Consider the following 113,202-nt stretch of genomic DNA (forward strand, 5'->3'; position numbering starts at 1 on the left):
TCTTGATGTTACTGATGTATGCAGCCTTAAACTCAAGGGGCAGTATCCCCTATGTTCTATAATGTTAACTATCACAATATAATTGTTGCTGTTTATAAACTATCACAATATAACGTTATTCATATATACTATGACATCAATACGATCCAACTTAATATGAGGACATAGAAGAAGTACCTAAAGTCGGCAACGTTGCAATGGTATCCTCTAGGCTAAACCATATAAAGGAAAAAAGAAGAGGGAGAAAGATGCCAAAGAGCTGGAGAGAGAACAGCACCTGGGATTGGTGATTATTTCCCCAGTCAACCACCGACTTTATAGACTCACATAAGTTAGTAGGATTAATAGGCCAGTAGTTTTCTTTTGGAATCAAACCACGACTGAAGAAGTCTTCATACTGTGGATGTATAATTAATGCCAGGGATCCACATGCTATGATGTATTTTAAGCTCACAGACCATGCAAAACCCTCAGCATAGATCTTATAACTGCAAAAAGACCAGGTGAAATAAAACAAGCAGCCAAATTCAGATGCACTTGGACTTTAAATGGATCCATCCAACAAAAACACTGCAATGGCATACCGATGATTGCACTGGCTCGAAAGGTTAGAGTTATGAAAACCAGAGGTTGATTCTTGTAGCCAGTCCTGCAATGCAACACAAAAACACACTACAATTATCAACATGTCATGTGATCAATGATGGAGAGCCCGCATTTGTATATCAACATAGAAATAATCAAGAAATATTGAGGTCCATTTTTTCATACTTGACGCATAATCTGAGCTCTCCACTTCTTAGTATCATTACAATTTAATAGTGCCATCCTTATGGGTGACTGAACATCTGGGTTTCCCTTCCAATATGCAGTTTTATCCTTCCTCTTCCAGTTGATAGCTTGAGAACCCAGCTTGATACTACTGAACTCCTCATCCCAGGGTCCAATGTGTATCTCGGGCCTGCAATAGCATTGCACATGTAGTTCTTAGCAATGTGGCATGATTTCTTTCTTTCTGGGTAATGCAATCATGAGGCAGGAAGTACCACAAAGAGACTCCTAATGTGAAGTTCTCTTCCAAGACCAATCCAATTGAAATGGCAAAAACAAAGAGTGGAAGGCATAGTACATGGATGTGGCTGTGGAAGTCCGATCACTTCCAAAGGTTATACATGGAAAGCTGAATGATCTTTAAAATTTGCTGACATCCACACAGGGAAAAAATTTGGTGACCTAATAAGACATGGTAGCAACATTTTCATTTTCTTCTATACTTTTTCATTCATACTGTAGGGAGAACTCATGCTGTCCAACCAAACCTAGGATTGCCCTTCTTAACTTGATTATACCTCCTTTTCTTGCTCACAGTCAATCAAAGAATTTAACATAATCTGTTCCCAGCTGCTGTCCAACATGGTTGCTGGTTCGCTCCCCATATTCCTTCTTGTTGTACCAATAAATCATTTATTTTTGGCTTACCACAGAGCAGAGTATCCTTTACTCTTGAACTTCTACGCCTCTAGTCAAGAGATTTCCTTTACTATATAATGTCAAACCTGAAGACTTAAAAGATACCTGGAAGAATGGAATAGTTGTCTTCTGCTAGCATCATGCTTTAATTCAAAGACAACTTATAATTTAAGTGGAGGATAAATGACCGGGAAGAATTCAAAGGTGTCTCATTGAAATTTTCAAATGTTACACCTGAATGATGTTCCCATAGATAGAACCATCCGACGAAAATAGAGCGTATATCTCATCGTGAACCACATTATACTTTTCTATAAGTGAGTCCAATGTCAAGCCAATCATGTCACTAGGGTTTCAACTGATCCACGACCAGAAATCTAGGATGGAAACTTATCCGGTGCACATGTGATCCATGAGTTCAAAGAATCTTGCTTGCTGGAATCACCAAGATTCAGCATGCATGTGGAAGTGATCATGCAGTCTACCTTACTGATAAAATTTTTGCTTGGTCTCACCACCCAATACCTTTGTGCTTACGAATTCTTACCTTGCTTCAGTGCTAATTCTTCGCTCACCAGATATCTTGCCTCAGTTTAGGCAAATATATACATCCAGTTGATGCGACATTCTTTGGTGTGGGAAAGTCCTCTAGGCTTATGCTACAATAATGGAGTTGTTAGGATGGGGAGAAGGTGTTCTTACCAGCCCCAGAAGGACCAGTCGGGGAAGGGGATGTCGAAATGATCTTTGGTGGTGCAGTAGCGGAAGAGCGGCGGAGGAGGCGTGCCATCCTGGTAGTCGGATCGGTTGATGGCCGGCCGATCCATGCAGTCGAACATTAAGTCCACATCGGGGACCTTGCCGGGGTATCTCCTCAGCAGCTGCAGCAGGCCCCAGATCGTGAACATGGCCCGGCTCTGCACGCACGCGTAGTAGAGGTCGACGTAGAGGCGGCGGCCGTCAAGAATGACCACCCGCATGGCGGCGTGCTTCCCGGCCTCCGCCACCATGGCGAGGGAGATGCCGGACCGCCGCCATGGCTCCAGGTCGCGGTGGATCCAGCTGAAGAACGCAGGGCAGGACTGCTGCTGGGAAGAATCGCCGCCATCTCCATCACCACCGAAAGAAGCGTGAGAGGGGAGGGTGATCCGGAGGGGGGAGCAGGAGAGATAGGAGCAGCGGAGGACGGTGGAGGCATCCGGGCGCTCCTTGTTGTGGGGAAACGGGTGCCAGGGGGTGGGCTCCAGGTTGTGGCCCGCGACCGTCCTCGTCCGAGCGAACACATCGTCCACCGCCTAAAAAACCAACGAGCGAGCAGATCAAATATCGCATAGAATTATCAACACGGGCGGATGGAAACGCTCATACCCTTTGGAGGAAGAAGAGGATGACGAGGACGCTGGAGACGAGGGCGAGGCAGCCGAAGATGGAGGGAAGGGCGGAGGGTGCGAGGCCGCCGCGGCGGTGGCGGCGGGGGTAGCAGAAGGAGAGGAGGGAGGGGATGGTCCGGCGATTGGCGACGGAGGCGGCGGGATCGGCGGTGGAAGGGCTCGACGGCGGGGCGGCGCCCAATCCCAAACCCATGGCGGTGTCTCGGTGGTGGCTGGAAGTGGAGTTCCGTTTCCAGACGGTAATAGGTAGCATGTGGAACGGAAGAGAGAGAGAGAGAGAGAGAGTCCGAGCGGGCTTCTCAGCTTCACCGCGAGCAGCGCGGGAGAGGAGAGACCGTTTCACCTCGAACGCCGCCGAGCGATGCGGGCCGGAGAAGGGCACTTTCTTGCCGCTTGATTAACTAATCAACAGAGAATATACTGCGCTTCATTTACCGTTTTTACCTGCCAATAATGCAAGCACCCGGATCTCGCCTATCATGGCGGGTGTTCGTGCCACTAGTGTCCCATTGGTACGATAAAGTATGAATTTTGGTTGATGGCTTTTCTAAATATTAAATTATGGGTGAATATTTTTTCAAAATTAATATTTATATGTATAACCTCATAAAATACTTATTTTGCTATTTTATTTTTTTATTTTTATTTTTACATATATACCCACGCCATCTAATGCCGTTAAAAAATTAACGGTTTCAAATTAAAATGACTAAAATATCCTTAATGGATAGATATGAAAAAAAAACAATTATAAAGTAATCGCCATAGAGACAAAAAAGTAATTTCAAAATTTTATTTTATTTTTAATAAAAATAAATATAGTTTTTTATTAACAGTGTTAATAGAACCGTTATATTAGAAGTATTTGTGCAAAAACAATATTTTATAAGAGTACAGAAATAAATATAATTTTAAGAGAATATTGATGCAAATTTGAATTTTTAGAAGGATATTCATGTAAAAAAACCCTATATATATAATGGAGTAATTAAAAAAAAAGATTTGGTATAATTAACATAATTTATTGCTAAATATATAAAGTAAGTTAGTTATGGAGTTAACAAATTAGTAATGTTGGGAGGATGAATTTTTCATATTCATATAATGGGGCTTTGATCTAATTTTCTTCCTGCTGTGCTGTTTCTGTTTAACCCCATGTTGTTTGTAAGCATTGTTATAGATTCAAGCCAACAGACTCTAAGAGTGAATTTGCTTTGGTGCTTTTTCTTTTATTTTGCCATTTGTAAAATGTTTGGAAGGCTAAGATCGAATTGACCAACTAGTTGGTATCTCATATATCTCTACTAACTAGAAAGTACTTTTTTTTTTAGCTAACCATTTCAATTTTTCTAAACTATCTATACAATTCTTGCTATATAAAAATAAAGAAACAAAATTAAAATTCTAATTTTAGATATTAAAAATTAACTTAATTAGATTAGCAATAGATAAATAAAAAGTTAAAAATATTTGCTTTTAAGAAATAAAGAAAAACTAAAGAATATCGGTTATAAAAAAAATAGATTATGATAAAATAGAGAGCGGGAAAATTGAAAATACAGAATATAAATACATTAAAAATAAAATAAAATATTTTCTCCTTTGTGAGATTACATTAAAAAATTATTTTTCTTGATATTCTCTTTATCGTATTTCATGAGAATAAAAACATAAAAATAAAATATTCAAAATGATGTTCCAAACAAATAGACAAATACCATAATCCAAAACTTACGAAAGCAACAAATTAGAAATAAAAAAATACCTATAATATATGGATAAGGAAATATTTATAAGATTTGTTAAAGCAAATAAATGTACAAAAGTATTCAAAAAATCTGTAATCATATAAAGCATGTAATTATTTTTTATAATTTATATAATTATAATATAAAATTGTATATTATTTCTTCGAACAATGCAATGCTTGTATGTGAATACTAATTTTAACTGAGATACACAGTTATAATATTTATTTTTTTCCTTGTATTTAAATCTTAGCATAATCTTTTCATTATCCCATGAATATATCATTTTACAAACAAATTATACGGTTGGCGCCCATCCGACCAGCCAATTCCTCCGTTTCATGCTCATTATATGTTTTCCCTCTCTTTCTAAAACATTTTCCTAAAACAATAAAAATGAAGAAAAAGGTCTCCACCGATATCCAAATTTTTAATACAAGAAAAATGAGTTCCCTGGTAATCCCAAGTAAATTTTTAATTAGAAGGGAGAAAGAAGCTTGGGTTGAAAAAATGGTCTCCAAGGAGATTTTCTTATAAAAAAATAGGAGGGATCATGCCCCCGATTCTAGATTGCGAGCTCAGGGTTGCGCAACTGCCGCATACTTAGAAAACTCTTTCTATAAATATGCAAGGCATCTCATTACAATATCATATATATATATACAGCAGAACAATCTTAAATGATAATATGCAGCTTTATTTATTTATTTATTTTTGCTAAGGCATATGTAGCTTTATTAGAATAACTAACTTAAAATTTAAATATCTCACAATTCTAACAATATTCTAAGGTAATGCATAAATTTAAATAAATTCTAATCTAAGATAATTTGTGTCAAAGTTTTGCTAGTCGCTTTCCCATATTGAACCACGGTCATGCTAGTTCTTCAAATTTATAAAATAGTAAGAAATTATATGTAATGTCCGGGCCCACAACCTACTAGGCCCAATAGAAAAATAGGCCCAGTTAAGGGTTGGGCCCAAATTTTACTGTAGCCAGTATAATGATTATTATAAAAAAAAAAAAATCATACTGTAGCCAGTACGAAGGGATAAGACCGACAGGGAAGGGTGACCCCCACCCCTGCTGGCAGTCGATGCCGGCGCACCGGAGACAGAGGGGGCGGCGGCCATTCCCGGAGAGGGGAGGCATGGAGCGGATGGGACCTCTCAGAGAGGGGGGTCTCATCTTCTAAACCACTATTTAAGTCCCTGCCGGCAACCCTAAGTCGGAGACCCCCAAGAACACTGAAAGAGAGAGAGCCGAAGCCCTGGAGCCTAAGGCGGAAGAGCCCTGAAGCTCCAAGAGGAAGGAGGGACTACGAGGGGGAGGAACGGCCCAACGGTAACCAGCAAAAATCCAGGTAAGTGGCCCTTAGGTTAAATAATAAAGTTTTAGGGAGTGGAGATACCCCTCTGTAGGGTATTCTCCCCTCTGTTTCACTGATGAAACAGAGGGGAGGAGACTGGCACAGAGAGAGAAGGAGACCGGCACGGGAGAGAAGAACAGGAGGAGGGCCGTGGGCCGGACCCACAGGCTGCGGGCCGGACCAACAGGCCGCGGGCCGGCCTGAGAACGGCCCAAGCCGAGCCCACGCCACCCGGGCCGAGCCCAGCCGGACTCGGCCTGCGGGTGACAGGCCCCGGCCGTGGCTGCCCTAGGGCTGAGGGGCAGCCAAGGGCCGCCGGGTCTGCCGTGCCGGCGACCAACGCGGCCTCAAGGCCGCCAGCCTCAGCCGAGCCCCACCTCTCCGCCGGCCGAGAGGTGGTGGCGAGACTCCCACAAAAAAAAAAAAAAAAAAAAAAAGAAGAAGAAAACGGAAGAGGAAGAAGAACAAAGTAAAAAAAAAAAAAAAAAAGAGAGGGGGCACTTACCGCGGACCACGGCCTTACCTCGCCGTGGTCGGAGCCGGAGAAGTTCTCCCGGAGGAGATCGGCCTCGATCCCACCTCCCGGCTCTTCTCCTCTCCTCCGGCATCACTTCGAAGGAGAGGGAAAGGGCCGGCCTCCCACCGTCGCCGCCCCGAAGGGGAAGCACCACTCCGGGCTGGTAGATCTGGCCGGGGAGGGTTCGGTGAAGGTCGGAAGGAGGAGGAGGCGGCAGATCCGGCCGGAGGAGAAGAAGAAGGCCACAGATCTGGCCGGAGGAGAAGAAGGGGAGCCGGAGAAGAGGGCCGGAAGCATGGGCTTCGGTAGAGACAAAGAAGAAAAAAGGGAAAGAGAGGGAGTGACCGAGAGGGGGAAGGCCACAGATCTGGCCGGAGGAGAAGAAGGGGAGCCGGAGGGCCGGCCGGAGGTATGGTTTCGGTGGAGACGACGGAGAGAAAAGAGAGAGAGAGAGAGAGAGAGAGAGAGAGAGAGAGAGCGGCCGGATGAGGGAGAGGGGGTCGGGAAGGTGAAGAGGCGGAAGCCTCTGGAAGGGGGGAGAAAGAACCCGATAACGGGTTCGCGGGTCGGATCCGAATCCGAACCCGCAACCCGTTAAGCCCAAAGAAAAAGAAAAAGAAAAAGAAAAAGAAAAAAAAAAGAAAAAGAAAAAAAAAAAAAGGGAAAGGGTTTAGCCAAATTTGACTAAACCCGAGCCCAATCAAATTGGGCTAAGTCTGGACAAGCCAGACTATAAATTAAACCAAAATTAAAGCCCAATTTAAGCCAATGTAATTAATTTGGGGGCCAAATTGATCCCGGATTGACCCTGACTCAGGCCCAAACGGGTCACAGTGACCCTAAACCCGAAATTAAACCCAATTAAGCTGGGAATTAAGCTTAGTGGCCAATCGGAAGGCCAATTAAGACTTATGAGCCCAGCCAAGACCCCAATACAGAGGAATTAGGCTTGGGCTAAATTTCAGATAGAAAAGGAAATAATATATTGTTATTATGACATGATTGTAGGTGACTTAGGACACGTCACCAGGACGCAGGAGACCTAGGAGAAAGGCGAATCACTGTAAGTAACCTGTTGTAATCCTATTATAGATCATGTCATGTTATTAATGTTTTCCTAAGCATTTATTTTAAGTACATATGTTTCATGCATGATATGTTACAATGCATAAGTAACTTGCATGATCCCAGAAGCTATGGCTATGTATGCAACCTGATGATATTGATATTTTAATCATGCATGTAAGTTTATAAAGTCTTAGCTAGCCCCAGAGGCACTATAATGGGCTCAAAGATGCTACTGAGAATGACTGAGCCGCCAGTGGCTGAATAGTAACTGAGCTGCCCCGCCAGTGGCTGAATAGTAACTGAGCCTGCCCCGCCAGTGGCTGAATTGGAATTGGGCCTGCCCCGCCAGTGGCTGAATAGTAACTGAGCTGCCCCGCCAGTGACTGAATAGTAACTGAGCTGGCCCCGCCAGTGGTCGAGTCTGACTTCGCAGTAGCATCCGAGAGAAAAAGGACCACGGCATGCTGGGGGCACGGTTTCATATGCATATTTTATGAAAAATTTTGTGATTTGCACTACTGCTTTGTTTAAATTGCATACTTATTATGCCAGGATGATTTTTAGATAAACATGCATGTCAGCTTCTCAAAACCCTGATTTACATGTTTAGTCTACTGGTTGATCCGGTAGGATTATGCAGGATTACTTACTGAGCCGTGTAGCTCACATCTTGTTGCCCAGTAGATACAACCCAAGAGGGGGGGGTGAATTGGGTCTTTTAAAACTTTTAAACTACTTCTAAGACTTTTTGATTAACTATGCTAAGTTATATAGATGCACAGTGGAATTTAAACTTAGCAACAGTATGATTTATTAAATGGGACTTGATTAAGTAAATTGAGTATGCTTGCAACTAAGGGATGCGTAGATACGAGTTAAGCAAGCAATATATCTAAGTAAGCAAGTTAGACAATGACAAAAAGCATCACAAACACAATAAACATATAGTGGTTCGGTGCACCCCAGCACCTACATCCACTCCCCAAGACCTCTTGGGAATTCCACTATAATCCTACAGATTACAGCCGGTTGTTTTACAAGCTCACAACCCAACTTGTTGTTTTGCGAGATAACAACGAACTCGGTCGGTTTTCCCAGGCTCACCGACTAGAACCACTCCGATTGTTTTCCCGGGCTCACAATCAAACCCTTACACGTTGGTTTTACCCTCGGCTCACCAACAAACCTAAACCCCGTTGGTTTTCCCTTTGGCTCACCAACAAACCTTACACCGTTGGTTTTCCCTTTGGCTCACCAACAAACCTTTACCCCTTGATTCAATCCCTTGATTGAATCAAGTTACAAGATATTAAAACAAAGAATAAAAACAAATCAAAGCTTCTTAAACAAGCAGATATGACAATATAAACAAATAGAGTAAAGAGAAGCCCTCAAACGAGTTTTGAAGATGGAGGAGCTCGGCTTCTTCTTTACTTGATCCTCCTCTGATTTGGCATGAAGTAGAGGATCCCCGAGGCAGCACGCGGATGGAGAGGAAGCTTTCGGATTCACTTGGATGCTCTTCTTCCCTCTATTTCACTTTGAATGGCCCTTTTGTGCTTTTGGGAGATTTCCCTTGTAATCTGTTTGGAATCTCTTCCCTAAAAGTTCTCTCCCACTTCCATGAGTTCTCCCCTAGCTCTCTTCTTGTTTTTATAGCTTTAGATGGAGTGGAAACAAGAATATAGCCGTTAGAGACAAAAATATAGCCGTTGGAACCAGTCTGCACCTCCTGACAATATTACCGTTGGGATCGGAGTCGACTCGCGCGATCAGGAGTCGACTCGGCTGTAGCGGGAGTCGACTCAAGCTTTTCCGGAGTCGACTCGGCAACTGTTCCAAATTTGAATTTTGTCCACTCGAGTCGACTCGACTATCCTGGGAGTCGACTCGAATCCCAGAGTCCGAACTCCCGATCCTCTGTCTTTTGGCTCGTCCAGTCTTGGAGTCGACTCGAACTTCCTTGGAGTCGACTCGGCTCTCAGTTTTCGAAAGTTGGTCTTCTGCCATCTTAGTGTAGTGCTGCCTTGGAGTCGACTCGAGCTGTCTGGGAGTCGACTCGAATCTCAGAGTCGGAAAACTGATCCTCTGTATTTTGGAGCCGCGCTGCCTTGGAGTCGACTCGACTTGTCTTGGAGTCGACTCGCCTCTCAGAGACGAAAATACCGTCTTCTGTCTTGGGGTTGCGCTGTCTTTGGAGTCGACTCGGACTTTGTGGGAGTCGACTCGAATCTCAGTGTCCAAAAACTGCTTCTCTGAGTTTTCCCTTGTGTACCACTGAGAGTCGACTCTCGCTTTCTTTGGAGTCGACCCGACAACCATTGGAGTCGACTCGCATTCCTCAGGAGTCGACTCGAATCTCAGGGTCGAAAATCCCTCTCTGACTTTTCTGCCTTTTACACCCTGGAGTCGACTCGTTCTACTCTCGAGTTGACTCGCCAAGCATTGGAGTCGACTCGAATTCCTCAGGAGTCGACTCGAAGACTATTCTTTTAAATTTTCCTTGAATTTGCTCCTCCAATTTGAATCTTTTGAACTTGAGACTTGGGCCAATAACTTGTAGCTTTCTTCCAACTTTTCTTGAGTGCTTTTAGAGGCCTTCTTGTGTTCTTCCAACTTGCTATGTTCCTTGCAACATAAATATCTTTCTCCTTGCAACATAAACATTAGTATCTATACTTCAAGGTTTTGTGATCATCAAAATCAATCTATGAATCAATCTTTGGGTCATCAATCTCCCCCTTTTTGATGATGACAAAACTTGGAGTATATGCAATATAAAAGATATTGTTTTCTAGAAGTAATACATAGCTAAGTTGCATGAAGTAGAAAACATATATATTTGAAACATACTTCATGATACTGCTTTAGATTCAATCAGCTTAACACAATCAATTTAAGCTGATTTGTACTCAATACAAAAAGCATTATAAGCATATACTTAAATATTTCTCCCCCTTTTTGACAACATCAAAAAAAAATAGGGAAACATTAAGCACAAATATTTCTTTTCCTTATTGTACTCTGATTTGAATGTTGAATTATTGCAAGAATATGAATCATATAACTCAAGGCAATAATATTGGAATCAGATTAGTGAGCACAGATCAGAGCCAATTAAGATAATTTCAGAGCAGAACACATTGAATGTGATTTCAAGAAGTTTTCTAATTTGATACCACAGATAGTTTTCTAATCAAGTGTGGGTGGAATCTCTCTTAGGTTAATTCAAGAAGTACCACAAATGATATTCAATGAAAAGCACGAATGGAAGTCTAACATCTTTTCAATAATAAGTATGAAAGCTTGTTCATTTAAGATCTTTTGCCCAATCTATTAAGTGTTTTATCAACAGGAGAGCAATTTAATTAATTTTCAGAGTAACAGGTCAAAACCTATATATGTAAAAGACACATCATCATGTTGGATCATTAAGTCTTAATAACTTCAAAGTTCTTTAATGATAATAAGATCATTGGGGCACAAACACCAAAATATGAAATCATGCAACATGATTTCTTTAGAGACTTTCTTTTATCTCTGTAGAAAGTAAGCACAATTTGATACATAACAATATGAATTGGCACACAATTTAAGTTCTAAAGTTCAAGTCAATTACACGTTATTCTCCCCCTTTTTCATTAAGTTAGAGGCTCTCAAGATTTGTAATTTGGTTCATGAGTGATGCATAAGATATACTAACCAAATAACACGCCTCAAGGTGTATCATAAAGATTTTCAGATTTAAATTTCAGATGATACATATTGGAGAGTATTAGGATCACTTTTCATTTAGTATTCTTTCCCTCTCCTATAGATTCATGTAATTAAGTTCCATAAGACCTCTCCTTCTGAAATTTTCTTTCTCCCCCTCAATTGATCATTCCATTTAAGAGTTTAGAATCCTAAGATAATGTTCAACAAAATTGTCAATCTCAAAAATATATTTTCTATAAGTTTCAGCTTATTTTCATAAGACTCAAGGTTTGAGATAAGACAACCTTTATAGAACTCATCTCAAGGTAATTAAAGCATGTCTTGCAATATAAGGAGGTTCATCAAAATCAATCCATAAAGTTCAAAGCATGCATCAAAATAAAGTGTCTTTGGGATAGGATACTGAATATCTAAAGCTCCCCCTCAAAAGATGCATTCTTCTTTAATCATTTTAAATTGTTGAATTTCAGATTATAGTGATAAACGTGAATAACACTGAAATTCTATGACATCGAGAATGTAGAGTAATCTAGTATTATTCAAAATTTGTAGCAATTACTCTTTCTAATCCTTTAAGAACAAGGTATGCTTCCTCTTCAACTTTGAGAAAATGTACTGAAATATTAATCAAAAATGATTCATTTGAAGCTCAGTTTCTTTCAAAACCATTTACATTTTCTTTCTTTTAGACTCATTTGAGTGAGGTGAAATATTTCTAGGCTTTAAGATCATTCACTATATTAATGGAAGTCTTTTATAATGTAGGAGGGAAAAACATATAGATGATCATTGAGGTATATATTTTATAAACTTCAATTTCTTAATCACAGTTTTTCAGCTATGTACACATGAAGCTCAATAAAATTTTAAATATTAAAATAAAGTCATATATTTAAAAATATTTGCTTGTAATCAAGATCATTGAAAGACACACCATTTAGACCAATATGAGTACACTTTGAAGATAAGAAATGATATGTTTCAGAAGTGTATCGGAGCGATCAAAATAAATTCTGTTTTTCTTACATTAACATTTTATTTAGTAATCATATGGAGTTTAAACTTTTATACAAAATCATATTCTGAATTTCATAAAGATTTTCAATAGAGGCTTTTTAAGTCATAGTTTGAGATATGTATCTTTCACAATGTGGCTCATCTTAAATTGTTACGATTGAAAAATACATATTTCAATAACATTAAAGCACTTTCAGAATCTTTGTGTTTAATTTTGAGTTTCGATACAAAATAAAGGATATTTTAACAAGTATTAGGACATTATGTATCAAAGTTAGGCAAGTAGAAAGATAGATCAATATCAATTTATTTTTCCTAAATAGAGATGTTCTTCTCTTCTCCTTTCTACAATTTTATTTAGCTTTCAGATTTTAACAATGATTGTGAATGACAAATCTGAAATTTCTTTTCAATAAAACTAAACAAAAGATGTTATGTAGCAATTCAAACATTCAATCAAATTGTCCAAGTATGAAACATTACAAAATATTGAGAATCCATAAATCAAGACATTATACCATATGCAAAATATACCATGTGTTAAGTCATGCATTAAAATACTAAGTACAAGAATGTCAAGGATCAAAATCAATTCTTTTCAAATAAACTCCCCCTATTTAAATATAATCTTGCAATGATTTCATCCTTAAAGTGTGTTTTCAAGTGATTAAAAATTTGACTTAATTCTACTTTCATTTACTTTGTTTTTCATTTATAACTTTCTTATGCTCTATACTCTATTTGCTCCCTATCCGGTGGAGTTGGGAAGGGGCACGAGGTACTACCACTAGCCTCCCTCTTGTGCCGTCCCTAATATGCCCTACACCGAATAGTTGGGTCAAATAGTGCCGGGTACTACCACTAGCCTCCCCATTGGCACCATCCCTATGATGAGCAATATAGAAAGGTTAAAATGTTTACTTCAAAACCTCCCTGTTTAAGTGTAATTAATTATGGATTTTATCCCTTCCAAAAGAATGCTCACACAAGTCTCACAAATGTGTCGAATATATTAAGTTTGTTTTGCTTTTCCTTAAGGTTGAAGTGTTTGCCTCTACTTGGATTTTACTTCTCTTGAATAATATCCATTTTCTTTTCTTTATCTCTCTCTCTTTTTGTTATTCTCAAGTAATTTTCATGAGAGAGCAGAATAGAGAATTAATCTTACGTATCATATATATGTATATCATGCAAATAATATTTTCATTATGCTCAAGGTTTCATAACTTCTCACAAGTTATTTTACATCAACATTTTAAGCATATACTTGTGTATTTCATGGTTATGACATAGGCAAAGATATATTTTAGTTTGGGCAAACCATGAAATAATTTCTAAAAGTATAAGTCAGTCAATACACATATAGACATGATATCAAAAATTAATAATTAAAGAATTTAATCATGCCATAATAGGATTTAAGTTATTGACTTTGCTCAATTAATTTGTGAGAAAGGTATCTAAAATTACCTATTCATTATATGTTCTTCAAGCCAAATTAGATTTCTTATGTGTGAACTTTTGGCTGAAGAAGATCCTCTCTCTTGTTTGCATGTGAATGTTTAGTGTATCTTACATGAAGATATCCTTCAAGTTGAAATTTCTCATTTTTCTTTCTTGAAGGAAGGTCATTAGTTTCTTTAAGATACAAAGCATTCATCCAATATATATATATTTTTTAATTAGATGACTCAATATGAGATATGACAATAGTTGCATGTTGAGTCACTTTATTCAAGAGATTGCCTAAATATAAGCAAGCACATATCACTTGAACTAAAGAGATAGATTCATTAACCAAGATAGTTCAAGGACAAGCATGTGAGGCAATAGACAGATTTATCAAGGTCAAATCAATTTAGTTTAGATTCTATTTGCTTAAGATAATTATCAATAAGATGTGTTAACTAAGTTTTAATCAACTTATCTTAAACGTTTGTTTCTATCAAAATTCAGATTATGACGTATTTGTTATCAATAAAATATGATTAATTAAAGTTAGATTGAAGTCTTGCACAAGGTCACATAATGAGCATACAATCTGGTCTACTAGCTGTATGATAAAATAATTATTCTATCATGCTTCAATACAGCTTTAAACAATAGATCTACTTTGCTCATCCTTTACAATTTCTACAAGATGGGGTCATAGATATACCTTCTTCACGCCAATCTTCTATAAGAGTTTTCTTATGGACTAACGTTGGTCAATGAAGATCCCCTTTCTTGTTTGTCTTAATTTGGAGTTTGAGAGAAGATGTTAATTCATTCATCATATTTCAAACTCACTTTGCAATATAACTCTTCATTAGTAGAACCAAAAATGATGTCATCAATGTGTGCTATGAGCAAGCAAGATATCATAGATTCTTCTTTTTGATGCATAGATTTATCACTATTACTTTCTATCAACAAGGTTACCTAAGCTTTTATATATCAAGCTTTTGATGCTTGTTTTAAATCACATATTGCTTTATCATATATGTAATGTGTAATTTTTAAATATGGTGGTTATTTAACATAGATCTACTTTTTAATGAAATAACCACATAGGAGTGAATTCTACACATTCATTTGACAGAATATAAAGCTCATGAGTCAAGCAAATGATAGTGGTGATCTTTACTTTTAATCATGCAAGAATCAAGATCTATTTCATCTTTTCTTGATTCAGTCTTTTAGTAGTTATCAATTTTTCTTCATTAAGTGCATTTCTGAAAAACTCAATTTTGTTATAATTATTAACAAGTTTTCAGATTGTTATATGTAAAAGATTAACCATATATAATTTGATCTTAGTATCTTGACAGTAAATCATTAGTCTCATAGAGAATAAGACGACTTGATATTTTTGCAACTAAAATCTTTTCATTGAATATTCTATATACATTGCTTGATGAATGATATCCAAGGATAGACATATCTCTATCAGATTTGGCATTATTTTTCATAAGAACATATCAAGCATAACATGTACGACTGAAAAATATGAAAGATATGCAATGGTTCATTTTCCATTTTTCAGAAGATCAAAAGGAGTTTTCATCAAAAATAGATCTAATAGAAATCATATGTATGACAAGCAGTGATGATAGCTTTTTAAAAATCATTTAAGTAGATGACTATCATACACAGTTGTCTTTTTCATTTCTTCAAGAATTCTATTACCCCTATTTTACTTAAGATGTCCTTGGTGCTGAAATAGTTAATTTCTGCATAAACTTTATCAGGATTTTGGTTTTCAACACTGTGCCATGATACTCTTTATCTTCACAGTTAGGAAACCTTTATCATTTGAAACACTTTTACAAGATTCAGCAAATACAGAAAATATTTTCAAGTTTATTTTCCAAGAACAAATCCAATGTAAGCTTTTGAAAACTTAGAGATGGAAACAACATCTTTAGATTTAGAAATGATTTTTGGTTGTTTCCTTAGTTAGCATGCATAGCAAAACTTTGACCTTTAAGAAGATAATTTAAGTAAGCCAATGGCAAGGTCTTTTGAGATTAAGTATATACTAGCATGAGTTGATTTTGTATGCTAAAGATGGTTTCTTTAATCTTGGTATTCATAGTGCATATATTTAAAAACATACCAAGTACACATTATCATATCTATGATCAATAAACAATAATGCCATGGATAAAAAACTCTCAATCAAGCATATAGAGAATTCATAGAATTATTCTTAATAAATTAATCATTTTGCAACTTATCCAATAGTGAGTAAAGTACACTATGAAGTGATTCGATCATATTTCCAAAAGTATTTTCTATATCACAAAATTGATCACTATTAGCAATTCATATCAAATACTAAGCAAAAATAATGATGAGATGCAAGGATTACTGATTTTTGTTAATAACTTTTCATAAGTATATTTTAAGTTTCTTTTGTTCCATGGGTATCTTGGTACACCTATGTGTACATCCTCATTTTCTCATTTTGGGTACCCAAGCTTGCTTGAGTCCTTGAGAGTTAGGACATATGGTTCCTTTTGGAACCCATATCTGTTTAATAGTAATAACTTTACCATTTGATTTAATTATACTAGAACGATAGGTAAAGTTGTTATTCCCATCCTTTTCATTTTTGAAATAACTTATCTTATTTAATGGTTTGCTTGATGAATTGATAACCTTTTTCTCTAGAGATTTATTGTTAAGTAAAGGAATCAAGCCAAGTTTTGATTTATCACAAGCAACATATTGGCTTTCAAACATCATTTTTAATCGTTCTGAACTTACGGTGAGTTTGTTAATAAAAGATTTTAATTGATTAATTTCTTTACTTAAGTTTTGATTTTCTTTAATTAAGCTATGATTTTTCTGAATCAATTCTTCTGAAAATGACCTTAAACTTTTATTTTCAGAATTTAGTTTGTCATGTATTTCAGTAATAGAATTTCTTTCTTTTGAAATTTCCAAATTTAGCTTTTTAAGATTTTTATTTTTCCTAGCTAATTTTCTACATTCACTATACAAATCATGAAAAGCATTTAAAAGTTCATCATAAGAATATTTTTCATGAAAGTCATTTGGTGTAAGATTAGATTCAGATTCTACTTTATCTTCTTGTACCATAAGACATAAGTTAGTTACCTCTTGTAGTTCATTGTTGCTCCTAACTTTCAATTCCTTGTCTGACTTTCTCTTGGTCAAGGCTTTCTTGCGCTTTACCTCTTTCTTCCTTTCTTCTTGCTTCCTCTTCTTCTTTGTCTTTAGGAAGCTGATTTGCCTCGGAGTCGACTCGGACCTTATTGGAGTCGACTCGACTAACTTGGGAGTCGACTCTGAGCTTCTTGGAGTCGACTCGACTGAGGGAGATTCATCACCCTTTTCTGCAGTCTCATTGTTAGTATATAATTGAAGCATATGAGAGCTAATCTGAGATTTATCATAAATATTTTCTAAAGTATCCCAGATCTCCTTAGCAGATAAGCATGCAGAAATTTCATTAAACTTTGTTTCTTGAATAGCACAATATAATATGTTCATAGCATTAGCATTTAATTGTGCTAAGTCCTTCTCATTAATATGAGAGAGTGTGTGAAGGTCATTTATTATGATTTTCCATAGATAATAGTTATGTGATTGAATGAAAATGCGCATGCGTATTTTCCAATGTGGGTAGTTTATACCATTAAACAGTGGAGGTGTATCAATTGATTGTCCTTCTCCTAGAAAACTATCTATTTGAGTTGTCATGATCTTTGGCTCTAGTCGGTTAAGACTACAAATAATATTTGAGCACCTGCTCTGATACCACTTGTTGCCCAGTAGATACAACCCAAGAGGGGGGGGTGAATTGGGTCTTTTAAAACTTTTAAACTACTTCTAAGACTTTTTGATTAACTATGCTAAGTTATATAGATGCACAGTGGAATTTAAACTTAGCAACAGTATGATTTATTAAATGGGACTTGATTAAGTAAATTGAGTATGCTTGCAACTAAGGGATGCGTAGATACGAGTTAAGCAAGCAATATATCTAAGTAAGCAAGTTAGACAATGACAAAAAGCATCACAAACACAATAAACATATAGTGGTTCGGTGCACCCCAGCACCTACATCCACTCCCCAAGACCTCTTGGGAATTCCACTATAATCCTACAGATTACAGCCGGTTGTTTTACAAGCTCACAACCCAACTTGTTGTTTTGCGAGATAACAACGAACTCGGTCGGTTTTCCCAGGCTCACCGACTAGAACCACTCCGATTGTTTTCCCGGGCTCACAATCAAACCCTTACACGTTGGTTTTACCCTCGGCTCACCAACAAACCTAAACCCCGTTGGTTTTCCCTTTGGCTCACCAACAAACCTTACACCGTTGGTTTTCCCTTTGGCTCACCAACAAACCTTTACCCCTTGATTCAATCCCTTGATTGAATCAAGTTACAAGATATTAAAACAAAGAATAAAAACAAATCAAAGCTTCTTAAACAAGCAGATATGACAATATAAACAAATAGAGTAAAGAGAAGCCCTCAAACGAGTTTTGAAGATGGAGGAGCTCGGCTTCTTCTTTACTTGATCCTCCTCTGATTTGGCATGAAGTAGAGGATCCCCGAGGCAGCACGCGGATGGAGAGGAAGCTTTCGGATTCACTTGGATGCTCTTCTTCCCTCTATTTCACTTTGAATGGCCCTTTTGTGCTTTTGGGAGATTTCCCTTGTAATCTGTTTGGAATCTCTTCCCTAAAAGTTCTCTCCCACTTCCATGAGTTCTCCCCTAGCTCTCTTCTTGTTTTTATAGCTTTAGATGGAGTGGAAACAAGAATATAGCCGTTAGAGACAAAAATATAGCCGTTGGAACCAGTCTGCACCTCCTGACAATATTACCGTTGGGATCGGAGTCGACTCGCGCGATCAGGAGTCGACTCGGCTGTAGCGGGAGTCGACTCAAGCTTTTCCGGAGTCGACTCGGCAACTGTTCCAAATTTGAATTTTGTCCACTCGAGTCGACTCGACTATCCTGGGAGTCGACTCGAATCCCAGAGTCCGAACTCCCGATCCTCTGTCTTTTGGCTCGTCCAGTCTTGGAGTCGACTCGAACTTCCTTGGAGTCGACTCGGCTCTCAGTTTTCGAAAGTTGGTCTTCTGCCATCTTAGTGTAGTGCTGCCTTGGAGTCGACTCGAGCTGTCTGGGAGTCGACTCGAATCTCAGAGTCGGAAAACTGATCCTCTGTATTTTGGAGCCGCGCTGCCTTGGAGTCGACTCGACTTGTCTTGGAGTCGACTCGCCTCTCAGAGACGAAAATACCGTCTTCTGTCTTGGGGTTGCGCTGTCTTTGGAGTCGACTCGGACTTTGTGGGAGTCGACTCGAATCTCAGTGTCCAAAAACTGCTTCTCTGAGTTTTCCCTTGTGTACCACTGAGAGTCGACTCTCGCTTTCTTTGGAGTCGACCCGACAACCATTGGAGTCGACTCGCATTCCTCAGGAGTCGACTCGAATCTCAGGGTCGAAAATCCCTCTCTGACTTTTCTGCCTTTTACACCCTGGAGTCGACTCGTTCTACTCTCGAGTTGACTCGCCAAGCATTGGAGTCGACTCGAATTCCTCAGGAGTCGACTCGAAGACTATTCTTTTAAATTTTCCTTGAATTTGCTCCTCCAATTTGAATCTTTTGAACTTGAGACTTGGGCCAATAACTTGTAGCTTTCTTCCAACTTTTCTTGAGTGCTTTTAGAGGCCTTCTTGTGTTCTTCCAACTTGCTATGTTCCTTGCAACATAAATATCTTTCTCCTTGCAACATAAACATTAGTATCTATACTTCAAGGTTTTGTGATCATCAAAATCAATCTATGAATCAATCTTTGGGTCATCACATCTGTTTATGTTTCGTTTTCTTTCAGATCCTCACCAGTGATCGCCATCAGACATGTTTTTATTTTGTTACAGAGCTTCGTATTTTTGGAGAAGCTTATATACTTCTGTACATATGAATAGCCTAGAAGTTCTGTATTTTTGGTTTCAAACTTGAAGGTTGTACTTCAAAACTTTTAATATATATATATATAAGTTTGAATCCTTTTGGCTACCTGTTACCCCTGTATGAGGCTGCGTGCTACTGTAGGCGATAGTCGGCAATAGCACGGCCGTGTCACGGATCCGGGTCCGGGGCGTGACATCTAGTGGTATCAGAGCATTAGGTTAAACAATAGAATAACCATAAAATGCCTAAGGAAAAGGGTAGTTAAGAATGTCACCGTTATAGAAAATGTTATAATATGCTAGTTATCATAACCTCACTTTAAAAAAATTTTGACTGCTAGGTGATCATTAGGAAGATATGGATGACGACCGGAGACCACCCTCCCCGGAGCCCAGCGAGCGGTCAGTTTCCCCGGATACTCCACGGTCTGCAGCAGGTCAGGCAGGCCTAGCCGGAGTGTATCAGCTTATGGCGCAAGTGCTGCAACAGCAGCAGATGATGCAGTTGGCCGCTATGCCATCAGCAGACTCCTGCTATGAGAGGTTCCGCCGACTGAACCCCCCGACCTTTGAGGGTGGGTCTGACCCTATGGCGGCTGAAACATGGATCCGGGAGATAGAAAAGATGTTCCGAGCCCTCCACTTTCCTGATGAGGTGACAGTCCGGCTGGCGACCTCTATGCTGACAGGAAACGCCGAATACTGGTGGACGGCCATGGAGACGGCTTATGCCGTTGACAGACTCACCTGGAGGGACTTTAAGGGGATGTTTTACAATCAATACTTTCCGGACTCAGTGCACCTGGCGAAGCAGAATGAGTTTTTGACACTAACCCAGACTGACCAGATGTCCGTTCTGGAGTACGCCAATAAATTTAACGAACTGGGACGATTTTGCCCCCAGTTCATGGAGGATGAGAGAAGTAAGGTGAACCGGTTTGAGCAGGGATTGAGGTACGGGATTCGGTCCCGAATATCCTCCCATTTATTCTCAAGCTACAAAGATGTACTGGACCGAGCCTTGAAGGTTGAGGCTGACCTGATACGGTCCGGGAGAGAGAGGGAGGACCTGAAGAGGACCCGGTCATCAGGAGCACCGAGTAGTGGGGCTGGAGGCAGCAAGGGGGCTGTGCCCAAGAAGAGACAGAGCAGAGGCTGCCCCACCTGTGGCGGAAACCACAGGGGTACCTGCATGAAGAAGACCGGAGCTTGTTATTCTTGCGGGCAGACAGGACACATCGCCCGCAACTGCCCTAGCCGAAAGAAGGACGAGCCCCGACATACTGCACCAGAGGACCAGAGATCGAGGGGTAACCCTCGGGTTTTCGCACTGACTCGACAGGATGCCAGTGCTAGCGATCAAGTGGTGACAGGTACACTTCTGGTCAACTTGATTCCTGCCCTCATTCTATTTGATTCTGGTTCTACGCATTCTTTCGTGTCGGTTAGCTTTTCCAGACAATTACATAGCACATCTGAGAAATTAGTGGAACCATGGCATGTTGCTACACCCCTTCAGAAAACCGCAATTGTTGACATTAAATATAAAGATTGCATAATTCAGATAGGGGAAAAAGAATTAGAGACAAATCTTTTACAGCTTGACATGCAAGACTTTGATATTATCTTGGGCATGGACTGGATGTCACAGTATCACGCCCACATTGATTGTTACCACAAGAGGGTGGTATTTCGGATACCTGGGGAGCAAGAATTTTTCTTTCAGGGCGATATACCCCTTCAAGATGCTCCTACACTACACTTTATTTCTGCCTTGAAAGCTGGAAAGGCTGTGAGAAAAGGGTGTATGGCCTATCTGGCCTGTGTAATGGATACCCAGAAAGAGACCAAACTGGAAGATATTCCAGTAGTCAGAAAATATCCGGATGTCTTCCCGGAGGAATTACCAGGATTACCCCCAGACCGAGAGATCGAATTCACAATCGACCTCGCACCAGGAGAGGGGCCAGTCTCCAAGGCTCCTTACCGGATGGCCCCTGCTGAGTTAAGAGAATTGAAGGTACAACTACAAGAACTCCTGGATAAAAAGTTCATCCAGCCCAGTGCGTCGCCATGGGGAGCTCCTGTCCTATTTGTGAAAAAGAAAGACGGGAGTATGCGACTATGCATCGATTACCGGGAATTGAACAAGATAACCATAAAGAACAAATATCCCCTACCACGGATCGATGACCTGTTTGATCAGCTGCAAGGCGCCCAGGTCTTCTCCAAGATAGATTTGAGGTCAGGCTACCATCAGCTGAAGATCAAATCTGAGGATGTGCCAAAAACTGCATTTCGAACCAGGTATGGGCATTATGAATTTCTGGTTATGCCTTTTGGACTGACCAATGCCCCGGCTGCATTTATGGACTTGATGAACAGAGTCTTTAAACAATATTTGGATCAGTTCGTGATAGTTTTTATCGATGACATTTTGATATACTCAAAGAGCCGGAAGGAACATGAAGACCATTTGAGGATAGTGCTACAAATCCTTCGAGAGAAGAGGCTGTACGCCAAGCTGAACAAATGTGAGTTCTGGCTGGACAGTGTGGCGTTCCTCGGCCATATAATCTCCAAGGAAGGAGTGTCAGTGGACCCCAAGAAGATAGAAGCGGTGGTGGATTGGCCTCGTCCCACCAACGCCAAGGAAATAAGAAGCTTTTTGGGATTAGCCGGGTATTACCGGCGATTTGTGGAAGGGTTCTCCAAAATAGCTACCCCCTTGACCCAGTTGACTAAGAAACGGGCCAAATTTATCTGGGACGGCAAGTGTGAGAGGAGCTTCCAGGAGCTTAAACAAAGGTTAGTTTCTGCCCCAATTTTGACATTACCGTCCTTAACTGGAGAATTTACCATCTACAGTGATGCTTCCAAGAACGGGCTAGGCTGTGTGCTGATGCAAGATGGCAAGGTGGTAGCCTATGCCTCGAGACAGCTGAAACCCTATGAACAGAATTACCCGACACACGACCTAGAGTTGGCCGCAGTAGTGTTCGCCTTGAAACTTTGGAGACATTATTTGTATGGCGAACATTGTGATGTGTACACCGACCACAAGAGCCTGAAGTATATATTCACCCAGAAGGAATTGAATATGAGGCAAAGAAGGTGGTTGGAACTCTTGAAGGATTATGACCTGAGTATTAAATACCACCCAGGAAAGGCCAACGTGGTGGCGGATGCCCTAAGCAGAAAGTCAGTTATAAGCTCCGCCGCTTTACTCACCACTCAACCACAGATTCAGAAGGATCTCGATGAAATGCAGGTTGAGGTGGTTACCCAAACTACAAAAATTTTGCTGGCCGCCTTGAGTATACAACCAACCTTGATTGATAGAATAAAGGTTGCCCAGCAGTCTGATGAGCACATTTGTCAGCTCAAGGATGAAGTGGAGAAAGGGTTGCGACCCGAACTCCAAATGCACCCAGATGGCACTCTAAGGTTTGGCCACCGACTGTGTGTACCGGCAAATGTTGACCTAAAAAGGGAAATCATGGAAGAAGCCCACCAATCCCGTTTCTCTATTCATCCAGGCAGTACTAAAATGTACCGGGACCTTCGGGAACATTATTGGTGGAAGGGGATGAAGAGAGAAATAGCTGAGTTTGTGGCCCGATGCTTGACCTGTCAGCTAGTAAAAGCAGAGCACCAGAGGCCAGCAGGGTTGCTGGAACCAATAGAAATTCCTGAATGGAAGTGGGAGCACATCACGATGGACTTTGTTACAGGACTCCCCAAAACGGTGAGAAAGAATGATGCAGTGTGGGTGATTGTTGATCGCCTTACAAAATCAGCTCATTTTCTGCCATTCAGAATTGGTACTCCTTTAGACAAGCTGGCCCAATTATACATCGATGAGATTGTACGCCTGCACGGTGTACCAGTGAGCATCATTTCTGATCGTGACCCCCGATTCGTGTCCAGATTCTGGGAAAGCTTTCAGAAGGCCATGGGTACCGGACTGAGGCTCAGTACAGCATACCACCCCCAGACTGACGGCCAGTCAGAGCGGACAATCCAAACTCTGGAAGACATGCTGAGGGCTTGCACTGTGGACCTAGGTGGAAACTGGGATAGTCACATACCACTGGTGGAATTTGCTTATAACAATAGCTACCATTCCAGTATCCAGATGGCCCCATACGAAGCTCTCTATGGGAGAAGATGCCGATCCCCCTTACACTGGGATGATGTCGGGGAGCGGAAAATGCTAGGACCTGAACTGGTCCAGCACACCAGAGACAAGGTACTACTAATTAAGCAAAGGCTTCAGGCTGCCCAGGATAGACAGAAAAGATGGGCTGACAGAGGAAGAAGGGCCTCGGAATTTTTGGAGGGGAACTTTGTCTTCCTAAAAATTTCACCATCAAAGGGTATTACCCGATTCGGAAGACACGGCAAATTAAGTCCTCGCTACATTGGCCCATTTGAGGTTCTTGCTAGAATAGGCAAAGTTGCCTACAAATTGGCCCTACCTTCAGAGCTATCAGGCGTACACAACGTCTTTCACGTCTCCTTATTACGGAGGTACGTCCCGGATCCCAGCCATGTGGTACCACATGAACCTCTGCAATTAAATAAAGATTTAACCTATGAGGAGGCTCCCCTGTGCATCATAGACAGAAAAGAGCAAATCCTCCGAAGGCGCACCATTCCCTACGTTAAAGTCCAGTGGACCAACCACACTGAAAGGGAAGCTACCTGGGAATTGGAGGAAGAGATGCAACAACGCTACCCTCAGCTCTTCGAGAACCAAGGTATGTTTAATTTCGAGGACGAAATTTATTTAAGGGGGGAAGAATGTAATGTCCGGGCCCACAACCTACTAGGCCCAATAGAAAAATAGGCCCAATTAAGGGTTGGGCCCAAATTTTACTGTAGCCAGTATAATGATTATTATAAAAAAAAAAAAATCATACTGTAGCCAGTACGAAGGGATAAGACCGACAGGGAAGGGTGACCCCCACCCCTGCTGGCAGTCGATGCCGGCGCACCGGAGACAGAGGGGGCGGCGGCCATTCCCGGAGAGGGGAGGCATGGAGCGGATGGGACCTCTCAGAGAGGGGGGTCTCATCTTCTAAACCACTATTTAAGTCCCTGCCGGCAACCCTAAGTCGGAGGCCCCCAAGAACACTGAAAGAGAGAGAGCCGAAGCCCTGGAGCCTAAGGCGGAAGAGCCCTGAAGCTCCAAGAGGAAGGAGGGACTACGAGGGGGAGGAACGGCCCAACGGTAACCAGCAAAAATCCAGGTAAGTGGCCCTTAGGTTAAATAATAAAGTTTTAGGGAGTGGAGATACCCCTCTGTAGGGTATTCTCCCCTCTGTTTCACTGATGAAACAGAGGGGAGGAGACTGGCACAGAGAGAGAGAAGGAGACCGGCACGGGAGAGAAGAACAGGAGGAGGGCCGTGGGCCGGACCCACAGGCTGCGGGCCGGACCAACAGGCCGCGGGCCGGCCTGAGAACGGCCCAAGCCGAGCCCACGCCACCCGGGCCGAGCCCAGCCGGACTCGGCCTGCGGGTGACAGGCCCCGGCCGTGGCTGCCCTAGGGCTGAGGGGCAGCCAAGGGCCGCCGGGTCTGCCGTGCCGGCGACCAACGCGGCCTCAAGGCCGCCAGCCTCAGCCGAGCCCCACCTCTCCGCCGGCCGAGAGGTGGTGGCGAGACTCCCACAAAAAAAAAAAAAAAAAAAAAAGAAGAAGAAAACGGAAGAGGAAGAAGAACAAAGTAAAAAAAAAAAAAAAAGAGAGAGGGGGCACTTACCGCGGACCACGGCCTTACCTCGCCGTGGTCGGAGCCGGAGAAGTTCTCCCGGAGGAGATCGGCCTCGATCCCACCTCCCGGCTCTTCTCCTCTCCTCCGGCATCACTTCGAAGGAGAGGGAAAGGGCCGGCCTCCCACCGTCGCCGCCCCGAAGGGGAAGCACCACTCCGGGCTGGTAGATCTGGCCGGGGAGGGTTCGGTGAAGGTCGGAAGGAGGAGGAGGCGGCAGATCCGGCCGGAGGAGAAGAAGAAGGCCACAGATCTGGCCGGAGGAGAAGAAGGGGAGCCGGAGAAGAGGGCCGGAAGCATGGGCTTCGGTAGAGACAAAGAAGAAAAAAGGGAAAGAGAGGGAGTGACCGAGAGGGGGAAGGCCACAGATCTGGCCGGAGGAGAAGAAGGGGAGCCGGAGGGCCGGCCGGAGGTATGGTTTCGGTGGAGACGACGGAGAGAAAAGAGAGAGAGAGAGAGAGAGCGGCCGGATGAGGGAGAGGGGGTCGGGAAGGTGAAGAGGCGGAAGCCTCTGGAAGGGGGGAGAAAGAACCCGATAACGGGTTCGCGGGTCGGATCCGAATCCGAACCCGCAACCCGTTAAGCCCAAAGAAAAAGAAAAAGAAAAAGAAAAAGAAAAAGAAAAAGAAAAAGAAAAAAAAAAAAAAAAGGGAAAGGGTTTAGCCAAATTTGACTAAACCCGAGCCCAATCAAATTGGGCTAAGTCTGGACAAGCCAGACTATAAATTAAACCAAAATTAAAGCCCAATTTAAGCCAATGTAATTAATTTGGGGGCCAAATTGATCCCGGATTGACCCTGACTCAGGCCCAAACGGGTCACAGTGACCCTAAACCCGAAATTAAACCCAATTAAGCTTAGTGGCCAATCGGAAGGCCAATTAAGACTTATGAGCCCAGCCAAGACCCCAATACAGAGGAATTAGGCTTGGGCTAAATTTCAGATAGAAAAGGAAATAATATATTGTTATTATGACATGATTGTAGGTGACTTAGGACACGTCACCAGGACGCAGGAGACCTAGGAGAAAGGCGAATCACTGTAAGTAACCTGTTGTAATCCTATTATAGATCATGTCATGTTATTAATGTTTTCCTAAGCATTTATTTTAAGTACATATGTTTCATGCATGATATGTTACAATGCATAAGTAACTTGCATGATCCCAGAAGCTATGGCTATGTATGCAACCTGATGATATTGATATTTTAATCATGCATGTAAGTTTATAAAGTCTTAGCTAGCCCCAGAGGCACTATAATGGGCTCAAAGATGCTACTGAGAATGACTGAGCCGCCAGTGGCTGAATAGTAACTGAGCTGCCCCGCCAGTGGCTGAATAGTAACTGAGCCTGCCCCGCCAGTGGCTGAATTGGAATTGGGCCTGCCCCGCCAGTGGCTGAATAGTAACTGAGCTGCCCCGCCAGTGGCTGAATAGTAACTGAGCTGGCCCCGCCAGTGGTCGAGTCTGACTTCGCAGTAGCATCCGAGAGAAAAAGGACCACGGCATGCTGGGGGCACGGTTTCATATGCATATTTTATGAAAAATTTTGTGATTTGCACTACTGCTTTGTTTAAATTGCATACTTATTATGCCAGGATGATTTTTAGATAAACATGCATGTCAGCTTCTCAAAACCCTGATTTACATGTTTAGTCTACTGGTTGATCCGGTAGGATTATGCAGGATTACTTACTGAGCCGTGTAGCTCACATCTGTTTATGTTTCGTTTTCTTTCAGATCCTCACCAGTGATCGCCATCAGACATGTTTTTATTTTGTTACAGAGCTTCGTATTTTTGGAGAAGCTTATATACTTCTGTACATATGAATAGCCTAGAAGTTCTGTATTTTTGGTTTCAAACTTGAAGGTTGTACTTCAAAACTTTTAATATATATATATATAAGTTTGAATCCTTTTGGCTACCTGTTACCCCTGTATGAGGCTGCGTGCTACTGTAGGCGATAGTCGGCAATAGCACGGCCGTGTCACGGATCCGGGTCCGGGGCGTGACATTATATAATAAGCCAGACAACTCAGTAAGTAACTAGATAATTCATGTAATAACATAAAATATAAATACAAATTACAATGAATTAATATAAATGCATGATTAATTCCGTTTCAAAACACAGTTCCATTAAAATCCATATCTTTTAAATATTCGTATACTAATCATAAATCTGATTCGAAATAAATTACGTTCAACTTAACAACCTTTAACTATGGTCACACTTATACCCTATGGCTAGGCCAGAAACACAACTGCACTTATACCCTACGGAATGCACCAGAATACCGCACTTCTATCCTACAGAATGGGCAAGAATACCGCATTTATACCCTATGGTGGCCAGAAGCAAAATCAATGAGCTCAATAATAGTTAGCGTACTAATGCATAATTCTTAATTAGCAGGATTTAGAACATAATCAGGATGAGAGTTCAAATTTAGTACATATCAAAGTTTTTTTTACAAAATAACATATATATCATAATCCAATCAATATAGCAATAGTTCAAAAAATATTACTTCAAATTATATATCTATTTTTCATTCGAAATACCATCTCGTAAAATTCATAAATTGCATATAAATCGATTAAGACTTTTTTGATATAAAAATAATATTATATAAATAAAAAGTCTAGAAAAGACAGATCATTACTTGTTTTGCACGAACAATGAGCAGACAATTCAATTAATTCTAAAATCTTCCTTTAGAATCTAATATCTGAAATTATATTATCATTTTATTAAAATTTAATCATGATTAATTTAAGAATAAAAATTCTAGGTTTGGATACCTTCGCAGGGTTGACTAAAGGAAAGTATCCGACTTTTTGGTCGGTCCAATCAAGAGGATTTCAATAAATCATGCTCGGACTAGAGCATAAATGGTTCAATAGAGATCAGGGATGATTAAATCTTATAATGTTTGGCAAAAATCAGGGTGGGGGTTGGCATGCTGCCCGACGACCCTAGATCAGGATCTTTCATCTACGTCGATTCAGAAATCACTAAAAGTGGTACTTACGGCGTCCAATCAACTCTAGATAGAGAAAGTCCAGATAAAGAGAGAAAGGATGGGAAAGAGAGAGAAAATAAGAGAAAAAAGAGGGATGGGCTCTCTCTCTCTCCTCCTTTTCTTCTTTTCTTCTTTCTTTCTTTCTTTCTTGGTAAATAGGGGAGGAAGGGAGTGGACGGTGACCGGCCATGGTGGTCCAGCAGGCGGTAGCCAGTAGGATGGCAGTAATGGAGAATAGTCGATGGTGGTAACCGACAACGGAAAAAGGGAAGAAATGGCTGAAAGCAGGGGTTTCAGTTATCCCCTTTTCTTTTAAGATATTCGATGGTGGGGCTCCGACGATGTCTTAAAGTGGCATAGGGGACAAATCCCCATCTTTGGTGACAAGCGGCGACAGTGAAGGAGGCCGGAAAAGGAAGAATAATAGGGATTTTCGGATCTAAGGCCCGAGGATAAATATGGCCTTTTCTTCATAAATTTTTTCAACAAAAACTCGGCCGGCAATAAGACTTATGAACGAAGAAATGGAGGAAAAGAAGATCAAGGCTCTTACCTATGATTCTAATTATGCCTAAAGAATAACGCGGCTATCGCAGTATAGATTAGGGTGTCAATTCCACAGGGAGAAGGTAGAAACACTAAAAGAAACTACAAAACTAAGGAGAAATATCAAAGCAGTAAAACATGATGTGAATGATTAAAAGTAAATTAAAAATCAGATTATAGTAGTGAAAAGATGTAACCAGAATTAACGGCAACAAAGCATCAGGAATCCTTCACTTGAATCAGGTAATTCCATTCATATTTGATCCATTAGATTACTCAATTAGAGATCATAGTACCAGATTCTCTAATCAGAAGATATAGTATTACAATCAAAATATTTGGCGATAATTCTAGAAAATCATTCTCCTCTTTTAAAACCAAAGATTATTATCCTATTAGACTCAGATTTAATGATAAAAATATACCCAATGGTAATATTTTAGCAGAGAATCACACTAACTAGATAAACAAGCAAATCTAGACATAATCAAGCACCTCAACAATTCTATAGAAAAAGACATGGCTGAATCTATGAAAGGAATCAGTTCAAGATTATCCTAACACAAGAAAAGATCTATTGATGAGAGATGATAAACAAGAATTGTATCAATATAAGAATCTATTATATAGATCAAATATAACTGAAACTACCATCATCTAAACGAGTTCATCCCTAGCTTCACCAAAGAATTAGCTCTCCATAAATTTATAGCTCCTTTTCATGATTTCTTTGCAATGACGCTTTTTTTCCCTCAAAACGGCGAGCTCCCCCAAGTATATACAGGGTTTAGGGACTTAAAACCCTAGGAAACATGGCTTAGACACGCTTGCATGCATTTTTCCGACTTTACCCTCGAACACCAATAGCATAACATTCGGAAGGCTCCCCAGATCGCATCCAATCTCCAAATTTCACGTTCTTATAATATTGGAAAGCCCTGAAAGTCTAATTTCTAACAAAATTTGAATCAGCTCAATTGGACTTCTGTAACTCCCAAAATTATCAAAATACTACATAAAGGTCCAATCTGTCATGGCCAGGCTGGCGGTTTAGGAAAATCTAATTTTGCAACCTCATAACTTTCTCTGCGGAGCTCCAATTGACCTGATTCTTAATGCATATGAAACCGCAACATGTCATCTCCACCAAGTTTCATTTCATTCGGACTGCAATGGGACATTCAATCTTCTTAACTCCATTTCTACAATAAAATCATCAAAATCAATTAAGACTTGAACTCTTTATGAAGTAAAGTTCAGATTAGAAAGATATCATAAAAATGCCCAAATTATGCTTAAGTATTAACAATTTAGCCTAAAGTGGTAGTATTAAAGGTACATTTTCATGCACTTATCAGATTCCGACGAAGGATTGGTTACGTTTTTCGGTGAGCACAAAGAGCTTAAGCCGCCAGCAATCAGGGAGGAAGAGAAAAAGAATGACGGTAGGTATGACAATCTTCTGGTGAGATCTAGGGGGGTCGATGGCTTAAATAGAAGTGGATGCTAGGTTATCCTAGCCTCTAGTAGAATCCGTGTTGGAGGAGGACTTATTCTCTTTCGCCGTGTTCAACCAGGGCTCTGTCCTATTTTTAGTTTGGACGGCCCTTCGGGCCAACAAGCTGACTTAATAAGCCTGAGCCTCACAGGAGGAGGCAAGAAACGATCCCACTTCAATGCCGGAGCTGCTGCATCTGCCTTTTGGATCTTCGGCAGCGTGATCTCATTGCCTCCGATCTGTCCATGGTTCCAATTCTCCAGCATGGACATCCACCTGAAAATTTAAATTTAACTAGGGGGTTGTTCCGGGCTGGATCCTGAGGCTACCTTGACCACGGGGGCAGGGCTCGGCGGAGAAAGAGCGAAGAGAATAGATAATTGAGATCTTTTCTTGAAAATAGCAGAACCATTGTTGTCAACAATGGCATAGGAGAGATGGATGATAAGATTATATTGGATCACTTAAGTAATTTGAAGGATCTTAGTAAAAAAAATTTGTAGTCAAGGAGATGTGTGAAACCGGAACAAAGTTGAGGGCCAAACTGACATATCCTCCAAGAGGTATCGAAGCAAATCCCTTATAAGAATCATGATGAGTCACATTACAAGGAAATTCATCCATGCACTGATCAGAAGAGATGCACCACAGGATAGGTTCAAATCAATCACCATCCATAAGAATGTTGCAGGCAAAAATGCTACTAGGCCTCTGCATATATTTTTTCTTTCATATAAATCTGTGCAAGTTGATACAGAACTCAACCATCTCAAGTTTGTGACATAAAGTGACCTTCTACTGAGTGTTGGGCTCAAAATCATCAGCGGCTACTAGTTCTATGCATCCACACATTCTAGTGTGGATTTTTCCTTCTTTACTGTCAGCTCAGAAGGGTAGGCACATTAAAAATATATATAGACGCATCAAACGTTGAAGATTTTTCTCACTTTCTTCGTCTTTCTCCTGCAAACAGGACAGGTTCCAGCCTCATCCAAAATCCTGCATGTTCAAAGTAAACTCAACATTAATGTGCCTGCTATTAGTAACCAAAAATGCTTGACTACAAAGATATTCAGGTAGAAGCATCTCTGCTTGGATAGATTTCGCAATGAGATCACCTTGTCCCACATGTAAAACATGTTGTGCAGTGTCCACAAGGAAGAAAGAAGCAATCCCTCTGAGCATCACAGCAGATTGTACAAAGGTGACGGGTGTTATTAGCTTCTCCTTCAGGCAACAATGGTGTTGTCCCAAGCCATTCTTCCAAATCTTCATCATCATGCGAAACAGAATCATAGGATGATCCCAAGCTCAAGTTGTCATCGTCTTTGTTAGGAAGCAGGGGGCTTCTCGCAGTGCTACCATCTGCATTTTGATGACTAGCACCATCTCCAGAGCTGAATTGTAAATTGGTAAATATATTGAAGGCCAATAGAATGACTGCAGTCATCACACCTACATTCAGAGAAAATTTGAAAGAAAATAGTTAAGTAGGAAATGGATAGGCTAACAGGCACAGAGACGCACACAATTACCTGATCCGACAAAATAAGTGATCCAACGTGGCCCATAAGACAACTTGACAAACCATTCATCAGTCTCCTGAGCCTGGAATAAAAAGAAAAACAAGTTACATCCATGGGTATAATTCAAAGAGAAATTTCAGATCGGTGATGCATATTTCAGGGACTAAAAGTTGTTTGCTCTTCCAATCATTTTAAAACAAGGTATGTTGATGCATTTCGATTTCTAAATTAGCAAAACTAGTATGTTATGCACTAAAAGGAATACCCTGCAATTGCACTTTTTTTTTCAAACTAGTTATTTTGATGCATTTCAATTTCTACACTAGCATGTTCAAAAGCCCCATGGAGCTGAAACATTGTCTGCGAGGAAGAGGTGATCTAATTCAGTTTCTGGATTCCAGATTGCAGCATAAAGGAATGTGTATGGCCAGAAATCACTCTTGACCAGTGAGTGTTAATCATTACGGGGTGACAAAAACTGCAATGAATATGTAACATTGTTACACATATAAAATGTGTAGCAACTGCCCTGAATGATTTTATAGCTGCATTTTGAAAAAGACTTGTTAGAAGAGAACTTTGTGTATTTCTAAATAAAAGTTAATTGGTTTACACAGATTGTGCAGCAAAGTTAATATGTGGGATCCCAAGGAAAATTAAGAATCAAAGGATAACAACTTCATGCTATGTTGCATATTTGCTATTTAATGCATAGGAACAACATAATTTAATAGTACGACCTAAATAACTCTAAAATTAGAAAGGTATAATAATCTTTCGATATGGAAAATAAACTTTTTTAGAATGCTAAATAACCTGCAATCTAGTTACTAGGCCAACATTTTTGGACTAGATTTATACATGTCCATACTTGCTAGTGCTAAGTTGAAGAAACATAAAACCAAACATTGTTCTTGTGGTACCTGAAATACAAATTTAAAGCTCTAGTAGGCATAATTATCCTTTGATCTGAATATATGAGGTAAGATTCTAGTACTGTAAAGACATTCTGAAAGTATCTTTGTACCTGGGCTATGCAACTTTGATGCCATATTTTTGCATGATTTCTGAGGCTCAATGTACATTATTCAACTTTGAATTTATTTTCCTTTCAGAAAAAATAAATTTATTTTCTTCCACAAATAATCACTGATACATGATGTTGACTGTTCTCATACAGAAACTTCTATATATGCAAGACAAGCCGAATCTAAGTCAAATAGCTGAGAGCGTCTATAGCATTCGTTCTGTTTTTCATTTTTTTCTCCAGCATTCTTTTTGTTTTTTTTTATTTAAAAAAAAATACAACATGCAAGTAAACATATCTAATATGATTGCAGTAAAAAGAAATTGATTTCATTTTTTTTTTATTTTAAGAATAGGTTCTCAAAATTCTCAGAACACTGAACTGAAATAAATGGCATAGGTTGGATGTTATCTGAAAAAAAAAAAGAAAAAAAAAACCAGTATCATTTGGAGAAGTAGAGCAGGAAGGGGAGGAGGAAGAGGTTGCAGTTGGCGGGTTTCAAGGATGTGGTAGCAGTGGTGAGCAAGCAGGGTGGCGGGAAGGGGCCTGAACAACGATGTGGTGGGATTGGACAAGGTATTACGATTGCAATAGGGGTTCAAGGTGACAAGAGATCTTGGATGCGAGGACGGAGGGCGGGGAGCCACAGGGGTAGGGATAAGCAAGGAGAGGACGAGAGAACATGATTAAGTAGGAAATGTGCCGCATAAAGGACAAGATAGTTTCTAAGTGTGTATCTGCTGGATGACTATGATCTCATGTGCACAAGAGAAGATGATTGGTTGAAAAAATTATGATTGAAGAACTATTTTATTAAAATGTATGCAGATAAATACACTCATACTCTTGCTTCTCCTGTGTTGCTCTCCCTCTAAAATGCAGCGGAGGGTGGGAGGGTGTGGAATGCCAACCCTGTAGGTTGTATTTATTAAACCAAAAGAGTATTCCAAAAGGCAATGATGGATGTGGAGTTGGGGCACAGGAGTTTGTACTATAATTCTAGAGATGGTTTTATTTGTTTTAGTTAATAATCTACAGTTTGTAAAATGTTATAACATATTATTACAATAAAGTAGTATTCTTGTGGGCTTCATAGACTTGGATCCGAACAATTCATGTTTCGGGATAGACTTGGATCTCGTTTTGGGCTAGGATCAAGTTGGGTCTGCATTCAAAGGGTTAAATCTAGAATTGAACTACTTTTTATTGGCCTCAATTGAATTGGGACCAATATTACAAAATCCATGACTAATATGGTTATAGCCTGGGTCAGAGTTTGGGACCCCTACCATCCCATCGATCTCAACTTTAGGTTAAGGTTGGGTTAGAATCATGTCATGTCTCAGTCAAATTTGATAGATTTGAACACTTGTCCATCCTCTGGCTGAATTTTTAGAATAAATTAATGGCTGTTAGAATGATAATTATTAGCCACTATTGATTTCCAAACACATTTATTTCTTATTTTTATAAATGCTAAGCAATTGCAACTATCAAACATGTTTCTTGTTTCCAATAATGTAGAGAGGTAGAAACCCAAAACAGCTATAAACAAAACTGATGGAGAAAAATAGAATACGAAGATGCAGCAAATAAAGCCTTGAGCTTTTTTACCGATTTTGGGCCAGGTGTTGTTAGGATTGCAACATTTGCCCTCAATAAGAACAGCTCCAAAACACACAGCTTGTGATTCAGTGAGCATTTGTAGTAAGCCCCAGTTGTATTGTATAAAAGAGTCCGAATTGTGAAGTTTAGCTGAACCTGCATGAAAAGACCTATATATGAGAATGGCAAAAAAACAAAAAAAAAATCCAACTGATTACATAAGCTTAAGAAAAACATGGAGACAAGAGCTAAAAAGTAACTGGTAGATGATGCATTTACTCAGTTTACCACAATGTTATCTTGGCTTTTTGCAACCATTTAAAACCTCCATATCACCCATGATACCAAATATGATTTGTTTATTAAGAAATGTCCCAATAATATATCAATCACTTCACACCTGAAAGTTTAGGAACCAAATAGCCATGCATCCATGGTCAGAGAAGGAGACAACTGACAACTCGCGAACATATTCTACGTCATTAGGTAGCATAAAGCACTCAACCACCAGTATGCAGATCAAATGCTTCAAGCAAGAAATAGTTTTTTTAAGATTTCTAAATTATCTCTACACCCTGCAAATAGTCAGTGGAAGAAATTGTTATGCCAAAATTGTTGGATCAATAGAAGAGCTGTCCTAAGCTGTAAATAGTCACCAAGTCATTAATAGGGATCACAGGGTCATGGAACAACGACAATACACCAAACAACCGTGCCCAACACCCTGACACACAAACACAAACACATACACTGAAAAGAAAAAGAAAAAGAAAAAGAAATGAAAAGAAAAGAGCAGAACAAACAACAATTATGTAAGTTTGAGCATTAGTATCTATCAAATAATTTAATTTCTCAAGCTATCATACAGCCTACAATCTAATGCAGCCCCTAAATCTCATGTTGTTTACCACTGACAATTAATCCAACAAGATGTTAATTTTTTATGAGAGATTTCCTAAGATTTTAACTGTAAACCCTTAGAACTCAATACAACTCAAATATCACTTGAAATGCCTAAAACTTACTATAAGAAATTAGCTCACCCATGTGACATGGTTATTGAATTTCATGGCCAACCAAGTAATTGACCGCACATATAAAAACTTCAAAATTTTCCTTGTACATGCACAACATTGAAATCAAACCTAGTTAAATTCAAAGTTATATCCAAGCTGTTAATGATTCCAAATGATGAGCAAGACAGAAAACCCGAAATGAATGACCTTCTGTTGAAAGTTGTGTGAAGCCAAAAAAAAATTCCACAAAAAAAAATCGTACTCATGCACTTTTTTTCTCTATTAAATAAAATCCTAAGGCAAAGCTCTTTGAAGGGTATTAGACCAACATATGTTGTATTATAATTGCTCGATCTCAGCCCTTAGACTAAGGGTAAGATTGTTGAAGCACAACATTGTACGCTATGGTGAGTTCTTATATATAAAGTCTGATGCCGACCCTAGGGTTGGGCAGTCTCATTCTCCCATATTCCCATGGTATCATAAGAGAGTCGAGATGAAGAAATCATCATTGTAGGAGGGGAATACATTGGATTGAAATGAGGACCAGATGAGAGATAACGAGTGTTAGTAAGAGGACCAAACTTGGGAATGTGGTGGAAGTGATGTAAAATGGTTGAGAAGGCATGGAAGGAATGAGATGTCGAGGAAGACAGTGGGGCGAGAAGAAGAAACAACAGAAGAAGACAATGAAAGAGGAGCAATAGAAGGAACTGTACTGGAAATTGATGAAGATGAGTGCAGTAAAACCAAAAAGGACACAGAGTACAGGCCAACAATCGATGGATCAACACCAGATGATGACAGAGATTGTGCTGCAGATGTAGAGATAACAGCACGGGAAAAGACATTGAGTTTGTAGCACTGATTGACTGGGCCGTGGTCACGGCCGTACCTGACGAAGGATTCATGGGGAAGAAGAGTCTTGTGACATGGCTAGGGTTCAGTGTGCAGCACAGACAAGAAATGATTGACAGAGAAAATCAGAATTGTCAGTGCCTAGCACCTGATACCATGAGAAAATGGGAGAACAATCTATTATCATAATTTTTAGGCGAATCTAACCAAAATAAAATTTCTTAGCTCAATCAAACCCAAAAGCTCCAAATGGAATGCAGATAACCAAGAAAAGAATCATGGAGGGTTTATGATCTGATGGATGCATTCATGCAATTTGTTTTTGATGCATCTATTCTACCATTGAAATAATATTGATCTCCATCATTCCTTGTCACACAATTGCTTAATTAAGAATGCAATATTAGCCTTCTAAAATCATTAATGCAAGTGTTTTTCTTGCCAATTGAATGACTGTGTTTATACAACCAAGGGCTGGCTGTGAATGATGCATGCCACATCCATAAATACATAATCACACAACTTCATGCTTAACATCAACCACACATAAGCACCATTGGGTAAGTGTAGCCTTCATTATTCAGTCCTCAAGTCTGCAAACTTTTATGCATCGGGACATAATTTTATCTTCAAAATGAATTCTTGTACAACTTTATATATTACACTTACAGCTGCAGTATTAACAATTTTGAAAATATACCCCCCTACCAAAAGTGGATTTGGTAAAGAAAAATATTTTCTATTCAATATTCATCTTTTTCTACATGGTCATTAAAAAGCAAGATTCATGACCATGTCCGTGCTCTAATCACACATTATTCATATTTTCCTACCATGTACCCAAACCATACACTTACCCTTAAAAAGATCAGTATAGCAAGTGTCCTCCTACGTCCTACCCCTTTCTCTTGTCTCCTCTTTACTCCAATGCCCCCTCCCCACCCCAAAACCCCAAACCTTCTAATGCCTTCTTTCTTCCGCTCTTCCACTCTTTTTCTTATCTCATTCTTTCCTCATGGTCTCTCTCATTCTCTTGTATCTCTTATTTCTACTGATATTATCTCCTTTTCGTCTCTTTTAGATCTTCACTTTTCTCAAGCTAACCTGAGATTTGCTTATGCATCATTGTAGAACCCTCTGTAGCCTTAAGAATTAGTCTCCTAACATTCTTATAAGATTTCTAAAATTAATTTACAGGTTTAAAAGGCCTTTGGGTTGTTGACACTTTGAAACACTCCCTTTCTCCCCTGTTTTCTGTGATAAGACAGCAAGACAGTAAGTTGACATATTACCAAATTTTGCTAGCTCCTCAGGTTCACATATGAATAAGCTGGCCATCACAAGTAGTGCTGCATCACTCTTCCTCTTCCAATGTGGTAGTAGTGTGAAGATGCCGAATCAGCACCCTAGTGCTCACAACCTATGACAATATCCCGACCAAACCTCATTGCTATCTGTTTCTTGTTCCCTGCAAGATGGTTTGGCACATCATGGTACTGGCAACATCACTCGCCCAGTACCTGGATTTGAAATATCTTGAGCACAACGTCGGAATACAACAATAATCTAGAGGTGAAAACTGCTTCTACAATGATAGCTTGTCAGGCTACTTCTCTTGGCCTAATCAGCCTGGGTAAACAACTATAAACTCTTTCACAATAAAGTTATGTGTATCCATCTCCGCTCAGTATCATTACTATCCTCCTCCATTAGTAGCTGCATGGCATTTCCAATACTTTCTGGAGACAAAAAATGCTATACATAAAGACATTTTCAGGTTAGGGATAAGCCGAGGGTCTAAAATTTCACAAAGCAAATGGGTGATAATAATCTGCTGTAACCCACGGAACAGGCTGAAGCAGAAATTCCAGAAATTAAATTAACGGGTTGAACAAAAATTCAAACACATTGACCTGTAAAATCTGCAACCAACAACACTATTGAGGTCCTATAGTGGATGCTACTAACATGTATTGAGTCAAAAAGAAAACACCTACAGTCAGACATGTTTCATTTGAAAATGGATGGTTTGCATTTGATAGAAGTATGAAGAAGAAAATGCTAAATGTCACAAAATTAAAGGATGGGACTAGCACTGTAATGTTACCTCTATTTCTACATGGTTTAAATTACCCACAGCAACATAGTAATCAGCAGGCTTTTCAATTATCTGCTCAATCATGCCATTTCCTGCAATTCAATAGCTTTAGCACCAAAATTACTTTGGATGAGTCCACAAAATCATTAATTTCAAGAATACTTATAGAACTTACCATGTATCAAAGTCCACGATAGGGTGGTATTAGGATATGATGGATCCTCAATCCATTGAAGAAGGTTTTCTTTGCCTAAAAAATCCAGCCTTGTTAATAATCAAAGGCACGTTGGATTCTTCACCGAAGTATTTACTTACTTCAGTCAGAAGAAGGAAAGAAAAAAGGAACTGCAACAACATATCTTTCTTCTGCAGAAATTCAAATAACAGCAAGATGCAATATATGATGCTTAATTTGGTAGCTTCTCCAATATTGCATGATAATAGTGGCTCAGATGAAACATAAGTCAATGGGATTCATGCAACACTATGCTGCCATTGAAAATTCTATTCAATTAAACTTTTATATGTCTACAGTCTAGGAGACAACAAATTTTAAATATGCAGCAAAGCTCGATGTTGTATTTAGCTAAATCTACAATAATCTGTAAATTTTAGTTAATTTCTTGATCCTTAAACTATAAAGCAAATACTTTTGGCATGATATCCCTTCAAAGGTTATAAAAGAGACTTAGTAATAGGCAGCTGTTAGTTCCTAGGAGCTTCATCACACATAAAAGCAATCAGGGTTGGCGATCTCAATACCAAATTATATACCAGTAGTTCACCGCTATGGTACCAAAATATATTTTTTATTTTTTGTTTTCAAGATTTAAGCTTTCTTTATTTAGTTTGGGTGGAACATAGGGTTTTACGAGTTCATTTTTCAGTCCAGTACAACAATCCTTGAAAGCAATATTAGCTAAACCTAAACCAAGATCATAGACAATAAGTCTAAACCTTGTGGGCAGGACCAATATATGCACTCCCTCTTCCCTTTACCCTCTCGCTGATCTTGATCATGGCTCTTCAAATGAAATTGGAATCATCATTTTTCGTGAGGCGCCAAAATGAAAAAGAATATAGATTTATGATGCCCGGTGAAACAAAGATTTTGTTTAGGGGCAATGGCGAGAGTTGAATATTTACAACAAATCATATAAAACTAAGATACAGTAAGAGGTCTGCTGTTGTTCACCTTGGGCAATGACGAGGGTTAGCGGGTAAGATCCTTCGGATTTCACGCTGTAAGAAATATCGACTTGACCTCCCTTGTTCAGATAATATATCCATTCCTGCTCATTATAGTCAATTAATCCAAAAATTGATGGTATTCCATTCATTATTTCCTTCAGCAATCAGCAAGGTAAAATAACAACAAATACTAGAACAAGCAGGCTTGGAGGGATGAAAAGAAAGTAGCCAATTCTTGCCTTGTGGAAGTTGGCGGGTACGGATACATTGTGGGTCTCTGACCATGTAGCCGAGACATCGAGAGGCGGAGGCTGACGAAACCCGTGAAGCAAGGGTCCATTCTCCGACTCTGCATCTGCTTTCACCTGTAAATAGAAGACAACAAAACCAAAGGAAATCTCTCAGCAAGCCAAGATTTATGTCCGATGGGATTTTGGTGCACGGAAGAAGTAGTGGAGAGTGGCGGCACAAGCCTTGATATCCTGCACGAAAAAGGAGTTGGCTTGAAGGAGCCGGGAGCAATTGGGGCCAAGTAGGAGGTCGACCGAACCGTAGAACCCGAGGATCAACGTCATGGACGCTGCTGGCGCAAAACATTCTCTCTGTTAAGAATCGATCAACGAAAAGAAATGGAGAGAAACAAGAGGAGCGACGAAGGGGACGGAGAGAGGGAGAGACCAAAGAACCAGAAGGTGAGGAGGATGACAACGCACGACCAGGCATCGTCTCTGGCCTCGAGAGCAGCACCACTGGCGCCGGAGCTCGGCTGCGGCCGATCCGGGGAATGAGGAGGAGGAGGAGACGAGGAGGAAGGCTGGCGGGGGAGAATTGGGGTAGTAGACGGAGTGCCGTCGCCGTTCCATGCCTCCATGCTGCCAGATAAACGAAGCTTAGACTACTCCAATGTCTGCTTTGGATGGACATGCCGGAAAGGGAAAACGGCCTGGTAATTTGTTCGTTGAGTCCTGCGCGTCCCAGCTGCCGGTCAAGTCCCAACTTCCCTTCTCCCTCCTCCGTAAGGAGAGAGAACGGTAGGTTATAAGAGAGATCTTTCGCGCGAAAGAAGATTCACCTTCCTTCGCACGAATCACCGTTAGATCCTGCAATATCCGCTTCGAGATCTATGCGTCAAGAGCCGTGCCCGAGTTTGGGAGCATTCGTGGACGTGGCATCGGACGGTTGGGACAGAAGAAAGCTCAATCACAGCGTAGCATGCAGCAAGCTAGAATCAAGAGGCTAACATAACATAATATTTATCATTCATGCCATCAATCGAGGAATGAATTCTAGCTTTCAACGGATACATGCTCGACTGCCACCTTTGAACGAGAGGTGGCTTTAACAAAGCATTTAGCTGTTCCACTTTATAGCTGCTGTTATGTCGTGATCTATGTCCTAGGGGCAAACACACACACAGGCGCGAGCGCGCGCGCAAAAAAAAAAAAAAGGCTATCAGTTACACTTGGAGAATAATATGATCCATATGCTCAAGTAGAGAGAAGTTTCTGCGAACAGGCCATGGAACCTTAGCTGAGGTTGGTATCGCTTTCCTTCCTCCCTGCAAGGATCCTGGAGATCTGCAGACCGCGACTGAACGCTTGATTGAAGAGCAACCGCGTCTGAAATTCTGAAACAAAGGGGAACCATGATAACACAACGATGGGCATGAAGAGTACGATTCCCATTGTATATTCATACGCTCTTGCCAGCTCCTGGATTGAGTCCCAGAATCCCATCCTCCTCACGAGGTTTTTGCATGCTTGCCCTATCTGATGAGCGATGTGCATAGGATCGAATTAGCAGACGGCGGTAGATTAATTTGATACAACAGGTCATAATTTTGAGGATGCAACAATGAGATGGAAGCTCTCACCAGAAGAATAGACCAGCCAGTCGGCACGAAGCCAAGAATCCCAGCAAACACGTCAGATATTGTGAGGCCACAGACCACAAATAAGACGGTCATCACAGATACAAATCCGAGGAAGAGAAGGCCTTTGAGGATTCGGAACATAAGCTGAAAATCCATACCAAATCTTTGCCTTCCCATCGAAACCATCTGAAAGAAAAAGAATATAGGTTAATGCTATTGAAATTGATGAAGGAAAAACAGATGTTCTAAATGACTAGTATGCTTCTACTAGCAAGGATAAAGAATGGCTTCCTTCATGTCGTTTGATAAATAGAATTAGCAAAGAAACTACATGAACATGTAGGTTCCTTTTTATCTGCTCTCCGAGTGATGTGGCATGTGGCATGCCAATGGTTGGAGATTGTTGCATCTGTGAGTGCTTCTAATGGAGCAGGTAGAACTGACTCCACACACTGTTAAATTACATCTATATCATGCGATGAGATAAAAGCTATCACCTAACAGCAAGCATTAATTGCATACCTTTAGAACTATAAGAACGGTCAACATAACAAGCCATGATAATGCGTATACCTAAGAGATGACAGTAGAGCATAAGATTAGATGTGCAGTTCAAAAAAACCAAAGCTTCGCATGTAATGGAAGGGGAAAAAAGAAATACCAGCACACTCCTGCTGTGATGGGCTATGTTCAGGTGGTAAACAATTCCATATTGGTATATCAAAAAGCGAAGGGCCAGGATGATTTCAAGCACTCGGCCACGGATGCTTGTGTATTTTAGGTGTTCTTGTTCACTCTGCCACCAAGATTCCCAACTCCTCTCAACTGGAATGCCAATTCCACCACGGTTTCCCATCCACCTTTTCCAGTCTGTCCAGTCGTCGACCGTCTTCTGCCACTCAAATCCTGAGGGATTGAACACAAAAGGCGCAAACAACCATGAGGCAACCAAGAACCACATGGAAACTGTGACGAACAAGTATAAAGTTGAACTTCGGTATGATCGCCCATAGACTTCATATACCACCAACAATATCATGAGCTCTAACCCCTTAACAAAATGACTGCGGGAATACATCCGATAATTATCAGCAAATTTTGCATGGAACACCACAAACCCACGGCCTGTTGGTCTATATTTAGCACCTCCATGCAGTATTGTTCTCCCATAATAGTGAGCCTTGGTTCCAAGCTGAAAGGTAAAGAAAACAGAGGCCAGTTGCAGCTGCATGATTATAAATTCACCCAGGGCTCGGCGAAATCCCTTCTCTAAGCCGATTTCCATTACCATAGGCAGAACCAGCAACAAGCCAAGTTGGAAAACAGATTGGGAAGCAAGTGCACTTTCAAGCGACTTGCTATTCTGAACACTTGGATCCTCCAGAATCGACCTTTCCAGACCGCTCATGACTAAATACAGGCGCCCATATAAGAAGACATACACAGTAAGTACTGTAACCTGACAGACAGAGATTGCTGAAGTGACCAAATTTATCCTTGAAAGGAAGATATGGAAAACAAAAGGAAAAGCTCTGGCTTTAAGCAAAAATATGCAAGCACATGCAATTCATACGTCTGTCACATTACAGTACTAATTTTTACTTTTCATTAATAGTTTATCCGCTAAGTTTCACAAGCATGGATCTGATCCTGTCAACTTAGTATAGACATGCTTCTTGCCATGCTGACAAGCTTTTGAGATTGTGTGCTCTGATGAGAAAAGTATCCTACCTAGACATATAAAAAGAAACCTGCAGTCAAATCTGAAACTCAAGCTTTGAACGGTCTAGGTAGCTGATGATACTAACAGTTACTTTGACAGACAGAGTATATCAGTAGGATGCGGCTCGAAATGTGTCAAATTTTTGGCTTTGACTGGCTTTCAAGTGATTCAAGGAGTGATAGAGGCCTCTTTCATTGCTTGACACAATGCAAATGATTCTTTGAGCAAATTCTATATTTTCTAAAGCTATCTTATCATTGTCTTAGCACAATTATGGTTTTTCAGTATGTATCATTCCCAAGCATGCATCATATTTTATTTCTAACATGTATGCTTCTTCTTGGGACCTTCCTGTACCAGTTGGCAAACTTTATGGCCATATCTTATGGCTTTAGAAAGGCATAACAAACCTAAGACTGGTATATTAGCTTGAGTTGCTTTAATCCACCAACATGCTCCCTTATCCTTGCCAAAACTAAGCGAGTTCCATGTCCACAATAATTTCAGAATTACATGAAAAGATGAACTCCAAAGGTCAGAATTCTTTTTTGATTTCTAAGAAATAGTTTACAAGATACCTAGTCAAGAGACCACATCTCGATACTACTATAAACCCTGAACCAAGGTTCACAATTTAGGTACTAGGTATTGTATCGGTACGTTACCGTTCGGTAAATACAATCAGTACAATATGGTATGTATCATGTACTGAAGTAGCTTTCTTACTATTTTTCTCAATTTTTATCTCGGTATGCCTCGATACAGGTTAGTACGCTATGGTATGGGGCGGTACAACTCGATATAAGTTTCATACCATTTCTTTTCAATACGGTATGGTACATTCCCTACCAAACAGTACAGGGCGGTACAACAACCCATGCCCTGAACTCTAAATATGATTTTTATAATGACACAATGCAATATCAATAAATGCAATTTAACTTAGAGAGGACTTGTGGTGGTAACATAGATAACACAATTCAATGTTTTAATATTCTTACCATGCTACTAAAGTAGAAGCCCACAGTGGTGAAGTAGAAAGACAACATCCTGTAGAAGTCAAATCTTCGGCCCAAACGATAAACATCACGACTCAATGTTTGTTCTCCATTTCCATTCGCCACTTTTGCCTCAAAAAGAGAAATTTGATTCATTCCCACATCACGTCCCTTACCCACTTGCATATATTCACGATGTGTAACATTTCCCCCACGTAGAGTTGAATTGAAGCCTAAGAATAGTCACATGATTAATTGTAGCAAAGTATACAATAATAAATGGACCATAAACATGCATAAGCTTACCTGCAAATATGTCCTCACTCAGATTGATGATCTTTGAAGCTTTACTTATGCCACCTCTCGTGAGGTGAAAGATTCTATCAAAAATATCAGGATGACCATAATGGAAACGAACCCTGCAAAACCATTTAATCAAAAATAGAAAGATTTGAATAATGAAAATTTTATATATGCATACATAGTACACTATACCCAGTTCCACACATAAAGATGTTATGTATGCTGTGTTATATTTGTACAGCAAAGAAGTATCATATATGAATTAAATTAATTATAATCATGAGATTAGGAATCCATACATATGGTTGGACTCTCATTAGGAAATGGATGATAAATTAATGGATATATTGAAATCTACTCTTTTTTTCCTTGCCAAGATCATAGGATAAATTCTAATTTTGATAATTATATATAACAATGCAATAACTGCGCACATCCCCAAATCAGTCATAACTACCTTGGCTACTAGGACAAAATAACATTCATTTCAAATGATGTAATTTACATAAAAAAGCAAATCCAAACTACAACCTGAAATAAGTATTAATAATCTAGACATTAATTTTTAAATTTCTTTCTTTCAAAAGATTCAAACTCCCATAATTAAAACAAGGTACGATAAACAATAAGTAGCAAACTACAAGAAAAAGAAATTTACAAAACACAATCATTTATTATCACAAGTGACCTTTACATTTCATTGCTTATACTCCCATTCTAGACTATTAGTACAAGATAAAATTGCACAAACTGATGCTCAACCCTTGTAAGGACCGGCGCTTGCAATTAGTCCATAGACAAGTTTCATTTAATATATAGTCCCCAACACACAGTTAGGCCTTGTTTTTACACGGTTATGAGTTATGACTGCAGCTATGCCAGTTTTGTTCACATTTAGATTGCCAGGGACCAAGTATAATGGCAATGTAGACCAACTACAGGATACAAAATGCCTAGTCAATAGAACCTAACTAATAAATGGCAGTCGATCCAAAGGCTGTCAGTTAGTTTTCCCATGAAATTTGCCTTATCCGATTCACCTCTAAACCTTGCTTTATATCTTAAAACAACTACAAGCTGGTCTTTGATAAGTTTGTGACCCTGATTCTTGTGTATTGTAGAGTAATTGAAATTCTTCCGTGCGCCAAGCGCACAATTCTTTGAACCAAGGGCTGAAGCCCTGTCTGAGGTCCATCTCATCCATTCTCAATCAAACTGGAGAGAGACCAGGTCCTCTCATCAGCGCGGGACACCAGGTCTCTCTCTAGATTGGCATTTCCCAATCTATACCGATGTGTCTCGACATTAGGGATATCCTAGCTTCCAAGTAATTAACTAAGACATAAATTTTTTATTTATTTTGTTTTTATTTTTGCTGTTTTATTTCTTGTTTTAAATGGTTCTTTAGAGGATTTTTTGTTGTTTTATTTAAATTCTTGATTTTTTGTTTATGGCATGATTGACAATAGTGTTTTAGTTAAATTTCTTATTGTTTTTTCAAGTTTTTAATCAACTGATGCTGGTACTATTATCAGTACCATAAACCGTACCATTGGCTTAAAAACCTAAAAATTTTGAAGACAACTCCAAAGAAACACTAAAGATTCATAAAAAGCAACAAAAGAATTAAGAAAACAAAAAAAAGGGACCAGCGTTTCATCAGGATGCCAAACCATTCAAGAGTGTCAACTGTCAAGACTCAAGACTAGACCATCCCAATGGTGTCTCAACCCAACCTTGGACCAAGATGGATCTTGAGGCTGGGAGGTTAAACCACTTGCCCTGAACTTCCAAACATCTATACAACCATTCCCTCCAAAGACCTCTGCAAATCTAGTACTGGACATAACCATCTGAAACAAAACCATTTAAATTATAACTGCTACATAGAGCTTCCTCAGTCAAGCAAAGAGCACAATAGGAAGTCACCAAAATGTAGCATAACATGGGTTAGCCACTTTCCAGAATAACTCTCCTTGGAGCCATATGATGCTTGGGTTGGCTGCTGCCAATTCAGACTTCATAAATATCTCTTCTGGAACCCTTTTTTCCAACCAAATTCCTCCATGTTGTTTTACTGGAGTATTGACTATTAGATTCAAGCTTCAATTAAAGCTTGTCTCTTGCACAAGAAATAACAGTCTGTCCTTGATAATCCTCCAAAATGCCTCCATTATGCTGTAGCTGATTGGGTTGGTTGTAGTGACTGTTAGAGATAATTCCTGTAACAACCCAAAACCTCACCCAAAATGGCTAGCCGAAAGGTATTATTTGGGTTCCTTAATTCTGTATAAGTACCCAAGATCTACCCAGCGAATAACCGATGTGGGACTAAACATGCCCGCACGGGTCCTCACATACTTCTCCCGTTTAAGCCCTGACGTCCTCGTCAGGCTAAGGGTTCAAAACTTCAAATCCATTCAAATATAATTACAAGCACCACGATCGGCTCGTAGTCAGCTCCAATAGATCCGTGCTGCAGTGTCTCCTAATCCACATAGGTTATGGGCTGGGTTCATTCTGATACCATTTGTAACAATCCAGGACCTCACCCAAAATGGCTAACCGGAAGGTATTATTTGGGTTTCTTGATCCTGTATAAGTACCTAAGATCTACCCAGCGAATAACCGATGTGGGACTAAACACATGCCCGCACGGGTCCCCACAATTCTAACCACTTTGGTGAACATCCCCTTAATTGTCATTGAATTTCATCGCCTGCAGAGCCTACACTCAGCCCAAAGTCGAGCCACTGGACCACCCATAGCACGATCCCAGAGCCATTCCTATTCTGCATGAGGTCATTATGACCGCTATGCTTCTAAGGGTGGCGATGATTTTCCCCAAATAAAATCGAGGGCTTGCTCTTGCTGTTGCTGTTAAAAATTTTTTCTCCCCTACTCTTTTGAAACATCAAAGCCTAAAAGTTCAGTCACTATCTAAAGTCCAGGTATCTCTAATATGAACAGTGAATTTTAATCTCTTTCCTATTTTTAACATCTAGCTCTGCATCTGATCTTGACTTGCAAATCAGCTTCAACTTACCAGGGCAATGTTCGTTCTACTACTATTGGTAGCCTATGGTCTGCCGTACCGGTCCGTACCGGCTGGTACGGGCCGGTCCGTACCGGCTGGTACGGGCCGGTCCGTACCGGTCCGGCCTAGAACCGGTACCAGATCAGCGTGGAATCCGGTACCGGTAGTTTATTGTTAAAGAACCGGTACGGAACCGGTTCGAACCGGACCGGACCGGTACGGACCGGTTCGAAACCGGTACGGACCGGTACGCCACCGGTACGGACCGATTCGAGACCGGTACGGACCGATTCGGGACCGGTTTCGTACCGGTCCAGGCCGCCACTGGTACGCCGACCGGTATCGGTATGGCGGACCTCGTGGTAGCCTATGAAAAACTTTCTACGCATGTAATCTCCTAGTCTTTGCACTTTAGGAATTAAAACAGACCACAATAAGTTCGCACAGAATTCAGCAATTCTTAGACAAAGCAGAGCAATTTATTGATCCTCTCCACTCTCAGTGTAACCATCTCGTGTTTGTAAAGACTTTCATGCAATAAAATCATTACCAAATAGGCTATTATCCAACCATTGATCCCTTCTGGAAACCTTATGTTTCCTCTCCTCCTAAGTTCAATTTAGCCAATTCTTTAAGGTTGCCCAAGGTTCTACTACCCCATTTCAAAGACCAACATGTAATCTATAAGTAGTTGAACTCAGGGTAGCCGTACCGGTACCGGTAGGCGTACTCGTCACCTACAGGACCATCGCCTGCCGGACCGATACGGTTCCGGTTCGGACCGATTTAAACCGCTACCGAACTGGAAGAGAGGTAAAAGCGTGCGCGCCTCCCACGTTAAATGCCACTATATGGCATTAAAAATCTTCCCGCATGGGGCAGCGCACAGGCACGGTTCCCAGCGCGGGGAACCACGCAGGCATGCAGGCGCATTGCCTTGTGCGCGAGCCGGTGCACCGGTATGCAGCCAAAACCGATCCGGTTCGCACTGGTGTGCAAGCAAAACCGCTCGGTTCCAACCTCATACGTTTTCCACAGCCAAATCGGACCGGTCCGATACGGGCTGAACCGGTCGGTATAGGTGGGTTCAGCATACCATGGTTGAACTCCACCTCTGCAATCTAAAGTCTCCAACAACAGTAGTTTGTCCATGGACCCTCCTTGGCCACGTGAAGAGGTAAATGGACATGGAATATTCATGATAAGGTCCAGGCTCAACTTGAGAGTAGAAAAGGTAGGAACACTAGTACATTCAACAAACCATCTAGTCCACCTCTCAGGAAAATCCATCATTCTCAATGTCTCCTTAATGAAAGCCCTATTTTCTCTCTTTTACACTTTTTCCATATCAACCTTCAAGCAGAACCTTCCCTTTCCTTCTTTCCCTCCATTTTCCTTGCAAACTCATGCACAAGGAGAATATCTTCCTTACCCTCTTATTTTAAATTAAAGCGACCTGGGAAGGACCAAGAAGCTAAGAAGAAATGAAGAATCTTAAGCATCCAAGCCAAAAGCTCAGAACTAGTTTTGCAAACAAAAGTGCACAGAAAGATGGTCCCATGAAATCCTCTCTGGCTTCCTCTGAAACCAAGGTAATCATGTGCTAAATAATCGTTTCAGAATTTTTTATTATTCAAAGAAAATCAATATGCCCTTCATACCATGAGTCCTGATGTGGCTGAACATGGCCTGGCATGGTACTACAGTATGATACCATGTTACACCACAACCAGAACTGTTGCAGAATGCATTACTTCGACCCTTGCTCAAAGCCTTGTCTTTTCAAAAATATAAGAATCCTTGAAATCAATAATTACCTTTGTACTTCTATTATTTACCCATGTCCTTATTTTACCATAGAATTACCTTGTATATTTAGTATTCTTGAACCAGCTCTAGCTAAAAAGCTAGAATTAAACATTAGGTCTGCCTAAGTAGGGCTTTGTCATGCTCTTCAACCTTCAAGAAATCCATATACCATCCATTGTAGAACTTGAGCAAGAATTTAACAATAGAAGAGCATTAAGGTAATGAAGAAGAGATGAATAATTGCCAAGTGGGCCATATAGCTTGAAGCAAGGTATACCATACCGGTACCGGTAGGCATACCGGTCACCTACCGGACCGGTATAGTACCGATTCCGAACCGGCCAATGGCACGCAGTGCGCGCGCGGCCACAATGCCACAACGGGCTATGGCATCCCGTTGTGGCCTTAAATGCCACGGAGTGGCATTGGCCGTGGCATTTAAATGCCACAGCCAGTGGCATTTAAATGCCAGTGCCGGTTCGCACTGGCCGAACCGAATAGAACCGGTTCCGTCCGATTCGCTCTTGTACCAGCCGATAACGGCCGATACGGGCTCCGTACCGCTCGGTGCAGAACTGCACCGGTCAAGGACCAGAACGGTACAGTACATGCTGAACCAGCCGGTTCAGCATACCTTAGCTTGAAGTTTACTGGAAATAGGAAGTCAGGTCACTACTAATTCATGAGAGCTCTTCTTTTGTTTCTTTATTCGCTAAATTGTCCACATCGAATCAATTCCCATTAATTTAGCCAAACCAATCATAACTTCAATACTAATTAATAATAATAAATTTCATTGTCTAGGACTGCAATTTAGATGTGTTGGGTCAGGTAAAGGGTAAACTGTAATCCAAACCAACCCTATTATAAAGTAAATTCAGGTTGGATCAGGTTAGTCGAATTAACTCAGGTTAGTTAGGTTGAATTGGACCATGCCATGTTAAGGGGGTCAAGTCGGGCAAAATAAAAATTTTAAGATAGGAAAAAGGTCTGGAATATTTTTATTGAATTAATATTTATTGAGTTGAGGCTTCAATAATTCATAAATTTCAATTATACACTTAAACATAATTCAATAAGATCAAGATACAGTAATATAAATAAATATCTTTTACCTCAAAAAAGATACAATTATATAAATATATAAGTAACCTATATGAAACATAAATGTGAATTATTTATTTTTTTTATATATCGGTTTGGTTCAAGGTAAGTTGGGTTAGGTCGCGCTCAGGTTGGGTTAGTGTTGGGTTCGGGTAGGATTGAAGGTCAACACCAATGCAAGCCCTACTTGTGGTCGGGTTGGGATTTTTGAGCTACGCTCAACCCAAGTTTATAAAACCTCAACCCAACACTACCCAATTAGTGGGTTGGATGGACGGGTTCATGTTGAGCCCAATCCAAGTTGCAACCCTAATTGAATCAGCCAAGATCATGCATAATTCCAACCATCAAGCACCTTATTGCTATTTAAGTGATTGCCTGTGTGCTTAAATGGCAAATTTTGACACCACTAATTAGAGCAAGAAAGAATTGAAGATTCAGACAGATAAATAGGGGAAGGTAAAGAGAGGGTCTCATGAGAAAAAGTTTAATCCAAAATCTTCTAACAAGTACTGGATCTTAGACAAGGAAGACATATCATTTAAGCGAAGCAATTATGAGAAAAATAACCAATATTGCATGCTTTAACATAAACCAATATGAAAAATTGAAAATCATAGGATATTGTGTTTCATTTCAAATATGGGGTTGTTTGTTGAGGAAAAACCAAAGTTGAGAAGGTTCCAAGGAGGGATTTGCAGGTTTTATGCAAGCTCTTAGCCTGACATCAACCCTCTAAAATTGATGGTAACTTGCTGGACAAGGCAAATTCAAGCGAAAAGGGGCATATTGTGATATGCAAGGTCCGCCGAACTAGTACCGAGACCCATGCCAGTAGGTGGACAGGTCGGTACGGTACGGCATGCCGGTTCTCGGAATCAGCCCCTTTTTTTAGAGTTTTTCAAGTTAATTTAATTGGTAATCAATCCTTTTGAACTTTTTCAATGATTTTAAGTCTAATTTGATATTTTTATGTTTTTTTATGTTTTTATCATCCCGATTTAACCTAAATGATAGATCTTATTATTTTAAAATGATTAGTGCAATGTTGCATGCTACAAGAAGCAACATAAAATATCCTCAAATCAAGTAGTAAAGTAAAAAATATGAAATAATACAATCAATTATATATTTAAAGTATGCCATATATATTGATATCTAAAATCTCGCCGAGTGGCGATTCCTCTCGTAGATATCTGAATCATCAGTATAGTCAGAAAGCATATTATCCCACCCCTCTAACCAAGCGGCGTTGTAGTCTTATATGTTCATTTCATAAAGAACGCGCTCCAAGTTATAAGCACTTTCGGTTCTCTCACTAAAGCTCTGGGCCTCTGGCTCTGAGAGATGTCCTCTAGCTGATAAACTAGTTAATAAAACAAGTGTGAAAGGGCCTGTCCGAATAAGCCGACAATAAAATCCGACCTATAAGATGCTCCAGGCTGCGTACGATAGTAGCAACCGAAAGATGCCTTAAAAACACCATATCCATATCCGTATCCGTATGGATCATAGGTTGTTTGTGGCTGCGGATAATAAGATCCAGTATACGACTCGAAACCTGATACATTTATAGATCCTACTTCACATATGAGGTCATCTGCAGCTGCATCGTATCCTACTAAATGATCTCAAGAAATCCGTCTTCTATATGCAATCAAATCCTGGTGGGCTCCACCAGATTGTACACCATGGTTCCTATTCTGTGTAGCATGCATAAACTGGGACTCACCGATAAATCGAAGACCACCTGCGGCTGTGTTTTATAAACAGTGGTCTCATGTCATCCATTTTCTAGCCAACAGATCCATGACCACTAGAACTGCTGCTCCTTGTCTCTAAATATAAGCGAACTGATTCATCCTCGACACTGCCCATTGGGACTACAAGTGCCTTTTATTTTTCTTTTTTGGTGTACTGGGCAGCTGCCTTTTTATTTTTTAATCCAAAATATATTTTTATTTTTTAAAAACTTTATATAATCCAAAAATTAAAATTTTTTATGTCATCGTGTAGATCATCCATAGATCTACAACATATAATAAAATCAAGTCCAAATTAAAAATTTCGGCACGATCCTTCCTTATTTTACAATTTTCGAGCTATTTTTTCAAGCCCCCCTAAAAAAATGAGAGAATGAGATAGGAGAAAAAAAGCATACCTTATTTAGGCTTGGATCTTCCTTCTGAAGTGTCGAATCGGTGTGATTTTTGCCGTGAGAGAAAAAAAAGGAGAAAATCTCTTCGCAACTTAGAAATAATGTTGGGAAGGCCTTCTTAAATATCATTTTATTAGCAAACAAAGAAAAGGGGAGAGGGTGCGGTTCAGAACCGGGTTGACTTGCTGCAAACTGGATGGTTTGCACTGAATTCAAACGGAACCAGCCAGTACGGTCCGGTTCGGACCTTTTTCAGCCAGTAAGGTCCAGTTCGGATGGCGAGGCAGGAGGTGTTGGAGGTGAGACACGCTGCCAGGTATATCCTGAAATCTGATAACCTGTGGAGCGCCCCATTGAGGGCCAAGTACGAAGATCACATGGCGGTGGCTGATTTTCAGGCAGGGCATCACTGCTCCATTTGGCGAAAGATCTGTTCCCATGCACCTACGGTGTTCGCTGCAATCAGATGGGCTATAAGTGATAGACGGTCTATTGATATTTTGGAGGATAGCTGGGTGTCCAAGCAACCACTCTGTCGGGTGCCGATGATAGTTGATTCGGCTAGGCTGGCAGAATGCAAAGTCAGTGATCTAATCACCCCGAGAGAGGGCAGGTGGAATGAGACGCTGATTAGGGACGCATTCGGGGTGCAGTTGGCTGAGGATCCTAGCAATTTCGTTACCTATTTGGGAGACAACGGACTAGTCTAAGCTACCATAGGGAGGGCTAAGGTACGTGCTTTAGACCTGCAGGCGGTGATGGAAGAAGAGTCCACCCAGCAGATTGACGGAGGATGGATTTGGAGGATGCGTGTCCACCTCCGAGTAGCCTTGTTCATCTGGAAGGTGGCTTGGGGCTGTCTACTAACTAGGAGTGTGTTGGCTAGGAGGGATATTAAGATTACTCCGACGTGCAAAGGTTGCCCAGACACGGAGAAGTTCATCAGCCATGCTTTTTTCGGATGCCTGCAGGCAGCTCAAATTTGGAGTGCCTCATTTCCTCTGTCGTGGTCTATCGAGTCGACAGAGGATCTGCTTTGCCATCTAAGGAAATCCATGCGGAGACCGAGCAGGCGAGCATTGCTGAGTGGGGTATGACCTGTGCTTATTTGGTCTATTACATATGGCCGGACAGAAATGTTCGAGTCTTTGAGGATAGAGGACACCCCCAAGGACTGTGGTGGATAAAGCTCTCCTTTAGGTGGTTGAGATTACCAAAGCTGCCATGACGACCTCATCTGGGATGGCTAGAGACATCTAAGAGCCCCACTCTGCTGTTACAATGCCCAGGATTGTCCTTATCTCTTAGGAGCCCCCACCTCCCGGCCATCTCAAGGTAAACTTCGATGGTAGCCTATTCGTAGATAGAGACAGAGGAGGCATAGGCTTTGTGATCAGGGATTATGACTCCAGGTTGGTTGTTGCTGGGAGGCAATGCACCATCGAGATGTCATCCTCAGGGGCGGAGCTCAGGGCAGCATGGGAGGGTATCACCTATGCGAGATGGATTTTGGGGGGTGAGAGCATCCTCTTTGAAGAGCCACGATGATCGAGTGGATACAGGATGAGGGGCGGAGGGGGGATGGACACCCACTGTTGTGCGACATTCATTGGTTGGTGAGAGAGTGCAGCACCTTTCAGGTCGTGCATATCTACCAAGAGGCGAACAAGGCCACAAACTGGATCACCTCCTTTGCCGCCCAACACTCGGAAAAGGTCCTCTGGACATGTCATATAACTGCTCCACCTCTACGCCATCTTCTCCCCTAGACTCTGTTGGCTGTACTCACGCAAGATCTATGCGAGCAGCCGTTGTACCCATTAAAACAAGGTCTGGTTCGGACCTTTTCCGGCCGGTTCTGGTCGGTTCGGAACTAGCGTCGGCCGGTTCGGGACCAGAATTGACTCCAATGGCCAAACCGACTCAGTTTCCCACCGAGCTCGGTACAGGCCGAACCGGGCGGTTCGGTCCGGTTCGGCCTTCCTTGGTGACATGTATGTTTGCGTACGCATACGTGCATATATATGTATTCACAATAGAATGCATCATACATATGTATTTTGTGCATATGAAAAATGAATGAGAGCAATATATTGTAAAGATTTAACAAGGTGTAATTATGCAAAGAAGGGTATTGTACTTGAGAGGGTTTGCCAAAATTCGTTGCCCAATTGTCACAAAACTGGTCTCTTGGTTGGACATGAACCACGCAAGAGAAGAAACACTGAAATAGAGAAAAGGAGAAAATAATTAAAAAACTAAAATATTTAATATAAATCAAGAATAATATGTGTTGTACGCAAGTAACTTAGAAAATTCTAGAAAATCCAATTCCCTAAACTATTAAGCAATTTGAAATAGAAATTCATGTTATTACCAGTAACTAACCTTCCAGTGAAAATATGCTCCCGAAGACCCAATATTGTAGGTCGACTTTTCCTAGGTCGACTTTGTCTAGGTCGAATTTGTCTAGGTTGAATTTGCCCATCTTGACTATCCAACTCCTCCAAAACATTTCTCATTTTGAAAGCTTCTTCAAGGTAATTATCCTAGAAAAACAAAAAAAAAAAAAAATAAACAATAGACATATTGTTTGTTTAACTGATGGTTAAAAACTACCTGGTTCATATCAATAGTTTGAAGTGCTTCCCCTCTGGTGAAAATTATGGCATGATTCTGATTTTCAGGTTTTCCTTCACCAATAGCCGTAGGATTTCCAGGTAGTTTGATGCGGTAAATCTCCTGATAACCAGGACAAAATCCATAAATAACACCATGGAAGAGTGGCATGTTCAAACTATTAAAAACGCTTAAACATATAGTCTTATTAAAGTGAAGCAATATATGATTTTATGGGTATGATCTAAATTCATATACATACTAAATAGTAGAAGTTATCTTTAAAATTATGATCTGTTCTTTGACAAAAGGAGGGACCAACAAAACCATTACTATATTTTGCAAAAATATAGCCAAATGAAACTTAGGAAAGAAGAAAGAAAAGTTACATAATTTCAATTTGAGAGCGAAAAGTATCAGCACACAGAATAGGATGGCATTTGCATATGACATTTGAAATATTTCATGACCTACCCCAAAAAATGTTTAACAGAAGTGCATGCAAGAAAACTGAAGTAGTTTGACAAAGTCATGATATTGTTTTCTTTCTTTTCTCTACCTGTTATCAGCTTTTTATGCCAAGACTTTTTGTACATAAAAGTAGAAAAATAACTCCATACATGAACAGAAAAATGAGAACCCCTACCAAACATTAAGAGATCAATAATTTCTTTTTGGCTACTATCGAACACCATAACCATAAATATTTGGAGTCACCTTTGTAAAATCATGAGGTTGAAAAAAATATCAAAATATAGAAGGATGGTGTTTGAAAGGGTTAAGACTTAAGAGCATATACAAGGTGTCTAACAGGTAGGCATTATTTTTATTATAGCCTGCTTATTTATTCTCTGAAAGATAATAAACTTCATTCTGTTGCATAAAGTAATTATATTAAACTGCAAAATCCTTTTCTGTCTTTTATCGTTCTTTATGTTCTCAAGTCTGAGAGAAAGTTACTTAAACATGCAAATACAATAAAGTGATCATTCTTGAGGCAGGTACAGGTAGTTTTTAACCAGAAGATCCGCAGTGTTGCCTTATTCCTCTCAAGCCAGAACAGGGCTGCTATACTCGGCTTTCCAAACCTTGAATAAAGGTGATAAGACTAGCATTACAGTAACTAACTGGAAACTAAATGGAGGTAACTTCCAAATAAACTACCTGTTCTTGTTTTTACCTAAAGATGTTTGCATGCTTTCTAACTTGCAAGTCCTTAATCTGATTGAAGAAAACTTTCACAGTCATTCGGGATTAATCATGATATAAGAAAAGATAGACCTTGATTAGAAATGTCAGGCCAATTTTATATATGCAAAAAGTAACATGATCAGAACTATCATACTCCCACGTCTGGTCAACAATTCACAAAACTACTGTGTTCTCAAAATTCACGTCCGATCAACAATTTTACACTCCGACACCCCAACTTGTACTAAATTATACTCCATGTTTAGAAATACATAAAAGGTCTTGCACACTTAAAGCGTCCGCTATAAATTAAAAACTTGCAACACTAGTGTAATAAGTGATACTGACATGGAAACATGGAAACCTGCAGAGAAGAATGTCATAACTCAAAACTACAGCATAAATCATGGCTGAGGTAAACATAAAATTTATATAGCAATGTCTTGATGCAAAATATTTCAGAAAAAAAACACACTCATACACAAACATATGTATGTATAGTTTACAACTAGCTACAACAATAAGGTATTATGTAACAATATTTCCTTTCCAAGCTCCATCCTGGATTTTGCATCTCCAGTTAAGCTATTACAAATGCAACAGGATCATCATAAATTAAACTGTTCATAAAAATTAAAAACTGTATTAAATCAAATGACTTTATATCTTAAATCATTTGCTTTCACAAGTTTGGAGATGCAATACCTCATCCAACTTATTGCCACCTTTAACAAGAACAGAATAATAGCACTTCTCTAATTTTCCATTCACTGTTTCCTCTCTCTCATCTATATATGCAACACGTAGTGATGGGTACCTGTACAGTTCAAATGGAAAGTTGAATTAATATTGTAGTTAAATCCTACACATGCAAACATTTAGTTGCTTACGTTAACATGAGGTTAAGAATGTTTTGGTAGCAACTTCTATCTCGAGCATCCGTGGACTTTTTCTGCATTCCATAGACCTGACAAGAAACAACATAAGTGAACTTTATATCCACAATAGCCTCTTGATCATGAGAGTTCTTGCGTGGTTTTTGTGGTGTAATTGTTTTGGTGCCACCCAGTATAGCTGCAGAGTAGCATTCAAAAAACTGAAATCAGTTTTCTTTAAAAATGACATCGGCAGGAAAAAAAAACACTGGAAGATTATAAAAAAAATAGAAGGCACATCAGAGAAGAGCAATATAAGTAGTAACTAACCCTCATCATCTACCATGTCTAGGAAGGACTGTAGCACAAGGGCCTTCCTATAGTACATCATCCCTCTCACTGAAAAATGCAGATGATACCAGATGTTATTCGAAAAAAAGAAGGCAGTATCTTGGGATAAGCTAGAGTTATCCAATTAATATTTTGCATACCTGTCCTGGAAAGTGTCTGGCCTCTGTATGATACCCAGTGACGAATGCCATCCATTTTTTCCTTGAGTAAATCTTCACTCATTGGAGAAGGCAAGTTTATGCGCTCCAAGAAATTCTTCCATTCATCTAAATTGCGGTGATAAGAGAATACAGCATGACAGTTTATACTGACTGATAAGTTAATTCTTTCTGCAAACAGATAGTATCAGGACTCAACAGCTACCTGGATATATCTTCCGAAGATAAAACAAAATTGATATACCATCCTCATTCTCTTTATTGAGTTCCTCTTCAGAATAGAGTACGTCTTCTTTATAATATGGAGTCAAGACACTGAATCAGAGAAATAAATTGCACATTAGAACTATAAATCATGAAGGGACCAGGATTAGTGAGATGTCAAATGCAGTAGGCAGAAATATGTTTTGATTTAGTTAGTATTTAATTCTATTAATTAATCTGTTGCAGGCCTTGGCACAACTGTAAGGTACTAAGGTTGCTCCAATAACTTGGGTGTCACGAGTTTAAAATATTGAAAGAGCCTCCCCACATATTGGGTAAGGCTGCATATATCTAACCCCCCCTACACCCCACAATGGTAGGAACCTCATGCACCGGGACACCTTTTTTAATTCTACTTTGTAAAAGAAGAGTAACAAACATCAACCATATTTCCTTCTTTTTTCTTTCGTGGACAGCCCCAAAAGCTGGAATATTAAACGTATAGGAAGTTAAATTATCATATTACTCATAGGCAAAGTTTGCAATGCACCAGGGGGGCCGTAGCATACCAGTGCTGAACTAATACTTAGTATGGTGAGCATACCGAGAGTTGATACACCAAACTGACTCATACCAACACCATATTAATATAGTATTGATACCATGAAAAGCCGTACCGGCCGGTACGAGCCGGTACGTACCGGTCCGGTCCTTAACCGGTACCGGAAACAGATGAAAACCGGTATTTTCCGGTTTTCATCTGCGAACCGGCCGGTACGGAGCCCGTACCGGCCTCGTACAGGTTCGCACCGGTACGGTTTTTTTTTTTTTGGGGGGGGGAACCACAGCGCCTCGCGTTGTGGTTTTTAAAGAAACCGCGCGCCACGCGTGGTTTCAGAAACCGCGCGCCGCGCGTGGTTTTAAGAAGTGGCCCAGGGGCCACTTCTTTCAAAAAAAAAAAACGGTTTTTTATTTTTTTTGGGGGGGGGGAACCACAGCGCCACGCGCTGTGGTTTTTAAAACCACGCGCGGGCGCGTGGTTTTAAGGAAGAAGTGGCCCACGGGCCACTTCTTTCAAATAAAAAAAAAGCCGGGTTTTTTTTTTTATTTTGGGAACCACAGTGCCACACGCTGTGGTTTTTAAAACCACGCGCCCGCGCATGGTTTTAAGGAAGAAGTGGCCCACGGGCCACTTCTTTCAAATAAAAAAAAAAAAAAGCTTTGGCCTGTCGGCCAAAGCTATTTTTTTTGATGGGAAAGGAAGTGGCCTCCGGCCACTCCTTCCCATCAAAAAAACAAAGAAGTGGCCGAGAGGCCACTTCTTTTCTGACACTTTTGTTTTAAAAAAAGAAGTGGCTCTCGGCCACTTCTTTTTTTGAATTGACAGTACGAAAGAAGTGGCCTCTCGACCACTTCTTTCCTCGCTCGTTCGGTTATAAAAACCGAACGAGAGGCTCTGTTATAACTCCAGAATAACTAAAATCCAGGAATGAGCCTCTGAAGAGTAATCAGAGACGGGAAGATTTGAGAGATAGCTCACAAATTGAGGAGGAGATCCTGCCCAAAAAATCCAGCGGAGACTATTTAAGGTGCGATTTTTTTGTCCTATGTTATTTCATTAATTTTGTTAATAATTTATTTTAAAAAATAGTTTATAAATTACTTAAATAATAAGATAATGCAAAAATTTACTTTATTAGCTTAATTTTTTGATAAGTTATCCTTTTATGATAGAAATGGAGCCATCAAGAAAAACAAACCCTGCAAAGCGTGATATTGGCTGGTCTTATGGGCGAAGACTTGGAAGTGAGGGGCAACGACACCAGTTTCAATGCAAGTTTTGCGATAAGGTTTTCAAGGGAGGAGGGGTAACCAGGTTGAAGCAACACTTAGCCGGAAATTCCGGTGAGGTTGCTACGTGCCCAAATTGTCCTAACGAGATTCGTGTGCTGATGAGGCAGATCTCGCTGAGGCCAAAGAAGCGAAGGAGATGGCTTCCAAGAAGAGGGCGGAGGTCGATTGCCAAGCGGCAGAGCCACCTTCTTATCACTCTAGGGAGCCAGAGGAGGTCGAGGATCTAGATGAGGAGGCAGATATTCAGGCGGTCATGCATGCAAGTCTGGATGATCAGTGGCAGCAGGAGGAGGTGGCCAGGCATAGGGCTCGATTTGGGCCCTCTGCATACGAGTCGGGCGGTGATTCTGGGAGCACTAGACAAGATCCAGAGTTCTTGAGGACAACTTCAGTCAGGGAGGGCGTCGGCAAAGAACGTGGCCGGATTTCATCTATGCTGGGTAGTTTTGGTAGCCGAAAGAAGTCATCTAGAGGAATTCCACAAGGAGCGACAATTCATGATGTAGATCCGCATGCTCTCCCCAGTAAAGATTCAAGGCAGCAGAGGGTAGACACAATGTGGATGAAGGATAAGAAGAAAACTATGTGGCGAGCCAAGGTCCGCCGTACCGGTACCGGTCGGCGTACCGGTGGCCGGCCAGACCGGTACGGTACCGGTCCGGTCCGGTACGTACCGGCTGGTACCGGTCCCGTACCGGCCGATACGCGGTGGTTTCAAAAACCACAGCGCGCGGCGCTGTGGTTCTAAAAAAAAAAAAATCGTACCGGTGCGAACCGGCCATGGTTCTAAAAAAAAAAAAATCGTACCGGTGCGAACCGGCCGGTTCGCACCGGTACGAGGCCGGTACGGGCTCCGAACCGGCCGGTTCGCACCGGTACGGGCTCCGAACCGGCCGGTTCGCACCGGTACGAGGCCGGTACCGGCCGGTACGCACCCGTACCGGCTGGTTCGGATAAAAAACCGGAAAATACCGGTTTTTTATCCGTTCCGGTACCGGTCCACGGCCGGACCGGTACGTACCGGCCCGTACCGGCCGGTACGGGCCGGTACGGCATTCTATGTGGCGAGCTATTGGATCCTGGTTTCACTTCAGCCACATCCCAGCGAATGTGGCAGACAATACATATTACAGGTCTACCATTGCCGCCATACAAGCTGTCGGTCCCGATGTAGCTCCTCCAGGCCCGAAGGACATATACGGTGAGCTTCTTGACAACAATAAGGAGGAGCTGGAGAATTGGATTGACTCCTACAAGAGCAAGTGGCCCATATATGGACTAACCATCATGTGCGATGGTTGGACCGGTCCGACCAGGTGGAGCATCAACTTCCTGACATACTGTGATGCTAAGACCTTCTTCCACAAGTCGATTGATGCTTCGGCTTATGTGCACAACACCTCATACATGCTGAAACTTATGGAGGATGTGATTGATCTGGTAGGAGAGGAGAATGTCGTGCAGGTCGTCACTGATAATGGGCCGCAATATAAGGCTGCTGGGCAGGTCTTGATGGAGCGGCGACCACATATTTTCTGGACCCCATGTGCTGCACATTGTATCGATCTTATGTTGATGGACATTGGAAAGATCCGTAGGGTGCAACAAACGGTGGAGACAGCCCAACGCATTACTAGGTATATTTATAACCATAACTGGATCCTTTCACTGATGAGAAAGTATGCAGGGGAAGAGATTCTGAGACCAGGAGTCACACGGTGTGCTACCAACTTCATCGCACTTGATAGCATACTCGAGAAGAGAGGAGCCCTACGTCAGATGTTTGCCAGTTCCGAATGGTATGATAGTAGATATTCTTATGCCGGCACTGAAGGGAGCAAGATAGAAGACTTGGTGACGAGACAGCCATTCTAGCAGCGGGCTACTACAATAGTCAAAGCTATCAAACCATTATATGAAGTGCTGCGGGCCGTAGATAGCGAGATCTACCCCCAGATGGAGTTTTTGTATCACATGATGGTCAAGGCAAAGGATCAGATTATGGAGGCAGATCCAGCACATGGCCGGTCATACATCAACATCATTGAGCAATGGTGGGGAGCGCAAATGGATACGGAATTACATCTAGCAGGTAAGCTAAGATATAATTATAGTGACAATTATAGTGATGGATATAATTAAATAATTATGCTAAGATAGTCTCGTATATGTGCAGCATACTACCTAAACCTCCGATTTCAGTACAGTATAGATGGAATTGGTATGGATGAAACACTTCTGGATGCTTTGCGTAATGTGATTTACAAGATGGAGGCAGATCCAGAAAAAGCGGCCCTATGTCTTGAAGAGGTAATTATGATTTAGTAATTACCAGCATGTGTAAGTATATCGGCATCTTCAATTATTAACATGGTTTTCTTATGCTTATTTTTCACAGAGCAAATTATTTAGAGAGGGCAGCTACAGTCTTGGCCAACGAGCGGCTGTCGTCAGCAAATACAATATGAATCCAGGTACGTGACACATCAGGAAAACATTCACCTGGTGTTACTTAGTTACTATTATGGAACTATCATATATGTAATTTTCATAAATATTTTTGCAGTTGAATGATGGGTGCATTTTGGCGGATCCGCGAGAAATCTAAAGCGGATAGCTATCCGGATCCTCTCCCAAACAGTCTCCTCTAGTGGATGTGAGCGCAATTGGTCCACCTTCGCCCTTATCCACAGCAAACAAAAAAACCGTTTGACGCAAAAGCGCCTCAACGACCTTGTTTATGTGCATTACAATTTGCGGTTGAGGCTAAAGTGCATCCAGGAGGAAGTGAAGCTCAAGTATACAGATCCGATTTACGGGTCCTTCACCGCTGATGACGATGATGCACTACTCGGCTGACTTGTAGGACAACAGCAGGAGCCCGAGCTTGACGAGCCAGGATCGCCTCCACGACCAGCTACCTTCATAGCCACCGAAGCTGGGGTCGATCCAGAGCAATGGGCTAAGTGCAATATTCCACGCACTCCCAGAGCTGATCAGCCGCAGGCACAGGAGAGCCAGACAGAGAGGGCCAGGAAAGAAAAACAAAGAATCCCAATGGAGAGTGTCGAGGAAGAGACTTGGACTAGCAGCGATGAAGGTTCTGGGGGTGATGGATCTTCTAGCCATGTAGGGAGCGGAGGACAGTATGATACTCATGAGACACAGTCGGAGGATGGTCTTTATTTCACCGGTGAGTCCCAATTTATGGGTGCTACACAGAATACGGACCACGGTCGACCACCTGATAGATTTCGTGAGGATATCATTGGATATAGAAGACGGGCTCCTCGAGGTCGTTCAGAAAGACAAGATACGAGTGCAGATCCGACAACATACAGATACGGATTCTATTATCCACAGCCTCAGCCTGACGAATATGGATATGGTGCATTGGATTTTGCTTCCGCCATATTTGGATGAGCCCCTACACAATCAGAGGACACCTCTTAGAGACAGAGCGTGAGCGAGAGATCCGACAGTTCTTATAACCTGGTGCGCGTTCCTTCTGATTGGGTTGATTTGCCTCCTCCTGATTATACTTATGATCCAGATATCTACGAGAGCCATCGGCACTCGTCCCGATTTTAGATATCGTAGAGTACTTTAAATGTATGTCAATGATTGTATCTTAATTTGAAGATATTTTATGTATATGATTTTATCATTTAGAACGGGAGGAAAACATAACATGCAATCATGCATCATATATGTTTCAAATTTCAACCCTAAATTTAAATATAAAAACATCAAAAATCATGAAAAAAGCAATAAAAAACATCAATTTTCACTTAATTTAAGATCCAACAGAGACAACATTTAAAAAAAAAATGTCTGGCTCGCGGTACCGGTCGGTATGTACCGGTCCGGCCGGCCACCGGTACGCCGATCCGGACCGGTACGGCGGACCTTGATTGATACCATGGTCTGCCGTACCGGTTCGGCCTGGGACCAGCATCAGATCATTATGGAATCCGGTACCGGTAGCTTATCGTTGGAGAACCGGTACAGACCGGTATGGAACCGGTACGGGACCAGTATGGAATCAGCGTAAAATTCGGAACCGGTATCGGACCGGTCCGGGCCGCCACCAGTACGACAGATCTTGATTGATACGGATATTGAAACCAGTATTGCAAATCTTGCTCCTAAATTTTGTTTTGAAATATGTAATTAATTCCAAACCTAGGTATTGTTTTGAAACTTTGAAGTCTAAACACCGTAGTCAGAGGGTTTATTTATGGATTATGATATTGTATCAGTTTGAAGCCTACATGTTATTTTAAGGGTTTAAATCTCAGAAAAATTTCCAAACCTAAGGATTTCTTCTAAAATTTTGGTCCCCACAATTGGATTCAGATTCAAAAAGTCCTTCCAAATGCAGAAATTGGCAGTTAGTTGCAAAACCTATTCAAGGATCAGAAATCTACAATTACTTAAAACCCAATTCTTCCTTGAAAATTTAGTAGATGACACCATGGTTTCGGTTTCCACTAGAAAATCCAAAATCATGAGTTTTCAGAATGATATTTCTGAACTTGTATGCATTTGTTTATGCTTGAAATTCTATATCTATTAGAACTTTTTCTACGTTTCTAAATCTTCATCCGAGTTTTTAATGACATTGTGAATTTTATATTAAATTTGAACGTGAAGACATAATTCTAAATTACATGTGCTATAGCCAGGTGGCTCAGAAGGCCTTGTTCGAATTGTTGATGTAGTATATGTGAACCTCTAGCTATGTGGCATATTCTACACTGTCAGATTTTTAGGTTTCTATTTTGGTTTTAGAATCCATTTTAGTTTTGTGACTGGAATTAAGTTATATAATCTCTAGTTTGGAAGGCTCAGAAAAGAGTATGATTTGGTGTGTTAACTTAAAATTGAAATCCATCTGTCTAAATCATGCAACCCTTTAATAGGCTGTCGGGCCGGGGGGAGTGGGAAGCATGAACAAACATCTGATCTCATTTGGGATACTGTACACCCATCTCCATCCATTTCATCTCTCCTTTCCCAATAAACCAAAGGCCAACCATCTATTTGGGGTAGTCTAAGAATTTATACTTGCTTTGGTATTTATTATTAATCAAGTCCTGTTCAATAACATCTGAAATTTTGAAGGATTGGATCTTTCAGAACAAAGAATAATCTTCTTCTTCCTATTTCTTCCTTGAGTCTTCTATTTTATGCCCCCTTTCCTTCTAGATTTCTGTTATTCTCTAAATACTTCTTCTCCCCTCTCCTCTTTCTTCTCCCCCTTAGTTTGGAGTTTGGACAAGTGTTGTTGTGAGTTATTACCAAAGTAACTCAGAAGTAAATTTCAATGTAAATCAGGCCCTAAACCGCAATTTCAGATCTCAATCAACAAAACGTGGCATCACTAACAATTAGTTAGGGTCTTCCTGAGATTTAAAACAAAAAGCCTTTCTAGTACGGCTATACAAGACTGTAGCACAATTCCCTGACTCATCAGCTCCAATCTAAGGAGTGTACTCTCTGTTTTCCTCTTCCAATTTCTACCTTAGTTTTCCTTTTTTTTCCAATTCTATAAAAATTATATTTTGGATTGGATTAGTAAGACTGCCTTTTGGTGTACCAAACGTTCACGGATAAGGCTAAATTGAAGTACCTAATGCATTGCATGTGAAAGAAACACAGCTATTCAAGGATTAAAAGATATGATGACATTGTCCCTTTGAAATCAAAACACAGCATGTAATGGAAGCACATCCATAAAATCAGTCACTTGCATCAGACATGCCCAATTCTAGCCCTATTGATCGGATTGCCATCTGAACTTAACCTCAGAAAAGGTCCAATGTTTTCAAATTACATGTGCAAAACTTGCAACTCAAACCCCTAACAAATACAAAAAGTTTGAAGAAAAAATCATGTCGAGTCTAGGTCAAGATATCCTCACTCAAATCTAAACTATTTGCATCTATGTCAAAAAAATCTTATGTGATGGGGATCCAAGATCGGGTCCTGATGCATCAAAAGACTGCAGGACTTAGGATTTTCCCACATTTAATTATATTTGCCAATTTTCTGTATTTCATTTTATTTCTGCTTATTTTAGTTTTAGTGAATTATTTTGGAATTAAGGGCCAAGATTTTGGAATTATTTTATTTTTGAGTTACATATTCAGGTTGGGATGCACGACATGAATGAAACTTCACTCTTCCTCCCATCGTATGATACCATAAGACTAGTGTGAGGCTTGCAACCCTATGTGTGATTGGGCTTGGGAGCGTGCTTTGCCGAACCGGGCCGAAACACCCAATTCGGGCAATGCCAAGCCGACACGGTGCAAAATCAAGTCGGTTCGCAATTTTTTTCCGATTCCGACCCTGATCGGCTGGATCCGATACCGAACCGGCCAAAACCGGCTCCAATCGGCACCGGGTCAATTCGCTATTTTTTTCAATTTCAGCTCTGAACCAGCCGGAACCGGTTCCGAACCAACCGTAATCGGCCAGAAAGAGTCAGAACCGGCCGGTTCCATTCAAACTCGGTGCGAATCGGCCGATTCGCACTAATTCGACCTGGTTCTGAACCAGGCCTCCTATTTTGACTTGTCTGGGGCATTATTTGTTGTTGGAAAGGCCCATAACAACAATTGAAAGTGGCGGAGAGGTTTCCGCCGCTCTTCCTTCTCAACAACTCAAAAATCACACCGATTCAAGAGTTCAGATGGAAGATCCAAGCCTAAATAAGGTGTGTTTTCTCTCCCCTATCTCATTCCCTCATTTTTTTGAAGGAGCTTGGAAATATAGCTCATTAATTGCAACATAAAAAGAGATCATGCAAAAATTTTCAATTTTGGCTTGATTTTATTATATATTGTATATCTATGAAGGATCTACATGATGACATAAAAATTTTTAACTTTTGAACTACATATAATTTTTAAAAATTAAAAATATATTTTTGGATTAACAATATGTTTTAATTTTTTTCAACGACCTTGTATATGTTCAATACAATCTGAGGTTGAGGCTGAAGTGCATTCAGAAAGAAGTGGAGCTCATGTATATAGATCCGATCTATACTGCTTTCGTTGATGATAAGAATGATCTTATGATCAAATGGCTTGTGAGCCAGCAACAAGAATCGGAGCTTAATGAGCGAGGATCGCCTCCACGACCGGCCAGTTTCGTAGCCAACAAGATTGGGATCAATGAAGGGCAATTGCTAAGGGAGAGCAATATTCCACGCATCATTTCGGCTAATCAACCACAGCCACAGAAAAGCCGGTCACCATATGACTCCTTGTCCAAGAATCCTCTCAGAGATATGATCGAGAGATGCTTAGACGAGGCCACTATGCTATTCGGTCAACTCAGCCAGAAGGCGGACAACATCCTCCCAGCATAGCTAAGTAGAGAGTGGTACGAAGGGTAAGAATGCAGTTGTCCAGCACACCATTTATGAGACACGGTCACAGGGTGGTCTTCAATTCACCGGTAAGTCCCAGTTTATGCATAAAACATAGGATAGGGACCACGGTAAATGATCTAGTAGAGTCCGCAAGTATCGATTGCATATATAAGACGGGCTCCTCGAGGTCATTCCAAACACGATGCAGCTGTAGATGACCTCGCACATGGAGTAGAATCCATAGACATATTAGGTTTCGAGTTGTATACTGAATTCTATTACTTGCAACCATAGGCAGCCTATGACCCATACGAATACGGATATGGATATAGTGCATCTGAGGCATCTTCCAGTGGCTACTATCCTACACAGCCCGGAGCATCTTACAGATCCGATTTTGTTGCCAGCAATTCGAATGGACCCCTCCACAACCGTATTATCAGCCAGATGACACTTCTCAGAGCTAGAGCTTCAGCGAGAGATCCAAGAGTGCTTATAATCCGGCGTGTGTTTCTTATGGGATGAACATACAAGACTACAATGCCGCTTGATTAGAGGGGTGGGTTGATGTGCCTTCTGACTATGCTAATGTTCCGGATATCTACGAAAGGCATCGCTACTCGACCTGATTTTAGATATCGATATGTATGTGGTACTTTAAATGTATATAATTGAGTATATTATTTTATAATTTTCACATCACTACTTGATTTGAGGATATTTTATGTTGTTCCTTATAGCAAGCAACATCTTACTAATTATTTTATAATTTGTATCATTTTAAAACAATAAGATGCATCATTTAGATTAAACTGAAATTATAGAAACATCAAAAAATATTTAAAAACATCAAGAAAACATCAAAAAACATCAAATTAGACTTAAAATCATTGAATAAGTTAAAAAAGAGTTATTACCAATTAAAAATTCTTGACAACTCTAAAAAAAGGGGTGTGTCAGTATGGAACCAGCATGCCCTATTTGTACCAACACACGGTACGATACCGAACTGATACCGACCAGTACCGGCCGCCAACCGGTACGGATCCCGGTACTAGTTCGGCGGACCTTGCTTGAATGTGAGTCCAAATCATCTTTTGTCTTCCCCTTTATTTGTTTCATCGATTTTTGTGCTGTGTTATTCTCTATTTTCTTTTATGTATGATTCTGTTTTTCCCATCTTTTTCCTTGTTTTGATCTCAAATTGTTCCTTTTCATATCATATAAATATCAGATCTTTTCCTGCAAATTCCAGCCAATTCTTGATTTTGTTTTTCAATTATGTAGACACATAGAAACCCAATTTAGGTCTTACATCCTAAAGCATAGATTGATTAACAACTACCCACAACTTTTTCTGCAAGAACAATACTTTTCTGGTTTGTTTAATTGAAAATTAAACCAAAAATTTCAGCAACCTTTCATAGAAGTGCTCCTATCTTAAACCCTAAATGATCCTCTTCCATAGAGTGTCATGCATCGCTATGTACATGGAAACCAATTCCAACCTTAGTGTGATGAATCAATCTGAAAAAGGTAGCAATGACTCGAGAATAATTCCTTGGTAAATTAAAAAGAGCAAAAACAAATAGCAAATTCAGTGTAGTGGTCTTAGTTCAAAATTAGATTTTCATTATTTTCTATGATTAATACTTTTTTATGGGCTGTCCCTTAGTTTTTATTCTCTTGCACGATGAAGTTAACTATACAGCACTTTCTGAAGGCCAATTCATACGTTCATGACCATACAACTACTTTGAAGAAATGAATGCAGCATACGACACATCTAAAAGTTTAAAGCTAAGGCTTGAATGGGAAATTAAAGACAGCTAATTCTTGGCAACTTGCAGCATATAGAGAATAAGAGTTCAAACCAGTAAATGACATCCATAACTTACCAGCAAGATTCAGAGGCCATGTCAAGCTCCATACTGATGTATGCTAGTCGATGATAATGTTAATTTTGAGAATGTTCAAAATTTAAAATTGTTTACCCTATCATCATAAACCTAACTAAAGAAGAATTCATGTATCGCTGTCGATAAATAAAAAATGGCAATATAGTTTACCTGAAAGAGAGCATTTTACGAATTTTTGGAGCATATGGCATGTTCATGAATAAGGAATTTGCAAAGAAAGTAATGCGACGTCGAGCATCCAAATTCATTGGCACATTTATTGCAGATTCCTTGACAGTTAATAGCAAATGAAGCCTAAGAACCTGACAAATAAATAGTTGAAACAAATTAGAGAAACTAACACATACTTGTTCAGATAAGTTAATTAAAAGAATATTATGAAGATTGGAGCACCTTTTGCCTCCACAAGTCATCTTTCATTTGGTCTAGATTTATATTTGCAAACTTTGGCTTTGTTTTATCAGTCTCATTTTCACTAATTTCCCCTGGAGGTTTTTCTCTGTAAAAACAAGGTGATAAAGACTCCATGTGAATCAGTTGTTCATGTAATAAGAAGAACAATTCAGCCATATCTTACTCATGTTTCTTAATCATCACGTCCTGTGTAATGATCTCCATTATATCCTGCAGTACATTGACGATCTGAGTCCTATTGGCTTCGATGTCTTCATGAACAATTTTCTGCAGAAATAAAAGATTACTCAGGGATGATCAACATGAATGAGGTCTGGAACTTCAAACACAAAACGTAAAATTAGAGCAATGAAGAGATACCAAAAGGTTTAGCAGTTTCTCTAATTTATTGCTTAGCTGGGGCAGCTCACTCATCCGGAAATTATTTAAAAAATTATGTCCCCGTATGCTGGTCTCCACACTATGACATATCTTGTCAACAACTCTGCAAGTAAGGATAAAATGTTAGATCAATGGGGAAATGAATACCGCTAAAATAAGAGAATACCAGTGTTTTGCCAGTGAAACTAACATTCAACTATTAATAAATTTTTCTAGTTCAAGAATTAACAGGCAATCATATTAACAGAATATACTATACATACCGTTGATCCCCCTCATCAATCAAAAGGTTATAAAGTAAATCTTTTAATGACTCGTAACATTCTATGACTGCCGCATACATGTAGGTATCATTCTCGATCTTCTTTATTAGTTCTGCATCATCCTTCCCCTTGAAATCCTTGGCCATGTCAAGTGCAATTGGTATCTATTAATGTCAGCAAAAGATAATTAATAGTTTGAAAGGAAATGATATCTGAGCATGGGCATTTCCAAATTAGATGAGCAACATAAGGGATATTCCATATATGTACCCTGCTAGCAAGAAGAAAAGGAGGCCATTGCACAACAGATATGTCATCTGAAGAATATGGCACAAGCAACAGAGACAACTCCCTGAACAATGAAAAGAAAATTAAGAAACTTCATGGCATGACATATTGTCATCAAACTAATTTCAATGATGATAGTAGTAATAGTCTCAACCAATTGTTAAGCAAGTCCTCTTCCCGTAAAGAGGAGATGAATGCATTCCAAACACGAGAGAATTTTGCTATGTTCCTCCTATCCTTCTCGTCCTGCTAACTTGAGGCTCATAAAATCAGTAGAAAAGAGGAAATGGCTATAGCCTATAGCTATTTCTTAAATCATAATATCCATGTAACTTGTTTTCAATATATAACATAGTACTTGAAGTTGCAGTGTGCATAGAAACTTGAAATATATAATATGCAGGATGATAAACTACTTTGCAAACTGGCTTAGCATACAACCTCACTTCTTATTGATTCCTCAGAAACTGGAACAAGGCGTTCACTAAAATATGCTGGCACCGACTCAAATCTGGACCTTAGCATCCCCAGTGTCCGTATCTATGGAAAGCCAAAACGTTTAAGAGAACACATAATACAAGATTTATATCTGTTTTGGGAAGCCTTTCAAAAACAGGTTTTTCTTAGTTTTAGGAAAATATGCACTAGAAATTGCCACTAAAAGGTTTGTAATGATAATCTTGTGAATGCACTATTACAAAACACTTACCTCACCCAGGTGGCTGAATGCTCCATGAATACCTCCAAATATAGTGGAGAAAATGGCGTACCATATTTGTGCATCCATGAAATATACCTACACATGAAAACTTAAAACAATCACTTTAAGATTATAAAATAAACAGTATGAGAAGGATTCCTCCATACCAGGACAATCGGTGCCCATATGGTTATGATGACCCCAATATTATGTTGTACTGCAAGTTGACAAGTGACTTAATAGAGGCAGCTTAAATTATGACACAGCAACCACAGATTCCAAATGTAACTAGAATCTTACAATTAGGAAAAAATTCATGCCATTCGTAGTTCCCAACTCGCAAATTCATGATTATCTTGGTCGGTTCCACTAATGGGTATATCTATAAACATAAAAGAAAAAAAAAACATAAAAAATGAGAACTAAGAACATTTAATACAAATATGCACATGGTTTGTTTTAGCAGACAGTAAGAAATGATAATAAGGTAAACAAATTTAATAAAAAAAAAAGCATGCTTTACTATTAAAAGTTAAAACATTATCATCAACCTGCTGTAAAAGTAATTCATGCTCAAGACCTCTGCTGCATTATACACAAACAATCTTTAAGAATAAGAGAAGTAGATACCACACTCATAACATTAAACTTCCTATGATCTACCATGCAAGGTATTGAATCCATAATAACCACACATAATGAGTGAGTTTATACTCTTTTTCTTTTTCCTTTGCTCTGCTTTGAGAAACTAGTGAGTTTTATATTGAAAATCTAATAGTTCACTAGATCTAATCAGATTTGATTAGGCGTAGTTGGCTGCAGAGGATAATTAGGAGGGGAGGGGGGTGAAAAAGACAAATAAAGAGAGTAGTATAGGGAGGAAGAAGATAGGAAGAGAAAAGATAATATTGAACTCATTCCAAGATCCACGAATAAGCCCTAGAGTTTGAGAAGAAGGCATCATGAAAATCATCATTGTTCACTAATTAATCATCCAACCTTATTATGTAAAACCCGACAACCCCTATTTCTCACAAAAGAAACCCCAACAATTTTCTATAATCCCAAAACTAACCCCGTAAGCAAGGATCGCCAAACCGGTACCGGTAGGCGTAACAATCGGCCACCGGACCGGTTCGGACCGGTTCGGACCGGTTCATGCATCCAAAAGCCCAAAAAAAGTTGGCCTAGCCGGTACGGGCCGATACCATTTTTTAACGCCGAACCGGACTGGTCAGAGATCGAATCGGTTCGGTACGGGTCGATTCAGTATTCTTTGCCCGTAAGGTGTGGTTACTGATCATGGTCACTATAGCATGGATGGCACTGCATAAACAATTCTATGAACAATACCATCTATAGAAATCAAGTCTACCAACTTGTCAAATCAGATATATCTCTTAGTCTCAGTCCTTGATTTAAGATAACCTACTAGAGATAATTTGACATATAAGAAAAAAAAGAAAATTGACAACTAAGATATAACAATAGAGCAATTCCAATCCCACGACTCTATGATGCATCATTATGCAATCTTGAACCTCCATTGAACTGCTAAACCAAGTGCTCAACCATTTAAAAACTGCCCAAGTCAAATATTTATTTGGCATCCTTAAATTGGTAAGAAAGCATTTTTTTGAAAAAAGAAACCTCATCCTACTCTCCTTTCTCAGTCACTAATGTTATTCTTTCTTCTTTTCTTTCTTTGTGTTCTTTTCTGTGCTTTCTCTTCACAATCACTTGGGTTAAGGAAGATGCCTCTGCTCAGGGGAAGGAAGATATCATCACGAGGAAGATCTCTTGCTCTCCACCTCTCCTTTTCTCTATTTCATCAAACCATGAAAAGAAACTTGCTGTCATCGTAATCAAGAAGATTGAAGCTTGCTGATTGCCCTATCAAGAGACGATTCTGATGGCCCGAATTAGGAAAGATGGGCCATCATCTGAATCTACAGCTAATGTTGCAACCCTAGCCACCATTGGTGAAGTAGACAAGCCAGGTGAGAGCTCTGTGCCCTCCATCATTAGCCACCAACATCACCCACGCCTCCATCTGCATCCCCAATCCCTTGCCTTCATAACTTGCACATGGTATATGAGAATATATCAGAAGGGGTATGTTAGGGTCTGAAATAGGTAAACAGGTCAACTGTTTGAACCATCAACCCAAGACCTAGCAACCAAAGCAAGTCAGTGTTTGTTGTGCTTCAGAACATTTGCAACAAGTGTCAAGAAGGCACAACTATTGATTCTAGGGAAACTTCCCTCTCTAATGTTCTGATGCAAGTATGCTATAATCTTTTGTCCCACATGCATGCGTCAGAAGTAGAGCAAAAATTAAACAAAAAAGCAAATTTATTGATAGATGTGAAAGTGATAACATAATAAAAAGATATTAGAGAGTTCTAAAAATAACCAAAAGATGATTGAAGGCATCACACCTCTCTTCCTGTTGAACCATTAGTATCATACCTAAGATCTTTACAAAGACTTTGCTGAAGAATCATGGTATCCGCACCAGAAAATCCTCCCAAACCATCACACCCCACCACAAGATCTCGTGCAGTGTCTCACTAGTCACCGCACAAGAGAAGCTAGAAGAACTCGACCAAAAAAAAAAAATATTGCCTTGTGATGAAAACTAGGAAGTACATGGGTATTTAAAGTGTTCTAAGGTCCTGATGGTGAAAACCTGCCATCAATAGGGCTAGGACAACAATAGATAGCCAGTTGACTCCTAACTTGACGATGTCTAATTTGCAAGCTCAAGTGTTTTACGTGTCGAACTATTCCTGTTGTCAAAATAATTAAACGGTGGAGGAGCTACCAAAGTTCACCGTCTCGGTACTAGACCCTATATCAGTACCATGCCGGCACGTCGTTGGTATGCCCAATACAGGGGTCAGTTCCGCATACTAAGACTCGGTACATATGGGGTATCGGTTAGGTACCGGTATGGTACATACACCAGGTACTACTTTCAGAGAATCCAGCTTTGACTCAAGTTCAGCAAATGGCATGTGCTGATGCAGGGTTAGTGGCATTAATGGATAGTGAAGCATGCACCTTCAAAAAGTTTGGATAGTAGATTTTTATTGTAATCATTTTTCTTCTTTTTATAGCAGCTATGCAATCGTGTCCATTCAAATACTTTGCTTACCATCACTAAGATGTCATTGCACAATATAGATAGCAAACATAAATAAAAGCACAACTATTTAGAAGCAACATTAACATACATCTATGGACATTGAGATAATCTGCAATAAAATCAAATAATATGAAATCATTTTTTCTACAAGTTGCGAAGACAAATGAGAACACTCGAGGGATAATGAGAGACCACAGCATAGTTAGCTATGAGCAGGAGATGCAGGGAAAGAGCCATGGGATAGGATTCTTTCAAGGAGGAATGGCAGTGCTATAACTAAAATGGTACAAGGGTGCAGAGGAAGTCACCCACAACATTAGAGAAAATGACCTGCTTTAGGTTTTATATAAAAGAAAAAAAATGCTTTGTTTCATCTTGCGGTACGAACCTCTCTAAGAAAAAACATGGTTTATATAAAACTTTGCCTTATCTTTGCTCAACTTGAAAACTAGCTTTGTCAATGATGCAATTAAATGTCATACACTTTCAATCTAGCAAAAGTAATAAGCTCTTTCAAGCAAGCTACAAAACAAAAGTATAGTAAGAAGTATATTACCTCAACATAGTAACTAAATGCAAGCTTGCTAATGAGCAACAAAATCCAGAAAAGAGTGTACCTGTTCAGTCAACAGCATAAGAGCATTGTCATCAAGAAATAATAGATTACAAATTGAAAATCAAGCATATCATATAATCTTACTTGAGAAGTGTGAACATGTCCTCATGCATACCTCTTCCCACATATAGTTTAGGCTGAGATGCAGAATAATATATAAGTAGTCAATTGTAAAAGCAAAAGTACATTAGTTAGTTAGAAGCTCAAAATTCTTGCCTGTGCCCACCACATAAGAAAAATGACTATATGCGAATTGGAGCGCTCCATGGCTCTCTGAACTGGTGGAAGCATGAATAATAATGCAGCCAAAATATTGGGTATCATATATATGACAACAGCAACACTGTACAGTGATTGATTGCGCCAATTGCCAATCCAATTGCTAAAGAATTTAGTAAGTCCAGTAGGATTCTGCACGGAGCTAGAGTAGCCTATTGGGAGAATTATTATCCATGCAGTTGCTACTGCAAATTTTAATAGGTACCGAATTATTTGAGTGTATTCCATGTTTCCCCATGCCTTCCAGCTAAGAATTATATCCAAAGCAGCTGCAAAGTTCAAGATGTTGTTATAAGGGAAAAATACCAGCACCAAATACTAATTTTCAAAATCACAGTGCTAAAACAGTTATATTCTTAATTTCAAAAAGGTTGTGCTCGAAATCCAACTGATGCCAGAATTGATTGCTATAACGAAGCTCATAAGATCAGAAATCTAATCTAATTATTATACCTTGCAGGAAATTAAGTAATGCAGCAGTTATGAAGATACTCAAAACACTTCTAAAAACATCTGGGTCAAAGAATGCAGCAAGGGATCCTGATGGACTCCATGCAATTATCAACATGGCCTGAAAGAAAAATAAAAACATTATGATTACAATTTCGAAATCTGGTATCAACTACTAGAAGGTCAAAAGAGAGGGCACCTGGAAAGCCAATATGAAGAATATCCACATACGATCAAAACTTCTAAATAGTTGCCAAAATGTACGGACTTCAACAAAATTTGTTTTAGGCTTCCTCCGTCCACGAACAACTTGGTCACGGTGCTGTAAAAAATTACTGTTTTACTAAATAGCAAAAAATTATCAAATATCCCACTTTATTCCCCAGAAATTGCTGAATATGACATAGTGAATTACATAATTTCATCACTTTATACTTGACTTTAATATTGCCATTCCACACCATGCACTTTAACATATATTTAGGTGACTAATCTAAATCTCTGGCATGGGAAATCAATTTCAAGCATACTCAGTTATTGATAAAAATGTTTGATGTGAAAGAAATTAACCATTAATCAGGTAAAACTTTTCTGCATGCTGAACAAAAATATTTTCTGATGCATTGATAGGCATCAAAATTAACCTCAGTTTTAGGATGTATATCCTCTGAAGAGGCCAAAAAGTCTGCATCAAGCTTCATCGGCCAATCTAATTTAAAGCATTTATTTGACCTGAAAAAGAGAAGATATTTCTCACAGACAAATACCATGAGAAATACAAGTTTTAGGGAGGATAAGAACAATTACCAAAAATATTCATTTAAATCATCGTAGTTTCTCCATCTTGAATGGCTAACAGTACCAGCTTTGCTTCTCTGAACTTCCTTTTGCATCAAGTATATATATATATATATATAGAGAGAGAGAAAGAGAGAGAAATTCCGGTAAGGAAATAAATTATTCATTTAAAAGTCATATGAACACAATTAACATCAATACTTTTTGTGCTTTGTGAAGTATTAGTTAATTCTAACCACAGTACTAACATATACCTTGTGCATAACCTGATAGATAGGAGTCACAACTTTTTGCAAAAATGATTCCTCGCCGTGGTATGCTGTGTCAAAATATCCTCCACTAACCACATGTCCTTGACCTGATATAATTCTATATAGCTCTTCCGCCATCTTAAATATGTACACAAAGAAGAATATTACTTTGGTTGCCTTTGCAGGTACAGAAGCATATGAAAATTTTGAAAGTAGCATTACATAACGGAGGAAATCTCTTCATGTTAAAGCCTAAGTACCATGTACATAGGGGTGCAAAACTTTTGAGCACATTTAATACTATGTATACCAAGATCCAAAATCTCAGTACCAGGTACTTTATCGACATGTTACCGATTCGATACGGTATGATACGGTACTCACATCGTACTGAGACAACTCCCGATCTCTTTCTTTTTACTTTTTATCACCATATTGCCCAAAATAGGGCAGCATAGTACGCCGTACCGGCCCAAACCAGATAGTACGGGGCATACCATATTTTACCGGTACGGGTGGCTTACCAACACTCGGTACGCTAAAAAATTTCGTACCGTACTATACCAATACTATGCTAGTATGGCACCGGTATAGGTCTGGTACCGAGATGACAAACCTTGCCGAATAGTATGAGTCGGTACAATACAGTACACATCCTGATTTTGGGTAGTAGACCGTAGTACCATGTGATTTCACTTGGGTCAGATCAGTATAGACTGGTTCGACTCATATCCCAAGCCAAACATCAGTACTGTAGTGATACATTATCAATACGGTAAGATCGGTACAACAAATCTTCATGTACACATTTAACTATACGATCAAGATATAAAATACTTGCTACACTTGTACAAAAAAAATCTTGGTATAACGGGTCTCATAGGGCCTCAATACATCTCAATATTTGGCAGATCAAGCCTGAAAAATCCAAGAATATCAATCCTGTACTGAATTAAGTAAAAACGGTTGCTGTACAAATATCAATGGACTTTTGCATACTTAACAGTACCAAGTTAATGTGCCGAATATTGCTCATTTAAGAAAAGCATGAAGAGATTATACTATATATAACATAACCTAACAAAACATAATATAATATTACACTATGCTATGTTATATTATGTATCGATATTATATAACCAATACAGTACAATACAATACAACATAATACAACGACCATAAAGCTAGAACGATTCATGTATGCAACTAAAACTAGATTTCTAGGTAACAGTACATTTCCTTAAAATTTGGAGGATCTTAAATGTATAACATCTCCAGCAGATGTTTGAAGTGATATTTTCCCTTTTATCACAAGATGTGATATCACCGGAAATTTCAAAGCCATTGTATGAGACAAGGTTGGAATTGGTAGATACTCTGAAATAAGGTACGATGTCTCAGTACCAGGCCCCATATCGGTGCACTTTGTTGCTATGCTGATACGCCCAGTACGGAGGCTGGTTCGTCGTACTGAGTATCGATATGTCCCTGTGCTGCATGTCAATACCTAATCGGTATGGTACGGTATGGCTCATACCATCTAGTTTGGCAAGGTATGGCATACATTGCTATGAAGCAAATCAATCCAATCAATCAATGATGCTTCACAAGCCGAAAGAGAACCTACATAGAGGTAGGTAGCTTACATGGTGGAAGATATAGCAAAGACACTCAGGCATGAACCGAACATTTGAAGCTTCTCCCCATATAAGAAAATATAAGCCAATGTAAAGTAGATCTAACTGTTTTGTCTCGGCATTATTTGGAAATCTGCAGAGAAGACAGAATATTCATGAATGCTCATTTTGAGATTTCACCCCCTGTATTTAATAAAAAGGATTCCAACCAAACAATTGCATTACTTACTTGATGTTTGACTTACGATGTAAATAGGCACGCCATGAATGATAGTTCTTGAAAACTTTATTCAGTAAGTCAGTCACTGTATCACTTTTTAGCTGCGAATGGCATGTGAATTGCAGAATAGTTGTTCAACTAAAAGAAATTGGAATCATCTTTAGAATAGTGAAGTAAAAGCACTCATGCAAACAAATTGTATTACCAGGGTGTATTCTTCCTCTTCCCTTTTTCTTATGTCAATGTTCGCCAGTAACAAAATCAAGTGCTCCCTTTGATTCTCCACATTCCCTTTCTTCAGACCAACAAGTTAAAGAAGTGATGAAATTTCAAATTGCTTGAGTTATTCAACCACACATTTGTTTGATTACCAGAAGAATAAACAAATATGCAAACTCAAAAGCATTAGGCAGAATGAAACAACAATAACAGAAATATAACTCTTGAAGAAAAAATTAGCATGAAGAAAGAAACTCTTCCGTACCTGAAAGCCGAAAACTAGACCAAGCCAGTCAAGCAAATCATGAATGGATCTATCCCCATCTCCAGGCATCAAAGACGTTGACTGTACTCTGGGCATTGGAAGATTTTGTATGTTGCTTAGTTCATTGATTGCTGCTTTAATCTGCAATATCCATAAGATAATAGAGGACAATGGCAGGATATGTTACTGAAGAAAGATAAAAAAATTGTGTGGCAGAAAGAGCTGGCAAGAAGAAATATTAACACATTGCAGACCTCTGGAAGTTCCATAACTGCTGGAGCAGGCCCAGAAACATGAAGAGGAAGAATGTTATAGGGTACAAAATGAACTTTCTTTTTCTCAACTTCTTTAGCATACCTATCGATCTGCAAGCACATGTATCTAGCTTATATTATGTAATGTTATTTAGAATAAAATATAAAGGTGAAATGCTGAAAGCATGTTATATGCACACTGTAGCACTATCCAATACGAACCTCAGCATCAACTTTTCCTGTGGGTACCACAGTTTGCAGCACGTCATATAATACCGATGCTGTCTGATAGTGCTTAACCATCTCCTCCCTAAGCGGACAAGCAATAAAATAATTTAAAATTTTCCCAGATGGCGGGGCTTGTCAAAGTATCAAAAAGGGTAAAAAAAAAGCTAATGTCATGTCTTACGGTTTTCTTTTGACAGGTCCTTCCTTAACAAAATTTTCATAGTACTGCAGATAGAACTTTTGAATTTCCCCTGGATCGTTTCCAGCGAGCTGTCGCTTTGTCTCCGTTTCATCCTGCCAGAATGAACAAAAGTTACTATGCCTTCAATAATAAGAAATGCCAATGGACCAGGCTAACACTGGACAATGGTCAGCCTCAGCCATGTACTTTCACATGTATGCATGATGAATGTGCATGCATGTACCTCTATATGTACATGCATGTGTGTTCCAAGAGGATCATCAGACCTATTGTGGACCACTTGGCCATCTCGTAGAAATATTGATGGGAGAAATATTGGCTCTGACAAGAAAACTTGAATTACTAATCAAACATTTCTGGATCTAAATACCTCTTCATAAAAATTGATGGTACAGACTGTCACTGCTAAAATAGTTGCCATATCCTCAACCACATTAGGTGATACCTTGGGAAGTTGGCTTTGTTTTTTGAAAGAATCACTTGGAATCTTGAACATTATCGAGCACATAAAAATCATAGATATCAACCATATTGAAGATGGGGAAAGTTGGAGTTATTCTGAAGAGGCAACTAGATAAGCACTAGAATGTAACCTCTTTAGGATCTTGCAAAAGGGCAAAGCTGTTTTAGGCTTCAATTTGTGACAAATCCCATGAGGGTAAGATTCCTTTCTTAGATGCACCATCACCAAACCAACTTCCTGAAGTTCTTTAGCTCTTTGAAGTGCATTTTCGACAAATTTGTATTTCTCTTGAATAGGTATGATTGCATTTCGAACCTCTTGCAGACTGTCAAACTTAATCAGCATCAGCTTCTATGTCCTTACTTGACCTAACATCAGCTAGTAAGGGAACTAGGCCCAACACATGTTGCTACAATTGATATATTCGTTGTAAGCAAACTCAGCATATGGCAAGGCCATATCCCATGAATTCACATACCTCCTAGTCCTACAATGCATCACAACCAGTTCTCCAGACCCCTGCTAGTAACTTCAGTCTGGCCATCAATTTGGGGATGAAGGCACTAGTATTGCAATTCGGTAAAGATCTTTTTTCCATGGAGTGCTCCAAAAATGACCATGAACTTGACATGTCAATCTAATATCCTACGGTATAATGTTTATGACTCACAAAGGACATAGCATTTAGTTAATCATGTCTGCAGTTGTTATCTACAGAGACCAGCGCCAATCGAATATCTCACCTTTTTATAGCTGTAATTTACCAACTTCTTTTTGTTTGTTTGTTTCTTTCTTTCTTTTTGGTTCCAGCCCAGATAATTACATTGGTCAAGTTTGCTGGGTGTAACCCTCTTGACAAAACAGGTATCAAGTCACAGCATCTAAAAAGAACATCAACTACCAATACACTGCAGCATTTAGAAACATCTATATTTACATCCGCATATCATAAGAAACAAAAGCTCTGGATGCTGGCTATTAATCCTCAATATGTCCTTCCTGTGATCATAGATATTTAAGCCTGAGTTGCCACAATGGGATACAGATGATGCTACTAAATAGATATAGATCAAATATGTAATAGAGTTTAAAAATAATGCAATGAACCAAAACAGATTAGTGAAAAATCAAATAAAATTCAGATTTGAGCCTTATAGAAAGATGCAAAAAGTGATTCTTCATAACAATATCAAAATGACAGAAACATATACCTTTTCAAGCCTATGTAAGAGATATGTTTTAAATTGGCGGACACCACGACCGCTTGACGTAGGATCCAAATTGTGGGCATTCTCAAATGCATGAAAGCGGCCTAATTAAAGACATATAAGAAATGAAAGGTTTTCAGCATAGATTTTTAAGAGGAAATAAAAAGTCAACGTAAACAAAACAGTTGTTTTGTAAATCAGTAGAATACTGTGAAGCTTAGCATATTTTCTAATTTAAGACTTCCAGGGAAGATCAAATGATAAAGTCAGTAGATGATATAAGAGATACTTTTAAATAACAGTATCAATAAGTTTATAGCATGTAAGAATAATAAACTATTTTATTCAACGGGAAGAACTTGCCTTGCAGTAGGGACACCAAACCTTCTTTGGGAGAATAGAAGTGAAAATCGCAGGCATTAAAACAAGAGAAGTGCTTAGTACCATTTGTGAGGATAGCAAGGAAGATATGGTAACTCACAAAAGACCGCCATGAAGGTAAAATGAATGTATCTCTCCTTCATATTCCGCAGCCTTTAGAAAACATGTTTATCCAAAAAAGCTAAATCAAATATGTCCAATGACTGCATGGTGCAGTACTTGAAGATCTAAAAATGATAATGGTGTTATAAAGAATCTCACAATCTTCCCTGCCTAACATTGATCTGAGACTACTGCATTGACGTGTTTTTCTCCGACAAATCTCAAGCCAGTGTTGTGATTTATGTCATCTATATATGCCCCTTGTGGTGAAATTTTCGCATTATCTACCATGCCGGATTTTTCTTCAACCAGCTCAACTTCTTATCAAAATTGTTAGCTTACAAACCTAAGGCTAGAAATGTCATTGAAGCACTCATTCTGTGGCTTCCTTTTTGTCGAAGTATCAAATATTCGTAGCTTTATAAGCAATAAAATTCCAACTTTTTCCACGTTAAAAATTGTCATTGCTATAAAAGAGCAGCTAATGGCCAAAGAAACACTTCGAGAAGTAACAGGAGGAGGTTATAAAAGAAGAAAGGGATTGATTACAGAGGTAGGCGACGCGAGGGTTGTCGCGTTCGATCTCGTTGGCGACACGGAGAATGGGGACGATGGAGGCCAGGGAGGAGGGAACGAGCTCGCTGTCCTGGGGCGGGGGGCCCTCCTCCTCGGGCAAGTCCGCCATTGACGGCTGCCTCGTCATCTTCCTCGACAACGACTTGTCGAGGACCTTGCTTCCACTGCCGCTCGCCATCAATTTCCCCTCCTCTTCTCGTTGTTCTTCCTCCCCAAAGGAGACGGCGGGTTGGGGGTCGTCGTGCGCGGGGGGAAGAGGAGAATGAGTGCGTGAAAGGGGTTGGGGAGGGGGGAAGGGGCATTATGTAGCATAGAAGAAGAAAGAAGAGAGAAGAAAGGAGAAAGTAAGAGAGAGAGAAAGAGAAAGAGAGAGGCCTGGCTCTGCTTTACTTGCTTCTGTCTCGGTGAAGAGATGGACCTCTGCTTTTGCTCTCTTTTTTTTTTACTTCTTTTCGGGTTGGAATTCGATGCGATTAGCTTCCGGTATCCCCAGCCGGCAAGTAAGGAATGAGACAAAGAAAGAAGAGGAGAGAAGCGCAATTCTTTCGTACTCTTTTTCTTTCTCTACTCCGAAGCTAGGAATCGCTACTCTCTTTGCAGCGTCTCAGGGACAAGAATAAAGGTGATGGCGGGTGCCCTTTTTGACTCGCTATTCAGTCGCTATGGGCCTCCCGCCTTTCTTCCGCTGTTGGGTTCGGTTTTTTGTTGGATCCTTATTCTCCTCTACCTGGATTCTGGTCTCACGGATAAACCATGCCTAACCGGATCCAGTTATGTTCCGTGTACATCAAATACCAATAAATATGAGTTCCCTAACGATCGTGTCGCCTTTGAGACGGGGGTGCGGTCAACGGACTTCCTCAGAAGCGTCGAGACCGTGGCTTCCAATTCCTTCGTCTGATGCAGCAACAAGAAGTGAAGGATCGAGATGGGGAGGACGATCTACTGCCTTGTAGCGAAACTAATCGATACCTTGTCGGATTGCTGCTCCTTTTCGAGGTCCGCGGGGATGCCCTTGATCATGCCTAGAGCTTTTCTGAGGTCTCCTGGCACTAGAGAAGAGAAGGATTAGGCCTGAGAGTGGTTTAGGGTTTAGAGATTGGCCGGTAGATTCTAGGGTTTGGTAAAAGGTTTAAGGTTTAGGGTTACAGATTGGATTCTAGGGCTTAGGGTATAACTTATACTGCGATGAGGGATTGGTTGTCGGACGAGAGGGTGGAGACCGCCGTAGCGATTCCCTCGGCGATCCGACGTGGACGCCATCTTTGTTCTCTATCTCTCTCTCGCACGCGCGCGCGCTCTTAGGGTATAGGGATTGGCCATCGGACGAGAGGGTGGAGACTGTCGTGTCGATTCCCCCCGGCGATCCGATGTGGCCGCCAACTTCGCTCTCTCTCTCTCTCTCTCTCGCTGGCGCTAGCTAGAGATGGAGAGGGAAGGCGGCAGGGGACACATGCGGTTGCACGTGTGGTGCGCGAAACTTCAGAAGAGACATGGCTCCGCAAGATTTCCTAGAACTTTTTTACCAAAAAAATCTTCATAATCGACATGTGCGGAGACCTGCATAAAATTCTTATGTGGAAATAAGTCTACATAAAAAATTATATGCGGACGTATGCTCTGGGATTTGCTTTCTCATGTACGGACATGCGCATGAAATTTATATGCAGATGTATGTATATGGTTTCCGTCCAATAATACACCAAGATGCGGAGATACACATAAAGTTTCTCCATGTAATTAAATCAAGATACAAAGGTGTATGCGGATATTTTCACTAAATCGATCACGCTAGAGTGTCGGGCCCCTCCGGATCCGAGTAAATTTCATCCCCGCCTCGGTCTAGCTAAAATATAATCTAGCTCGATCCAAAATAGAGTACATAAATAATAATTATATTATTATTTATATTTAATAATATAAAGTTTTTATTTTTAAAATATTTTTACTATTTTAAATTCCTATATAGTCTTCTTCACCCGTTCGGCTATTACTTGTACTAGCACTATACTAGCCTGAGGCAAGGTGGGACGAGTAAAGTCTTGTAACATGATATGATAAAGCATATAGAGTTAGACGAATCAAACAAGTAAAGCTATAATTTTTGTTTGGGAGAGAAAATTTATAAAGGATTATATATATCTAGCTTAGGTTCTTGGTAGGTTTTACCATTACCTATATCCACCTCAAATCCGCCACAAGTCAGGTAAAACTTGCCCTATTAGGGTTGGATCGGTCGGGTATCCAATGAGCAGAGTAATTGCCGCCCCTATCCCCCCAACTCCAGCATCATCATTCCCACCACCTCCTCTCTCTCTATATATCTCTCTCTCTCTCTCTCTCTCTGCGCGCGCGCATCAATCGGCCCTTATCTTCTGGGCTTGGATAGCTGCATACTACAAAGTAGGCTGGGCTCCGACCGAGATCTTACCACGCCGAGTTCAAGGCGTTATTGTGCTTTAGGCCAAGCCATTATTTAACAATTCTGGGGGAATCTATTAAATAATTACATGGTGCATATTTGAATAACGGTCATTGTTTGACTATTATCTCATTATAATATTTATATCTTATCATCCATGCATCCAGATTTTAATACCAAAGTTCTTTAAAAAAGGCTACAATACATGTTATTCTATACTAAATAACATGAAATCATAGATGGGCAAACAACAACCGTTCATCTTACAATGACATAATGTTATTATTGAAACCTGAGTCCTATCCTTAGCACCAGATCTTCAGCAACCTCCTCCGCCCTCACCTTTGTCTTTGGAGAAGGAAAGACACAGAGCAAAAAAGTATTGGTGGTGATTAAAGTTTATATGGGCTGGGCTTGGATACCGAAAATATCAAAATTTATGTAGGCCCGACCCGAAGTTTAGGCCTGAGGCCCGGCCCATGATCATCTTTGGCGGTGCTAACTAGTCTTCCGGTATTAGTTTTGACGAGCACGATGATAGGATATAATTCAATGATCCCTATTCAGTGGCAGAGCACAGCATATGTTCGATTAAATACTTGAAAGAGATCTGTTTCACGAAAAGGGGACGAGGCTGAGATGATGTTTTTTTAGAATATGAGGTTTGGCCAAAAACGAATTCGCTTACCGAGAGAATCGTGATGGGTGTCTCTAATTTAACATTAACTTAGATAAACAGAGAGCATTTGTGAGTTGTTCCATTCTTCTCGAGAAATTAAATCACCAAAGCGTTAATAAGGAAAAAGACATAGTATGAATAGAAATCTTGGGTATGATAAACTGCTATTATGTGTAATAAACTACTCGCGCAAAGCCCCGATGGGCACACCCCATAGAGATAGAGGACTAAAACATTGCTACGATAAATTCTTAAAAAGAGTTATCCAAATAAAAGCATTAATACCAGACTAATGGTGGGGAGAATTTGATTCCTTGTACTATTTTAGCTTAATGCTTGTGAACAGAATTGTCAATTAAAACGTTCCATTTGAGTTCAAAATTGTGAGATCATATTGTTAGAATATTGAGCATTATAGGAGTTAAGTGTTTAAGCCAAATTAAATGTGAGACCCACATATTCAATTGAACGGGTCTAAGTGGAAATGTATTCTACTCTTTGAGTAGAATAACGTCATATATTCACAAGCTCAAATTCGTTAGGTAGTGAATTAGATAATTGGTTTCAAAGTATCAAATTGGTAATAGATTATTGATGGAAAAATATGAATTCCACATTAGGAGAACATATTTTAATGAATGGTTTGCATACCACAAAGTTGGTCTAAAGGGTGTGACAGAACAATTTTTAAAACTGTCATTTGTCAACAGTTGTGTCTGTTCAAGGCATTCTATTAACTTCCTATAACTGCTATTTAGTTGTAATATAAAATAATCCTTCACTTCAGCAATCTGTAGGTCTTTAGAAATTTGTAGGATCTTTTTCTACAGTTGCAAACAGATTTTCAGATTTGCGCTCTCTCTCTCTCCACTTGTTTCTTTATTCCTTCCAGCCCATTCCCATAATTGAGTACTAAGCATTGAGTTTCAAACAAGGCTTAAAGATTGGAGTGCTTCATTTTCAAGAGGTTTTATACCGTTTTATCCTAGGAGACAAACGTCTATACAAACCTTAAGCACCGAGAGGGAGACGAATTTGTCTTAAGAAAATTGTGTTAAACACAAGACTCGGTTATCAAGTTCAATTGATATTCGAATCATTGTAAGTGGTTTTATACAAATTATTTTTGCATTGTTTTTATTTATCTCAGAATTTTAATATTGTAGTATTGATAAATTTACCCTAAGTATCCTTTAGGTCTTGAAATGAATAATAGTTATTTTCTTGCAGTTTAGTTCTAATCCTGACACATGGCTACATTTCTCAACTTTTTTCGATTCATGTGATTACCCTAATTGGATTTCTCTATCGATTTTTTTTATATATAAAAGAGGATGTTAAAATTGTTGAACTCCAAGAAAGAGTTATCCAAGTAGAAAAGTCTTCTTAACCTTAGATCTGCATGATTTTGCACATAATAATAAGTCTCTTTCCCTCCAAAATCCAAAGTGAGTCTTCATCCAGGAAAACTTATCCAAATTAAAAACATCACGTCCTCAAAAGAGATTCATGAGTAAGGCATATTAAGTGCGTAACACCTTTCTTTAAATATATCCTATATTTGAAATATTTACTAGTACATTATAACTATTCAAAACTACACCAAGAAAAAAATTGTTCCAATAAACAGTCTAGGAGAGAAATTCTAAGGAAATCTCCACATATTTTTTATTAAAATTATAAAGTTTCAAGAATGGTCAGGATCTTCTTTTCCGAACCGGGCATGGCCTGGAGAGGTCCGGTTTTACAATCATGGTCATCACACAAATCATGGAAGGCCGTGATTGGATGACTAGATTTATCAAACCCACCTCTGGACTGGAGAGGATCTAGGCTCTTTATATAGTTCCTATCTTAATCGACAGAAGCCTGTCGTCTTTCAATGCTCTTCTAATCTGGAGTACCATTTTTTTAAAAAAAAACACTTGTCCTGGCCTCTTTTGTGGCCTGTAATTCATTCGAGCAAGCACAATATCTAATAGAATTTCACATGCTTGAACAAACCCATCTCATAAGTTGAGTTCATGAAACAACCAACAGAGAATATATGATGGGTTCTCATTATATGTTCTCATTATAGTTGGAGAGAGTGGCAGCTGGAAGTCGACTGTGATTGGTCTAGTTGAGAGATTCTATGATCCTCAGGCTGGTGAAGTGCTTATATATGGATGGGATCAACCTGAAGAAACTAGGGCACAGATGGATTACGAGGAAAGTTCAAGCAGCACTGAATAGGATCATGCTAGAGAGGACCACCATTGTTGTTGCCCATCGTCTGAGCACTGCCAGGAATGCTGATACTATATATCAGTTGTGCATGGGAGAAAAAATTGTAGAACAAGGTGGAATTCTAGGACATCCCTCCCACTTTATATTTTTCTTGCATTAGATTTATATATGTATAAACTAAATGAGTTGTTGCTGAATACATCTGCAAGAGATTCACCAAGGAGCAGAAAGCACCTTCAGGTGAGCTAGAAAGGCTGGTTTCAAGTATCAGTGCTGCAAAGTCAATGAGGAAATCTGAAAGCCAGAGACCGTCCTTAAAAAGATCGATGGGTTTAGGTTCCAACACCACTGCTTTCAACTATCTCAAGTTGTCCAGCACCCAAGTTATCAAGTTTAGCGACAGGGGACTCATGAACCAATTGGTGTGGTCCAACTCTAGTACCCGTTGAACCTGATAGGAGTTTCGATAGGCTTGAAGCCCAAATGTGCCCGAACCTGACGGAGAGGTGACGAGGTGGTTTGGATATCCATGGGGTGTGTGAGGAGAGAAGATCAAATTTACCTAGAAATCAGTATCTCTAAAATCAATGATGAGTTATGCAAATCCAAGATTCAAACCATTCAACATGATCTACACCACAAAATAAGGCATGTATATGACAATCATCAAGCAGGTATTAAAATGGAGGTATCAATTACATTACCATAAAAAAATACCTGATATAAGTATGAATTGAAAATTTACTTTATGAATCATGATCTATATATTTCAAAATAAGGACAGATTTAAATTCACCAAATTTTGATGATTAAATCATGATAAAACATAATATTGTAGAATCGTTCATTTTACACCTAATGTATACACACATATACCACTTAACTCCTTTAAGAGGGAGCCTTTGCTAAAAATTCCTATTTTTATATATAAAGCGGGAGAGGCAAGAATGTGTCTGAAAACATTAGGTTCGAAATGCTTTGTAGTAAAAATCAATAAAAGGCCTCTCAAAATAAAACTCAATATGGCCAGCCATTTTCTAAGATGTATAAAATGCCTAGAAATTAAAATTTATTGTATCTTAAACCTTTATTTACATATTTAACCAATAAAAAATTAAAATTAGCATATGTAATGAGTAAAAGCATATCATAAACTATTTAATTTGCAATTCCATACCTCTGATGTTGTTCTAAATATTCTAAAACATGCAAACAAAATGTTGATTTATCTAGATATTTCTGAGCTATAGATCAGACTAAAATTTGCTATTATATATAAAATCCAACATTTATGAGTATATCAATTTAATTATTCTTTTCAAAGGTATAGACAACATCGCACCAGAAAAAGTTTTTGAATTGCACAATTTCCTACCACTAGAAGCGGACGCAGAGGGTGAGGAGGATGAGGCCCATGCTGACCCCACCAACATGCTCTCAAAGCTGATAACCATACGGAGACAGAATTCAGGCAATACACCAAACAGAAACACTGGAAACGGAAACATCATTCCGCAAGTCAGAGAAAATCTGAAAGATAAACACTCTTCTGCCAATGTCGTTGAAGTTGAAAGAGCATCAAGGTGCTCACTTCATGCTCTAACCCTTCAGCATTATATAAAGAGTATAGATGATAGAAAATATAGCCATTCACCGACATGTTTTACAATTAGACCATATCTAAAATCATGAGTCAGCTGTGCCACGAGCTATTAATCCTTTCAAGTAATCAGTTAGTGTGTAAGGGAAACAAACCACGTATCACCTGCCTTGTAGGCATCTTTCTGTTGAAATGAAACTCTAGATTTTAAGCAAACAAAGGCATGCTCTGCCGGTTACAACATCGGCTTATAAGAGAAGCACACCATGGCTTGCTCTCTAGAAAAAATCCTTATGATTGGCAGTATATTTCTTCTAGCCCAAAGTTATGGATTAGAAATTTTAGTTAAGCTTCCCTAGAATTAGTGAAGCGTTTTACACCTTCAACCCGCAAGCAATCCTTCTAACGGAAGGACGCAAATACAAAGTATTCAAGTTGCCAACCATTGAAGAAGTTGGAAAACGCATACTGTCAATTTGTTATTGCAAAAGAATAATACCATGGAGACCAACTCATGAATACCATTGTTCTTAACATATTTTCATCCAGGAGTTTATAATCATATAATCAAAAGATTGTATCAAGCAGCATGTTACAAAAATCAGCCAACAACTGTTTTGCCCCAAATAACAACACTAATAAAGGACAGAATAGATGGAAGTGATGAAAAATAGAGCTACAATAAAAACCATGTTTTGGAGGTCACCCTCCAAATACATTAGATTCCCACAAAGATACTATGATAGAATACACACCGCCAAGTGTGCATCTATATCATCATGATTCTCAAAAATCACATCTTCTACCGCATTTATATCCAGTTGCACATTATACAACGGTCACAAATATCCATAAAAAAAGAAATACGAGTAGATGCAATAGAGGGTAAGCAATCCATGCATATCCATCTCAATAAACAAGAGCACTTATGTATAATCATACACCAAGCTAGTCATTCTTTGGTTTAAAAGCTTTTGCAAATCAAGAATATAAAGGACATCCAGCATGAATGCAAGTAGTTACATGAGCTCAACTACCTTAAAATTAGCACACAAACTCCAAAAATCTATGGATTATATGCTTTAAAAAAAGTTAGTTCTGTAGGTGGAAAGAGCTTAAAAATTATCAGCTATTTGTGGTATTTTGACTAGGGTTTATGCCCTCATTTAGAAGAATTAGGATGGTAATAACCAACAGCAATGTGGGCCATCGATTCACATAAATTCAGAAAATATGCAACACGAAGTTATGGTTAGTGGTTCTTAATAAATGACATCTGCAACACATAATAGCTGTTCTGCTGTTGAGCTATAAAACCAATAAGAGGAAACAAATGACAACCTGATCGCATAAAAGAAAAATGGCAAAGATAAAATGTTAACCTAATATTTAAAAATTCTGTCATAGTATCAAAATAGATTGTGTTAATATTACTTAAGATTAAATAATCATGCAAGTACGAGGCTGGGTCATCTCATAAATTTCAATCCGTTGAACAATGGCACACTATTGCAGATCAAATGACTAAAGCATATGTCGGAGACAGGAGAAACCAAGTTGTGGAAATGTTTCCTTAGTTCAAAAATCATCAGAATAAATTAATTAAACATGTAAAATAAAACAAATGCAAGAAGATTTGTGCAATCTCAGCCTGCCACTGGTTCCTTATGCAGCTGATATATACACCAACAAAAGGTCAACTTGACACAACCCAGTGGTACCATCAATATTACTTAACATCAGCAATCAACCACAAACAAATCATGAAATATGCATCCATGAATCATAAAGATCACCATTTCATAAGAAGATATACAATTTTATGTCTACCTCTTCCAATAGTCTCGGAAGAAAGACACAATTACAACCAATACAGACATTCTCTGCCTGCCCAGCCACTCTTTTACATCTGCTACTAATATTTCAAATACGTTGCCACAACATTATGCTTTTCACAAGTTTCTGTATCTTATTATGACTCATCGCATATTAAGTGGGACAAATACCATCCCACCTTTGAAGGTTCACGTGATTCACCATCATAGGAAGACTGAAAAAGAAACACCATTTTGCCAGTGAAGCATCATCAAAGTTAAAACATCAACATGAATGGATTATTTCTCACCACAGTGCTTCAGGCCTTTAGCACTTTACGGAAGTGTAGATGATACATTGAAGGCATGATCAAAAAAATCAGACTGCCAAAAATCATCGTTCGGTTGGCTACCAGCTATCATAGGCAACTTTTTTTGAAGCAGGGCTCTTGATTGCAAGCAAAACAAATCATCCTTACCTCTGCTTATACAGATACATGATACATCACACACTTAAGCATCAAAGTTTTCTCAGACTAAAGGTATTACTTAGAAATTCTAAATAAGCTTCATCAAAGTTTTCTCAGACTAAAGGTATTACTTAGAAATTCTAATTAAGCTTCCCAAGAACAGGGTTTTATTCTATGACATGAAGTAAAGAATCTGAAATGGCATCCTAGAATCGAATCTGAGGAGGACATATGCACTGCCCCATTGCCACGTTTGGGGATCATCAAATCAACTTCCAAAAATCTACCAATCAACATAAAAAGATTCAAATGATACAATTTGAGTTACCAACATTTCAAGAAGCTCCAAAACACATATCAACATTGCAAAAGAATAGCATACCTCTTAATGCATTTCCAGTTAAGAGTAAAAGAAACCAAAATCATCAAGAGATCGACATGTTAAGCAATATGACTGCCAAACTCGACGAAGATCTGTTTTGCCACAGAAATATGGCTACAGGCTTTTTATCACCAGCAAAAACACCGAAAACAACAGATAGCAAGAACTGTTTTGCCACAACATAACTCTCCTCCTGTCTCTCTCTCCATCTATATATAATAGTAAGAATAAAGCTTCTCAGAAAGATCTTATGCATTTATCCAACCAAGAAGCAGTAAACCTATAAACCTTAAATTCTAACATGATAGCGATCATGAAAAGAAAACAGTAGCTAAAATTCTCATCAGGTAGCGCCCAAGAAATCATAACCTTCACGCCGGTTTACCTCTGCCCGACTTTGCGAAGATAGACAGCCACAGCGCCCGCAGCTACTGCTCCGACTGATGCCACCGCTGCCGCCACCCAAGCAACGTTCAGACCCTTCTCCATCGCTGCCACAGCAGCATCCCTCTCGCCAAGATTCCTGTCGATATTGGAACAGAATTCAGCGTGCTCCCCTTCCAATCGAGTCTTGGTCTCCTCGAGGGCCTTAATGACCTGCTGGAGCTCCTCTTCCCGCGCCGCCCCGATCTTGGCCTGCTCCTCCACGGCCTCTTTTGCCTGCTCCTTGGAGAGCCTCAGCCCCTCGGTGAGGTCCCGCACCTTCATCTCAAGCTCCTCGGCCTTTGCCTGGAGGGCTCGGACCTCCCCTTCCTTCTCCTCGGCGGCAGCGAGGAGGCGCCCCTCGAGTGCGGAGATCTTGGCCTCCAGCGCGGCCTTGTCGGCGATGAGCGAGGCCTTGTCGGCCTCCAGGTCCTTGATGGCGCGCTTCAGGCGGTCGGCCTCGGCCTCGAAGTCCTCAGCGGCGGAGGCCGCGGCGGCGAGGTCCTCCTGGGTGCGGACGAGCTCGCCCTCAAGGTGGTGGGCCTGGCCGGCGAGGGAGCGGTTCTCCCCCTCGGCGCGGTGGAGCTCCTTCCGGGCGTCGTCAAGCTGGCGTTCGAGCTCCTGCTTCTCGGCCTGGAGGCCTTGGAACTCGTCGCCGATGAGATAGATCGTGCCGTCGGCATCGGTTTCCGCCTTCTTCTCCTTCTCGCCCCCTTCTTGATCTTGATCGAGGGTTCCGATTAGGGCTTCGTCCTTCTCGAGAGCGACGCTGCCGTTGGATACAACGCCGTCGTCTTTGCCCTCCATCGTTTGCGTTGGCGGTGTGGTTTCGATCGGAGCGCCGCCGCCTTTGTACTTGAAGGTGGGACTGGGATAAGACGGAAAAGGCAGAGCGAGACGAGGAAATGCTAAGACCTAAAAAAAGGGGCAGGGGAGGGAAAAGGAAATTACGTGGGACAGCTTTAAGATCTGTGCAGTGGTGATCCAACGGTGATTCGCGCGAAAGATGCAACCCTCTCCCCATACAGCAACCACAGAAATGAAAATGTTGGTGGCCGACCGTTTTCTGTTTTGCATTTTTTTTTTTTTTTTTTTTTTTTTTGCACTTAACCCCTCGACAGTGATCTGACTTAGAAACTAGACCTTTGCGATGGTGCGCTGGATTCAACCTTTACGCTCCATTTTCAGGACCCATCGTCTTTACTTGGTAGATATTTGCGTTGATTGGTCGGAGAGCCAATCCGGCATTCCCGGCAGCCGCTTTACTTCCAAAAAGGTCATCATGGCAGAAGATTTCGAGTTATATTTTGGAATATGAATATCATAATCAGTGCGGTACACTCGCGAAGATTGTGGTTGCAGCATAGAAGCAATGACTTAGGGCAGCTTACCAATTTGGGAAATTTTGGCTTCATCAATTTAGATAATACTCTAAAAAGTAATGTTAAAGGGATCCCATTATAGGGGCATTTCATATAGCGTCATCATCCCAACATCAAAAATGATATGGTAGAGGTAATGAGATCACCGTATTTGTTGCACCACAATGATTCTACGTGGTAATGATCTCAAATCACCATCTAACTTAGTAATAAAATATTTATTCTTGGGCATTGATATTGAATGGAAATTTGAGGATAAAAATATCCCTCAATCTAGCAGAAAAAATTGGTATATCAATATACTATTAATATATTATATCAATATTATGTATATTATATTTATGATATATATATATATATATGATATTATAATATAATACTAATTATATTTCTATCATATTATTATTCAAAGATAAATTTAAATGATAATAGAAATATATTATTATGCTTTATATTTACATAATAAAATCATTTAATATATTGCTTCTATTTACTTTATTTTTCTAGTAAAAATAAATATTAGTATTAAAAATAATATAATATAAGTATTGTTGCTGGAAATTGGACCCGGGGGCTGCCGCGAAGCCAGGGGAAGGAGGAGCTCCATTGCCGGAGGGGCGGACGGCGGTGCGCCGACCGGTGACGTCCTCCTGGAGGGGTGTAAGTCCTGCAAAAAAGCCGGTGGCCGGGCTTCCCGGCGCCGGCCCTCCGATGCTTAAGTCAGAGGGGGCAGATATGTGGAGAGAGCAAGGAAGAGAGTATATGGAGAAGACGGCCGGAATATTTGAATAAGATGAAAAAGATGAAGAGGGTGATATCCTCTATCGTGTCTGTGCTGTTTGCTTCTTTTCACCCGGTCCAGGAGGGTTCTGTCCCGGGCCTCAGGTTTTTTCTCCCCCCTCCCTTTTCCCCCCAGGTTTTCTTTTATAGGAGGATTTTTGTTACCTGGGAGGTGACAGGAGGTTTGTCCTGTTTTGTAATAATTGGGCACGATTTGGCCCATTAATGGCGTGGTGGAAGATAAGGCCGAATCAGACCGGAACCAGGGAGTTGTCACGGTCGATCGGACCTGTTGGGGTGGTAGAACCGCCGGCCGTGGTAGGCCTGGGGTCCGTGGATGGTAAGTGCATTTATTACCGAGTGAACCGGCGGTCAGGGAGAGCCATACGCTTTGATGGTTCGGTGATCCGGAGATCGCCTTGAGCCGTGTTCATTAAATGACTGAGTGCATCGGAGACTTAAGGGGGTCTCATGCATTAATGGCAGGTCGTGCCGAATACCTGCGGAGATCTTATGCCTTGATGGCTTGGAGATAGCGGCAGGTTGTAGTGGAGTTGTCAGGTCCCTCAGGCTTAGAGGGTTAGGCAGAAGTTGAACATTTGGTCCAAGGCAATCGGCTCGGCACCCCTGCCGAGCCGAGCTGGTCGCCCAATGGGGCGCCCTGTGGCGGAGTTGCTTCATAGTACTTCTGCTCGGCGCCCTTTGGGCGAATACCTCCTAGCCGAGCGCCTCTATTTGGCGCTCTCTAGTCAGCGCTTTCTAGTTGAGCGCTTCTCTGGTCGGCGTCCGCTGGTCGGCTGTTCCTATCCGAGTATCTCTACTTGGTTATTTTGATTGGGCGCCTCTTGGCGCTCTCTCTGGTCGGCGCCCTTTAGTCGAGCGTCTTCCTGGTCGGCTCTTTCTAGCCGAGCATCCCTACTTGGGATGTTGGTTGGTCCGAGCGCCTCTTGGCGCTCCGGTCGGAACTCTTGGGCCGAGCATATTTTCGGATTGGCGCTCTCTAGCTGAGCACCCCTCTGGTTGGTGCTCTCTGGTCGGCACTCCTTGGCCGAGCTCCTTTCTGGTCGGCGCTTTTTGGCCGAGCGCCTCCGTGGCGGTATGACTTTGGGATTTTTCCCCCAACACTACCCCCCGACTTCCGAGTTCCAGTTGGCTACCAGCTGGAGCGCGGGAAGTAGCTTCAGTTGGGCCGTACGATTTCCGAAAATTTTTAATTTATTGCGCATTTTGAATTATCGAGCGCTTTGAAGTGCCTTTAATAGGCGGCGTCTCTCTTTTCCCGAAGAGTCCCATTATTGGGGCACCTTTCGCGAAGCGTCCTCGCGTCGTGGGCTCATGATGGGGCCACACGATCTTCGATTGCGGGCGCCTTTCCGCACGATCCGATGGGGCGCTTCAGCGTCCGAAGCGCTAGCCCTAATTAAATGCGTCGTTCTGTCTTTTGGATCGACACGCGTCGCCATCTAAACAGGATACAGCGTTTTTCTCGCTGATCTGGGCCGTTGGGGAGGTCTATTTAAACTCTCCCCTGGCCCCTTGTCCTCTTTCTATTGCCTTCTGCTTCCAGCTTTCCTTCCAGTCTTTCTCAGACCGAAGTTCCTTCTCTCCGGCGTTTCCCTCAGGTCCCTCTTCTTTTTGATTTTTTTTCTCGCAATGGGTTCTCTCCCTAGCGAAGTCGAGTCCACCATGAGCGTCCTGGAGGTCGAGATGACCGAAGAGTGGTTCTTCCCTCTTCACGGGTTCCGTTTGGAGCCCGCCAGGCGGAGGGACCGGATAACCGATCCTCCGGTAGGCCGGATCGGAGTGCATCTGGAATCGCTCTGGGCCGGCCTCCGAATTCCTCTTCACGGCTTCGTGAATGAGTTGCTAACGGTGTGCCAGTTGGTTCCGGCGCAACTCACTCCGAACGCCTGGAGGACGGTGGTCGGTTTTCTATCCCTGTGTTTACTGCAGGGGATTCCGACTTCTGTCAACGTCTTTCGGCGACTTTTTATTTTTAAGTCGAATCCGGGAGGCGGGGAGTGGCTTTACATCGCCCTTCGGGCGGGTCGGCCACTCTTTCATGGTGCCCCCTCGTCCATTCATGGCTGGAAGGAGAAATTCTTCTTCCTTGGTTCTGCACAGTCCTGGGGGTTTGAACCCCGGTGGGGACCGGCTCAGCTCAAGTCCATCAACAAACCCCCCAGACTTTCTCCACGTGAGCAGGGGATCCTCGACGCCATCCGCAGCCTCGGGGACGGCATTTTACTGAACGGCCTCATATGTGAGGACGCTTTGGTGAACGTGGGCTTGAGCTCGGCACGTCCCCACGGTAAGGGTAGTTACGGTGTCTCTTTTTATTTCCTCATTGTTCTAATGTTCTAATCCTGTTCGCCTTTGCAGATATCGCAAAGATGGTGACGAAAAGCGAAGTTCTTTACGCCCGCTTCCAGAAGAGAGCGGCCGAGCTCTCGGGAGAGCCCACCGAGCCGAGAAAGAAGCAAAAGGTCTCGGCAACTTCGACTCCCTCGGCGGCAGCGGTGGCCGAGGCAGGTCCTTCCCGCCCTGCGCATCTCGAGGCGGGGCCTTCTCGCCCCGCTGACTCTGAGGCGGGTCCTTCTCAGCCCGCGCGCCCTGAGGCTGATCGGGGAGAGGGCGCGGGTTCCGGGGGCTCGGGCTCCAGAGGAGTCCTGATGGCGCCCCTATGCCCGGCGCCCTTGGCGTAGATCCCTGGTTGGCAGGACGCTCCAGTTGCCGACCAGGGGAGGAGTTCAGCGGGTCCCGTGCTTGCACGCCCCGCTGTAGTTGTGCGGCGGTCAGATCGGCCGCTCGTCCGACCCCAGCCCCCTAGCTCCGAACCGGGGGGCAGTCAGGGAGCTTCAGGGTCGGCTCTACCTAGGCCAGCCGATGCTGGCCTTCCGGGCCCATCGGGCTCGGGGGGACGGGTGCCCCTTGCACCCACCTGGTCGGTGTTCGAGGGTGATTCAGCCCTCGAAAACCCTCAAGTAGCGCTGGAGGTATTCCGGGTCGCGCTGCTCCCAGCCGACCGGGCAATGATGCAGTCCATGATCTATAATGCTTTCATGGACTATACCCGCTGCAACGCCGTCCGGGTAAGTAAAATCTTCCACTTGTGTAATCCGTATAGATTTTCTACTAGTGGCGCCTTATGTTTTTCTTTTCGTCTCTTTTACAGCATTTGCACGAGACAGAGATGCTGATGCACCTAGTCCAAAAGTACCGGGAGAAAGCCCGGAGGTGCCAGCGCAGTTACGAGGAGGCCCAGAAGAGGTACATGGCCGCCGAGGCGAAGTACCAGGCCTCCGAGGAGAAATACCAGGCCTCTGAGGCCGAACGACAGGTGTTCCAAGGAAAGGTCGGAGCATCTGATGAAAAGATTCGAGCTCTGACCGCTGAGCTCGATGAAGAGAAGGGCGCGCATGCATTGGCGAGGTCCGAGCTGCGCGCCGCAGAGGCTCGATTGGCCGAAATCGAGCAGGCGCTGGCCTCCCGCGAGCAGGAGGTGGGGAATGCCCGCCTCCGACATTCGGAGCTTGAGCGGGAAATAAAAACCCTCGAGAAGAAGGCCACCTACCACGAGGCTCGGGAGCTCGAGGCTCGGGAGCAAGCTCAGAGCGCGGTGGCGCTCTTTCGCGAGTCGGAGGAGTTCCGCGACCTCCTGGAAGAGGAGGGCGTGAATGGGCTGATCCAGGGCTTCCGGGATTTCCGCAATCAATTGCGGCGGCTCCTCCCGGATTTTGACGTAAACTTGCTCCAACCGGGAGCAGGGGTCGAAAGGCCGGATGCGGAGGCGGATGCTCCGGAGGCCGAGGCGACCGAAGCCGCCCCCGAGGCTACTCTCATCGCTGCCGAGGCCGTGGAGGTCCCGACTGCCGAGCCCGCCGCTCCCGACACTGCCGAAGCCGAAGTGGTCGGGCTCGGGCCTTAGAGTAATTTTGTTTTGTTTTGTGAAGTCGGGATGGCCTCCCGTACTTGTAAGGGTCAAACCCGAATTTTGTACTTAGCCTACGGGCCTTTTTGAAATGAATATACATTTCTTTTTTGGAAACTCGTCTGTCATAGTCCAAGTTTTTCTGCTCGGATCCGTTTTAGGTTCCGAGGATATGGGCTCTAGGGCCTCAGCTTTTCCCGCCACAGGGTTTGAGTTTAAGTTTGGCTTGCCGAGCTCCATTGCTCGGTCCTTCAACCAGTGGTATAGCAACACTTGTGCTTATACCAAAGGATTTGGGCTCGGAGAGTCTTCCCGAGCTTAGTCCAGAATTCGACCGAGCCCTAAGGCGGTCTCTAGGACTTAAAATTTTTGCGAAGTTAGTGAACTTCGATCCTCGCATTGCCGGGGCGGACCAGATTCGTTTCCAACGAATGGGTCGAATGCTCGTCAACTCGTGACGGGAATTCACCGGACTTAGTATAATAATGTGCTGGTGTCATGAGCACTCCTTCGCCGAGGCGATTGAAGACGCTCCTCTGCTCGGCGTCCGTTCTTTGAGGACATCGGCAGAGAAAAATCCAAGAACAGAATAGATGATGTAGAAACATTAAATAAATGGGTACCTTGTACCGTGTGCGTCCTTGCGCCGAGGCGACTGAAGACGCTTCTCTGCTCGGACTCCGTTCTTTGGGGACGTCGGCAGAGAAATCCAAAAATAGAATAGATGATGTAGAAACATTAAATAAATGGGTACCTTGTACCGTGTGCGTCCTTGCGCCGAGGCGACTGAAGACGCTTCTCTGCTCAGACTCCGTTCTTTGGGGACGTCGGCAGAGAAATCCAAAAATAGAATAGATGTAGAAACATTAAATAAATGGGTACCTTGTACCGTGTGCGTCCTTGCGCCGAGGCGACTGAAGACGCTTCTCTGCTCGGACTCCGTTCTTTGGGGATGTCGGCAGAGAAATCCAAGAATAGAATAGATAATGTAAAAACATTAAATAAAGGGGTACCTCGTACCGTGTGCGTCCTGGCGCCGAGGCGACCGAAGACACTTCTCTGCTCAGGCTCCGTTCTTTGGGGACATCGGCAGAGATCCAGCGATGAAGAGCGGGCCGAGCTTGTTGGCTGAAGTCGATGGAGCACGAGCCGAGCTCGTCCGGTCAGAGAGGACCGCTGCTCATAGCTGATGGAGCACGAGCCGAGCTCGTCCGGTCAGAGAGGACCGCTACTCATAGCTGATGGAGCACGAGCCGAGCTCGTCCGGTCAGAGAGGACCGCTACTCATCTCGATGTTTCGAGCATCCCTATAGCCGGGGCATCCCGACGTCTCGGGGCATCCTGACTGTAGTCAGGGTAGGAGCACGAGCCGAGCTCGTCCGGTCAGAGAGGACCGCTAACTCATAGCCGATGGAGCACGAGCCGAGCTCGTCCGGTCAGAGAGGACCGCTAACTCATAGCCGATGGAGCACGAGCCGAGCTCGTCCGGTCAGAGAGGACCGCTACTCATATCCCGACGTCTCGGGCGTCCCTATAGCCGGGGCATCCCGACATCTTGGGGCATCCCGACGGATCGGGGCATCCCGACGTCTCGGGGCATCCTGACCGTGGTCAGGGTAGGAGCACGAGCCGAGCTCGTCCGGTCAGAGAGGACCGCTAACTCATAGCCGATGGAGCACGAGCCGAGCTCGTCCGGTCAGAGAGGACCGCTACTCATATTCCGACGTCTCGGGCCATCCCGACGGATCGGGGCATCCCGTTGTGGCAGGGCATCCCAATATATTGGGGCATCCTGACGTCTCAGGGTATCCTGACCGTGGTCAGGGTAGGAGCACGAGCCGAGCTCGTTGGTTGATGGAGAGCGCACCACGAACTCACGGACATCTTTAGAGGGTCCACGCAGGTACTCCATCATCCCGAGGCATCGGGGCATCCCAACCGTGGTCAGGGAAGAAGAATGAACTTTATGCCATGAGATAATCAGAAAAATTGGTGAGCTCGGAATAAGTTCGCAAACCATCAGTTTATTGTGAAATGAAATTCATAGAATGAAATTCAATGGTTGAATAATGGGGAACCCCTCAGGGTTCTACTGGTGGTACACGCGGAGATTTTCAGAGCTCCAGCTCCGCGGAATGGGAGTCCCATCTAGAGACTCCAATTGATAAGTTCCGGGTCGGCGAATGCGCGTGACTCGGTATGGTCCTTCCCAATTCGGGGCCAGCTTCCCTTGCTCAGTTGGTCGGGAGGTTTCAGCTCTTCTTAGGACAAGGTCCCCTGGTCTGAAAGATTTGACTTTGACCCTGGCGTTGTAGTACTGAGCTGTCTTTTGCTGGTACCTCGCCATACGTACTCGGGCGACCTCCCTTGTTTCCTCGATCAGGTCGAGGTTGCCTCTGAGCTGCGAAGAGTTGGAGCTGGCATCGTGGTGCTCGACTCTTGGAGAGGGGAGCCCAATCTCTAGTGGAATGACGGTCTCCATCCCATATGTTAGGTTGAAGGGAGTCTCGCCAGTGGGGACGCGGAACGTAGTCCAGTAAGCCCACAGGACATTGTATAGGTCTTCGACCCATTGTCCTTTGAATTTGTCGAGCCTGGTTTTGAGACCCTGCAAAATAGTACGATTTGTTACCTCGGTTTCTCCGTTTGTCTGAGGATGCGCGACCGAGGTGAAGCGGTGGTCAATGCCAAGCTCGGAGCAGAACTCTCTGAAATGGATGTTGTCGAACTGGCGACCGTTGTCAGAGATAAGGATGCGGGGAAGCCCGAATTTGCAAATGATGGACTTCCAGACGAAATCCCGCATCTTCTGCTCAGTGATCCGGGCGAGGGGCTCAGCTTCCACCCACTTAGTGAAATAGTCTATGGAGACGACCAGGAACTTCCTTTGCCCGGTGGCCAGTGGAAATGGCCCAAGGATGTCAATTTCCCACTGGGCAAAAGGCCAAGGGGAGCTGATAGAAGTCAAAGGAGCCGAGGGCCGGCGCTGAACATTGGCGTTCCTTTGGCACCGGTCGCATCTTTGGATGAAATTCATAGCATCCTTCTGGAGTGTCGGCCAATAATATCCTTGGCGCAGAATTTTATGGGCCAATGCTCGCCCTCCCAGATGGTTTCCACAAATCCCTTCGTGGACTTCGCGCAGGGCATAATTAGCTTCCGTTGGGCGAAGGCATCTGAGGAGGGGAGAGGTGAAGGATTTCCGGTAGAGCTTTCCCTCGTATAGTATGTATCAGGTGGCGAGGCGCTTGATTCGGCGAGCCTCTCGTACATCAGCAGGGAGGGTTTCGTTTTGCAGATAGCTGATGAGCTCATCCATCCAGCTTGGCTCGAGTTCGGTGCAGAGGGTCTGCTCGGGCTCGTCTGTGCTGGGCTTTTGGAGATATTCCAGTACTGCTTCTTTGGGAAGCTCGCTCATGCGAGAGGACGCCAGCTTTGATAGCTGGTCGGCCCTGAGATTCTCCGACCTGGCAATATGTTGAATGTGAAAAAAGCTCAAGGTCGAAGCGAGATCCCGTACCTTCTGGAGATACTTCTGCATGGTCGGGTCTCTGGCTTCGAAGTCGCCCATAATTTGGTTGACAACGAGCTGAGAATCACTGAAGGCCTTCAAGTCCTTCACTCCTAGCTCTTTGGCTAGCTTAAGCCCGGCGACGAGCGCTTCATACTCCGCCATGTTATTGGAAGCAGGAAACTCGAGGCGCAGGGCCTGCTCGGCGACCACCCCCTCCGGGCTGGTGAGAATAAATCCTGCTCTGCTACCCTCCGAGTTTGAAGAGTCATCGACATGTAGAGTCCATGTCAAACTCGGGTTCTGCTCCAGCGGTGGCTCAAGTTCAGGCTCGACCTCATCCGGTATGGTGCACTCGACAATAAAATCTGCGAGTGCTTGTGCTTTGATCGTCGGTCTGGGCCGGTACTCGATGTCGAATTCCCCGAGCTCAATGGCCCATTTAGTGATCCGACCCGCACGATCTGATCTCTGCAAGATCTGCTTGACCGGCTGGTCAGTCAGCACAGCCACTGTATGAGCTTGGAAGTAGGGTCGGAGCCTCCGAGCCGAGATGACCAAAGCATAAGCGGTCTTCTCAAGCTTGGAGTATCGGGTCTCAGCGTCCCTTAAGACCCGGCTGGAGTAATACACTGGTTTCTGAAGTTTCTCCTCTTCTCGGACTAGGACCGAGCTTACTGCTACAGGGGAAACAGCTAGATACAAGTAGAGGAGCTCACCCTGTTGAGGCTTCATGAGCAGGGGAGGGGAAGCCAGCAGGTGCTTGAGCTCTTCAAAAGATTGCTGGCACTCGTCCGACCACAAAAAGCTCTTCGGCTTCTTGAGGGCTGCAAAGAATGGAAAGCAGCGCTCGGCCGAGCGGGAGATAAATCTCCCGAGGGCTGCCACTCGGCCCGTGAGCCGCTGTACCTCCTTGACCGTCCTGGGAGGCGTCATCCCTTGGAGGGCTCGGATCTTCTCTGGATTGGCCTCAATTCCTCGTTGTGTAATGATGAAGCCGAGGAATTTGCCGGAGGTGACCCCGAATGCACATTTAGCTGGGTTGAGCTTCATCTGGTATTTTCGGAGTGTGAAAAATGCTTCATTGAGGTCGGCTATGTGGTCTTGCGCCGCCTTGCTTTTCACCAGCATGTCATCCACGTAGACCTCCATGTTTCGGCCTATTTGGTCTTTGAAGATCCGGCTGACCAGCCTTTGATAAGTTGCTCCGGCATTTTTTAGGCCGAACGGCATCACTTTGTAGCAGTAGGTTCCTCCGTCGGTGATGAAGGCTGTCTTTTCCTCGTCTTCTGGCGCCATGCGGATCTGGTTATATCCGGAAAAGGCATCCATGAATGCCAGCAGCTCGTGACCTGAGGTGGAGTCCACGAGCTGGTCGATGCTGGGAAGTGGAAAGCTGTCTTTCGGGCAGGCTTTATTCAGGTCGGTGTAGTCCACGCACATACGCCACTTCCCGCTAGCTTTTTTAACGAGGACCACATTGGCGAGCCATTCCGGGTAGGATATCTCCCGGATGAAGCCGGCTTCAAGGAGCTTGCCGACCTCCTCGGCTGCTGCTCGTTGTCGTTCAGGAGCGGCGCCTCGCTTCTTTTGTCGCACGGGCTTGCAGGTCGGCTTTACTTGGAGCCGGTGGACCATGATCTCTGGATCTATCCCTGGTATGTCTTCAGGCGACCATGCGAAGACATCCATGTTGTCTCGTAGGAAGTTGACGAGGCGACTCCTCTCGTGTTCGCCAAGGCCAGAGCCGACCTGCACGGTTAGCTCGGAAAAGTTCTCTCGTAAGGGAACTTGAATTAACAACTCACCAGGCTCTACCCGCTCTTTCTGGGGGTTGACCCGTGCCTCCATAACTTCAGTTGACTGGTCAGTCGTTGGGGCAGGCACTTCGGCTGGTCGTCTTGCCTCGTGGGCCGCTAGGTAGCATCGCCTTGCCACCATTTGGTCCCCTCGGGCTTCACCGACTCCCTGGCTGGTGGGGAATCGCATCAGCAGGTGGTGAGTTGAGACCGCTGCTCGGAGGGTGTTGAGTCCTGGCCTTCCGAGGATGGCGTTGTAAACTGAGGGCAGGCGTATCACAAGGAAGCTCATACCCACGGTACTTTCACGAGGGGCAAGCCCGGCTGTGACCAGAAGGTCGATCTCGCCCTCTACTGGGACTGAATCCCCAGTGAATCCAACTAGCGGAGCATTCATGCTCCGTAGCTGTTCTTTTGTCATCCCCATTTTACAATAAGCACCAAAATACAAAACATTCACCGAGCTTCCATTATCAACCAGGATGCGTTTTACATCAAATTTATTTATGATCATGGAGATGACCATGGCGTCATCATGGGGAGTTTCGACTCCCTCTAGATCGTCATCTGAGAAGGAGATGGCTTCAGAGGTGTGCGGGCGCTTCGAGGAGGCTTCTTCCCCTGAGGCTTCCCCAGCCGAGGTCCCGCCTCGGATAGTGTTGATGACGCCGGCGATGGGCCTGTTGGCATTTGAACCTTCAGGCTGTGCTGCTCCTTCGGCTGGCTTCTTCCCTTCACGCCGGCCTTGCACAAACCGATCGAGCACCCCTCGGCGAATGAGTGCTTCGATCTCATTTCGGAGCTGATAACAATCCTCGGTATCATGGCCGTGATCCCGGTGAAAACGGCAATACTTCCGGAGATCACGCCGGATTCTGGTGTCTGGCTTTGGAGGGGGGAGCCGGATGCAATCCCGACTCTCAATTTCCATGAGGATTTCAGCCCGAGGAGCATTGAGGGGAGTATACTTCTCATACATCCCTTGGGGTGCACGGGCCTGCAGTGGGAACCTCGGGCGGAGTGGTGACCTCTGCTGTGGAGGTCCTCTCAACCGGGGTGGACTCTTCGGGCGGGGCGGATTCTTAGCTCGTCGCGGAGACGGACTTCTGGGCCGGCCGCGCTCCTCGCGGCATCTTTTCTTGGGGTTCTGCTCGGTCCCACCCCGCCTAACTGCCACGGCCTCTTCTGCCTTGGCGTACTTCCGCGCCCGAGCGAACATTTCGGTGAGGTCTGTGGGAAAATTCTTCTCGATCGAGAAGAGAAATCTGTAGGACCGGGCTCCAGTCTTCAATGCTGACATGGCGATTGACTGGTCAAGCTCCCGGACCTCCCATGTTGCGGCGGTGAACCGGTCCAAGTACTCCTTGAAGGATTCTCCCTCCTTTTGTTTGATGTCAAGGAGGGAGTCGGATGTCCGCCGCTGGGGCTGGCTGGCAGCAAAGTTGCCAGCAAATTGTCTGCCGAGCTGCTCAAAGGAAGAGACAGTACTCGGCTTCAGCCCGGTGAACCAAAGCCGGGCTGGCCCTCGGAGTGTCGCCGGAAAAGCTTTGCACATCATGGCCTCCGAGGCTCCTTGTAGGGCCATTAAGACCCGGTAACTCTCCAGGTGGTCCAGGGGATCAGCCTTGCCGTTGTAGGGCTCTACCTGGGGCATCTTGAACCGTAGTGGGACCGGTTCATCTTCGATCTCCGGGAAGAAGGGAGACTTCGTAGTGAACTCGAAGTCGTTATCACGTCCTGATTTTCTCCCGTGGAGTGCCTGGATTTGGCGCTCCAGCTTCTCGACCTTCTTGTCGAGTTCATCATTCTGGAGGATCGCTGCAGCGGTTCGTTCGAGCGCAGGTTGCCCTGGAACCGACTCAGCTTCTGAAGGCTGTGGCCAGCCTCCGTAGCCTCTGGCTGGGTGCTCTCTCCAGAGGGAGGCCTGGACTTGGGAGTCCTGACCTCGAAGGGGAAGTCCGCTTGTAGGAGGCTCCGGTTGAGCTGGAGCCGGAGGAGGCGGTGCCGTTGGGATGCCCCTGGGTTGCAAGCTTTGGACAGCGGTAGCCAAGGCTTGCACTTGTTGCACCAGGGCATCAAACTGCTCCGGCCGGACTTGAGGGGTTGACTCGGCCGGAGGTGGTGAGTTCCGGACGGAATGCTCAGGACTGGGTGGAGGACGTCGAGAGGCGTTGGAAGCCCCTTTGCTTCTTAGCTTCATGGCAGCGAACTCGGACCCTTCCTCTAGCGCCAACTGTTGCTGGAAATTGGACCCGGAGGCTGCCGCGAAGCCATGGGAAGGAGGAGCTCCGTTGCCGGAGGGGCGGACGGCGGTGCGCCGGCCGGTGACGTCCTCCTGGAGGGGTGTAAGTCCTGCAAAAAAGCCGGTGGCCGGGCTTCCCGGCGCCGGCCCTCCGATGCTTAAGTCAGAGGGGGCAGATATGTGGAGAGAGCAAGGAAGAGAGTATATGGAGAAGACGGCCGGAATATTTGAATAAGATGAAGAAGATGAAGAGGGTGATATCCTCTATCGTGTCTGTGCTGTTTGCTTCTTTTCACCCGGTCCAGAAGGGTTCTGTCCCGGGCCTCAGGTTTTTTCTCCCCCCTCCCTTTTCCCCCCAGGTTTTCTTTTATAGGAGGATTTTTGTTACCTGGGAGGTGACAGGAGGTTTGTCCTGTTTTGTAATAATTGGGCACGATTTGGCCCATTAATGGCGTGGTGGAAGATAAGGCCGAATCAGACCGGAACCAGGGAGTTGTCACGGTCGATCGGACCTGTTGGGGTGGTAGAACCGCCGGCCGTGGTAGGCCTGGGGTCCGTGGATGGTAAGTGCATTTATTACCGAGTGAACCGGCGGTCAGGGAGAACCATACGCTTTGATGGTTCGGTGATTCGGAGATCGCCTTGAGCCGTGTTCATTAAATGACTGAGTGCATCGGAGACTCGAGGGGGTCTCATGCATTAATGGCAGGTCGTGCCGAATACCTGCGGAGATCTTATGCCTTGATGGCTTGGAGATAGCGGCAGGTTGTAGTGGAGTTGTCAGGTCCCTCAGGCTTAGAGGGTTAGGCAGAAGTTGAACATTTGGTCCAAGGCAATCGGCTCGGCAGGGGTGCCGAGCCGAGCTGGTCGCCCAATGGGGCGCCCTGTGGCGGGGTTGCTTCATAGTACTTCTGCTTGGCGCCCTTTGGGCGAATACCTCCTAGCCGAGCGCCTCTATTTGGCGCTCTCTAGTCAGCGCTTTCTAGTTGAGCGCTTCTCTGGTCGGCGTCCGCTGGTCGGCTGTTCCTATCCGAGTATCTCTACTTGGTTATTTTGATTGGGCGCCTCTTGGCTCTCTCTCTGGTCGGCGCCCTTTAGTCGAGCGTCTTCCTGGTCGGCTCTTTCTAGCCGAGCATCCCTACTTGGGACGTTGGTTGGTCCGAGCGCCTCTTGGCGCTCCGGTCGGAACTCTTGGGCCGAGCATCTTTTCGGATTGGCGCTCTTTAGCTGAGCACCCCTCTGGTTGGTGCTCTCTGGTCGGCACTCCTTGGCCGAGCTCCTTTCTGGTCGGCGCTTTTTGGCCGAGCGCCTCCGTGGCGGTATGACTTTGGGGTTTTTCCCCCAACAAGTATAAATAAAAATATTAATTATGTAATAATAATTAATATATCTTTAATTTATTAATAATTTATAGGACTAATAAATATATTTTTATGCAATGTATTAATATTTTATTATAATATATTTTATATGATTAATAGATATAATTTTATGGAACATATTAAGGGTAGTTAGTTTGGTATTATATGGTTAGTGATCTAAGATTCTCATGGAATACCAAAAAGGTTACTCCTGGATAGCTAGGGATCTTTATTCACTGGAACATAGTATACTAAATACAATGATTTTAAATCATTTGGGATTAGATTACTCCAAGATAAGAATCATCAGTAATCTAACATCATTTTGGGAATTCCATTTGAGTCACTAAATGCCACCTATATGCATAAGATTATTTTTCTTGTCCGGTGAGAAATGATATATTTTTGTGAATTTGCTACCATACATAAAACATTAGTTGTTACAATTACTAAATTAGAATTTATAGGTTAATTGTTTTTCATGTGTGCACAACAAGCACTTCAAAACTTTTCCTTGTTATATTAAATTGTAAATATACAAATTCTATTTTTTGTCTAATCCTTCCTATCTAGCCTTGCTTTTTTTTCCCTTGCCACCTCTTCTCCTCTAATCTTACGATGCTACTATATTTCTTAGTTATTATGCTTCCAAACACCATGATAGGTAATCTATTAGGAGCCAAAATATCAACTTTGCCTTTGATAAGTTTAAAAAATATATATATTTGGACAAATTTTGGAAAGATTTTGGAGGGCGACATTTTAGTAATCCACCTCCTCTTCCCCACTGCCAATGGAGGGACATGACTTGAGTGGTGACCGACACCCATCAACACCCAAACCTAAGGCTATCACTAGGTAGATTATAAAATGAGTCATATTGGAACCGGCCGAGTCAAGCTCGAGCTGACTCTTATCGGCTCAACTCGAACTCAAGGCAAACTCAAGTAGACTATCCAAAGTTTCGAGCTCAATACAAGCTTCAGCTTACTTCGATTCGGCTTGCTTGCACCTTATTTTTTATGCAAAAAGTTTGTTGATGGATCTAGCTGGGGTCTGATTAGATGCAAATCCAGTCAATTTCTTACCCTCTGAGCCTAAAATTGTACCTACGAATGCTTTACTATTTTTGTTCTCGAATCATGAGCTAGTGCGACAACATTATATAATAATTTAGGCTTCGAGTAGGTACTGGGCCTCAATTGTGATTCCAAGCCCAAAATTTAACATCGCTTTGGCTGTGCCCTCAATATTGTTATCCACTTTAGGGTGAAAATTAAGAACTTTGTTTATAGGGCTGGAAGTGGGCTCGGGCCGGCCCGAAGCCCATCGGGCCGGGCTGCCTGCGGGCCGGGCTATGGGTTAAAAACTTAAGCCCAATTCTATTTCGGGCCGGGCTCGGGCTGAAATCTTAAGCCCAATTCTATTTCGGGCCGGGCTCGGGTTTTCCATTGGCCCGGCCCGGGCCCAGCCCGAGCCCGGGCCCAATGCGAGCCCGAACGAGATCGAAGACGGGCAGACGGCCCGAGCCAGTCGCGAGTCGCGACTTAGGGGGATTTTTGGGGTTTTGTAACTTTGTTTGACGAGTCGTGAACTCGTGATTTGCAGAGGCGAGAGCGGAGAGCCGCGAGACCGAGACGCGGAGAGCCGGAGACGGTGGTCCAGTGGAGGCGTGGAGGCTCGTCGTCGTCTAGGGTTTCTCACCAGTCGTCGTCGTCGGCAGCGGCTTGTCGAGTGCAGAGGCGAGACGAGAGCGGTGGAGGCTCGTCGTCGTCGGCTAGGGTTTCTCCGCTCCCTTCTCGGATCGTCGTCGTCGCCGACTCATCGAGTGCCAATCGTCTCGGATCGTCGCCCTCATCTCCCTTCTCCTCCAGGCTCCACCCCCTCACCGCCAAAATTGATCGTCACTTGAGGTGCATCGGCTCTAGTCGGCTCTCAGATTAGGGTTTTTTGGATAATCTATTCTCTCTTGCCTCTTGGTGCTTTACCTTGTTCTATTCTCTCTTGAGTCTTGGTGCTTCACCGGCCCCGATCCTCTTCTCCTCCTTCCTCTGTGGCGCTGACCGACCTGCCGAGAAAGAGGTAATTACTTATCCTCTTCTCCTCCTTCCTCTGTGGACTGTGGTGCCTAAAATATTATTTTTTTACTAATCTATTGCTTGCTCCCCTTCTCGAAAACAAAAGGGGGAGGCTTTAAAAGTTAGTAGAGCTCATTTCATCTGCCAAATATCACAAATAAGAGGATCATGTGCTTTTGAGGTGGTTGTGCTGCCATAAATCCACAAGTTGTGTTTAGTGCATTTTAGACATTTACTGTTATTTCTACAATTCTACTAAGTTTGTGGTTTTAATTAGGTTTGTGGTTTTGAATAGGTAATTAAAAGTGTGATGTGTAATGCCTGATGCTATTGGCTTGCTTTTCTTGTTGTTTGCCTCAGACACACTGAACTCAATCTTAATTTGTTGATCAGTGATCACTGATCCATAGTCTCGCTGATTCCTTTCCTCTTTATTTTCTCCTCTCTTTATCTGATTTGAAGGTTTCAGAAAGTCCTTGTTATCTTTCCAACCTTAACAACCTGTAAGCCTAGGAACTAAATAATATATCTTCCATTCCAGAAGCTGCTCATATCTCATCTGTTTATAAGACTGTAACAAACAGGGGATGATTCATTGAGATAGTAATGACATGACTATATCTCCAACTTTGTCAATAACAAGAGTTTTAAATTTTCGTACATATCTGATGCTATAGGTTAAATTTGTGATATTTATTTTGTTATTTGGGCAGATTATTTTTACTAATGTCTCATTCTAAAGTTGGTGAAAATGAGACTGTTGAAGATTTAAGGAATGAGGATGATAGAAATGAAGATACTGCTGAAAATATTTGTGACAATTCTTCTAAAAAAAGATCTTGGGTATGGAATCACTTTATCGAGGAAAAAAATTCTGAAGGGTCAATAGCTAAGTGCAAATATTGTAAAAAAGTTTTAAGTGGGAGCACTAAAGGAGGAACGAGTCATCTAAAATGCCATCTTGAAAATGTTTGCAAGAGGTATCAAAAGAATTCGACTAATCAGTTGCTCTTACTACCAAGTTCAAAAGATCCGATAAAGTGTTTCAAATTCAATCAAGAAGAGAGTAGAAAAATTCTTGCAAAATTTATCATATGTGCTGAGCTTCTATTTCGTATTGTTGAGCACACTGTTTTTCTGGATTTTATGAGATCTCTTCAGCCATTATTCAAAATTATGGGTCGTAAGACTGTAAAACATGATTGTATGGCTTTGTATCAAGAAGAGAGGAAAAAATTGCATGATGTATTCAAGAACCTAAGTTCTCGAGTTAGTTTCACTACTGATATTTGGACATCAAATCAGAAAATCGGTTACATTTCTTTCACAGCACATTATATTGATTCTGACTTTACTCTGCATAAGAAGATTATTAGTTTCAAGAAACTTCCATACCCTCACACCAGCTTTGCAATTGAAGATGCTGTAAAAAAATGTCTTGTTGAATGGGAATTGGATTATAAAATATGTGCTATTACTTTGGATAATTGCAGCACAAATGATGCTGTAATGAGAAGGCTCCGAGATCACTTTTGTGCTTCAATGTTGTTTAGTGGGGAGTACAGTCATATTAGATGTTGTGCACATATATTAAATATTATGGTTCAGGATGGAATGAAAATCATTCATGAAGCTATTGAATGTATAAGAGAAATTGTTAGATATGTCTCTGCATCCCCATCTCGAATGCAAGCATTTAATGAAATTCTACAGCATATGAGACTTCCTGCTAGAAAAGGACTCACTTTGGATGTTCCTACAAGATGGAATTCTACTTATGAAATGTTGCATGATGCACTTGGTTATAAAGATGCTCTTATTAGATATGCAACTGAGCATTCATGTGTATGCCCCACCAATGATGAATGGAAAAAGGCTTCTATAATTCTTAAATTTTTAGAAGCCTTTCTTGATGCCACTAAAGTATTTTCTGGTTGTAAGTATCCCACATCCAATTTATACCTAAAAGAAGTTTGGGGAATTAGGGCTTTGTTGATGGATGAAAGTATCGATACTGATGAAACAGTGAAGCAATTAACAAATGAGATGCTAAAGAAGTTTAACAAATATTGGTCTCAGTGCAATAATTTGTTGGTAATTGCTTCTATTTTGGATCCCAGATCAAAGTTGATATTTGTAGAATTTTGTTATCAAAAGGCATTTGAGTTGGAGGAGTGCAAGAAAAAGATTGATGATATTCGTGCTTGTCTTTTTAAATTGTATAATGAGTATGTAGATGCAACAAGAATGCACCCCTCTATGAGTTCAAGTGAGCGAACATCTAATTTTGGTGGACAAAGTGATATAAGTTCAGTTTCTTCCAAAAAAGAATTTGGTATGGACTTTGCTCAATTTAGAAGTCAGAGTTCTTCAAAACGCCCTAAGAGATCCGAGTTGGATAGTTATTTGGATGATGATGTACTTCCTGATTTGGAGAATAAAGAGTTTGACATCTTGGCTTGGTGGAAGAGCAATGCAGCAGTCTATCCTATACTATCAAGAATGGCTCGAGATGTTCTAGCTATTCCAGTCTCCACTGTTTCATCTGAGTCAGCATTCAGCACTAGTGGTAGAGTTGTGGATCAGTATCGAAGCTCTTTGAGCCCTTCTACCGTAGAAGCCTTAGTGTGTACCCAAGATTGACTTCGTGAACAATATGATGAAGGTATATAAATCTTTTAAATTTATCTAATATTTTTTATTTGCTTATTATACTTATAATTTAAACATTTATGATTGATTTGTGTGTTAACAGTTGCAAATTGCTCGAGTTCTGTAACGTTGAATGTAGATGACGACACCCTGGACTCCTGGAGTGGGCAATTTGGGAGAACTGAATGACGATACCCTCATCAGATCTAGTTCATACCTAAAGTATCAAGTATGAAGTATGTTTGTGGATGGAGTATTTTCATGTGGATCATGGTTATTTGTTGCAAAATTTTATGAGAGTTGTATGTTTTTGAACTGCAGGCTTGAAGCTGACTTCAGGGGGTTTCTCTATTACATGGATATGATGAATATATTATTGTGCAGGGAACAACGACTTCAGGCCGATGATTTTTTTTTATCCTCCTGTTTTTGATGGAATCCTTTTGTTTGGTTTCAGTTGTATTGTTGCAGTTGGTTGCATGGAATGAATTTTTTTGCAAGTTATCTTCAAACTATCAGATGCTATTTTGTTAATGATCTGTCTGATTGCCTACTTGGTCCATCTTATATTTGATTTAAGTTGAATAGGTTGTTTGCTTGTCGACATTTTTGCTTGCATGTTTACAAGAGC

The 113,202-nt window shown here is 41.7% G+C and overlaps 6 protein-coding genes across 8 annotated transcripts in view; 2 read left to right on the forward strand and 4 right to left on the reverse strand.

Annotated features, from left to right (window-relative positions):
- Positions 1-3,290, reverse strand: part of LOC103708174 (O-glucosyltransferase rumi-like protein (DUF821)) — a 4,242-nt gene extending 952 nt beyond the window's left edge. The window contains exons 1-5 of the mRNA XM_008792983.6: positions 2,839-3,290; positions 2,173-2,765; positions 772-961; positions 585-649; positions 278-488 (exon numbers count right to left, since the gene is read on the reverse strand). Coding sequence (XP_008791205.3) covers positions 278-488; positions 585-649; positions 772-961; positions 2,173-2,765; positions 2,839-3,114 — 1,335 coding nt within the window. The 5' untranslated portion in view covers positions 3,115-3,290. The remainder of the gene's footprint in view (positions 1-277; positions 489-584; positions 650-771; positions 962-2,172; positions 2,766-2,838) is intronic.
- A 27,986-nt stretch (positions 3,291-31,276) lies between these two features.
- Positions 31,277-41,131, reverse strand: LOC103708175 (E3 ubiquitin-protein ligase APD2-like). Of its 3 annotated transcripts, none has more exons than XM_008792985.5 (10): positions 40,586-41,131; positions 40,381-40,487; positions 40,147-40,272; positions 39,912-40,008; positions 38,892-38,966; positions 38,726-38,808; positions 34,754-34,900; positions 32,122-32,194; positions 31,705-32,041; positions 31,277-31,585 (listed from the first exon to the last, which is right to left on the reverse strand). In XM_008792985.5, exons 1-10 carry the CDS (start codon positions 40,776-40,778, stop codon positions 31,510-31,512), a joined length of 1,314 nt encoding a protein of 437 aa, XP_008791207.4. In that variant the 5' UTR covers positions 40,779-41,131; the 3' UTR covers positions 31,277-31,509. The 3 variants fall into 3 exon arrangements, with proteins under 3 accessions (XP_008791207.4, XP_088559542.2, XP_008791206.4); XM_088703416.2 differs by having other exon boundaries at positions 31,705-32,026; positions 40,381-40,490; positions 40,586-40,922; XM_008792984.5 differs by having other exon boundaries at positions 40,381-40,490; positions 40,586-40,921.
- A 1-nt stretch (position 41,132) lies between these two features.
- LOC103708176 (callose synthase 7-like) lies at positions 41,133-83,428 on the reverse strand. Its single transcript, XM_008792988.6, has 42 exons — positions 82,790-83,428; positions 81,761-81,861; positions 80,066-80,178; positions 79,879-79,966; positions 79,657-79,767; positions 79,403-79,543; positions 79,124-79,213; positions 78,928-79,019; positions 78,708-78,831; positions 77,065-77,199; positions 76,820-76,896; positions 76,657-76,744; positions 76,212-76,334; positions 76,016-76,133; positions 75,500-75,831; positions 75,368-75,420; positions 75,224-75,284; positions 71,817-71,898; positions 71,684-71,733; positions 71,526-71,612; positions 71,258-71,356; positions 70,971-71,062; positions 70,799-70,880; positions 70,529-70,692; positions 70,245-70,368; positions 70,048-70,151; positions 69,864-69,969; positions 69,621-69,772; positions 58,312-58,421; positions 58,089-58,214; positions 57,928-57,996; positions 57,613-57,796; positions 57,428-57,539; positions 55,532-55,654; positions 55,301-55,461; positions 55,053-55,136; positions 44,808-44,920; positions 44,505-44,734; positions 42,442-43,239; positions 42,303-42,353; positions 41,781-41,966; positions 41,133-41,676 (listed from the first exon to the last, which is right to left on the reverse strand). Exons 1-42 carry the CDS (start codon positions 82,992-82,994, stop codon positions 41,434-41,436), a joined length of 5,784 nt encoding a protein of 1,927 aa, XP_008791210.2. The 5' UTR covers positions 82,995-83,428; the 3' UTR covers positions 41,133-41,433.
- Positions 61,977-62,724, forward strand: LOC149768695 (uncharacterized). The gene is made up of 3 exons (XM_089924411.1): positions 61,977-62,256; positions 62,341-62,474; positions 62,563-62,724. Exons 1-3 carry the CDS (start codon positions 62,121-62,123, stop codon positions 62,644-62,646), a joined length of 354 nt encoding a protein of 117 aa, XP_089780537.1. The 5' UTR covers positions 61,977-62,120; the 3' UTR covers positions 62,647-62,724.
- A 9,043-nt stretch (positions 83,429-92,471) lies between the features above and the next one.
- Positions 92,472-93,752, reverse strand: LOC103708177 (uncharacterized). Its single transcript, XM_008792991.6, has one exon. It carries the CDS (start codon positions 93,640-93,642, stop codon positions 92,794-92,796), a length of 849 nt encoding a protein of 282 aa, XP_008791213.2. The 5' UTR covers positions 93,643-93,752; the 3' UTR covers positions 92,472-92,793.
- A 16,893-nt stretch (positions 93,753-110,645) lies between these two features.
- Positions 110,646-112,562, forward strand: LOC120106669 (zinc finger BED domain-containing protein RICESLEEPER 2-like). Its single transcript, XM_089925389.1, has one exon. It carries the CDS (start codon positions 110,646-110,648, stop codon positions 112,560-112,562), a length of 1,917 nt encoding a protein of 638 aa, XP_089781515.1.
- Positions 112,563-113,202: the final 640 nt, after the last annotated feature.

Source organism: Phoenix dactylifera, chromosome 1 (assembly GCF_051530095.1).
Source record: "Phoenix dactylifera cultivar Ajwa chromosome 1, Ajwa_hap1_PhDact_Kaust_v1.1, whole genome shotgun sequence".
In the NCBI taxonomy this organism is placed as follows: domain Eukaryota; kingdom Viridiplantae; phylum Streptophyta; class Magnoliopsida; order Arecales; family Arecaceae; genus Phoenix; species Phoenix dactylifera.

What these genes read in the sequence shown, in the direction of transcription:
- LOC103708176 (XM_008792988.6), bottom strand. Translation starts at nt 82,994, where the DNA reads ATGGCGAGCGGCAGTGGAAGCAAGGTCCTCGACAAGTCGTTGTCGAGG. An exon ending in ATTCTTAACCTCATGTTAAC is followed by an intron (nt 57,540 to 57,612) that starts GTAAGCAACTAA and finishes TGAACTGTACAG; the next exon opens with GTACCCATCACTACGTGTTG. An exon ending in GAGCATATTTTCACTGGAAG is followed by an intron (nt 55,137 to 55,300) that starts GTTAGTTACTGG and finishes TCTCTATTTCAG; the next exon opens with TGTTTCTTCTCTTGCGTGGT.
- LOC103708175 (XM_008792984.5), bottom strand. Translation starts at nt 40,778, where the DNA reads ATGGAGGCATGGAACGGCGACGGCACTCCGTCTACTACCCCAATTCTC. An exon ending in TACCCGCCAACTTCCACAAG is followed by an intron (nt 40,009 to 40,146) that starts GCAAGAATTGGC and finishes TATAATGAGCAG; the next exon opens with GAATGGATATATTATCTGAA. An exon ending in AACCCTCGTCATTGCCCAAG is followed by an intron (nt 38,967 to 39,911) that starts GTGAACAACAGC and finishes TGGATTTTTTAG; the next exon opens with GCAAAGAAAACCTTCTTCAA.
- LOC149768695 (XM_089924411.1), top strand. Translation starts at nt 62,121, where the DNA reads ATGGAGTTTTTGTATCACATGATGGTCAAGGCAAAGGATCAGATTATG. An exon ending in TACGGAATTACATCTAGCAG is followed by an intron (nt 62,257 to 62,340) that starts GTAAGCTAAGAT and finishes GTATATGTGCAG; the next exon opens with CATACTACCTAAACCTCCGA. An exon ending in CGGCCCTATGTCTTGAAGAG is followed by an intron (nt 62,475 to 62,562) that starts GTAATTATGATT and finishes TATTTTTCACAG; the next exon opens with AGCAAATTATTTAGAGAGGG.
- LOC120106669 (XM_089925389.1), top strand. Translation starts at nt 110,646, where the DNA reads ATGTCTCATTCTAAAGTTGGTGAAAATGAGACTGTTGAAGATTTAAGG.
- LOC103708177 (XM_008792991.6), bottom strand. Translation starts at nt 93,642, where the DNA reads ATGGAGGGCAAAGACGACGGCGTTGTATCCAACGGCAGCGTCGCTCTC.